This window comes from Oncorhynchus nerka, linkage group LG12 (assembly GCF_034236695.1).
Source record: "Oncorhynchus nerka isolate Pitt River linkage group LG12, Oner_Uvic_2.0, whole genome shotgun sequence".
Classification (NCBI taxonomy): domain Eukaryota; kingdom Metazoa; phylum Chordata; class Actinopteri; order Salmoniformes; family Salmonidae; genus Oncorhynchus; species Oncorhynchus nerka.
The window spans coordinates 34,856,589-34,978,484 of NC_088407.1; the positions used below are offsets into that span (position 1 = coordinate 34,856,589).

Genomic DNA, 121,896 nt, shown 5'->3' on the forward strand with positions numbered 1-121,896 from the left:
CCTTAATTTCATGGACAGATTTTGGGCAGAGTAAAACCTCTCGCTTTGCCTCTTCTGCTCTGCCTCTGCTCAACAGTCCATTTAAAATGGGGTTTAGTAATGAAAGTGTCCCTTTTTTGAAGCCCACACACTTTAACACTCTCACTCAACTCCAATGCCTATGCGGAGTAGATTGCGTAAGAGGAGTGGGGCGTGGAAGTGCAGTGATGCTCTCCTTTGAGGATGAATGAGTATTACCAAACAGTTCAAGTGGGTGACAATAGATAAAACTCCCCTTTGACAGTGTTTCTTATGAAGTGTTTTGGGTCGTGTTATTAGTGATTACAAAATACTACAGATAACTCGTTGATGCAAGTTATTGAGTAGGCTAGTTTATGAAGTGTACGGTAACATTTAATATGAAATGAAAACACCATTGATTTGTTCTTCTTTTAAACATTTTGGACTAATTCGTATTAATGTCCAGTTTGTTTTTTATAGCTGCCAATTCTCCATGTTCGCTTGTCGCTCTGTGTTGAAATTGACAGGGGGGACCACGGGACTGAAAAGGGATCATGTGATTATTGCAGACTATATATGTATGCCCCCTTGCCTCACGATACATGTGGCACTCTGTCATTGGAGGGGGATCCTTGTTCCAGTCCGATTCTAATGTCACCTCTGCTCTGGCACGAGGAGTTGGCGGCGGGTTAGCTCGCTTAGTGACGTGATTGACAGACAGCAGCACAGGGGGGCATTCATTATTTAGGAAGCCTCCCCACACCAGGGGCATTGTCCAGCTTTTTCTCTGTGTTGTGTTAGCTGGGTGTTTAGAAAATCTGGCTGCGTTTTACAGGCAGACGAATTCTGGTCTTAGTTCTACTGATTCGTCTTTTGACCAATCACATCAGATATTTTCCCATCAGATCTTTTCAGAGCTGATCTGATTGGTCAAAAGACCAATTAGTGAGAAAAAAAAGACCCGAATTAGCCTGCCTGTGTAAACGTAGCCTTTGCGGTTCAGTTAAATCTTCCTGTTGATTTAACAGATAGCAGGGTAGACAGAGGCCAGTAGAGTGCAAGTTGCAGCCATGCAAATTGGCCCAAAGGCCCTCCTCTGCGAATGGGACAAGTCCTGTAAATCAATTACGTTTTTCATTCATTCCGCTTTCTATTCGTTATATTATTTCTTGCTCTAATGCTAGTCTACATTCCAGGGATGAGTCATTCAAGTACATTAAAGATATTGGATCTGCGTTAAACTGCTTGATTAATATCCTACCTAATTTACAAGATTGAGGTACGATGCATTAACATGATGATTATTATAATGAGCTCTGCATTACATTACTTACTTACATACATACATCTGCAGTATTAAAGACATCAGGAAGTGTATTCCCCTTGGTCTGTAGGCCTAATGAGGTTGTGTTCAAATGGGAGACACAGCTCATGGGTAAAGGATGTACAGTGGGTCCATAATTATTGGCACCCTTGATAAAGATGAGCAACAAATAAATAATACAAATACTGAGCTATAGTGTATGATAATCATTTTTTACTAATACTATTGCTCAGGGAAAAATACAGTACTGGTCAAAAGTTTGGACACTCATTCAAGGGTTTTCTTTATTTTTACTGTTTTCTACATTGTACAACAATTGTGAAGGCATCACAACTATGAAATAACACATATGGAATCATTTAGTAACCAAAAAAGTCTTCAAAGTAGCCAGCCGTTGCCTTGATGACAGCTTTGCACACTCTTGGCATTCTCTCAACCAGCTTCACCTGGAATGCTTTTCTAACCGTCCTCGAAGGAGTTCCCACATATGCTGAGCACTCGTTGGCTGCTTTTCCTTCGCTCTGTTAAGTGCTGGTTAAGTGTGCCTTGAATTTAAATCAAATTGTATTTGTCACCGAATACTTACCGTGAAATGTTTACTTACAAACCCTTACCCAACAGTGCAGTAGAGTTAAGAAAATATTTACTAAATAAAAAGTAACACAGTAAAATTACATAACAATAACGAGGCTATTTACAGGGGGCACCGGTCCCTGAGTAAATGTGCGGTGGTACAGGTTAGTCAAGATATCTTGTACATGTAGGTAGGGGTAAAGGGACTATGCATAGATGATAAACAGCGAGTAGCACCCGTGTAAAAACAAATGGGGGTGGGTCAATATAAATAGTCCTGGTGGCTACTTTATTAATTGTTCAGCTGTCTTTATAGCTTGGGGGTAGACGCTGTTAAGGAGCCTTTTGGTCCTAGACTTAGCGCTCCAATACTGCTTGCCGTGTGGTAGCAGAGAGAACAGTCAATGACTTGGGTGACTGGAGTCTTTGACAATTGTTTGGGGCCTTCCTCTGACACCACCTGGTATATAGGTCTTGGATGGCAGGAAGCTTTCCCCCAGTGATGTATTGGGCTGTATGCACTACCCCCTGGAGCGCCTTACGGTCAGATACTAAGCAATTGCCATACCAGGCGGTGATGCAACCGGTCAGGATGCTCTCGATGGTGCAGCTGTAGAACCTTTTGAGGATCTGGGGACCCATGCTAAAAATAAATAAATCACAAACCGTGTCTCCAGCGAAGCACCATCACACCTCCTCCATGCTTTACAGTGGGAACCACACATGCATAGATCATCCGTTCACCACCTCTGCATCACACAAAGACATGGTGGTTGGAACCTATTTGGTAAAAGACCATCTTCTGTATACCACCCATACCTTGTCACAACACAACTGATTGGCTTAAACGCATTAAGAAGGAAAGAAATTCCACAAATGAACTTTTAACAAGGCTTAATTGAAATGCATTCTAGGTGACTACCTCGTGAAGCTGGTTGAGAGAATGCAGAGTGTGCAAAGCTGTCAAGGCAAAGGGTTGCTACTTTGAAGAATCTCAAATATAACATATATTTTGATTTGTTTAACACATTTTTTGGTTACTACATGATTCCATATTTGTTATTTCATAGTTGATGTCTTCACTATTATTGTACAATGTAGAAAAGAGTAAAAATAAAGAAAAACGAGTAGGTGTGTCCAAACTTTTTGACTGATACTGTATGTTTAACAGGTAATAAAAATTAATCTAAAAAATATATGGGTCAAAATAATTGGCAACCCTATGTTCAATACGCCAGCACCCTATCTGTCCGAGGATAACGTCATTGAGCCTTTTTCTAAAAATGTTTCATGAAATTGGAGAACATATTAGGAGGGATCTTAGACCATTCCTTCATACAGAACCTTTCCAGATCCTTGATAACCTTTTGTCCGTGCTTATGGACTGCCCTCTTCAATTCAAACCACAGCACCGCCTTGATTTTGAGCAACGTCATTGGCACTTGGATTGAAACCAGTTCTATGATCAGATGACATGAAAATATAGCTATTTGGCCACGCACACCAGTGGTGTTTGAAAAACAGAAGCAAATGCATAAATAGTACCACATAGCGACAGTAAAATATGATGGTGGATCTTTTATGTTACGGGATATTTTATTTCCACAGGTCCCGGAGCCCTTGTTAAGGTCAATGGCATCATTAACTATTTTTAGCCAAAAACCTGGTTGTCTCTGCAAAGGAGGCTGACTCTTGGATGCAAGTGACTCTTCCAGCAAGACGACAACACCAAGCACTAATCAAAATCCACAAAGAAATGGCTAATTAAACACAAAATCAATATTTTGCAAGGGCCATCTCAGTATCCGGACTTGAATACCTGTGGCTTGAAATGAAGTAGGCAGGAGATAAGCGCAGACGAAGATAAAGCATTTTTTATTTAACTAGGCAAGTCAGTTAAGAACAAATTCTTATTTACAATGCCAGGCCAAACCCGGACGAACCTGGGCCTATTGTGTGCCACCCTATGGGACTCCCAATCACGGCTGAATGTGATAAAGCCTGGAATCGAACCAGGGACTGTAGTGACACGTCTTGCACTGAGATGCAGTGCCTTAGACCACTGCTCCGCTCTTAACTCCGGTTATTAAGGATCTGGAAAGATTCTGTGTGGAGGAATGGTCTAAGATCCTAACCAACGTGTCCTCCAATTTCCTAAAACCATCTTAGAAAAAGGCTTGTTACCCTCGCAAGGGGAGGGTGCTAGTAATGAAAACGGGCATTTGCTGCGAACACTGAGGGTGTACCCGCTTTAAGTTACAGTTTTAACAGTGGCCATGTAGGCTACTGTGGCTATTTTGATCATAATGTAGGTCTAACAAAGTTGCTTACAATCAAAAACAATGGAGAAAATCCATCCCATAACATTTTAACATGGAAATAGCTGTTCTGTCATTCAGCCTATCATTCAGCCTACAGTAGCAGCCAATGTGACTTTTGAGAAACACTTGCAGGGCTTGACAGTAACCTGTTTATCCCCTTGTCCTTCAGACAAGGAGGCGACTGAAAAATGTTTTTGTTTGATGAAAGATGCTACTTCACAAAATAAAATACATTATTATTCCCATACCATTATTACAGAGAATCAGATCAATTATGCTACCCTCTGCCTATTGGCTACTTAGCTTATTCAAGCCTGTCACAAAATACAACACTGTCCCTTTAATAATTAAAAAATATATATCTTTACTTGACTCACTTTTCCTAGAAATGTACACGTTTTGTGCTCTTGTAGGTAGCAATCACCCCCCCCTATTGCTGACTACAAATGATCTATAACTGGGATAATAACTGAACAAAATGTGCGCACATGGCTACATGCATCTCTTGCTTTGATCTCAAAACTCAGGACCAAGTAAATGGCACAGGTCCATATATGGCAATGGATAATTTGCATATAGGTGTACTGCAGCTCTGATTGGCTATGCCATGTTCTGTGGCGAGTGTGGCTGAGTAGTGCGCAATAGAATATTACTCCGATGTGTTCTGCCTACAACAAAATCTCTTGCATAGTTAATTTTTGTTTCGGTATGTTGCGTTGATTCGATCCCAATTGCCACAGTAAAGAGAAACGTTTATAGCATTAACTAATAGGGACCACTCTAGAAAGTTGAGTGAAGTTCAATCTCGTACCTCTCTCTATGGGCTGTAAATACCGTTCTTCTGGCTAGAAACTCACTGCAGGGTTTTGAAAAACACAATTTTTCTTACTTTTAATCCTGCCGTGTGATGTCACGGAGAAGCATTATTTTAAGGCCGTTCTTAATCTTTTCACCACAGATCATAGAAATGTGCCATTTTCACACATCTAGACACTGGTATTGTGCCGGAGATCATGAATATGAGGTTGAAAAGTGGCGGAATTGCCCTTACAAAATCTCTTCATTCGAGCAACTGTATAATATAATTTCCCCCAAAAAATTTGTTTGGGGGGGGAGTATACAATATAGCTCAGTATTGGTATTATTTTATACCCTTTTTTTTTTTTTTTTTGCTCAAATTTATCAAGGGTGCCAATAATTATGGAACCCACTGTATGTGTTAATTAAGCCATTATGGAAATAGTGTAATGTCGTTTAACTCTTTTATACCAGGCTGCAGTCACTTAACCCTAGTCTCGCCCATAAATTGCCTTGCGAGTTCAAACAAGGAGTGTTTATCCTATGTGACCTTTGCTTCCGGACTCGTCTTCCAGGCACGTTTTATGTATCTCGTCCCCGTTGTGTCACATTCAGTTCTATGATATCATCCCTGTGGTCTTTTATGTTAGTCTTCTGGAGATGTGAGTTACTGCTCAACGGTTCTCATGAGATCATTGATATAACCCAGAAAGCGGAAGGAATGATGAGGGAAGAAGATTTTGTGTATTACCCAATCGTGTTTCCTCAGATGTGGAAACTTTGGGTGGTGACTTGACAGGGCTGCCAGAGAAACAGAGCGGTTTGTAGTGTCCCATATTTTTTTTTCCAGTAATAAAGTGCCATGTATTTTGTAGAACATGTCAGACAGAGTACCTGATTTAACAAAACCCCAGCCATATTCTATGTAAATATATGAATATGCATTTAGATAAATGAATATACGGCCACAGGGCACACAGTTGTGTAACAGTGTTGTTTATATATGCAATTTTGTTGTGGAGCTGCTTCATTTCGACCATGCAAGTCATTTCGAACGTTGCCTCATTGAAAATGCTCTTCAATGGCAACAACTTGAGATGCTAAGTCAGCATGCCCGACTGACACACCCTCATCCATTGCTGCAGTTATACAGTGCCATGCATGACTGCTTGGGCTGCAACAAAATGGCCTCCGCCGAATATAACTGGAAGTGCATGGGAGTTTGAGTGTGTCTGTGATTTTTATTCCCTCCCTCCTTTCTCCCCCTTCCCCTCCTTACCTCTGTGCATGGCCGATGCAGACAAAGGAGTGGTGCTGGGCTCTGACAAGCCCACCTCCGAAGCCGTGACCACCTCCCTTCGCTTCGCCGGGTCTTCTCAGTCAGGCTCGTTTTCGCCCGCTAACTATGGGAGCGAAGCATCATCAGGTCCGTCTGATGGAAAGCCAGATTCGCCAATCGTGACATCCCCCGTTTCTGAAAGGATAAAGGCACTGGAGGCCCTGGCAGCGAAGAAGGAGCCCGAGCCCAAGACGGATGCAGGCTTTCCTCACTTCAAAGAGCGCCACTATGAAAAGTCTCCTACTGAGGTGCCGGCAGAGACCACCTCACCCTTCCTGAAAAAAGGAGCCTCCACTGATCAGGATTCACCAGAATCTCCCTTTGAGGTCCTGGGAGAAGCACGGCAAGGGAGTGATTTTGAAGATACCGCAGACTGGATGAGAGCTCACTTACCCCCTGTGCCTGACTTTGAGGACAAAGTAGATTCAAACAAAGATGCTCTTGTGTTAGAGAACGATGGCAGATCCCAGGATATAAAAGGGGAAGATAAAGCTATAACTGATGTTCCAGAGGCATTTGCGTGTGTCCCTGACGCTTTCATGGACTCTCCCATCGAAGGGCCTAAACTTAAAAATGTGTTCAAAGACCCAGCGCAGCAGTCTAGCGTTGAGGACGAATCTGAATTTGACCTGAGCTTCCTACCTACAGCATACATGACAGACACCCAAGGGCCCTCTGACCTTGACTCTGAGCACCCTGCCTCTCCTGCGCCTCCCGCTGGTTTTAACTCTCCCCCTCCACCCCCTCCCTCTGACTCAAAAGAGAACGACTCAAAGACCAAGCAGACCCCATGGGGTGATGAGGTAGTCGAGGTCGACAGCTCAGGAGACTCTGATGACACTGTCATTGAGGATGCAGTCTCCATCCTTGCCCCTTCCTTCCCTACCCCCTCTTTGTCAAGTGATACTGCACCTGCCCCCAAACCCTCTGTTCCCTCTCTCCCTACCGAAGAAAAGGAAACTCCTCCAGCAAAGCAGCCGATGCAGGTCCCTACCATCAATGTTATTGAGACAGACGAGCCGAATTACAGCGATGAGGAGATGGAGATGGAAGTGGAGGAAGAGGAAGAGGAGGAAAGTTCTGAAGTTGTGAAAGACACCGTGAAAGAGGCACCAAAAACCCCTGAGCCACAACCAGACGTCACTAAAAAGGAATTCTCCAAAATTCCCCCCTTAGAATATGAGGGTTACTCTCCTCCCTCCTCTCCGGTCGACTCTGATGCTGAATACTCACCTAAACACAAGATCTTGAAATCTGAATGCGATACGGATGATCAAGAGACAGCACTATCTAATGATGGGATGCAAGGTGCTGCAGTGTCAAAGAGCTCTAGTTCTGAGGTATCACAAGCCCAGAAAGTTGAGTCTGATAAATCACAGACTCCCAATGAGTCTAATGAAAAGTCTTCTCCATCCAATGCCAAACCTTCTGAGAAAACCGCAGAGAACCTTTCGGACTTTACAGACTATGATGACGATGACTGGTCAACTGACGCACAAGAGATCTTAGTGAAGTCTAGCTCTGCTAACGTTACTTCTCAGGATCCTCAACTTCACCCCACATCCAAGTTTGAAGAGTCTGATATTAAACAAGATTATATGCAGACAGTTGAGCTTTCAAAATCCAACTACATGCAGGATGACACAATCCGTAAATACGGATCTTTTGAGGACGAAGACGTACTGCCACCCACGGATGACACCATTGACAATAAAGAGCTGAACTTTGACACTGTACCAGAGCCCTCTCCCTCGGATCCAACCTCTCAGATCCACATCGGAACACTACTCCCTCAAAACAATGCAACTCCCATGATCTCAGATTTTGATAATCTCACCTCGATGGATGAAGATTCCTTCCCCAAGCCAGTCGGTGGCCAGCCATCTCCCAGGGAGTTTCCCAAAGATCCATTCTCCTCTTTCCAGAGCGAACTGCCTGGCAACACCGTGGAGCCCAAGACTGAGGAGAAACCTAACGATGACATCATTGCAGATCGCATAGTCAACAACAAGACTCTCCCACCACAGGAAGCTGTGGCGGAGAAGGACACTAAAGCAGGACACCATTCGCCAGACCATACCAGTGATCCAGAAAGCATTGAGCCGGACTGCTCTGTCTCTGGTGCCACGGACAGCTTCGTCGAGTTCATGAGGGAGTGCCTGAAGTCACGACAGGACGAAGATCCAGAAGACATCCGTCAAGGTCCCACAGCCAAGGATGAGTGTCCTCCCTCCCAGTCCACACCAACCATGGTCATGGATCTGGAGCAGGAACACCTCACTATCAATGCCCTTAAAGAGTTGGGCAGCAGCCAGGAAGAGGAGGATGACCTTCAGTCTAGTTTCAAGGCCTTTGAGAAATCCCAGTCTTCCTTCACCTCAACAACCTCCGACCATCGTTCACCCCAAAACAAACCTACGTCCGACAGCGCGTATTCCAAAGAGGTAGAGGCCATCGACGTGTGGGTGGCTGAGGCCTACCACCTTGCAGAGCATGTCTTGACAGCAATACTAACGCACTTGTCAGGTAACATGCCTCCCCTCTGGGCTCTATGCCTGCTAACCTCACGCAAGCATAGCACAATGACCACACTCTTACTCTCTCTCTCTCTCTCACTTGCATCTTTCTTCTAGCATCTGGTCCTCTTATTCAAAGTGTGAGTACACTAACTATATAACACATGGTTGCATGTGTCTGAGAATTTTGATAACACCATTTAGATGTGTATATATTTTTCCTGATACAGCGCCATGGCTGTATTACTTACAGGTCCAATTTAATGTTTGGGGACACCTACTCGTTCAAGGGTTTGTCTTTATTTTTTACTATTTTCTACATTGTACAATAATAGTGTAAACATCAACTATGAAATAACATATGGAATCATGTAGTAACCAAAAAAGTGTTAAACAAATCAACATTTATTTTATATTTGAGATTCTTTTAAGATTCTTCCACACATGCAGATATTATCTGTTCAAAAACACAGCGGTTGGAACCAAAGATCGCAAATTTGGGCTCATCAGACCAGAGGACAGATTTTTACTGGTCTCTTGTCCATTGCTCGTAGTTTCTTGGCCCAAGCAAGTCTCTTCTTATTGGTGTCCTTTAGTAGTGGTTTCTTTGCAGCAATTCGACCATGAAGACCTGATTCACGCGGTCTCCTCTGAACAGTTGTTGTTGAGATGTGTCTGTTACTTGAACTCTGTGAAGCATTTATTTGGGCAGCAATCTCAGGTGCAGTTAATTGACCATTTCTGAGGCTGGTAGCTCTCATGAACTTATCCTCTGCAGCAGATATAACTCTGGGTCTTCCTTTCCTGTGGCGGTCCTCATGAGAGCCAGTTTCATCGTAGCGCTTGGTTTTTGTGACTGCGCTTGAAGACACTTTCAAAGTTCTTGAAATTTTCTGAAGTTACTGACCTTCATGTCTTAAAGTAATGATGGACTGTCTCTTTGCTTATTTGAGCTGTTCTTGCCATAATATGGACTTGGTCTTTTACCAACTAAGGCTATCTTCTGCATACCACCCCTACCTTGTCACAACACAACTGATTGGCTCAAACGCATTAAGAAGGAAAGAAATTCCACAAATTAACTTTTAACAAGGCGCACCTATTAATTGAAATGCATTCCATGTGACTACCTCGTGAAGTTGGTTGAGAGAATGCCAACAGTGTGCAAAGGGTGGCTACTTTGAAAAATCTCAAATATATTTTGATTTATTTAACACTTTTTTGGTTACATGATTCCATATGTTATTTCATAGTTTTGATGTATTCACTATTATTCTGCAGTGTAGAAAATGGTAAAAATAAAGAAATTACCCTTGAATGAGTAGGTGTCTAAACTTTTGACTGGTACTGTATGTGCCAGGCTGAAATCTGGCTCTTACAGTCAATCCTTATGAAGGTCTCCACGTTCACAGACAGAGTGCAGTTGTCACAAAAGTAAAGGGTCAAACTATACTGGGTGGTGTGTGTGTGTGTGTGTGTGTGTGAACATGTCAACTGTATGTATTCTTAAACAATCCCCTCCCTGGTTTGAGGCTTTGACCCCCCATGTCCTTAAAAGCTTAGAGTAATCATGGTCGGACAGTGGGTGGTGGGGAGTTCAAACATGGCGCTCCAGTGTCTGCTTGCAAAGCCCCTGGATGTCAGGCGGAGAAGTCGATTCACCAGTGTTGGGTTTCTGCTTTGGTGCAACTTTCCACACTACGCTGCACTTAGACAGGACAGGAGACGATCATGCCAGAGACGCGTGATCATTCTGAAGGCGCAGACTTTACTTTACCTTTTATGATGGTCATTATTATCGACGAGCTGGATTGGATATTACAAGAGCATGACCAGACACGCTGGAGGAACTGCAAAAAATGATAACAGCTTATCTTTGTCCAACTCCCCTGACTAATGTTGCCATGCCAGTTTGAGTTGGCAAAAACCCATACAGAAGGGACCAGGCTAGGGGGCATTGGTTCTCTTATTTTGGGTGACAATTGTCACTTTGCTCAGAGGAAGGGTGCCAACCTCTGTAATTAGCTGGATGCCATAAGAGCTTTTATTGCCCTCTTGCCCTCCTCTTGAGTCTTGGCACAGCCCTCCCAACCTCCTCTAGAAAATTATACACAGAATGTTCCATTTTTCTTGTGACCTTCCTTGATTTTAATGGCACAAAGGACACAGTAAATACATGGTATATACACTGAACAAAAATATAAACGCAACATGTAAAGTGTTGGTCCCATGTTTCATGAGCTGAAATTAAAGATACCGGAAATGTTCCATACACACACAAAAGCTTATTTAAAATTTTTTTTTTAAATGTTGTGCTCAAGTTTGTTTATATCCCTGTTAGTGAGTATTTCTCAATTGCCAAGATAATCCATTCATCTGAGGTTTTTCATATCAAGAAGCTGATTAAACGGCATGATCATTACACAGGTGCACCTTGTGCTGGGGACAATAAAAGGCCACTCGAAAATGTGCAGTTTTGCCACACGACATAATGCCACAGATGTCTCGTTTTGAGGGAGCGTGCAGTTGGCATGCTGACTGTAGGAATGGCCACTAGAGCTGTTGCCAGAGAATTAAATGTTAATTTCTCTACCATAAGCTGCCTCCAATGTCATTTTGGAGAATTTGAGTTCAACCGCCGTCACAACTGCAGACCACGTGTAACCACGCCAGCCCAGGACCTCCACCTCCGGCTTCTCCACCTGCGGGATCGTCTGAGACTAGCCACCTAAACAGCTGAGGAAACTGTTTACACAACCGAAGAATTTCTGCACAAACTGTCAGAAACCGCCTCAGGGATGCTCATCTGCGTGCTCGTCGTCTTCACCAGGGACTTCACCTGACTGCAGTTTGGCATCATAACCGACTTCAGTGGGCAAATGCTCACCTTCGATGGCCACTTGCAAGCTGGGGAGGTGTGTTCGTCACTTGGATGAAGCCTGGCTTCAACTGAAACAGGCTGATTGCAGATGGCGTGTATGGCGTCGTGTGGGCGAGCGGTTTGCTGATGTCAGCATTGTGTACAGAGTGCCCCATGGTGTCGCTGGGGTTATGGACAACAAACACAATTGTAAATGACAATTTAAATGCACAGAGCTTCAGTGACAAGATCCTGAGGCCCATTGTCATGCCATTCATCTGCCGCCATCACCTCATGTTTCAGCATGATAGTTCAATGTCACAATGATCTGTATACAATTCCTGGAAGCTGAAAATGTCCCTTCTTCCATGGCCTGCACACTCACCAGACGTGCCACCCATTGAGCGTGTAAGGTATGCTCTGGATCGACGTTTACGACCGCATGTCCCAGTTCCCACCAATTTCTAGCAACTTCACACAGCCATTGAAGAGGAGTGGGACAACATTCCACTGGCCACAATCAACAGCCCAATCAACTCTGCGAAGGAGATGTCGTACTGCATGAGGGAAATGGTGGTCACACCAGATACTGGCTGGTTTTCTGATCCACGCCCCTAACATATGCATATCTGTATTCCCAGTCATGTGAAATCCATATATTAGAGCCTAAGGAATTTATTTAAATGGACTGTTTTCCTTATATGAACTGTAACTCTGTGAAATTGTTGCGTTTTTCTATTTTTGTTCAGTGTGAAAAGCTTGAATATGGCTCTTATCTGAGCTTCATCTAGTTTATATATCACATCTGCCAATATAATATGCCTTATCAATGCTGTCATTATTACCTACTGGCTAACAAGATGTTACATATACTCTAAACACACGAGGTCACAGCTAACTGTACATTTTGTGTAATCGTCTGTGATTTGATTTAACCCAAGGCAGGGTGGCCCTCTAATTCACAGTGTGGAGTTGAAGCAGATCAGCTCCCCCCCAATAGGGAACCCCTTCCTATGCTATGCCTGCTCAGTGCAAACATGAAATCCAAACCTGGCACACACAAATTGGTATGTAGACAGGAGTTAAAGGCAGGATGCCTGCAGTATGGACTCAAACATTTTCATGTGCTGCGAGCGCAACCTACACCACGGGCACGCTATGGAACTGTAGGTCATCACTGAGGCAACCAGTAACTAGGGGAAAGTTTACGCCATGCAGGAGTCGTGGAGGGAATTATAATGAAGCATTACAGTTAGCTACTGTTGGAGGTGCTTTAGGACAATACATATCGATGGTATAGCGCATATTTTCTTCTAACATATCAAATAATAATGTGCTCGTAATTATTTTCACGAGTGGTTTCTGTATACTTTAAAGACCAAAATTCAAGTAGCGTAGCTTACATTTTGGGGGTTATTTTCCCTCAATCTGCTACAGTCGGCTCTTTAAGTACCCCGTTTCCCTCTTGAACCTTTCCCCTCACCCGCAAACCATTCTATTTTAGTCATCCTTCTGCATTGTTGCTGCCTCAACTCAGTGGTTTATTAGGCGGGGTATGCCTGGCTAGGTGAGGTGAAGGTTACTTTAGTGGGTGTAACAACCTGTTTTTAGTTGGCTCGGCTCTATTGGTAATGATAAGGCGGTGTGGACATACCAGTTCTCCCTCAAAAGGCCTCAACAAGAAATGGTCACACTGACGGTGATATGAATCAGTCATCCTCCCAAATAGGGTACACATTTGAACAGTGGCCAGAAAAGGCTCCTCTCTCTTGGGCTAGTGAGAAAATCTTGACTTCTGCCAGGCCTTTAAAGATTAGTTCAAATCAGCCAGTCCATTTGTAGTAGGAAGATTTGTGTTAATCGTGTGTGTGTGTGTTTAGACTAGGACTGGGAGGGAAAGGGCGGGGACCAGCCAGTCGTTGTCAGTCGGGAGGGAGTGGATCATGTCAATGCTTGAGTCAGACTTATTCACCCATGCCAATGTGTATATAATCATCTATGGTATTTGACTTGCTTTAGAAGCTGGTTTAGCTTTGCAGGAGTAAAACGTTGAAATCTGTTGCCAGGCTATGTTGTAACGGGGTCACACACATTGACGCAAATAGACGGGTGCGCACACACCCTGGAATGCAGGCAATGTGGTGTGGTGCCTGTACCTTTAAGAGCTGCTCACTGCACAGTGAGGTAGAAAGCAGGCCACTGCGGCTCTGCTGCCACTGGGACTCGCTGCTAGATCTGGGGCCTATAACGCAGGGAGGGAGGGAGGGAGGGAGGGAGTGATGATTAACGAGGGCCGCCAGCCCAGGCTACCTCCCTGTGGGTACCAGCAAAGCATGCTGGGAGGGACTCAGACCCCTGCAGTGCTGGGCTAGGAAACCCCACTCATTCTCTGAGCACCGCTCACCAGCCAGCCAGGCAGCATCAGGAACAATGGAGTGCTGTCTGTGTCCTGCTACAAGAGGGGCGCTGCTTTGCTTCTCTGCTCTGTCAGAATGACTTGTCTGTAAACAAACAAAAAAATGCACTGTGCCATGCAGCTATGTTCCACATTTTGAACTGATACACAATATTGCTCCTAACTCTCTATTGTAGTATATTTTGAACATTTTGATATTTAATAATGGAAATTTAGATTTTAGAAGTTTACATTTATTACATTTATTAAATTGGAGGAAGGGTAAAAGAGAACTATGATAAACCAAGTTTCCTAATCCATTCACTCAATCCTCCCTCCAATAAACCCCACATGGTTGTCTCGAGTTGGAAATCTTTCTATCAGTTAATAATACTGAAGCCTATATGGTAAGTGAGCATTTTAATCATGGAAAACTAACCAGCTGAAGTGTAGCCTAATTTCACAACACAATCCTGTTACTGTAACAGGATATAGTTAAGTGATTCAGGTATTTTTTTTTTGCCTCTACACAATCTCGTGTACATGAGTGCCTCGACTATGTGCAACCCTGGATAAATTCCTATTTCCCTTCTGTAGCGTAGCCCCACGACGAGGCTGCTTACAAGCTCATAACATATGCTGATACTAATCGTAGCTGCCTTGTTTTTTGTTTTTTTTCCATACAAGCCCTGGCCGCGGGACATGCTACATCTCCTCAGTGTCTGTATGTGGGACCAGATGATGCAGAGCCGCAGTGGCTCGCTCTCAGCTGTACATTACATGTTAGTGGAGCATGAGTCACTCTCTCTCTCACACACACACACTCACAGAGTTAGGTAATGGTGGGCGAGCAGTGTGCCAGGCACCTCCCACCCCAGAAACGCGTGCGTGTGTGTGTGTGTGTGTGTGTCTCTGTCTCTGTGTGCCTTCTGTATGTCTGTTTGTGTAGCCTATGCACAGGGGTAGAAACAGTGCTCTGTCTAGCACAGTGTGGGATGAACAAAATTGGGGATGAAAGGAAGAAGTGGTAAAAAACAAGTGGGCGTCTCCTTTCCATACGGTTTCTCCAAAAACCTTTTCTTGGTAGTCAGCCCAGCCTGCCACCACGGTGTCAAAAACGTAGAAAGGCCTTCGAAAGAAGAGTGAAACGGAAAGACGCCAACCGAATTGCATTAATGGATCCTCTGTAGAGTGAGGGGAGTGGGAAGGGTTGTTGTGTATGCCGTGCTCTCTGCTCTGCTTTCTCTCCCCCTTAATTGGCTGCAACGCACAGCAGCCCAGGCCCGGAGCCCGAAGAGGCGTAGTCCCATGTGGAGGCAGCGGTTGATACCAGGTTTCTTTAAATGCCCCCTTTTCATGCAAAGGATGGAGGGAGGATATTTAAGAGCCCAATAAGAGGGTTGCGTAACAACACTGTATTGGGAATATCAGTTCAGTTTGTATACACACACAAACATGTACAGGGTTGTGGGGGCAGGTGTGGTAACAGTATCTAACGCAGTCTGTATACAGTATGTTATTCTTAGACTGGAGTTGCCAGAGGGGGAAAACACAGCATTGGGTTTTTTTTATAGGTTGGTGGTTGGATATCACCATTTGCTGGTCTTGTATTCCGAACGTGTCTTGTGCAATAAGCAACTTGAATTCTTCCCTCTTGTCTCCCCCCTAATCTCATAAACAATAATGCCCTCTCACCCGCTTTCCACACACTGAAACATGCACTCATACAAACACACATTTTCCTTCCATTAAACACACACACACACCTTTCTGCTACACCCTTTCTTTCACCCACTCTAGTCAAGGACTTGGTGCACTGGCGAGACCCCAAGAAGTCTGGCGTGGTGTTCGGCCTGTCCCTGCTGACGCTCCTGTCCCTGGCGGCGTTCAGCGTCATCAGCGTGATCTCCTACCTGCTCCTCGCCCTGCTCTGTGTCACCATCTCCTTCCGCATCTACAAGTCCGTCGTCCAGGCCGTGCAGAAGTCCAACGACGGACACCCCTTCAAGTAAGGCGGCACACTCCTCCTGGAAACTAAGTATTGTATTCATTAGAACGAACGTGGGAAAAGCCAGTGGTAAGAGTGGTTGGTAGGAGTGGTTGTTTTTGACAAAACGTCTAGCTGAGTAGTCTTCACTAGGGCCAGAAGTTTTTTTTTCTTCTCCTCACCACATGACCAGAAAAAACTAAATTCCCTGTTTTTATGTTGTCATCGTTGCCATTGCTGTTTTTAGCTCCAGCAGGATGTTTGTGCTTGTCATCACAATCCCTGCCTGAGTGACTCATTTCCTGCTGGTTTTATTAATAGAAACATCATGTTTGGTCCAGGCAGAGTGGGAGGGGGGGCTTACTTCACTACAGCCCAGTCAAACACAGAATGATGACTTCTTATTGGTTTATTTATTGAACACTTATTTTACCAGGCAAGTAGATTCACCTGGTCAGTCTGTCATGGAAAGAGAAGGCGTTCATAATGGTTTGTACACTCAGCAAATGCATATGGAAACAACTGCTGGAGTAGGGGAAAAAAGTGAAATCAGTGAAATCCTCAAATCCAGTGACTTGATCAAGTTCTAAAATGAAAGCAGCTCGGGTTGGTTGAGCTGATTTGGCGCTTCTTAGCGGGTTCGCATTAAATGATCAAATTAAAGCCGTTGTTAGAGTTGACATATAGCAGGTTAGCCTGACTTTTGAGTTCGCAGCTTCACACTCCTGCTGTGGGTTGGTTCTCTTCAGGGCTCTGATGGAGAAGGATGTCAGCATTCCCCCCGAGACCTTCCACAAGCACGTGGACGTCAGTTTGACCTACATTAACCGATTCCTCAAACAGATGAGCAAACTCTTCCTGGTCGAGGACCTCATCGACTCCCTGAAGGTGGGTTTAAGTGTCTGTCCAGCTGCCTGTCAGGCGGTTCACCCCCTGTATCTGTGCCTCTGACTATGATGGATATGTTGGTAGACCAGTGATCCATTCCATCATACCCTGGCGTGTGTGGGTGGATCGTTTTGCGGTTCACCTTGTTCATAAATCTACGTACACGACCCTAAACAAGGTATCAGGCAAGACTGTCCTAAACAGGTGACAATCCGGACTTGTTCCCATAGGCCTATGTCTATTCTTTCCCCCTTAAACTCTCCTCTCCTGCCGCACAATACTTTTTATTGACTCACGCAATCTGAACACTGAGCGATCCCTGCTGTGTGTGTGTGTCTATAATAAGCCTCTCCACCACCAACCCTGGTCATGTAGTTAGTAACTCAACCCTATTGTATGTTGCAGTGTGAGTGTGACAGTGATCGACTGTAAAACTCTTCATCATGTGACTATGACAGAGAGCGGGAGAGCTCACGGTATGTCAATGGCATGCCCGTGTGCGTCAATCACACAGGGCAGGCGCGACACTAGCCCTGGCTTCGCACCGCGGCCATCCGATAGCAGCTAGCTCGCTGACCCAGAATGCAGCTCACAGCTAGCTCTCTGTGGAGTGAGTGAATAGGAGGGAAGAGAGGAGAGGAGAGCTACTGCCAGTCTTAACACTTCATTATAGCCCAGCCAACCAGACATACCAGCCCATCAGACCAAGTCGATCCCATGGCCACTCATGCAGGGTTAATGCTCCTTGCTGTGGCTCCACTCTCAGCCTATTAAATCAACATTCCATCCCTTCCCTAGCCTGAGGTAGAAGTAGCCCCTAACCACAGATCTAGAATCAGATTATCCTACCTCCCATGCCATAGCATAAACCAACAATGGGATTAGAAAATATTACAATATTTGACCCTAGAACAGTTAAGGGGCATCGTCTTAATCCTCCCACTCCTGAGTATGGATACCATGGGTATGTATAAACCGAGGATGAATTTGGGAGGATGCAACTGTACCTAATGTTCAGATAGAAATGTAATGCTTAGAAATGACACGATTCCCTATCTTACATGACAGAAAACCGTGCCTGTTCTACATTTCACTCTGCAACGTTTGAACCGCTTCACCCCTCTGAATAGGCCCCAAGCACCCAGTGTTCTAATCATTGACTTAATATGGCATCTTTGGCTCTGACCCGGGTGTGTTTTCTTCTTCTCCCAGCTGGCTGTAGTGATGTGGCTGCTGACCTACGTAGGAGCCGTCTTCAACGGCATCACCATCCTCATCCTGGGTAAGAGTCTATCTCAGCACTGCACTGCAGCCAATCAGAGTAGCAGCTAGGGCCCTGAGGGGAAAGGTTTTGAATCAGCAGCTGAATGATTGATTGCAGCTCAGTGATTGATTGACAGGTCTGAAACCCTACCATCTCTGTGACTCACAAAAATATCCTGCTCCTCCCCTGACAATCCCACCCTCAGTGATCAGTTGAGAGGCCAAACTGTTAAGAATGTGGCTAGGATAGCACATGACAATGAGGAAATTAAATCGAAAATGGCAGGAACAATATTGTTTTCCCCAATAACAATTAGAATTTTGTACCTTGTCGGTTAAGAAAAAACATTATATTGACGTTGAATTCTCATTTTCTTTTTTACACGAATAATGTGATCACAATAATGTAGTACAATTACAAATGTGAATTTAGATTTATCTTTTAACAATTTTCTTTCTCAATTATTGCAGTGTTATCTGGTATGGCATTGAACAAGACCTGTAATCTTGAATATTCAATTGGTTTGTCATATATTAACGTAAAAATAATATTGCAATATTTTGGCATCTCATATCTATGTATCTATATATCTATCTATCTATCTCTGAGATAGATCCATAAATTGCAACCCTGAATCTGCAATAAAAATGTAGCTCTGGTAATATGAGTCATATTTGAACAGTTTGGGTTAGAATAGTGGTCTCCAACCTTTTCTTTCATAATAGCTACTTCATACAAGCTAATAGCTACTTCATACATTTTTCAAGCTACTTATATAAAATTAGATTTGTTGTTGTTTTTGTGTAGGCCTAATTTGATGAATTAAAAACAAAGAACAGCATTGCATACATGAAGTAACTGCGTCTTGGTTCTTAAAACCACACATTTTGGGAGACCTCGTCAGTTGTACAACTGGATGCCTTCAACTGGAATGTGTCTTCCGCAGTTACAGGACTAGGCTGCTATAAATGAATTTCAAATAAATGTTTAATTGTCATTCTGTTGAATAGTGGCCTATATAACAACACACCACAGTGAGTAGGCTAAATGTATTTGACAACAAATCCTGAAGAAACAGAATAATCATGAAAAGTAAGAGGAATAACAAAATTGTAGACTTGGCAAACACATTGCTTGACTGTTCCGCTTCTCATCTGACATGGAATTTTTCTGGCGCCGTTGTTTAACCTGTCTAGGAACCCCTCGCCAACAGCCAATGAAATTGCAGGGCGCCAACTTCAATCAACAGAAATCTCATGTCTCAAACATACAAGTATTAGACACCATTTTAAAGATAAAATCATCGTTAATCCAACCACAGTGTCCGATTTCAAAAACGCTTTTCGGCGAAAGCAAAACATATTATGTTAGGTCAGCAACTAGTCACAGAAAGCATACAGCAATTTTTCAACCAAAGAGAGGAGTCACAAAAAGCAGAAATGGAGCTAAAATTAATCACCAACCTTGGATATTCTTCATCAGATGACACTCCCGGGAATCCCAGTTCCACAATAAATGTTTGATTTGTTCCATAAAGTCCATCATTTATGTCCAAATAACTCCTTGGTTCGCGCATTCAGTACACAATCTAAACTCACGACGCTCGTGCAGGTCCAGGCAAAAGTTCAGACGAAAAGTCATATTACAGTTCGTAGAAACATGTCAAACGAAGTATAGAATCAATCTTTAGGATGTTTTTAGCATAAATCTTCAATAATGTTCCATCCGGATAATTCCTTTGTCTGTAGAAAAGCAATGGAATACGAGGTAACTTTCACATGAACGCGCGTCACGAGCTCGTGGTTCTCTGCCAGACCTCTGACTCATTCCCCTCTCATTCGGCCCCACTTCACAGTAGAAGCATCAAACAAGGTTCTAAAGACTGTTGACATCTAGTGGAAGCCTTAGGAAGTGCAAAATGACCCCATAGACTCTGTATATTCGATAGGCCAAGAGTTTAAAAAAATGACAAACTTCAGATTTCCCACTTCCTGGTTGGATTTTTCTCAGGTTTTCGCATGCCATATGAGTTCTGTTATACTCAGACATCATTCAAACAGTTTTAGAAACTTCAGAGTGTTTTCTATCCAAATATACTAATACTATGCATATATTAGCAACTGGGACTGAGTAGCAGGCAGTTTACTCTTGGCACACTTTTCATCCAAATGTGAAAATGCTGCCCCCTAGTCCAAACAGGTTAAAGCGCTGTCAGTGTCACCATGAAAATGTTTAAAACTTGTCTCAGTAGCATACATATTTGATGAAACAAGGGTAGAAATGGCTTATTTGGTCGTTATTACTTACCAAGCAAAGCAGAGCTGTTTTTATCAAGGTACACATATCTTGCTCTTTTTCATTTTGTGCATAGGTGCATACAGACACACAATTATTTCACAGATATAATCATGTAATATTTGAACGCCTATTTTGAAAGTGGGGATGTAGCGCCTCCATTTCTCAGGCGCCTGTGGACATACAGTAACTGTCCACTGTCACATTCCTTCGTCTCTCCGGTTCTTACTCAAATGTTTCATGCATGTTTAAACCAACCTGGGCAATGGGACACACTTGAAAGGGGGTCAAAGTTCATGAAATGTGCTACAAAAGGTTTATCATAAAACATTTTCCTTTACATTAAAAAAAAAATATTATAATAATTAAACATTAGTTCAGAATCTCACTGGATTACTAAAAACCCAGTCCCAGCATTTTTACTGTGCAATTACATCGCTATAATGCTTGGTAAACGGCATCGTTTATAATAGAAACAGGACAATTGCTGTGAGACTAGAACACTGTGTGGGTCTTGTTTAGTCTGTTGTTAGCGTGTCACACTTGATCAGTGTCCACCCGTGACCTTTTCCTATATTGACAAGACTGATGATAGTCTGAGGTTACTGGCGGCACAGAATGTGGCCTTCAGATGATTGGCTCGTTTAGACCACCACTACCCAAAAGCCTGCTGCTCTGAACAACACTGTATGTCAGGAGTATCGATCTGAACTTTCTTAATGGCGTGTCACGCCATCGCAGTTTACAAGGTGTTACAGCCTAATTGGTTGTTTTTGTGGGGGGATTTCTTACTAGTCAAATGTTCTTCACTGTTCTTTGTCTCCTTCCCTGAAAGTGGCTTTATTATTATTATTATTATTATTATTATTATGGACTATAAATGGTAACTTTATATAGTCCTGTGATGCTTTGTGCTTATTTGTAGAGGTCAGTTGTTATTTTTGTTATTTCAAAGTTTTTCTTTCCCTCTCCTCCAGCTGACATCCTCCTATTTGCCGTGCCCCCGTTCTATGAGAAGAACAAGGTGAGAGTCTGACCCTTGACCCTTTTGTTTTCTTCTGACGTCGAAGAAGTCGAGAGCTTTTATTGTTGCGTTACATGCTTTAGAACTATCGACATGAGTCGTGCTGGTGAAATCATACCATTTTACCTAGAACTGGGCCTATATATGGTTCTGTTTCACCCTTGAACAGTGATGATGATGATGACGACATCATCACTTTGCGGGAGTGTACAAGTCATCACCCATCGTTCCGCTCTGTGTGACCTCACCGGATGACTGGGCTCTCCGAGTCGTTGGAGGCTGTTTTTGCATACTTATCGTAATCCTAGGACAAGGCTGATGGGACAAGTCACCCTACTGTCACAGTTACAAGATGGCTTTTAAGTGTCCTGTTGAATAAAGTCATCACCTTTATTTAATGTTTCCATATCTTTTATATGCTTACTGTGAACTGTATAGGTCTGTTGAATTCACGGAGGCCTAGATTAATGGTAGCATTTTACTCTTCTAAACACACACGCGGTAACCATAACAACCCCTAATACCATAACAACCGTAATACGGTAACAGTCGTGGCATCTGTCTACTTGTGTTTTTTATCTCGTTACTCATTTTGTGTGAACAATGAGGCATTGTTTCATGTTATTCGGATCAGGTCTGTTTTTGACCCAGATGATCTGTAATTTAATGTAAAACTCACTTTTGTCTTCCCCTCTTTCTTCCCCAGACCCAGATTGATCGCTACATGGAGATTGCACGCACTCAAGTCAACACCACAATGGCTAAGTAAGTGTTCCCAACCAAAATGGTTTAAATGCCAACCGGATGTCTCCGATCACAATCTCCCTAAACTAACAGTTTCGTATACAATATCAGTGGTGCCAGGTGATCAGAGATGTGTATGTTGACGGTGTACATGTTCTCTTTGCCTTTTCTCTTCCAGGTTGCAAGAGAAACTCCCTGGAGCCGTCAAGCGTACGAAAGCTGAATGAGCGGCCCGCAGACATCTTCATCACCATCCTCCTCACATGTATCCCATCTTAAATCCCCTCCTCCCTGCCCTCCCCTCCTTCTCAGTCCTCCTCCCCCCTATCCACCATCTAACCCCCACTCCCCTCCCTTCCACCAACCATCATACCATCTGCACTGAACCAGCTAGGTAGAAGAGAACAAAGTAATGCTACTCAATGTGAACCGCGCAGCTTAACTAAGAGCATTTAGAAAAAGAACTGCGCCTACTGTGTCGACAGGAAACACGTCTAGCGGGAGGAAGTGATGTAATGCCGTGGCAGGACGCCTGTCTTTGGGCGCACTAAAAAATAAAAAAAAATGATGCAGGGGTCAAGTGAACTAGACGGAATCTATGACCTGGTTTTGTAGTGTACAGTTGGAGTGTGTAGGGTTTATCATTGACGAGTAAGTATGAGTGTTAGTCTCGCAAAAAAAGCAAATGTCTGTACTTTTAACTAATATATATTTAGCTAAAAGTAAACCGAACAAGTAGAAGAGTAAAACGCATAAAAAGAGCAAAATGATTTTAGAAACGTACCCTTTGGGTGTCAATTGTGGCTTGTCTTTTTCCTGCTCTCTCGCTCTGTGGCAGTTTGTATGGATAAACAAAAAAATATATAAAGTTTGTGTTTGGAACGTGGTACTGGGATTTCACTGTTACAGTTTTGGTGTCAATTGTGTTTTGCTCACCTTAAAGGCACTTATGTATGTATAACGTTTCTGCAATGTACCAAACATTTATTTTCTTTTTTATTTTAATCCCACGAGCAGGTTGAAATAAAAGGATTTGGAACACTGAACCAGCTGTGATACTTTTGGTCAAGTTCACCCTGTTTTGATTTGAATGCATTTGGTGTAATGTTTCTGTATATACACGACAACGGGCTCCCCCTTTCTGTGCTGTAATGAAACGAGTTAAGCCTGGCTTGTTTATAAAAGAAGAACTCCCTCTTACAGCGGTCATAACTCGTTTGTTTTGTCGCACCTGTTCAAGTCGACATCCAATGTTTCACGGTCACCTGTAAAATGTATATTATTACTATTATTGATATGGTTCTTATTGCTTATAGGATTGCCGCTTTTGACTCCCTTTCAGCCTCGTAAAGGCTCCATGAAGCTTCGTAGTTGCTTTCTTGAAGCTTCGTAACCGCTTGACTTCTCCAGTGAGACCTCTTGGATATGGGCTCAAAGAGCGGCCAGTTTTTGGCAGTAGCTAGACGTATAACTGACGGAACGATAGATGCAAGAAAATATTTGGTGGGTGTTTGTAATGGGCTTTAGTTTATTACTTTTTTTGAATGCCATGTAGTGCATGTCATTGCATGAGCTGGAAACATTTGCACACTTTATTTTTTTTAAATATATAGGCTGTATCATATTCTTAACTGTTAATGTTTTTGTTTATAAGATTATCATTATTTGTGATTGCTTAAAATTGTGTTTTGGTTACAATAAAAACCATAGTCATCTATTTTTAGGGCTACTTCTCTGTAATGGCCTTGTGTCTTCGAAAGGGATTTTAGAAATAGATTTTTTTTTAAATATTAAAGACCGTTCCTATTCTGATCGCCCATACTCCGTGACAATGTGCTCAAAGTAGGTTTGCACCTCCGTTGTCATTTTTGGGAGGAAATCCCTCTACATTGGATGGTCAACTAAAGATGAAACACTAATGTTGTAACATAAATTATACAATGACCGTTTCGCATTGCCTCAATGCATCTACTACTACTACTACTACTACTCAAATGTATGTTAACTGCTGAATGTTACCCTGCAACATTAATAGAACATTCCTCCCCGTGCATGAAAACCAGTGTTTCACAGTGGCCCTGATGTTGTCAGCGTACACACCACCTCACAGAGATGTGGTGCAACAATGCTTATTGGTTCCCTTTGTGCATACATGTGTCTCTGTATCCAACTCTGTGGCAGTTCATTCAAGCCAATGAACACATAGTCTACTTGCTTCGCTAGGGTAAGGTCTAACTCTGCCCTCAATTCATCGACTCAAGCTATTGGACATGTTTGTTCTGGATGTTTTAGTTTTTTCACACGTGCACACATACACGCTCACCCACAGTCGAACGTATCCAATGTCTGTAAACCACTGTGTCCTTGTGATGCCGGACTAATTATACATTCGGTTGCCATGATGACCTCATGATGACGAGGTGTTCCAGACAGTCAGGCTTTTCATGGGCGCTCCACCTCAACCTTTTCATTGAAGGCAATGCTACCTATGTTTTCAATAGATTATAATACAAACCTCTCACTTTAGTGTCTTTATTCTTCCTTTGTCAATGATGATATAATTCTACATTTTAAACTGGTTTCCTTGAAGCATGTATTTGTTTTCTTCTCATTTTTCCTGCTTCCTGTCTATTTCCTTTTTTGGAGGGGGTTGGCAGGAGTTTATTTCTTCTTTGGCATTCTTTGTTTAGCTTTTGACTATATTGGGAACTAGGTGTGTTAACTAACATCTCCAGCTCTGTCTGTTAGCAATGACTTTTGATCACATTTTGGAGCTTTTGGGGGGTGAAGAAAATTTGCAGAAAATAAATAACTGTGGCCCCTGTAGTGATGTTAAAGTGGAGTTAATAAACATATGTCAAAGGACACCCTGATTTGTTTTGTCCATCTGTGGTCTGCTCAACAACATTTAAACACGAAAACATGACAGCATGTTTGAACCACGGGGAAATACCTTTGTGTCAAGATTGAAAACGAGATTGAGTCCAGCATTCGCGCTCCCGCCTGGACAGAGGATATGGGATGGTGATATGAGTGGTTTTGATAAGTGGATAACACTGTAGCTACTCATTTTAGACCAGGTCTGCATGTTGAGGTAACACAGACATGGTAAACCCAATCAGCGAATGTGTTGCTTTATACGTTATTACCAGCTGTCTGCAAATGACAGCTGAGTCGAGTCAGTTTTAGCCATAGTTTACCAGAGAACCAGTCAGACAATATTATTCGGACACTTTTTTTTTATTACAAGTATCAATTGATGACAGAATGCATGTCTCAACAACCTTTCGCCATGTACAGACGAAATGCAGAGCGGATACTTGAAACAGATGAAATTGAAGAAAGATGAGGGACTCTGTCCCGAAATAAAACTGAAGATCATTGCTCGTGTCCTCGCCCAAGCCAACTAAGTACCACCAAAGGGTCATTTTAACGTGCCCCTTATGCACACCGACACAAACATACACATAAATCATTGCAACAAACAAGGTTTATTCTTATTTATTCAATCACATTTATATTCTATTCATATTTAAATAATAAGTGCTGAGTCACAAAGCTTTTAACCTTTCTGTGGCCAACGTGGCTCAAAGCCCAGATGTAATAAGTATTTCATCACTCCTTGCCCATTCCCTGCATGCTAAAAAGACCACCGCACAAACTAGGGATGTGTCTGAAAACATTACTGGCTGTCAAATCCTTGCTTCCTCTCTCCTTGTTTCCTCAATTCCTATTGAAGTGCATTAGAGGAGAGGATTCAGGGTCCCTCCTCTGGCCCTGCAATGCCTTTGAGAGGAATTCATGTAACAAGGACGGAGAAAGCACAGGTTTGACCGGTAACAATTTGAGATCCATCCCGAGTCACCAATTAAGGCAGCTTAGGTTAGAGAAAGAGAGTGGTATTCAACACTCACGTCCCTCCTCTCCACGTAACTGGAGAAATGCTGCCATCTGGTTCTTTGAGCAAATCAATTAGTCCATGGGTTGTAAAGTATTGTTATGTTTAGTGTAGTAATTTTGATGCGCTATAACAAGCAATCGAAAGAGCGAGCACAGATGGAAAATGGACAATCCCTGAGTTGTGCTTTTCCTGGTGGGAGTGATATTTTAAAGATCACTGAAATAAGGGCAACCGAGGTGCTCATTTCATAGGTGGTCAACTTAGCAATTTATTTCCTGACACTGTTGTAATATTATACTTTTTCTTTTATCACTTTGTTGCATAAACCTTGTAATAGGTGAGTTACTGAAATGGAAATCTTGCATGTGAAATCTTGTATAAATATGCTCTCTTATAAAACACCTAAGCCATTCCAGGCAATCCCTCCACAATCATGCATGACTTCAGAATTGCCATGCAAAATGAAATTTACGTGGCATCGTTAACTTTGATCAATGAAGTAGACAAAATGGCCGCAATTACAAACCTTTTTGTAAAAAAACATGTCTAAAAGTGCTTGTTAAAAATTAAAAAAATGCAAATATTCAACACTTATAAAATAGAATTTTGTTTTTTTGTGTGTGTGAAACTTTTTGCTAAGAAGACTCATGAGAAGCAAAAATAGTTGCTGGCCGGTGCAACAATAGTACTATGACACTGGAAAAGACATGCAAGGTAAGATCTTCTCATTCAAGAATGAGAAATATGTATGGAGGAAGTCCATTTACCTCACTGTAAACAAGGAATTTCTGAAATAACTTGATGTATTTGACGTAAGTGAATAAAGATAATCGCATCTTTAAGTGCCGTTCATTGTCTTAAGCAATAAACCTCAAACACCCTCTCATTCAATCACCTACACACCCAAAGCTAGGTTTAAGTACATTTTTGGGACAAAAAGTGCTATATTGTACGCTCCCTCACACATCAATCACCGACTGTGCCAGACACCACTCGTGGCAGGGCTCTACCAAGCCTCATGTTTCTAACTTCCTGAGAAAGAAAGACTTGGGGTTGAAGCGGTGAGAACGGAGAACAACCGTGGGCCTGTCGCCCCTCGTCTTAACTGACGAAGAGGCTGGCGGCCGTCTCTCCGACTGCCGAGTGTCCGTGGTCCAGGGAGGAGAAACAGTCGTCCGAGTGGACGAAGTGCAGGGCTGTCTGGTTGTAGCTGAGCAGGGCTTGCTGTCTCTCGTCAGAGCTGTACTCCAGAGAATGAGGGTGGACCTGCTGGATGTGTCTCTTGATGGTGCTGACTTTAAGAGTGGCTAACGTCGCCCCGCACACCATACAGATCAGCCCGTGTCGCCGGCAGTCATAGTCCATCAGGAACTCCATCCGCCAGCGCACCTGGTAGTTCCGCCGCTGGTCCTTGCCCGGGTAGTGTCCATGGCGTCCCAGAGTGGCAGGTATGGTGACGACCCCCTCCTCCTTCTTCACTGTCTGAATGGCGGACATCTTGGGGGTCCGGTGGTTGTTGTTGTTGTCCGGTGCTGCCTTTTCACCCATCTCTCCTGACACATGGACGCTGATGATGTCACCGGGGTCCACTTCTGTTGGGGGGGGAGAAAAACCACTTGGTGAATCACTTAGTATTTAATATTTTCTCTGAGAGTAGCTACAGTCTGTCTTTTACATTTTTTTGGAACTTGTAAGTTTTACCTTCTTTCATCTGCACAGCCAGGTGGTCTTCCATGGGGGCCTCTTTGGTCCAGGCCTCGGCCATGGCCTCTCTCTCCTCCCGGGCCAGGCTGGTGGTCTCAGGGTGGCACTCCTGAATGTGGCGCCGGAAGCTGCTCACCTTGGCCACGGGCAGGGCCTGGGAGCACACCATGCAGAAGGTGCCACGACCCTGAGGCCCATAGGCCACCAGGTAGTCCAGGCGCAGGCGCCAGGGGAAGCCCCCGAGGAGACGCCTCTTCCTGGGCTGGCGGAGAGGGAGAGGGGGTATGGGGCTGGTCACCTCTGGAACTCCAACACCACCTCCATCCCTGCTACCAACCATGTCGTGTATCTGGGACAATGCCTCATCGTTGTCCGCGCCAATCTGGATGGTCTCCAGGTCATCATGGAAGAAGTCCACCCCAGCCTCTCTCTCGTCTTTGGTGTTGGGCTCCGACTTGATGAAGTCGTTCAGGGGGTCAGATTCTGAAATCAGGGCATGTGGTGGGGGTGGGGGGAGAGTATAGGCAGAACATCAAGCGCTTTATCAACAAAAGCTTTTCAATTCGGCGCTGAAAAGATTCCACTTAACTCTTTCTAGCATCATACAAGACACAAGACATATTGCATATAAAAAACTAGTGCCGCAGTGACAGAATGCCTCTTTCCCTGTACTGTTATACTCAACTACGCCCTCTACCCTGTCTCACCATGCGTCTGAGCCCAGGTCTGCAGGATGCCGTGCTTCTCCTCTGAACTGTAGACCAGCGACTGAGGGTGGATGTCCAGCACGTGGCTCTTGATGTGGTCCAGGTGGAGCGAGGGCAGCGGGCGGCCGCACACCATGCACACCAGCCTGCCCGCCTCCGCCTGGTACTCCATGAGGAACTCCTGTCGGAACCAGGCGTGGAGCGAGTCGTTCAGGTAGCGCTCCAGGGTCCGGGCCGAGGGCCCGGGGAGCTCCTCCTGCTGCTGGAGGGGGGCCGGTGTATGGGGAGATGGGGTGGTGGACCGGGGCTGGAGTTTGGGGGTCACCATACCATCGGGTTTCCCTGCGGGAAGAGATGGAGAGGGGATATACAATTGAAATGTATGCTAATGTGAATCACGAAATAGGCAACCATGGGAATGCTTTACTACTACAGCAAGCTACTGCACAAAGACATCACCATCTTACATTACTGTAAAAGTGGATGTTGGCAGCATGGGCATGACTGTACAACATACACACTTCTTATCAGACATGCTCATACTGCCACCAAGCGCAAAATCCTGAAACTCAATAATCTTATCATAAAACTAGGCCAATGTCATTTCGTTCCACCCCCCCCCCCCCCCAGTCTCCAGAAACCCCAACCCACCGGTGGAGCGGCGTGCGCAGTCCAGCAGCTGCTCCTCCTGACCCTGCGAGATGGCGACCACACCTCCGGCCGGACAGTACAACCTCTGGCCCCCCTCCAGACTCAGGTGGCTCTCCCAGCCCGAGCGAATCACCTCCTTGTCGGACACACTCCACAGCAGGGAATCTGGGTGCTTCTGTCGAATATGCCTCTTGATGGTGCTGAGTTTGAGAGTGGCCAGCGAGCTCCCACACACCATGCAGATCATGCCGTGGCGACGGGGGTCAAAGTCCATCAGGAACTCGCTGCGCCAGTACTCGTGGTAGTAGCGCCGGTGGTCCCGGCCCGGGATGCGGCTGAAGCCGGGACGGGAGGCGCGTTGGACCCTCTCCTTGATCCCAGAGGGGCCCGGGATGGGGGACAGGAGAAAGGGGGAGTCGGGACCCTCTGTGACACTCCAGTAGCTGGTGCCCGGGGAGCAGAGTGGGGTAACCATCTCCTCATCGCCGTCATTGTCCACGTGGCCATTGGTCAGACAGTCTTCCTCTAGGAGGGAGAGAGTGTTAGGAGATGCACTTACAGTAGGTATAGGTTATATAATGAAACTACACATTTCAAAGCTTTATAGCCTACAATTCAAGGCCTATTTCTCAGATGGCTGGTGGCACATACTCTGCCTGACATTCCAGATATTCATTCCGCTAGAAATATGATGAGACAAAAATAGGGATTCATAATAATATCGTTATCTGTGGATAATATTGCGCACAGCACCACAGCCATCGGAGAGGGGGAAGCGACTCCATTTAGCCGATTTAGTCAGCCGCTGGTTTCCGCTGGGTGGCGACTGTGCATCACAGCAGGCAGCCAGCATGCTATTTTGCCTTTGTTTATAGTGGAGCCACTGACACAAGAGGGCATGCTGCTAGATGGCATTGTCCGTCACACGGATTAACTGTGTCTAATGGTGGCGGGCGGATGAGGGGTCGAGTGTCCATAATCTCGAAACAAAAACATGACAATATTTACCTCTTGAACAGTGTCCCAAGTCACTGGGCTCTCGTGTTGCTTCCTCCTCTCCGCTTATTATTAATGAGAGAGAATCTGTCTGCTCAGCACACGGGTGGACCACGGGCTCGCTCTCCCCCGTCTCTTTCTCTTCCATTACTCTGCAACGTTACACTATTTACGATTGCCTTCAATTCGCCTTGATAAACCAGGGAGGCACGGTATTTTTGGAGAATCATTCGGCACGCGTTTTGTAAGCTATCTATAACACGTTCGGACCCATCGATTTTAGGGTGCCCCCGTACTGTCTTTATAATGTGCCCCTCGTCCCCCCACGCGCTCAGCTCTGGAGCCAAGTTAACTTTTCATATATCAGCTCGACATTTGGTCGGTCATATCCTTCTTCGAGTCTGCGGGTGTGAGTATCTCTTGTGTATGGTAAGCTATAGCGGCCTCCTGTATGTATTTTAAGGCTCTGCTTGTCTTCGGGGTAGGGAGCCGAGCTTGGGGCCCCTGGGGCTCCTTAAGGGGCTCCTGGGTAAATTTAAAGAGACAGTAGCGGCATTCACGCAGCGACACGCAGACCCGGGGGCCAGATCAATGATTTACAGTGTTTATAGAAAGTCCATACCCCCCCTCCCCCCCTTGGATTTCTTCACATTTTATTGTGTTACAAAGTGGGATTCAAATGGATTTAATTGTCATTTTTTGTCTACAATCTACAAAAAATAGCATAATGTCAAAGTAGAAGAAAAATGTAAAAAAAAAAAAAAAAAGTGATTAATGAAGAAAAAATATATACATATTCACACCCTGAGTCCATACATGTTACACTTTTTTTGGCAGGGATTAAAGCTGTGAGTCTTCATAAGAGTTTTGCACACCTGGGTTGCACAATAGTGGCAGATTATTTTCAAAATTCTTCACGCTCTGTCAAGGTGTTGGGGATCATGGCTAGACAGCAATTTTCAAGTCTTGCCATAGTTTTTCAAACAGATTTACATTTGAAGTATTATTAAAACTAGTTTTTCAACCACTCCACAAATTTCTTGTTAACAAACTATAGTTTTGGCAAATCGGTTAGGACACCTACTTTGTGCATGACACAAATAATTTTCCCAACAATTGTTTACAGACAGATTATTTCACTTATAATTCACTGTATCACAATTCCAGTGGGTCAAACGTTTAGATACACTAAATTGACTGTGCCTTTAAACAGCTTGGAAAATTCCAGAAAATGATGTCATGGCTTTAGAAGCTTCTGATAGACTAATTGACATAATTTGAGTCTATTGGAGATGTAACCTGTGGATGTATTTCAAGGCCTACCTTCAAACTCAATGCTTCTTTGCTTGACAACATGAAAAAAATCAAAGAAATCAGCCAAGACCTCAGAAAAAATTTGTACATCTCTACATGTCTGGTTCATCCTTGGGAGCAATTTCCAAACGCCTGAAGGTACCATGTTAATCTGTACAAACAACAGTACGCAAGTATAAACACCATGGGACCACGCAGCCGTCATAACACTCAGAAAGGAGACGCGTTGTGTGTCCTAGAGATGTACATATTTTGGTGCGGAAAATGCAAATCAATCCCAGAACAACAGCAAAGGACCTTGTGAAGGGGCTGGAGGAAACAGGAACAAAATAAATCTATATCCACAGTAAAACAAGTTCCATATCGACATAACCTGAAAGGCCGCTCAGCATGGAAGAAGCCACTGCTCCAAAACCGCCATTAAAAAGCCAGACTACGGTTTGCAATTGCACATGGGGACAAATATCGTACTTTTTGGAGACATGTCCACTGGTCTGATGAAACAAAAATACAACTGTTTGGCCATAATGACCATCGTTATGTTTGGAGGAAAAAGGGGGATGCTTGCACGCCGAAGAACACCATCCCAACCATGAAGCACGGGGGTGGCAGCCTCATGTTGTGGGGGTGCTTTGCTGCAGGAGGGACTGGTGCACTTCACAAAATAGATGGCATCATGAGGATGGAAAATAATGTAGATATATTGAAGCAACATCTCAAGACATCAGTCAGGAAGTTAAAGCTTGGTCGCAAATGGGTCTTCCAAATGGACAATGACCCCAAGCATACTTCCAAAGTTGTGGCAAAATGGCTTAAGGACAACAAAGTCAAGTTATTGGAGTGGCCATAACAAAGCCCTGACCTCAATCCCATAGAAAATGTGTGGGCAGAACTGAAAATGTGTGTGTGAGCAAGGAGGCCTACAAACCTGACTCAGTTACACCAGCTCTGTCAGGAGGAAGTGGCCAAAATTCACCCAACTTATTGTGGGAAGCTTGTGGAAGGCTACCCAGAAACATTTGACCCAAGTTAAACAATTTAAAGGCAATGCTACCAAATACTAATTGAGTGTATGTGAACTTCTGACCCACTGGGAATGTAATGTAAGAATTAAAAGCTGAAATAAATAATTCTCTCTACTATTAGTTTGAAATTTCACATTCTTAAAATAAAGTGGTGATCCTAACTGACCTAAAACTGAGAATTTTTACTGGGATTAAATGTCAGGAATTGTGAAAAACTGAGTTTAAATGTATTTGGCTAAGGTGTATGTAAACTTCCAACTTCAAAAGTAAGTTAAAACTATAACTTTGCCACTCAGGAACATTCACTGTATTCTTAGTAAGCAACTCCGGTGTAGATTTGGCTTTGTGTTGTAGGTTATTGTCCTGCTGAAAGGGGAATTCCTCTCCCAGTGTCTGGTACAAAGCAGACCAAGCCATGTTTTTCTCTAAGATTGTGTCTATGCTTAGCTCCATCCCATTTATTTTCATCCTGAAAAACTCCCCAGTCTTTGCCGATGTCAATCATACCCATACTATGATGCAGCCACCACCATGCTTGAAAATAAGGATGTGTTGTGTTGGATTTGCCCCAAACATAAGGCTTTGCATTTAGGACAAAAAGTGTATCCCTTTGCAGTGTTTTTTGCAGTATTAGTTTAGTGCCTTGTTGCATACATATGCTGTATATTTTTATTCTTCTTTTCGCTCTGTCATTTAGGTCTGGATTGTGTAGTCACTACAATATTGTTGATCCATCCTCAGTTCTTTTCCATCACAGCTATTGAACTCTGTTTTACAATCCCCAATGTCTTCATGGCGACATCCCTAGGCAATTTCCTTCCTGTCGTACAGTTCAGATGGACGACTGCATCTTTGATGTGTCTGGGTGGTTTAATACATCATCCACAGCACAATTATTAACTTGACAGTGCTTAAAGATATATTCAATATCTGATTTGTTATTGTTACCCATCTACGAATCACTGCCCTTCTTTGAGGCTTTTGAAAAGCTCAACGGTCTTTGTAGTTGAATCTGTGATTGAAATTCAATACTTGACCGAGGGACCTTACATATGTTGTATGTAATGGGAGACAGAGGAAGGGGTAGTCATTCACAAATCATGTCAACCCCTATTACTTTACACAGAGTGAGTCCATATACACACAAAAAAAAACATGAACACAACATGCTACAATTTCAAAGATTTTACTGAGTTACAGTTACAGAAATAAATGAATTAGGCCTTAATCTATTGATTTCACATGACTGGGAGTACAGATATGCATCTGTTGGTCACAGATAACTTCAAAAAAAGGTAGGGGCGTGGATTAGAAAACCAGTCAGTATCTGGTGGGACCAGCATTTGCCTCAAGCAGCACGACACATCTCCTTTGCATAGAGTTGATCAGGCTGTTGATTGTGGCCTGTGGAATGTTGTCCCACTCCTCTTCAATGGCTGTGCGAAGTTTCTGGATATTGATGGGAACGGGAACACACTGTCGCTCACATCGATCCAGAGGATCCCAAACATGTCTGGTGAGTATGCAGACCACGGAAGAACTGGGACATTTTCAGCTTCCAGGAATTGTATACAGACCCTTGTGATCCGTGCATTATCATGCTGAAACATGAGGTGATGGCGGCGGATGAATGGCACGACAATGGGCCTCAGGATCTCGTCACGGTATCTCTGTGCATTCAAATTGCAATCAATAAAATGCAATTGTGTTCATTGTCCGTCGCTCCTGCCTGCCTGCCCATACCATAACCCCACTGACACCATGGGGCATTCTGTTCACAATGTTGACATCAGCAAACATGACGCAATACACGCTGTCTGCCATCTGCCCGGTACAGTTGAAACTGAGATTATCCAAGTGAAGAACACACTTCTCCAGGGTGCAAGTGGCCACTGAAGGTGATCATTTTCCCACTGAAGTTGGTTATGATGCCGAACTGCAGTCAGGTCAAGACCCTGGCGAGGATGACAAGCACGCAGATGAGCTTCCCTGAGACGGTTTCTGACAGTTTGTGCAGAAACTCTTCGGTTGTGCAAACACACAGTTTCATCAGCTGTCCGGGTGGCTGGTCTCAGACAATCCCGCAGGTGAAGAAGCCAGATGTGGAGGTGCTGGGCTGGCATGGTTACATGTGGTCTGCGGTTGTGAGGCCGGTTGGATGTACTGCATTCCAAATGCTCTAAAACAACGTTGGAGGCAGTTTATGGTATAGAAATTAACATTCAATTCTCTGGCTACAGCTCTGGTGGACATTCCTGCGGTCAGCATGTCAATTGCGCGCTCCCTCAAAACTTGAGACATCTGTGGCATTGTGTTGTGTGACAAAACTGCACATTTGAGAGTGGCCTTTTATTGTCCCAAACACCTGTGTAATGATCATGCTGTTTAATCAGCTTCTTGATATAGCAGTCCTGTCAGGTGGATGGATTATCTTTGTAAATGAGAAATACTCACTAACAGGGATGTAAACAAATTTGTGCACCATTTGAGAGAAAACCTTTTTGTGCATATGGAGCATTTCTGGGATCTTTTATTTCAGCTCATGAAACACGGGACCAACACTTTACATGTTGCGTTTATATTTTTGTTCATTGTAATTTATTATGTGATTTGTTAAGAACTAATTTAGGCTTGCCTAAATAAAGTGGGTGAATACTTATGCAACTACTATATTGTAGTTATTTAATTGTTATTAATTTGTACAATTTGAAGAATTTTCTTTTCGCTTTGACATTATGGAGAATTTTGTGTAGATCAATGACAAAACAAAATATGAACTCTATTTCAATCCCACTTTTTTAAAGCAACAACATTTGAGGTCAAGGGGATGTAGACTTTCTATAGGCACTCTATAGGCACTTGCCTTTGGAAAGTATTCAGACCCCTTGACTTTTTCCACATTTTGTTACATTACAGCCTTATTCTAAAATTGATTAAATTCTTTTTTTCCCCTCATCAATCTACACACAATACCAAATTATGACAAAGCAAAAATACATTTTTGCAAATGTATTACAAATAAGAAACTGAAAAATCACATTTATATAAGTATTTAGACCCTTCACTCAGTACTTTGTTGAGGTACCTTTGGCAGCGATTACACCATCGAGTCTTCTTGGGTATGACGCTACAAGCTTGGCACACCTGTATTTGGAGAGTTTCTCCCATTCTTCTCTGCAGATCCTCTCAAGCTCTGTCAGTTTGGATGGGGAGCGTTGCTGCACAGCTATTTTCAGGTCTCTCCAGAGATGTTCGATCAGATTCAAGTCCGGGCTCTGGCTGGGCCACTCAAGGACATTCAGTGCGTCCTGCGTTGTCTTGGCTGTGTGCTTAGGGTCATTGTCCTGTTGGAAGGTGAACCTTCGGCCCAGTCTGTGGTCCTGAGCGCTCTGGAGCAGGTTTTAATCAAGGATCTCTCTGTACTTTGCTCTGTTCATCTTTGCCTCGATCCTGACTAGTCTCCTAGTCCCTGTTGCTGAAAAACATCCTCACAGCATGATGCTGTTGCCACCACCATGCTTCACCGTAGAGATGGTGCCAGGTTTCCTCCAGACGTGACGATTAGCATTCAGGGCAAAGAGTTCAATCTTGGTTTCATCAGACCAGAGAACCTGTTTTTTCATGGTCTGTGAGTCTTTAGGTGCCTTTTGGAAAACTCCAAGTGGGCTGTCATGTGCCTTTTACTGAGGAGTGGCTTCTGTCTGGCCACTCTACCATAAAGGCCTGATTGGTGGAGTACTGCAGAGATGGTTGTCCTTCTGGACGTTTTCCCATCTCCACAGAGAAACTCTAGAGCTCTGTCAGAGTTACCATCCGGTTCTTGGTCACCTCCCTGACCAAGGCCCTTCTCCCCCGAAATCTCAGTTTGGCCAGGAGGCCAGCTCTAGTAAGAGCCTTGGTGGTTTCAAACTTCTTCCATTTAAGAATGATGGAGGCCTTTGTGTTTTTGGGGACCTTCAATGATGCAGAAATATTTTGGTACCCTTCCCCAGATCTCGGAGCTCTACGGACAATTCCTTTGACCCCATGGCTTGGGGTGGTCCATTGCGGTCTGAATACTTTCCAAGTATTGTAGTGTGTAGGTTAAATTCTACTGCAAGATCAATTGGACAAATGTGACAGTTTGCCAATGGGGTTGTTATGTTACTTGTTTTGTTACAGAGACGTTTATGACATGAATATGGGGTGGAGGGGCGGGATCTACTGTCTTTGAAATGGCTGTCTAAAGACAACATACATTTTCACTATTTATGAACAATTCCTTCTGTACAGTGACTTTGCATAATCTCAGGGGATATCATAACAATGTGTCTTGCACTGTCATTGCTTCATGTTATTTTTAGTGAGATATTGAGAGAAATATTTGCCAAAATGCTCAAATTCGCAACCATGAATTAATACAACGGGCGTGGCAACATTGTCTATTATTTTGTCCCCACATAAGAAACCCTGTAATTTTGTGAAAATCCATGGTCAATTTTGCATAAGTCAAATGTGCTAGAATATACTGAGTGTACAAAACGTCAGGAACACATGCTCTTTCTATGACAGACTGACCAGGTGAATCCAGGTGAAAGCTATGATCCCTTATTGATGTCACTTGTTAAATTCACTTCAATCAGCGTAGATGAAGGGGGGAGACAGGTTAATTAAGGAAGGATTTTTAAGCCTTGAGTCATGGATCGTGTATGTGTGCCATTCAGAGGGTGAATGGGCAAGACAAATATGCAAGTGCCTTTCAATGGGGTATGGTAGTAGGTGCCAGGCGCACCAGTTTGTGTGTCAAGAACTGCAACCTGATGGGTTTTTCCACGCTCAACAGTTTCCTCTTGTGTATCAAGAATGGTCCACCACCCAAAGGACATCCAGCCAACATGACACAACTCTGGAAGCATTGGAGTCAACATAGGCCAGCATCCCTGTGGAACGCTTGACACCTTGAAGAGTCCATGACTCAACAAATTGAGGCTGTTCTGAGGGCAAAAGGGGGCACAACTCCAATATTAGGGAGGTGTATATTCAATTACAAATAACTTAATTGATTGGATTCTAATGGATTAATTGATTTGATTGGGTGCAGTCCCAGTTGTACATCTCAACAACATTTTCAGCATGGTCAAAAATTATATAACCAATAGCCTATAATAAAATGGTGTTATAGAGTGGAAATGTTTGGCATCGTGGATATGGATAGAAATGTCTCAATACCGTTGTTCATCTATTTCAAATACATGTTGCTGTCCAGATAAACAATAATGTCCCCTGTTGTGGTAAGTATTGCTTTAAGAGGCTTGTATCTGTCCACGCGACGCAGTTTACACACAAGCAGCAAGGTCCCACATCCTGGTACTTTTCACCGTTGTCAAGGCAGCGATAGAGAGAAAGGCTGGCTCGCGGAAAGTATCTGCAGTGTCCTGACAGTATATCTGTCCAAACGTTAACAAACTGTCCCGGAAAGTTAGGTGTAACTACCAGGTAATGCATATGCATGTTTTTTTTCCACACGTTTCCAAACATCCTGCTCTTTCACCGCTGGCTTGGGTTTTATGCTTTTCGATTCATTTCGACAAGGAACACACACGCAGACAGGCGCCAGTCCGTGTGGACAGGGGAGGAGGAAGATATTGTCCATTGTACGCTGGTAGAGACAGCGCTGGTAACGGCATGAATATCACCAAATTTGTCCAATCTTCCGGACGCTTTTCTTTGGAATTGGTGGCGATACTTGGACACTCGTCAGCACACTGCGTTTGGTATGCACACGAGAATAAATAAAGAATGAAAAACGGCACACGACAGACATATTTTGTGATAGACGAGGGACATGACTTAAAGAGACAGTGCCATTTTTCTCTTCCTGGTTGTAGTGCATGCTGCTAGGAACACAGCCTGCATTTTGGAAGCGTTTCAGATTTCATTTGCCAAAGATCATGTTGTCTTCAAAGAAAATGTGTTTTGCAACACTGTCTCCTTTAGGTTGCATGGAGGCTACTCTGAAAATATGTCCTATGGTAGAACAAATCAATAAAAATGTTCACAGATAGCTCAGAGCTGTTAGTATAGTAAATATGTTCTTCAAGTTGGTTGTTGAACATTGCTAGACAGCCATTTTCTAGTCTTGCCATAGATTTTTAAGCCCAAACTGTAAGTAGGTCACTCAGGAACATTCAATGTTGACTTGGTTAGCAACTCCAGTGTATATTTGGCCTTGTGTTTTAGGTTATTGTCCTGCTGAATGGTGAATTTGTCTCCCAGTGTCTGTTGGAAAGCCGACTGAACCATGTTTACTTCTAGGATTTTGCCTGTGCTTAGCTCTATTCCGTTTCTTTTTATCATTAACAAATTCCCTAGTTCTTGCCGATGATAAGCATACCCATAACAGGATGCAGCCACCACCACGCTTGAGAATATGAAGAGTGGTACTCAGTGTTGTTGGGTTTGCCTCAAACATAATGCTTTTCTATTCAGGACATAAAGTCAATTTCTTTGCCACGTTTCTTTGCAGTCTTTAGTGCCTTATTGCAAACAGGATGCATGTTTTGGAATATTTGTATTAGGTACAGGCTTCCTTCTTTTCACTGTCGTTGAGAATAGGATGAGTATTATAGAGTAACTACAATGTTGTTGATCCATCCTCAGTTTTCTCCTATCACAGCCATTAAACTCTGTAAAGGTTTTAAAGTCACCATTGGCCACCATTGGTGAAATCCCAGAGTCGATTTCCTTCCTCTCCAGCAACTGAGTTAGGAAGGACCAGTGGTGGTAAAAGTCACCTAGTAAAAGTAGGACAGTATTTGGGTTTTAAATATACTTAAGTATCAAAAGTAAATGTAATTACTAAAACATACTTAAGGTTCAAAAGTGTAAGTATAAATCATTTCACATTCCGTATATTAAGATAACAAGAAAATGGTGCTGTCTGGTTTCCCCCCCCCATTTACGGATAGCCAGGGCCACGCTCCCACACTCAGACATCTATTTACAAACAAAGCATTTGGGTTTATTGAGTCTACCAGATCAGAGGCTGTAGGAATGACCAGGGATGTTCTCTTGATAAGTGTGTGAATTGGACCATTTTCTTGTCCTGTTAAGCAATTACAATGTACTTTTGGGTATCAGGGAAAATGTATGGAGTAAAAAGTACATTATTTTCTTTAGGAATGTAGTGAAGTAAAAGTTGTCAAAAATATAAATAGTGAAGTACAGATACCCAAAAAAACTAAAGTACTTTACACCACCGGGAAGGACGTCTGTGGTTGAATCTGGGTTTGAAATTCACTGCTCAACTGAGGGACCTTACAGATAATTGTATGTGTGGGGTTCAGAGCTGATGTAGTCATTCAAAAATCATGTTAAACACTATTATTGCACACAGGGTGAGTCCATGCAACTTATTGTGTGACTTGTTACGCACATTTCTACTCCTGAACTTATTTAGACTAGCAATAACAAAGGGGTTAAATACTTACTGATTCTAGACATTTCAGCTTTCCACTTTTAAAGAATTTAAACATAATTCCACTTTGACATTATGGGGTATTGTGTGTAGGCCAGTGACACAAAATCAAGCTGTAACACAACAAAATGTGAAAAAAGTCATTGGGGTGTGAATATTTTCCGAAGGCACTGTAAATGGGGTTTTGCGAACACTGATGATATGTGTCTTGAAGAAGTACCTTTCATTTTTTGTTTTATCAACTACCCAACAAACTATTTCAAGAAGTGATAAGTCAGCTAACAATCCAATCACAAGCCCTGTTATGATTAATATCTGAATGTGTTTATTCACGCGTTGTTTATTTTCATACTTTTAGGACTTTACCATCTGGCGTCTGTTAATGTCCAGATGTGGCGGGTGACCACCCGAGATGGGAGATGGACATAACAAGACCTATAGGATGCTACTCAATAGCTAAAGGCTGACGATATCCATATCTGGAGGACATTGGACGATAAATAGTAGGATGAGTGAGGATTCCGTTGCCAGCACAGTTTGGTGAAGAGTAGGAACGGTGACCAAGCAGCAACACGACCATCATGCCAACCACCCAGGGAACGGGAGGGGCTGGCAGCCCACGGGTTCAGCGCTACCGTCCGGCCTCGGAGTTTGACAACGCCACCCTCGCCCAGAAGAGAGAGTACTGGAGGACTAAGAAACGAGAGCAGAGGGCTAAGTTGTCAGAGGTCAAGAAGGAGAGGTCAAAAGCAACAAACAGAGGAAGTAAATCCTTGGACAGTAATGCAGTCCATAAAACCATAACCTCAATGGGGTTGAATTCTGGTGCCTCTTGTTCAATAGCAGGGTCTGCCCCCCCTTTGTTGAATAGTGATGGTTCCTACCAAACTTATGTCGGCGGTGCACCTGTAGTCTTATTGAAGGGAAAGGGCTCTGCTGTCTCCTATAATCAGAACCATAGTGTTGAGGAAGGGGGCCCAAACTATTCCTCAGCAAACCAAAAGGAGAGTTGGTTCCAGAGGATAAAACTCAACAAAGTCTTGCCTCAGTTCCCAATGTCCAGTGCAGGCCCAGGAAAAGGTGCAATGGTCTGCAAGATGGCAGTGAACAGTTATCCAACAGGGAGCGCCGTGATTGGAACAGTTACCTCAGCCAAACCCAATGGAGTGCTTCTCAACAGTGGCTCCTTTGTGCCTCCGGTAAGAGTGGCGGTGAGAGCCTCAGGCTCTGCACCTCGCCAACCACAGAGCGGAATGACTATTCTCAATGGCAGCTCTCCTGTAGTGTCATCTGAGCAGCATCTGACCACCCAGAGTGTATCAAGGCCCGATGCAATGACAAAGACGCAAGTTACAGTGTCTGTTCAGCCTAGATCGCTAACCACTAACATTACCACAGGGATGGCCATCGTGACCACTCAATCTGCCCCTATGCTCGCTCACAAACCAGGGGTTAGGCCTAGAGGGATGAAAGTAACACCGCTAGGCGGGAAAAAGAGTGCAGTGGTCACGGCCCAAGAAGTTAGAAGCATCAACGACACATCAGCTACACCGGAGACTGAGGAGGAGCGAGCCGCCAAGCGCAGAGAGAATTGGCGCATCAAGAAAAGAGAACAGCGAGCGAAGCAAGCGGCTAGGTTAAGCAAGGCCAGCAAAAGAATCACTAACATGGAGGTATCGTTGCAGAAAGTAGAACTGTTACCAAACGTGGACGTTGAACGTCCCCAGTCCGCTTTGAGTGGACAGGGCCAGAGGCAGTGTGTTAGTAGGGTCAGTGCCCCATTCATCTCAGCCGGACGGCTGCTGAAGAACGCCAGAGCAGTGGCTAGCTTTGCTGTCAAAAGGGAGTCTGACGATTCAATCCTGGCTAAGCTAACCACAGTCGACGCTAATGAACAGACCGTTCAGCTAAGAGCAGAGAATCTGCAGGAGGCTAAAGCAACAATGCAGACTGGTATCACATCTAATATAATTGGTTATAAACCAGCAGGGGAACCAAGCAGAAGGCTACCTGGTCCAGTGCAGTTTGCCAACGTTAACCGAGTTATGGTCCGTTGTAGGACTCCGAGACAGAGGTTCATTGAAACCCAAAGGAATTTCCTGGGTCAGAGAAAGATGAGGAAGTCCCCCTGTCATGCCAAAGCCTTAACAATCTACAACGCACCACGAGATGACTCAAAGGAGACCCCCGAGCAGAGGGCGGCCCAGATGCGGGAATACTGGCGCGTCAAGAAGCGGGAGCAGCGAGCCAAGCTTTCTGGCGAAGTCCGAGCTAAGATGAAGGAGAGGGATGCTCTGATGCAAAGAGTCAAGCGTTACCAGAGCATCCTGGAGGATATGAGGAAGGACAGAGCAGCGGGCTGCAACACGCTGCCACAACCAACAGAAAATAGGCCTACTCACACCAGCGCCTCAGAGATCATTGGAGGTTTCATCATGGAGGATGGCACAGTGACCAATAATATTCCTCAAATTGATCTCACTACAGAAGAAAAAGAGATTGGGGGTGAAATTGGTAGCAGTAGTGGGATGCCTGTTAATAATTTATTTACCAACACACACCGCCAACACCAACTGCTTCCCAAACCTACTGGTGATGCCTTTAGTAATGTGGTGTTAAATCATCAAACACAGGACAACCCACCACCTCCTCTAATCCGTTCTGCTCCGTTTCAAGTCTCTTGTCCTCCCGTCGGCCTGTCGATCATGAATCCTCCCAGGTTGGTTTCAATCAGACCGAGGACTGAATATCGCAGCACACCGAAAAACCTCTTGAATTTACACACAGTCTTCCAGCCCCAGAGTCATATCACCCTCACACACCCTCAAAACATCCAAAACACCTTTCCTGGTGTGCCTACAGCAATGCCAAAGCCGGCTAGCTGTGTCATGCAGATGGCTGTCAAAGCTTCTACAGCATCAGCAGTGCTTAACTTGGACCCAAAGCTAACAGAGGAGGAAAGTATGGCTAAGAAGAGGGAGTACTGGAGGGTAAAGAAACGAGAGCAGAGGGCAGCCCGCGCCATCCGCCTAAGGCAAGGAGTTCAAGCTCGGGGAAATGCTGCCTCACAGAAGAGGCGGAACCAAAGGTTAGCGCGATTAGCCAATCCCAATGTCAACACCTCTGTCAGCCACACACACACTATCAAGCCTCTCTCAAACACCAGTCTGCCCATGCCTCCACCGGGAAACCAAATAAAAAAAGAAAGAGAATCAATCTCAACACATGCTCCATGTCCTCCACTGGAACAACCCCTCTGTGTTGATATCAAACTGTCCCCGTCTCCACCACATCCAGAGCCACCAGACCTAGCCTTGAGTGCTGACAGCCAGGCCACCACTCTCCTGGCAGTGGCCTCTATGAAGAAGCTTCTGGAGGAATCTCTCAGCACTGTGGCTGACTGTAAAACGGAACAGCCTGACTGTATTACAGAACAGCTGCCTTGTAAAAGTGAACCCCAGGCTTGTTCCTCCAAGGAGAATGCCGTCCAGATTGAGGTCAAGCCAAATCTACCTCTGCTCACCCTGGGAGACGAGGAGAAAGCCTCCATATCTGGTGACCTATTGTTGGAGGTCAAAGGGTGGCAGGTGGATGCTGACGCCCCGCCACCATGTCAGGTGACCATTCGTGCACTGAGTCCTCATCCTAAGGACTCTCCCCTATCCAGTCCTTGTGCTAACACCCTCTCTTTCTCAGCTTCCCCTCTCAATCGGTCCGAACCCCCCTCTCACACACCCACACAACCTTGCTCCCACAAGGCAGCTTCCGGAGAACCACCCCTCCCTGTCCCTCGTAGAGCCCAGAGGTTGCGTGCCAAAAAAGCAGGCCACCACCACTGCTGCTCCCCAGAACCTCCAAAGCTACATCACCAGCCACCACAACAACAACCACCTTGCCAACTTCAAAATCAACACCAGCGTCAACAACATCAAAAACACCCCCAACAACAGCAGCAGCGTCAGCAACATCACCACGCCCCGGCGGTGACAGACCAGAATGTGACTCTGCAGAAGAAGAGGGAGTACTGGAGGATGATGAAGAGGCAGCAGAGAGCCAGGAAGGCTCGGCAGGGAGGAGGGGGGCTGAGGCAGGGGGACTACAGCAGACGACTAGCCCTCAAAGCAGCACAGGTGGGTGGATATAATTTGTAATCCATGCTATTAGATTTCATCATAGTGCAGATTTCATGACTCACATGGTAGGCCAATACCTATCATTTCAATTTTATTTGAGGTAAAAGTACATTTTGTGGTTATGTTCATTGGAATGTGGACAATGCAATACTGTACACAAGGCCACTGTCCAGTCTAACTGAAAAGCCACAAATCTCTCTCTGGCATTTGACACAAGCAGCGAAAATAGAGGGAGAGGGGGAGGAGGTATATGGATTCTGAACATAAACAAGTAAATGTTTGTAAAGATAAACAAATTGATCAAATAACCCTGGTTCTAAATTATATATTGAGACATAAAACGAATGTAAAGCTGTCCATTGATTGTGTTGTTGTCTTTTAGGCTCCGAATCTCCATATTGTCAAGACTCCGACACAGAGGCCAGTGCAGAGAGGCGGGAGCTTCAGTCTACAAGCCGCACCATTGCTCAAACCCCAGCCCTCCCCCCTTCTCCAGCCTATATCTCCCCCTGACTCTGGACCTCAGGCAAGCCTCAGCATGGTCACCAACATCCCTACACTTCTGGTTGTGAGCCCCAGCACCTCCAACATGGGACAGCCATCTGATACACTACAGCTCAGACCTCCGGTCAACTGTACCAGTATTTCCAATTCATCCATTGGCCACACAGGGTCCCCCCAGACATCTCACAGCTTCAGTACCGCATTTCTCCCTGTAGGAGGCGGTGTCACTGTCCCTCCATTGGGTGAGGGGAAGAAAGGTGGGCTGCTATTGGTGGAGAGCCAACAGGAAGCGGCCCCGGGGTCCAGCCCTGATTCGCCACGTGTTAGAAAATGGCGATTGCAAGTGCAGGAAATCTCAGACGCAGACGCCTCACCCATCGCTACTCTCACACCTCCGCCCAACCCTCTGACTAGCATCAAGCTCTTACCAATTCATCCTCCCAGGCAAACGTCCACGTTCACACCAACACAGACTCCTTTCAAATGTCAAGGTGCTCAGATTCCTCAAAGTGGGAATTTACTAAATGTAGGATTGCCTACAATGCAGGGGCTCACCAGAAGCCCCATCTACATAAGCTCCATGGGTCCGCCCAAGCCAGTGCCGGGGGAGTCTGAAGAGGAGACTCTGAGGAAGAAGAGGGAGTACTGGAGAGTGAAGAAGAAGGAACAGAGAGCTAGGAAGGCCATGAGGGACAGGGAGCTGACTGAGAAGAGGGCTTCGGTCAACTGGAGGCCCATCCTCCCCAGCAGTCAGCCTCAACACCTGCTGCAGGGGCTGGATACACAGGTAATTTTTTACAATGGGGAATGTTTCAAAGAAAACACCATATCATATTTTAAGTCCGAACTATATGGTGAATCAGGCATTGGTACCAAGGGGGATTCAGCCTTGGGTAACTTTGGTTCCTCTTGGTCAGTTAATTTCCATTAGGGCTGACCGTCATTTTTCTCAACCAAAGGAACAGGGTCCTGAGCAGTGGGTCAACACCTCGGAGGGCTCTGAACTACATCTAAGGTGAGAGAGTCGTTTGCAGGATCCCTCTGACGTTTCTCTTATCTCAATGTGTATGTTGGTAGTAACCAGTACTGTGGTGTCTTTTTCCATAGTACTTCCACAGAGACAGACATGGGCTACTTTCCTGACCAAAGCCATCCGGAACCTACAGAAGGTAATACATTTGAAACGTATAGATGCCTCAAACTCAACTCTGGACCTCGAAGCCAGTTCCACTGCGTTGTTTTGATTGTGACCCTCTAATCAGGAACTGCTTTAGACCTGGGACACCGGGTGGGTGCAATGAATTATCAGGTAGAACAGAAAAGCAGAAGACTCTGGACCTCGTAGTGTCAGAGTGAATACCCCTGTTATAGATCTATTAGGTGTAAATCTAGATACAGCTATAGGCTTTTCTTTGAGTAATAGCCCAAATATTTGTATATACAGTGCCTTGCGAAAGTATTCGGCCCCCTTGAACTTTGCGACCTTTTGCCACATTTCAGGCTTCAAACATAAAGATATAAAACTGTATTTTTTTGTGAAGAATCAACAAGTGGGACACAATCATGAAGTGGAACAACATTTATTGGATATTTCAAACTTTTTTAACAAATCAAAAACTGAAAAATTGGGCGTGCAAAATTATTCAGCCCCCTTAAGTTAATACTTTGTAGCGCCACTTTTTGCTGCGATTACAGCTGTAAGTCGCTTGGGGTATGTCTCTATCAGTTTTGCACATCGAGAGACTGACATTTTTTCCCATTCCTCCTTGCAAAACAGCTCGAGCTCAGTGAGGTTGGATGGAGAGCATTTGTGAACAGCAGTTTTCAGTTCTTTCCACAGATTCTCGATTGGATTCAGGTCTGGACTTTGACTTGGCCATTCTAACACCTGGATATGTTTATTTCTGAACCATTCCATTGTAGATTTTGCTTTATGTTTTGGATCATCGTCTTGTTGGAAGACAAATCTCCGTCCCAGTCTCAGGTCTTTTGCAGACTCCATCAGGTTTTCTTCCAGAATGGTCCTGTATTTGGCTCCATCCATCTTCCCATCAATTTTAACCATCTTCCCTGTCCCTGCTGAAGAAAAGCAGGCCCAAACCATGATGCTGCCACCAACATGTTTGACAGTGGGGATGTTGTGTTCAGGGTGATGAGCTGTGTTGCTTTTACGCCAAACATAACGTTTTGCATTGTTGCCAAAAAGTTCAATTTTGGTTTCATCTGACCAGAGCACCTTCTTCCACATGTTTGGTGTGTCTCCCAGGTGGCTTGTGGCAAACTTTAAACAACACTTTTTATGGATATATTTAAGAAATGGCTTTCTTCTTGCCACTCTTCCATAAAGGCCAGATTTGTGCAATATATGACTGATTGTTGTCCTATGGACAGAGTCTCCCACCTCAGCTGTAGATCTCTGCAGTTCATCCAGAGTGATCATGGGCCTCTTGGCTGCATCTCTGATCAGTCTTCTCCTTGTATGAGCTGAAAGTTTAGAGGGACGGCCAGGTCTTGGTAGATTTGCAGTGGTCTGATACTCCTTCCATTTCAATATTATCGCTTGCACAGTGCTCCTTGGGATGTTTAAAGCTTGGGAAATATTTTTGTATCCAAATCCGGCTTTAAACTTCTTCACAACAGTATCTCGGACCTGCCTGGTGTGTTCCTTGTTCTTCATGATGCTCTCTGCGCTTTTAACGGACCTCTGAGACTATCACAGTGCAGGTGCATTTATACGGAGACTTGATTACACACAGGTGGATTGTATTTATCATCATTAGTCATTTAGGTCAACATTGGATCATTCAGAGATCCTCACTGAACTTCTGGAAAGAGTTTGCTGCACTGAAAGTAAAGGGGCTGAATAATTTTGCACGCCCAATTTTTCAGTTTTTGATTTGTTAAAAAAGTTTGAAATATCCAATAAATGTCGTTCCACTTCATGATTGTGTCCCACTTGTTGTTGATTCTTCACAAAAAAATACAGTTTTATATATTTATGTTTGAAGCCTGAAATGTGGCAAAAGGTCGCAAAGTTCAAGGGGGCCGAATACTTTCGCAAGGCACTGTATATTTTCAGCCCTTGGCTAGTAGAATGTTTTCATGGGCTACTGTGACTGGATAGTGCCCAAAAACTGTGGACGGGCAGTTTGACTATTTTGAACTCGGTGCGGCTTTCAACTTACTCATCAATGCTGTAATAGTAGAATGCACAAGGTGCAATTTCGAAATTGGGTAGTGCATCATCAGTTTCTCTTATTGTCATGTCAATCATTGCATACTGTAGAGAGCTATGTTCCCCAATGCTAGAAGGGGGGCCTGATTGAAAAAGTTTGGGAACCCCTGTCTTACAATACCACTCTCTTGCCCCCCCCAGAGGAATCAGAGCTCATTTTCCCAGACGGTGATCATAACGACAACTACAACGGCCCCATCTCAGATGCTGTATGGAGGAACTGCTACCTCATGGACTACGACCCCCTGAACCAGCTGCTGGTGTGCATGGTGTGCGGGGAGCTCCAGTACTCCCACAGCCTGGAGGGGGTGAGGGCCCACATCGAGGAGGCCCACCCGGACACCCTGAGCCTGGTGCCCCCGGAGCGCCGGCACATCCTGGAGGCCTGGGACGAACAGGTGTCCAGGAGAGAACTTTTCTTTACCAGCCAGCTGCAGCAGCACAGCGGTGGGATGGGAGGTAATAAGGACCTATTATATATTAGAGGGCACAGAGTTCTTCCTGGTAAAGAAAGTCTCCGGTCCATTGCAATGGGGACATATGGGATTGAGGGTTTCTGACATATCTATCCATGCACATTTTGTTTCAGGGGACAGTGCCAACCTCCCAGCAGAAGTAGAAGTAATGGTTGATACAGAGGACTCGTCATACCTGAAGAACAGCAAGAGCTCCAAAACCACCAACAGACTCTGAGAGCTAAGGTGAGCATTTGAGCCTTCTTAAACAGTACATTGAACTGACACCATCCATGTCTAAATATCACCACGTTCACCACAGCTCTGTGTACCAAGGGGGGGGGGGTATTCTTATCTGTAAGAACACATTTTCAGGAAACATATTTCTGACATTGCACATATTTTCTTGACATACACCTACTTCTGTGTCTTGATTTGCAGAAGAAGCACAAATCACTAAATGCCAGACAGCGAAAAACAACATTGTTCAGAAGTAGAGGAGGAAAAGAAAAACGTTACTGCTGGTTTCTTTTAATGTCTGTTTATTTATTTTTAGAGCAGTTCACCTCTACAAAAGTTCAACTAAACTTGAACTGCATACATAGGTGACATTGAACCACAAGAGACGAGCTTTACCTCATTAACTTTGGGATACACACACACACTCGCTGTTTTTGAAAGCGCAGTTTTGTAGCGATTGTCATTCTCTACTACTAAAACCAAGTCTCCTATGCCCGAAGCAAACAGTTAATATTCATGTCGTCACTGGGTTCAATAACGTCATTGCGCTTTATGAAACACACTTAAGCAGACAGGAGGGCTCTCCTCGTCAACTGAATGGGTTAACATCCCTGTTTTAATGCATCCATGACGAACAGGTCAGTTATGTTCTTCAATCTGAATGAATGACATGTCCTTGGTCTAACTCAATGTATCAGATATGATATGATGCAGGTTTAAGGGCAAATCGCAGCCGTGTAAATTTGACTTGAGACCATGCGTCATTTGAAATTGTCTACGGGTGATCAGCTGTTTGATATTCGTCTGTACATACAGTACCAGTCAAAGGTTTGGACACACCTACTCATTCCAGGGTTTTTCTTTGTTTGTACTATTTTCTACATTGTATAATAATAGTGAAGGCATCAAAACTATGAAATAACACATTTGGAATCATGTAGTAAATATAAAAAGGGTTTAACAAATCAAAATAGATGTTCTATTTTTAGATTCTTCAAAGTAGCCAACTTTTGCCTTTGCACACTGTTGGCATTCTCTCAACCAGCTTCATGAGCACTTGTTGGCTGCTTTTCCTTCACTCTGTGGTCCAACTCATCCCAAACCATCTCAGTTGGGTTGAGGTTGGGTGATTGTGGAGGCCAGGTCATCTGATGCAGCACTCTCCTTCTTGGTCAAATAGCCCTTACATAGCCTGGTGGTGTGTTGGGTCATTGTCCTGTTGAAAAATAAATGATAGTCCCACTAAGCGCAAACCAGATGGGATGGCGTATCGTTGCAGAATGCTGTGGTAACCATGCTGGTTAAGTGTGCCTTGAATTCTAAATAAATCACAGACAGTGTCACCAGCAAAGCACCATCACACCTCCATGCTTCACGGTGGGAACCACACACTCGGAGATCATCTGTTACACTACTCTGCGTCTCACAAAAACACAGCAGTTGGAACCAAAAATCTCAAAATTAGACTCAACAGACCAAACGACAGATTATCACCGGTGTAATGTCCATTGCTCGTGTTTCTTGGCCCAAGCAAGTCTCTTTTTATTGGTGTCCTTTAGTAGTGGTTTCTTTGCAGCAATTCGACCACGAAGGCCTGATTCATGCAGTCTCCTCTGAACAGTTGATGTTGAGATGTGTCTGTTACTTGAACTCTGTGAAGCATTTATTTGGGCTGCCATTTCTGGGGCTAGTAACTCTAATGAACTTATCCTCTGCAGCAGTGGTAACTCTGGGTCTTCCTTTCCTGTGGCGGTCCTCATGAGAGGCAGTTTCATCATAGCGCTTGATGGTTTTTGCGACTGCACTTGAAGAAACTTTCAAACTTCTTGAAATGTTCCAAATTGACTGACCTTCATGTCTTAAAGTAATGATGGCTGTTCTTGCCATAATTTGGACATGGTCTTTTACCAAATAGGTCTATCTTCTGTATACCACCCCTACCTTGTCACAACACAACTGATTGGCTCAAATGCATTAAGGAAAGAAATTCCACAAATTAACTTTTAACAAGGCACACCTGTTAATTGAAATCCATTCCAGGTGACTACCTCATGAAACTGGTGGAGAGAATGCCAACAGTGTGCAAAGCTGTCATCAATATAAAATCTATTTTGATTTGTTTAACACCTTTTGGTTACTACATGATTCCATATATGTTTTTTCATAGTTTTGACGTATTCACTATTGTTCTACAATGTAGAAAATAGTAAAAAATAAAGAAAAACCCTGGAATGAGTAGGCGTATCCAAACTTTTGACATTTTATAATTTCATTTTATATTTTTTCACAATTCCTATCAGTTTTGTTATTCAGATCCAAGGGATGTCCTTGCATGGGGTTATTTTAAATATGCCGTAAAAAGTAGATTTTTTTCCCGGTCCCACTTTAAAACGGAGAGCAACTTATAAAGCAGGGTCCTCCAACTGGCGTCACGCCAGTTTGGTTTTATTTGCCCCCCCCCAAGTTCTCTGAGCCAAAAAATAAGACTGTAAACACCAGCAAATCAGCTCTGAGATTTTAATTTTGGAGATCTGTTCCAAAGTTATCCCAAGCAGAAGAGAGATGCGATCGTATACAAATGAGAACAAGGTTCAAGTCATCTGTAAACGTAAGTGATACTCTATGAATGGTGTACAAACAGTGCATGTCGTCACATTTGGCAATTTTACCCTACAGTGGGAATTGTCACCTTTTGGAGAGTATGACATACGCGTATTGATGATTTGTGAAGCATTGATTTAGTGCTTGTGAAGCCTTTGTGTATGCTATACAGGTTGCACTTCGTTCAAAGTGGGACCGATTTTTCTAGATATTAATGCAACATACTTTACAACACTGAATCTTCAAAATACTTGTGACTTTTTAAAAAAAAAACTGTTTTCGTATAACGTTTTTCTGAAATGTAAAAGAATTCTTCCTTTAAAGAACATTTACGTTTTTGTAATGGTGATTTGACACATGTATGCCCGCACTGTAAATACAACGTTTATGTTTAAAGGGGTGGTTAAATGTCAATACCCTTAATGTATTATTTGATTTCCTATGAAAATAAACCTAACCCTTTATGGTTAGTGGTACTCATACTGCTTCTGATTTAGTTAATATTTCCTTGTCTCTATACATACTGTGTACATTTAACTCTTTCAATGTATTTATTTGGTCTGAACAATCAGTCAGTGACACATGACTATTTCATTTGTATTTAATATCTTTGATTAAACGATCAACAAATCAGCATTTTTCTCCCAGTCAAAATTACGATCCAATGGCCTGCTGCTTGGATGTGGAGTGTTGGACATGTATATACGTATAGGAAGTATCAGAGATCATGTGGAAGAGATTTTCATTTGCGGTGTTTTTGGTTCACCAATATGCTGAAAATAAATGTCCAAGAGCACAGTCTGAAATTGCATTGAAAACAGAAAGTACTGTGAACTTTTTCTTGTACAGCTGTGACGAACTTTAAAATGTACAGGGGACACTGACCTTGCTGTACTATTTACCTGTTGAGAATGTACCACTTTCAATTGGTTCCTACCTTGTTTGTTTAAAAGGGAATGTTCAAATGCCATTTTTTTTAATAGGTACTAATAAACCCTTTTGGTAACCTTTTTAAAGTGGTTCTATGATTTAATGGGGGGGGGTAGGTGTTATCAAGTAAGGTGGGCTGGGAGAGGCCTGTGAAACAACTTGTTCGATATGTTACCGTGTTACATTCCATACAAAAGAAACATCTATAGAAATAAATTCATTTATTGTTTTGTGTTGATTTGAGCATGTCTTGACACAGTGTGAATTCAAAGTTCCTTCAAGAGTCTTATCAAAGGTATTCTAACAGAAACATCAAATGAGTTGAGGGCATCGGGTTACAGCCGTACATATTATCTACAGTATTTTCTCAATAGCTAACTTAAGCTTGGTTTCTTGAAAGATCCTAAATGAGTTGACTATAGGTGGGTACATTATAATTAGGTATTAAACCCACTTTAACTTGAAGACAGCCTATGATTACCAGATGTTATGATGAGGGCCAGAAGTGACCTGACAAGAAGAACTCCCGTGTTCTAACAAATGCGCTGTGACAGAAAGCTAGCTGTCCAGGTAATCTCTGGTAGTGAAGTGAGCTGTATCATAGTCCTGTCACTGCTTCACTCCCTGGCTACGCTGACGCTCTTCCTCCACGACAATATCCGTCTCTGCCTCCTCTTCGCCCTCCTCCCTGTACCCGGGTCCGGGGTCTGCCACTCCCTGGAGCTCCCTGGGGCCGGCCTCCAGGCGGAACAGGGTAGGGACGCGGCCCAGGGTGGGGTTGGTCTCCTGCAGGCCTGAGATCCATTGGTTCAGGGTGGCCTGATCCCCCTGGCTTGTCATACACATGGCGAACACCGGCCCTTCGTCCACTGCAGAAAACAAGACGTATATCCTTAATCACTTTACTGCACGCCCCTGCAACCTCAAAGTCCCGTAACGGATTCCTACAGCTGTGCCCAGCATCACTTTAGTTGGCGAGATATCTAAAGCTTTGCCGAATTGAACGGATTAGGTCCTAGGTGTTATCATCTTACCGTCTTCCACGTCGAAGCTGTCGTCGTCCCCCATGTCCCGGTCCAAGTCCAGGTCCAGCTGGAGAGGGTAGTCGAAACACCTCTCAGGGTCGTAAGACTCCTCCACCTGACGGGGTGAAAACAAATCAACTGTTACTGCTCAAGCAAAAACATACAATAACACTATTGTAATAGTACGGGACAGATACTACTGAGGCAATATTCATCATCAAAATGATGACATTGCAAATGCTACCGTTAAAATATACACCATTATTTACAAATACACAATGTTATCATTCTTTTGGCTTTAACAGAGTTGCACAGGGTCTCCCACCTTCTCCTCGGGGGGCAGTGGGTCAGCCCTGAGTATGTAGTAGTAGACACAGATCTTCCTCAGCCACAGGGGGAAGGGGCCCTCCACAAACACAGGCCTGTTGGGGTTATGTTTAGCCAGCAGCTCCATCTGGTCTGGGCTCTGGATCCCTAACACAGGGGGAAAGGGCAGAGAGGTAGGAATTAACATTGAGAAGACAGAAACAACGTTTATCATATGTTTGCAACCCCCAATACAGGGGTGTCAAACTTATTCCACGGAGGGTCTAGTGTCTGCTGGTTTTTCCTTTCAATTAAGCTCTAGACAACCAGGTGAGGAAAGTTCCTGACTAATCAGTGACCTTAATTCATAACTGCTCCCTAGGCGCTGAAGACGTGGATGTCAATTAAGGCAGCCCCCCCGCACCTCTGACTCAGAGGGGTTGGGTTAAATGCATTCAGTTGTACACCTTTCCCTCCGTGGAATGAGTTTGACACATGCCCTAATACCATTGATCTATTCAATTGATCATTGCTAACCTAAATATTTTCTGACCACAAAATACGAGCTATATCAACTGAAAACCCTTCAACTATAGAGTGAGAAAACCTTGGATTCGGATCAGAGTTTGTATGTAAAAGGAGAGGGAACTTTGATTATCTACCTACGACGTGTGGGAAGGTGATCTCCTCTCCGGACTCAGAGATGTCGGTGCAGGGCATCTGGTAGACGGTGACCTTAGCGTCCAGGTCGTTGGCGATGCGGTTGAGACTGAGCCGGGCCAGATCTACAGGATCCTCGGGGAGCTGCAGGGGGACGGGGAAGGGGTTGGCGTGCTTGAACTTGGGGAACCAGTACATGATGCGCTGGTACTTCCTCATCGGGTGGCTCTTGTCCCCGAAGATCTGGACGATCAGGACCTTACTTTCGACATTTGGCATGATACCTGATGACACAACAAAATTAATGTATGACAAAAAGGGGTCTGTCAATAAAAAGACACTAGCTCCTTATTTTAATGGTTTAAAAAGACACTGTTCTGAAAAACAATTGTTGGCCCAATCTCTCACTCACACATCCCCTCCCCACCCACCATAGTTCTCCATCTGTTCCAGCAGTTGCACCCCACACTCCTGCTGTCGGGGGTAGTGGTTGAACATGCGCTGGATAAAATTCCTGGGGACAAACACCTCCTTGGGAAAGACATCCAACAGCTTGTTGTAGACTGTAAGGTCCCGTTCCACACCAAACTCTGGCATCTTCTTCAAGGCAGCGTATATGAACTCTACATGACCCCGACGCCGTATGTCCCTCTTACTGAAGACATCCACCACTCTGTTGAAGGTAGCCTTAGTCTTGGCCTCCCTGGCCACCCTCTCAAACAGGTCATCGTGAGTGATCAGTGACTTGTCCTTCTTTATTCTATCCTCATGCTCTTCACCAGGGTCCGTGGGTACAGGCTGGCTCTTATAACATCCTGGGCTGCCATGGAAACGCCTGAGTGCCTGTTGATAACGAAGAAATACATTGACGAGGAGATACAAGCAGTCGACATAGTTCCAACAAAATGCATAAAAGGTTAACTTGATATTGTCGTCATCCTAACCCTACAATTGAGCATAATGATCATTATCAACTCAAAAACAGACTACCATGATGTGATTGACTGGGAAACTTCATAAAGGTTTCACCCTTGGTCCCCTTGAGATTTTTGTGTGTGCATTGTGAACACCACAAAGGGACTCAGAACCTTCAAAAATAGCCCCCGAAGCGAACCAAACTGAGAGCATCTCGAACGTTCGGTTTGCTTGAATTTCGCGGTCCGGTTCCCTTTTTTAGGCCAATGTGAACACAAAGCCCCCCAGGTTCGCTTGTGATTATTCCCGCACCACACACTAGACTACTTCAACACCGTTTCCCCTGCCTTAAAACCCTCACATTGGTGCCACAAAAAGAGAAAATGATGTTGTGCAGGCTTGCGGAAAAAACGTGTGCTGTTTTTCGACATTGGAAAAAAAAAAGACAAAAAAATGTGTGGTGTTTTTAGTGCAAGATTATTTGTTTGCAATATGTGATCTTTTGTATAGACGATGAGAGCTTCATAAGCTGTTCATTAATTGTGGGGTTTGAATAATGTGAGAGAAGACAACATACGCGGTGAGAATCATAACCGTACAACATCAATTCTAGCTCTTAAAGGCGCAGTAGCCTACATTGGGTGTACCATTTTCAATTAGAGCATTATTTCACCTGCAGTTATTCTTCTGCCATTCATTCTGTTACCAGTAATATTGACATGTTAATATTATCTTCTGATTGCATTTAGTTAAAAGATTAGACATAATTGTAATCTATTAGCTTCCAAAAAAATGCTGCCCGATAACACGTTCCGATGGAATGGCTTGTCCTGCACTTTGTAAAAATCTTCCTAAACATAGCAATGTGAATTCAAAAGAGGACTCGAACCACAACATAGGTGAAGTGAACTGGCAAGAGTTGAGTTCCTCGTTTAAAGGCAAGGGCAGTGTGAATACAAAGAGACCTGAGATCCTTAGCTTCTTATTTTTCTTACCCCGGAGTTTACTTTAAAGAGGACTATATTTGACCCCCTCCTCCCCCTCGGGAGTGCCTTACCTGACCACATGTGTTGTGTGCTGTTATTTGGGACAGTGCTGTGGCTGGCTGAAGCAGGGCAGCATGCTGGACAGCTGCTCTGACAGAGGGGGCCAGGAACCCTACACTCTGGAGCCGTAGTAGACAGCGGGCACAGTTCATGGTACATGCATCATGTGGATCCTAAGAGAAAACAGTGACATGATGACTAAGATAAGCAGGTGGGACAAATAGCACATGTACACTATTATACATCTGCATCCGCATGATTATTGTTACAAATTGCAAGCACATAATAAGTGCAGTCTGCTGATCAACCTCTGTGGTTTTGAGGGTTGCATGACAGTCATTGGCAGTAAGAGACAACCGACATACTGTAACGCACTGTGGAACGCTAGTTAACTAAGTACTTATCTTCACGCTAGCTATAAGTGTTCAAGTTATCAACTTGTGTGTGAAAGAAGCCCGATACTTACACGGGGACGTGAAAGGGTGAGGTTAATCTCCTTTGTATCAAGTCTCCTTCAGATATGTCTCTCCATGGGCACCTCCATGTTGAAACCGCTGTGGTATAAGGACCAGAGATATTACAAAATGCATGAGATAGGAATCCCATTTGGTAATGAATGGAGGAACGTATTAACACCCCACCCAGCAGACTGCCGACTAATCGCGTGATGTTTTAAATTATTTTTATTTCATCTTTATTTAACCAGGTAGGCTAGTTGAGAACAAGTTCTCATTTACAACTGGCCAAGATAAAGCAAAGTAGGTGCGACACAAACAACAACACAGAGGTTACACATGGAATAAACACACGTACAGTCAATAATACAATAGAAAAATACTATACCCAGTGTGTGCAAATTAGGTATGGTAAGGCAATAATAGACAATAGTGGCAAAATAATTACAATATAGCAATTTAACACTGGAGTTATAGATGTGCAGAATAGTCAGGGTATGCGTCGAGAAACCTGCCTATTTTTATCTAAAGTATATGATGTCATGATTCAAAAGCTATACGATATTACAGAGAACAAGTTAATTATCTCACATCTCGGAAAATATTTGTAATGTTGTACTTTTTGAGCAAACGCCCAATTGACTCCCATTTTCACTTCTTGAAGGAGAGCTCCCATAATCGCCCAGAATACAAGGTGGCACATTGACGACGCATGGGCAACGTACACAATACTCGTTATTACGAGTTTTCTATCTCCTCAAAAGTGTTTCTGTAATGCCGGGTGCATTTCCTGTTTCAACCACGTTTTCATTCCCCATAATAACAGAAACAAGGACGCCGACTTCCTTTCCGCCATCATATGTACATGCAGTACACAAACACGCCACCAGGCGGCAGGAAATCTATGAAAATCTAATAAATTGAACTGAACTTTTGGACGACTGGGGGGTGTAACCAATGATTTATATATACACTAGATGACTTATTTTGGGGGCACTGTGTTGAAGCCTCCTCACCTCCATACTGGCACTCCCTTACCGTGTATTTTTTTGGGGAAACTATAGAAATGCACTTATTAATGTCTACATTCGTTTCTGCCATGTTTATTCTATTACAGACACTTTAACATTATATTATGTGAGCTAAACACAAATAAAAAATGAAAGACAAATATTTACAAACAGTATCATTTTTTTAGATGACTGTTACTGTCCCCACTACAACAACAAAATACTTAAATACATGTAATTTTGTCTATGAAACATTTAATTGAAATAATGTAGAATTGCATTAATTTCTATGGAGGACTGCTCCTACTGGGGAGTGCCAATATGGCCGACCAGTTTCTTCAGAGCCTTTCAATGGCCAATACATAGCGTTAGCAATCCAGTGTTTATATACATCATTATGTGTATGTAACCCAAAAAGTTGTGTTACAAGTTTCAGTAAGGAGCATATTATTGCATGCACGTGTAGTCATATAAAAACGAGGCGATAGTTAACCTATCATTGTCTTGGCAATTCTAGTGCGGTGTGCATGTGAATCTATTGGGCGATTGTGCATTTGCCCACCAGATGCTCAGCTCATTTCCTGGATTTATGTACAGTAAGTATTTGAGTGAATTTTTTTAGGCCAATCCTCTCCGGCAACTGCGTACGTTCGTTGCCATGCGTGCCTCTCTTTTCTCAAGAACGACTTCTGACACCCTCAGGTAAAGCAGCGGCATACAGTATGGGAAATACACCAAAAAACAAACTTCACTACTAGAAAACAGTAAATAACTCCTGGACGATCAACCATGGATGGTTCTACGAATAGTCTAGGTAAGTCCAGCATTTAAAATGTATTTTTAGGTAACCTTATATTTATTTAATTTTAAGTAGACTACACAGTAAATTGGCCTGTGTTACCTAGTTTAGATTTTTCATTGCAACATTTCTAGTGTTGATGGTGTAAATTAAAATAACCTCAGTGTAATCCCAATGCAGCTGTTTTTTTTTTATCTCTATCAAATCATTTCTGGGTAACAATTTAAGTACCTTGATGTGATAGTTTTCAATTAAAATTGTCATAAATAAACAAAAATAGATTCTTAGCAAAATGCTATTTCTCAAGCAAAAATGTTGCCAGGACTTCCTGGGCATGGTCTGAGAGAGGGGCCTAATTGGCGGAACTGAACGGGAGGGATGTGTAACCTGAACTCGCTATTATGATTGGCAGAGAGGAGGGCAAACTCTCTGAATTTATACAGGCAGTCCAAAAAACGCACCCTGCAAAACAAGCTAAAATTTCATGCAGTCTTTTCAAACACATCCAACAGGAAAAGTGTATTATCATAATTTTCATAATGAAACAGTATTACCTCATGTGGAAATGTATGTAAAACACAGAAAAAAATCGTTTTTGACTCCTCTGCCCCTTTAATAATCAGAGTTGAACCAAAACCACAGCCATATTTTATCAAATTTCCCAGCAAGCTCAATTGCAGGTAGATTTTTTTTGTTTTGGGGGGGGGGTTGTTTCAATATTTTTGCATGCACATTGATTCATTAATCTTATGCTAATCAATTATGAATAACACATTTTTCTAAACTAATCCTATCTGTTACTAGGCCTTATTGCACCGATTACTGAGATGATTTAGATGATTTAGGTAGTCTAATACACCACGTGAATACTTGATTGTCAAACTGCTCATTGCAGTCTGCATTCCAATTCATCCCAAAGGTGTTCAATGGGGTTGAGGTCAGGGCACTGTGCAGGCCAGTCAAGTTCTTCCACACCGATCTCGACAAACAATTTTTGTATGGACCTCGCATTGTGCATTGGGGCATTGTCATGCGGAAACAGGAAAGGACCTTCCACACACTGTGGCCTCAAAGTTGTAAGCACAGAATCGTCTAAAATGTCATTGTATGGTGTAGCATTAAGATTTCACTTTGCTGGAACTAAGGGACCCAGCCCGAACCATGAAAAACAGCCCCAGACAATTATTCCTCCGTTCCATATTTTACAGCTGGCATTATGCAGTGGGGTAGGTAGTGTTCTCCTGGCATCCGCCAAACCCAGATTCATCAGTCGGACTGCCAGATGGTGAAGCGTGATTCATCACTCCAGAGAACAGGTTTCCACTGCTCCAGAGTCCAATGGCGGCGAGCTTTACACCACTCCAGCCGACGCTTGGCATTGTGCATGGTGATCTTAGGCTTGTGTGCGGCTGCTCGACCATGAAAAACAGCCCCAGACCATTATTCTCCTCTACCATATTTTACAGTTGGCACTATGCAGTGGGGTAGGTAGAGTTCTCCTGGCATGAATCTCCTGACCAACCGTTATTGTGCTGACGTTGGTTCCAGAGGCAGTTTGGAACTCTGTAGTGAGTGTTGCAACCGAGGACACATGATTCTTACTTGCTTTAGCACTCAGCGGTCCCGTTCTGTGATCTTGTGTGGCCTACCATGATGTGTCTGAGCTCTTCAGTATGGGCCATTCTACTACCAATGTTTGTCTATGGAGATTGCATGACTATGTGCTCAATTTTATACACCTGTCAGCAACTAGTGTGGCTGAAACAGCCGAATCCACTAATTTGAAGGGGTGTCCTCGTACTTTGGGTCGTGTAGTGTATCTTGGTTTTCCAAACCCCGGGCAGTCTTTCTGAATGCAGGTTGCGGCTGAATAAAAAATGTAAAACGTTGGATATCCCCACTCTGACTGGATTCCAATAGGAATTAAGTCACTTTTTAAGCCAGCATAATGTGAGTTACAGACCTGATGTGGCCTGTAAACCATGAGTTTCAGGCCACTGAATTATGGTTAAACTAGGCCCTTAAAATACAGCCTTATGAAATACATATTTTCTTGTCTTAAATACATTTATTTGAATGATTACATATTCACTTAGGATTTCACTAGGTGAAGGCCACAGGTCTGAAAATGAATGAATGCAACAACCATTTCTCTGTCACTGACAAACACAGTCATGGATGGTAACTCACTCGCAATTCACTCGAAACGCAAGGCACACTGAGAAATATGCAAAAAAGGCTTTACACGAAGCAAAGTGTTAATTTAACACTGAAAAGTGTGGACCCATATAGACACTGGAACAGTGTGACATTAAACAGTCTGCGTTGATTTAACACTTGAGAATTTGCTGTGTGCTTTTTCACCTGTCAAGCCCACTCCATAGAACAGTTACGTCTGTGGGTTTATCAGTTTGCAAATTACAAAACAGCATGTAAACTTCATGTGCATAACATGCAATTGCAAAACAGAAAACATATGTTTGCAATTGTTATAAATGAGCAACATCCATTTGATGATAACCTAGGGCCAGGGATTTTTATTGCAAAAACACTCTTGATAGTACAACATGTTCTTGCTCACTGTTTTCAATCACGAAATTGCACTTTGTTGTATCCTATAGACAGGTGGGAAACCAAGTAACCTCGATCCCCCATAGTCTCTCCGGAGATCCGGTGTGTGAGGTTCAAGTGAATGGAATGGCAGGCGTGGGAACTGAATGTTATCTTGAATGTTACTTTGTTTCTCACACAAATGGATAGGAGGCCACAAAGTATCAAGTTCCATTTTCGATGCCAACGAATTACCCGGATGCCAAATTTTCCCCTTGGTTCTGTGTCTGTCTCTCTACAGTTACTGTCGTTGTTGGACCTCCAGCTGCACCAGAGCAACTTCAGATGTTCCTAGGTTGAGCAAGAGAGGAGCTCATTAAAAAGTCATTTGCAGGCCCTCCCGGGTGGCGCAGTGGTTAAGGGCGCTGTACTGCAGCGCCAGCTGTGCCACCAGAGACTCTGGGTTCCCGCCCAGGCTCTGTTGTAACCGGCCGCGACCGGGAGGTACGTGGCCTTGCGTCGTCCGGGTTAGGGAGGGTTTGGCCGGTAGGGATATCCTTGTCTCATCACGCACCAGCGTCTCCTGTGGCGGGCTGCGCGCTAACCAAGGTTGCCAGGTGCACGGTGTTTCCTCCGACACATTGGTGCGGCTGGCTTCCGGGTTGGATGCACTGTGTTAAGAAGCAGTGCGGCTTGGTTGGGTTGTGTTTCGGAGGACGCATGGCTCTCGACCTTCGTCTCTCCCCCAGCTCGTATGGGAGTTGTAGCGATGAGACAAGATAGTAGCTACTAAAAACAATTGGATACCACGAAATTGGGGAGAAAAAGGGCTAAAAATTAAATTATCTTCACGGTGGTTTTAAATGGGACAACAAGTCTGTGGCTATTATGCTAATTGTTTATGCCTCCTTTTTTTTGCACCTTTGACAATGGAACTTTTACTGCTTCTATAATGACGGAAGTACAATGGGAGCCATTGTGCCACATCTGTTGCTGTCCCAACTCATGTGCTGATGTTTCGTTTACAGTCCTGTAAAATAGTGGGCGGTTAGGCACACAGGGGAACACACAGCACAGATCTAGGATCAGCTCACCCGACAGCAATCCTACACTCAACCATTTGAAGGCTTAAGAAACAAAACTGCCCTCAGATCAGCGCTATGTGTTATTCAGTAAGAAGGATTGGGGTGTCTGTGTGAGTCCGCAAGTTTACATTCAGGGGTCATTGTCTGCCTCTGTGGGTGTTAGGCTGAACTGTCCATCAAATCACCTTAGTCTCTATGTCTCTCTCCACGGCAAGCTGACACTACCATGCTTCTCAGTCACCAATCACAAATCAATGCTGACGAGGGTCTAAGAACTTGTCAATGTCCGATAACTTTATTCAATACTGCATTTTCATTGCAGTTTATAATTGTGTTTCTTACAAATTGCAAATCGGTTCATTGTTCTGACAAGATCTGTGTCCCAGTCCCTCGAGTACCCTGAGCTGTTACATTAATCACCCATATAAAGCCGAAATCTACCGTAAACATATATATTTTTTAAACTTAACTTCAGATATGTTTTAAATTGAGAGAGAAAAAGGTAGGGGCTTTTAACAGTTGACTATATCCAGAAGCTCTTTGCACTACCATCCTCTCTGTGTGTGAGAGATCATACCTCCTATTTCTGTAAGATTTATGCTGCCTGTACAAGCAGTTCAACAGAATACTTCATAGCTTTGTTATCTGCAAGCAAAGCAAGTCTGGTCTTGCATAATTTCCCTCTGATTTAGACTTGGCATCACAATCAAGCTCAGTGACAGTACTGACCCCAAACAGCTCAAGAGAAATTTCCTTGTGCTTTTTAAAAAATGTTTATATTTTAGATTGCTTAGATCCTCTTCATCTCGTGTTTAGCCTCAATATTTGCGGCCAATGTTTAATCTTCAGCTGGCATCGAGTACATATTATTATATGGTAGGCTTTGGTGAGGGTGTGTTATGGATTGATGAAGATGAAAGTCCACAGTTACCGCCATTCAATCAGACAATTATACTCTGAATTCTCTCATACGATAATAAAAAAATAGTTTTCTATTGAACTTTGGACAGGGAGGTATACCAGCAGGCAGTAATCATTTCCCTGCGTATATTCTCTAACGCGGGGTGAGACCGTGAGTGTTCGACTGTGATATGTCTGTCTGTTTCGGGTTCAGAGTGATGAGTTCGACTGAAGACAGCATCGCCCACCGCCCGTGCAGGGGAGTACAGTACGGCGCAGGGATGTGTTGGGGTGGCGACGTGCTCGGGATCACACGGCTCCCGGGGACGAGTGACGGGGACGCACGGTCTCTGTCGGTGGTGACGCTGCCAGGGTGGTGGTGTTCACAGGAAGGAGCTGACAGGGTGGGCGAACTGTGGGGAAGACGCTGTGTGTCTGTGTATGTGAGAGAGAGACTCAACCAGCTGTCACTGCAGACTCTTCCCGAGAGTCTGGGTTGGAAGAATAGCCACTTCTCAATTTAGACTCTTTGAAACGACAATGAAATAACAATGATCAATCAATCCCATTTATTTGACACATCCCTTTCTACCATCAGCAGTTGTCACAATGTGCTTATAAAGACGCCTGGTCTAAAACACCAACGAGCAAACAATGCAGATGTTGAAGAAAAGTGGCTAGGAAAAACTCCCTAGAAAGGACCTAGAGAGGAACCAGGCTCCGGGGGGAGGTCCTCTTCTGGCCGTGCCGGGTGGAGATTACGATAAATCACTCAAATAGGCCCAAAATATGAAGGTGACCTTCTAGATATATAGGAAATTGACTTTTGATACAGCAACATAAGAATAAAGTGGAATTGGAGAAGAGTGAACATCTAAAAAAAAACAAAGATCGAGACGATTAGCGTCCCCATAACCATTAAACCACTACCTTGATTTAAAAAGTACTTTTTCCTTGAATGAAACTACCGTTCTTCAAAAAGTCAGCCTGGGCAAGAGTGCCTTTTTGAGAGGGAGCTGAGCAAATTGATTGAAACTTTCTCCAAATTGGATGAGAAAGGTAGCGGCTTGGGCAAATGCAGTCTGAACAAAGAGTCCGTTTTCTCTGTCCAAACCCTCTTGGCTCCTCATCAATAAGACCTTAGATGACCCAGGCCACTTAGCATATACAGTAAGTGATAGTGAAATTGACTACTAGAGCAACATCCTGCAAGGTTATAAACTAGCTAGAAACCTATCCAAACCTGGCCTCACCCAAGATACAGTCGCAATTGTGTCGTTTTCTTTTCCTGCCAGTATTGTTGCTTTTATCAGCCAATAATCAGTGGCGGTTCTGATCCGTCTTTGTGATAAGGCGTCAATCTCTGGAAAAACATTGGCTTAAACTGAGCCCTTGAATGACAATTTTGTCGTTTGAGGTGTTGAGGCGTTGTTAGTTTCTCACTCAATCACGGTCTTTCAGTCACTGCCATCAAGTCCGTATAAAGCCAGCAGGGAATGTTGTTTTAATTTCCTACCAGTATTGCCGTTTGTCAGCATATCGTCTTTGTGATGCTTCTGATCTGCCTTTGTGATATGTCGTTCAACCCTGGATAAACATTGGCTTTGACTGAGTGCTTGAGTAACAATTTGAAGTATGAGCTTCTCACTGTCATCGAGGGAGCGCGGGGGAGGGAGAGGGTGTCACTCACTCACTCACTCTCACTCACTCACTCACTCACTCACTCACTCACTCACTCACTCACTCACTCACTCCAATCAGACCAGAGACCACACTCCAATTCAGCTCTTTAGCTGTGGCCAACTCTCGATTGCTTCCAGCCCCGTCCAGTCAGCCATTGTGAATCTCTCCTCTCCAGCTTCTTCTAAACGACTGTGACTCACCCTCAGGCCAGTTGTCACGACAAAAAAAAACAAGAAGCAGGGAAATGTGTAATAGCTGTGTGTGGTGTGCAGCTTGTTAGGCTACATTTACACGGGAAGCCCAATTATTGGCAAAAGAGCTGAAAGATTAGAGTTGGGCTGCCTGTACACTTGTGCATGTGACCGTGTGTGTGTGTGTGTAAGCAAACAACCCTCGCTGGTTATCTTTAACAAAGTACAGCATTATTGCACTGGAAGAAAGGAAACATGTCCCCCTCTTCCCTTTCACCTCCTGGACATCCTATTCCCATCTGTTGCTCCCGTTCACAACTATAAATACCATACCTCCCCTAAAAACGGACCAAGAACACAAACCTCTAATTACTTCCCGATGTGTTCAGGAGTGCTATTGGCTACGTTCTTGAACATCCCTCTGAAAGTCAAAGCCTCATCATTACATTACAAGGTACACTATATATACGAAAGTATGTGGACACCCCTTCAAATGAGTGGATTTGGCTATTTCAGCCACACCTATTGCTGACAGGTGTATAAAATTGAGCACAGAGCCATGCAATCTCCATAGGAAATAACATTGGGAGTAGAATGGCCTTACTGAAGAGCTCAGTGACTTTCTACGTGGCATAGGATGCCACCGTTCCAACAAGTCAGTTTGTCACATCTCTGCCCTGCTAGAGCTGCCCCGGTCAACTGTAAGTGCTATTATTGTGAAGTGGAAATGTCTTGGCACAACAATGGCTTAGCCACGAAGCGGAAGGCCACACAAGCTCACAGAACGGGAACGCTGAGTGCCTGTCCTCAGTTCCAACACTACTACCGAGTTCCAAACTGCCTCTGGAACCAACGTCAGCGCAATAACTGTTGGAGCTTCATGAAATGGGTTTCCATGGCCGAGCAGCTGCACACAAGCCTAAGATCACCATGCGCAATGCCAAGCGTCGGCTGGAGTGGTGTAAAGCTCGCCGCCATTGGACTCTGGAGCAGTGGAAACTTGTTCTCTGGAGTGATGAATCACGCTTCACCATCTGGCAGTCTGAGAGACGAATCTGGGTTTGGCAGATGCCAGGAGAATGCTACTTGCCCCAATGCATAGTGCCAACTGTAAAGTTTGGTCTAGGAGGAACAATGGTCTGGGGCTGTTTTCATGGTTTGGGCTGCACAGAGCCCTGACCTCAACCCCATCGAACACATTTGGGATGAACTGTAACTCCAACTGCAAGCCAGGCCTAATCGCCCAATATCAGTACCCAATGTCACTATTGCCTTCACAGAAGAGTGGAGGTTGTTATAGCAGCAAAGGGGGACCAACTCCATGTTAATGCCCATGATTTTGGAATGAGATGTTTGACGTGCAGGTCTCCACATACTTTTGGTCATGTAGTATATCTTACAGTAACTCTCCTTTTGCGAGTGCAGACCTACCTAGAGCAATGCAATCTGGGACTGCAAGTGCCCAACGGTACCTTTTGTACATGCCAACTGTACCTGCAAGTGCCCAACCTGGCCCAACTGTATCCTTTAAAAAATGGCTAAGGTCTCTCACCCAATTGTTATGGTGAAGACGTTATAGGTACCACACCCACTGGTTGCTGTAGGAGTGTTATGGCAGAGACTGTTTTCCATGAAAAATGTACACCGAACACTAGCTTCTATAGGTACATGCATTGAAATGGAGCTCTTTATTATCAGTTTCATTAGTGGTGGCAGTTTTAATGGTTAGCATTAGCAACAGCAGCAGTAGGGCTACCAGGAGAGGGCTAATATTGCAAGGCTAACCTTACATACAGTATATTGGCATTCATGCAATTGCTCAAAGATTCTGCCCACGTTCTTGGCTACATCTCTCATACCCCCCTATGACTCAGAAGCCGTGTTTGCTTAGATCAGACCTGTGATTATTGGCATGAAATACTAGTATGGCTCCTTTCACAACAGATAGTGCACTATCATTATCTTTAATATCTGTGTTCATTGAAATAGATTAACGATAATGTTCAAAGCCCTTTGATTCAGAGGTGCAGGCCCACACAATCTGAGGTTAATCAAGACACACACTCTACCTTATACACACACTGTCATACAATGTTTGTCCTGTGCAAAGTTTACGTCATTCATTTGTGTATGAAGTTAAGCCCCTTTCCTGCAGAAACGCTGGGGTTGTGGGAGTGTTGTTGCCTCATGAGATTGTTTCTGTACATGTGTTTTGGCCTGAAGTGAGGATGTGGTAGTCATTCTCTGTGTGTGTGTTAATGGTGCGTGGGTCAGCTGTTTTTTTTGTTTTGTTTTTTTCTCTTCATCCGCCCCGCAATAGCTGATAACCCATCCGCAACCGCCCGACTATACCGTGGATTCAGAAGGGGTTCAGACCCCTTGACTTTCTCCACATTTTGTTACGTTACAGCCTTATTCTAAAATGGATTAGATAGTCCCCCCCCTCCCATCAAGCTACACACAATACCCCATAATGACAAAGCAAAAACAGGTTTTTAGACATTTTTGCAAACGTTTTAAAAAAATAAACTGAAATATCACATTTACATTAGTATTCAGACCCTTTACTCAGTACTTTGTTGAAGCACCTTCGGCAGCAATTACAGCCTCGAGTCGTCTTGGGTATGACCCTACAAGCTTTGCACACCTGTATTTGGGGAGTTTTTCCCATTCTACTCAGCAGATCCTCTCAAGCTCTGTAAGGTTGGATGGGGAGATTCGCTGCACAGGTATTTTTAGGTCTCTCCAGAGATGTTCGATCAGGTTCAAGTCCGGGCTCTGGCTGGGCCACTCAACAAAGCCACTCCTGCGTTGTCTGGGCTGTGTGCTTCGGGTTGTTGTCCTTTTGGAAGGTGAACCGTCGCCCCAGTCTGAGGTCCTGAGCGCTCTGGACCAGGTTTTCATCAAGGATCTCTCTGTACGTTGCTCCGTTCATCTTTCCCTCAATCCTGACTAGTTTTCCAGTCCCTGCCACTGAAAAACATCCCCACAGCATGATGCTTCACCGTAGGGATGGTGCAAGGTTTCGTCCAGACGTGACACTTGAGTTCTTTAAGTGCCTTTTGGCAAACTCCAAGTGGGCTGTCATGTGCTTTTTACCGAGGAGTGGCTTCCGTCTCGTCACTCTACCATAAAGATGTGATTGGTGGAGTGCTGCAGAGATGGTTGTCCTTCTGGAAGGTTCTCCCATCTCCACAGAGGAACTCTGTCAGAGTGACCATCGGGTTCTTGGTCACCTCCCTGACCAAGGCCCTTCTACCCCCAATTGCTCAGTTTGGCCGGGCGCCCAGCTCTAGGAAGCTCTAGTGTGTGGTTCCAAACTTCTTTCATTTAAGAATGATGGAGGCCATCAAGTTGTAGAAAACATCTCAAGGATGATCAATGGAAACAGGATGCACCTTGAGCTCAATGTCGAGTCTCATAGTAAAGGGTCTGAATACGTGTAAATAAGGTATATCTGTTTCTTTTCTTTTATACATTTGAAAAAATGTATAAAAATGTGTTTTTGCGTTTTTAGAGGGGTATTGTGTGTAGATGGATTAAAGAATTGGTTTTATTCAGTCCATTTTAGAATAAGGCTGTAACGTAACAAAATGTGGGAAAGAGAGGCTTGTGTATACTTTCTGAATGCACTGTTTGTGATAGGCTAAAGTGAAAATCTGTGACCCGCACCCGACCCTAACCCACTAATATAGAAAATGTGCTGCAGGCCGGGTTTTTGACAGGGGGTGCCGGATTTCTTTTGCCTGATTTGGATGTTTCTGCTTATAATTTCAGACATTTTGGTAGGCAATTTTTTTGTTGTTGTCAGCTTGTGTATAATTTAGATACATGTAGCTTCTCTTCTGTCATTATATGTTACCCTAGAAGACTAAATAAACTCTTGCTCACCAAAGTAATGTCATAAATTGATGGAATGAATGCTTCAATTTAGTTGACATCGGTGAAGTTTTCTGTCGTCTCTGCAGAGTGAAGAGATTTAGGGACCGGGATGAAAATGCAATAGGTTAACTCTAAAATTAAAAAAAAAATAATAATAATAATTAAAAACCGTAAAGATTTTCTGTGCAAAATGTCCATATGACATCAATTTGATCGGTTGTAAATAGAAACATTTGAAAACGACCCAGACCCAACATGTTTCTGATAACATTTCAGTTTGGCTTGGATGTATATTTTATGTGGTTGAAATACTATCAGCTTTCATGATACTAATAAAGATAGCACCTCTATATGAACAGAGGGTTGGTGCCACTTTACTTGGGGAGGACAGGCTCGTGGTTATGGCTGGAGCAGAATCAGTGGAATGGTTTCAAACACATGCTTTGATGCCATTCCATGTGCTTTGTTCCAGCCATGATTATGAGCTGTCCTACCCTCCAGTCTCTACTGATACAGACGGTATTTAACGGCACATTCGTATCCTCTCAAGATGCTGAAGTAAATAATATATCTCCACTCCTGTTCCCGAGTCCAAGTTTAGCGTACATTTTGTGTATCATTTTACTGCAAGAAATTCTTAATTTTGCAGGAGTTAATATATAGGCTCAGTTTCCATTGAACCCAGTAGGCTACAGTTCCCTTGACATGCCATGGGCCTATTTGAAGTCCCCGTCTTGTGACTGTCAAATTTGTATGGCGCCTCACAATCTTCACACTTAACAAAGCCTGCACTGCTATCATCATCTTTTACCACTTAGCCAAATCGTTCCCAAACATTAATTTTCCGGTCTTTCTTTTTATTTTCAACTCTCCTTTCGCAGCTTTTCTCTTATTTAATTCAACTCTGACATTGACCTTTGTGCCTCCGTGGTTCGACCTGACATTTTTCTGCTCGATCCCAAAAGTGATTGACGTGTAGAGGCTATCTGGCGCCTGACAGTTATGCACCAAAGCGTAGGTTTACGCACTAATACCAGATAGCCTAAAGTAATGAAATAAAAAGCCTACAGATATAAGTTGCACAAGAATGAGACATTTCTGGATGTCTTAAGGTAGGCTATTTTTTTTTTATTCAATCCGCCACCCACTCGCCCTTCATCCACACAAAATCGAATGACCCTAAACCCTCCTGCCCTGCGTCTATAACAGCGCGTGTGAGCGAGAACGCTCACTGTACACAGTCCATTGCATTGTCTCTCCCGTACGTTTTTAATTACTTGGTTACATTTTTGGCCACAAGTTTTTGTTTTGCTTAATGCTTCACGCACAGTTGATCAAGTCAGCTGAGATTTGCCAAAAGAGAGAGTTGGAAGGCTGGCTTTTGATTCTGGTTTAAAGCCAGCGGATTGGAGCAGATCCTAATTATTGTGTTACGATACAACTGAGTCCCATAAACCGTGTTTAGACACGTAAGCCCAATTCTGATATTTTTTTCCACTAATTGGTCTTTTGACCAATCACATCTAATGTGAAACGAGCTGATCTTTTTCAGAACTGATCTGATTGGGCAAAAAAAATCAGAATTAGGCTGCCTGTCTAAACTCTGCCATAGAGCCTCACAACCACATTGTTTAATCAAGACTCTGAGATTAGACTTCCTCGTTGCTTTAGGACCCTATTATCTGTAGGCTGCGGAGCATCTACTCTTCACAATGCTGGTGAATATCAACATTCCTTAGTGGACATTGTGCCCTACCTCAACCACTTGAGTCAGGTGTTTCCTATCCTTAATTAGAGTACAGTAGTCTTGCTCTCCCCGCTAAATTCTAAGACCTCTTCAAACAAGTGTGTGTGAAGTCATGTTTTTGCCTGTGTATGTCATCATGACCAAGTTCATGGAGTTGAGAGAAGGGAAAAAAACCAGTTTGCCTCTGATTTTACATTGAAAGTGTGGAATTTCAACTGGTGAGAATATGTGTGTACTGTATGTAATGTATCAAAACCATGGCATAGTGTCTAACACGCCATTTTTAACCAGAGCCTTAGATATACAGTATATAGCTATGGTTCTAAAGTATAGACCTAAATGAATCCAAAAAGCTTCTACTACTGTCATGTTAATATAACTGGAAGATATCTCTTTAGCGTCATTCTCTCATTTCCTTAATATTAAACTGGGTGAAATGTCACTGTATTCTTCCATTGCTGTTGTTGTTCTGTCTCTGTGGTGTGTGTGTGTGTGTCCAGTGAGAGGCCTGGCTCTGCACACGGTTGGCCAAGTCCGTCTGAACACAGACAGCAGACAGAGACTCCCTCCCAGCAAGCCTCAAAGACCCCATTGTGTGTGTGGAGTGAAGCCATGGTTCTGGTCCAGAGATTGAGTGTGTGGGTGTATCGAATGAAGGCATCACTGGAATCCGTCTGTCTCTGAAAAGCCAAACAGTCTTGTCAGGCCTTAAGGCGAGGGATATATTCGTACTTTCAAGCCGATAAGCCAGACTGGTTCTCCTCTTGGGAGGACTTGCATGTTTGCTTGGCCACTGCATTCTTACCCAACCGTCTAAAGTGTTGTTTTTGCCTCACGAGCTAAGCAAGGCGAAACAGTCAAGTGGCTTTAGACGTTCTTAAGAAAACGCCTCGCCGAGTGCTCAGTAGTAAGTGGGTGAGAGGCACTCAGTCAGAACCTCTCCTCAATCCTCAAAAGGGAATAAGCCCACATGCATTATAAATACTTATTATCAACAACAATGACTGTTAGACGATCGCTTGACTGCTACAGTGCTTGTGTCAGCATGAGGATTTGAGTAGTAGCATAGGCTATATCACCTGCAGTGACGGTAGGTAAAGGGTTTTAAGAAGGAAGGGAAAGTAACAATCTGTGAGTCACTTTAACACAATAAAGGAAACGATAAGCTCCCCAACTTGGATATGATGCATGGGAAGGCCTGGGGGACGGGGAATAGGAGGTGGAGAAAGAGAGGAAGACTGTGGCAGTATTCCTAGTTGACATTAACCGACAGTCGTGTGCGTCCTCTTGGAACGGACTTTGGAGAACGGAAGCCGCACCCACTGGATGCCAGTTTGGCCTGGTATCAGTCATTGCATCACATGAACCCGGTGTGCCAGATTCTCAAGGTATATAAGCCTCTTCAACCCAGTAGATCGCAGAGCTGTTAAGGCATGTTTGGAACATGATTCATGGTGATACACCCCCGTGGTCGGTTTTCATTTCATCCCACAGAAACACTGTTTTTTTAAGTGCATCATCAAGGTTCTTACAGATCCATATGCATGATATAGAATACGTAGGCTATGTAATTCAAACCACCATGCACATTGACATGTCAGGTGACCTATAGATGACTCTGTACTTGTTAAATCAATTCAAACGTTATTTTCATAGAACGTTTTACAAAAGTAGACCTGGAGAATCAGTCTATTTATCCATGATCAGGTTCTTAATCAATCAGACGACTTAATCTTTCCCCCGACCCAGGGAGACATGACAGTTTTATTGGACTGCGTGGTCATTGGTCGGTATGGTTACCATAGCAACATGTGTCCAATTTAGGGAGGAGGAAGTATTTCATAAAGTGATAGAAGAAGCAGGGGATTTTCCAACCGGGAACTGTAGACACACACACACACACACACGCAAGCGTTTGTTTTACAATTGATGCCCATTCAAAGTCCTATTTTCCCTAACTCCCTAACCCTAATTATAACCCTAAACCTAATCCCTAAACCTAAAATAGCATTTTTGTTCTTTGTGGGAACCAGTGAAATTGTGGGGACTGGCAAAATGTCCCCACAAATTGTCCTTGTTTTACTATTCTTGTGAGGACTTCTGGTCCTCGCAAGGATAGTAAAAACAAAACACACACACACACACACATACTGACACACAATATAACAAATGTTGCCAACCAAAGCAGGAAGTTGTGTAGGCTGCAAAGAAGAACAAAAGAAGAAAAGCTGCAGTTGGCTCAGGGTCTGATCATTAGTCACATGACATGTGGATTGCGACACCCTGGAATGCCTTCTGTCTCCCTTTCACCTCTGAGGAAATCAGTTGGAAATGTAAACATACAGGATGATAGAAGAGATCTAATCCCAACATGTTGTACACACAGAGAAAGTGTACATCTGTGGTGATTGATTAATAGCCCAACAGATTCAAATCCATTCATTCAACACAACCTGATGATAAACAAGTCTTTCCGACTGCCATGTCTCAGGAAATTCGCAGGAAACGTGGACATAGACAGAATTTATAATGGAAAAGGCCCGAGACGCTCTTACTTTAGAGAAAGTAAGTCTGCGAACACTTTACAACCATTTGAGCTAAACCTTGTTCCCTAAACACAACCTGATGATAAACAATTAGGACATTCCACTCCTTTTTGCGAGGCTGCCCCTGGAAATGGCAAACGGTTGAGAGAACCAGAAACACATGCGCTTAGCTCCTTTTCTCCTAATAACGGCGATGGTCTCCTGCCTTCTTTATTTTTGATTTAAAAAAATGGGACTTGATTCAGTCAGTAAGCAGCATCAAAGCCTCGTGATATTGAAGTGAAATAAACCATTTCTCTCCAAACTCATCGACACTTTCATCTTCTCCTTCTTAAGTTATAAACAGTGCTGGATGGGCACGTTAATGTTGGCTTCACAGGCCCACCTTCATGGACAATGTGTCTCCTGTCTCTTTTGAGGAAGATGTGTGGGCTGTTAGCAGTATTTACACCACTCATTGCGGTCATGTCTAAGTGTGCCCATCTTTTTGAAGTTCTCCCTTCTCTACAGTTCTTTCACGGTATTCCGCGTACGCATTGCTACTGCTTGGTTTATACCACTTCTGTGGGAGTTACAATGGCATGTCATCATGGAGTTGGATATAGGCTCCTCATTGGTTGTCCTAGTCCATACTTAGCATTTACCAATGGTTCATCTAGTTCCAGACTGTCTAGTTCCATCTAGTTCCATACCATCTCCTGATTGGTTGTCTTGGTCCACCTGCACAGATGATGTGTCGGCAGGCAGCAGCGCTGAGTACCCAGACCGGGTGTCCGTGATGGAAGGGCGCCTTCAGTTGCAGGAGAACGAGATCACTCTGCTCAAGTCGTCACTGGCCGACGCGCTGCGCAGGCTCCGCCTCCACGACCAGCTGATCCCCTTGCTCAAACAGCAGCTCATCGCAGGTGGGTGGCCAACCATCACACCTTAGATCAGATCGCGGTCTTAAACGATTGGTTTGACTAATGTCAAACAGTCTACAAGTACCCGAAGCCAATAGAATAGAATCTAATAAAATAGAATGTTATCCCATCCCTATGCCCATTGTCTTGTGCTTCAATGCCATGTCCATCCTCAATGTGTGTGATTGTGTCTTATTGTATGTGACCTCAGTGAACCCTGCAGCGGCCCGTGTCCTGAACCAAGTCTTCTGCTCTGATGGTTTCTCCAGCTCCCGTAAACTGTCGTCCAGCTCAGCCCTGGATGGCACCCGCCACCCTGCCACCAGGTACTGTACCAGGACAGAGGGACTGTGTGGGTAGGAGAGACCTATATAAAGATATGGCTCTTAGATTATCAACGTGTGTAAATAGGGCATAGTTTGTTCAGTCAAGACATTGGACTTAGTGACCAGAATGTGGATTTCTAGCTCTCAACTTGACTGGTAAAGTCTTATTGGATTCATTTTGATATTGTATGATGTTTTCTACTTGTTGATCTCAACTCTACACTGTGTGTGTCTCTAGCCAAGTGGGAAACAACATTGAAGGTGAGAATGGTCACTATGGGGACAATGGAACCCTAGCCCCTATGTGTAAGGCCCCTACATATGATCGGGCTACCCAAACAGAGCTCACCCCGCTGGGGCAGGACCAGGGGCTAGACAGGGTCCCCCTGGCTCTCACCAGTGACATCCAGAGCCTCTCCCTGGAAGATGCCCTCCCCAAGGGTATCTCTCTGACTGAGGGGTCCCAGGCCAAGCTCCACCGCATCCAGGGGCTTGAAGAGGAGGATGAGGAAGTGGAGAAGGAAAAGGACCTGAGCAGGACATCTTCTGTAGAGGAGCCCATCCACCCCACCACCATCAGGAGCCTCCAGAGAGAGGACCTCCAGGACCCCAATGGCTCCACGGAGAGCCTGAGTTCAGCCCGCCAGACCCCAATCTCGGGGTCCCCAGTCCCACCTAAGGACCTGCCCCCCAGCCCCCGGAGCGGACCTCTCTCCACTATCCTGGAGGGCCAGAATAAACCCTTGTGCGTTATCGTCTCCTTCTCCTCTTCTCTATTCCTGCCTGATTGCATGGCTTTTGGGGATAAATCTCCTATTCTCTATGCTTGCGTTTCTACAGACCCCCAGTGTCAAAAGTCTAATCTATGAATCAGTTTGCAGTAGACTGTTGACTGGGGAGTATACATTACGTTCTCTCTCCCGCTGGATCCGGCTGCTGTGTTATTTTTCCATGTGTTTGAGCCGGGGGATAAATAAGGGTGATTGGGAACATAAGGCTCTGTGTCCTCAAAATGACAGCGCTCATCGTATGCTGAGTGACACGTCCTTGAGAGGCACACACACACACACACACACACACACACACACACACACAGAATCAAGCGCAGTGGAAAAGGTGTTAAGGGTCATGTGGCTCAGCCCTGTGTATACAATAGCAGTGAATGCTGGGATAAGCTGGGGGGGCCATGTCAACACCTCTTTGATGTGGGGATCTAGAATACACCGTTTCAAAATGGCCGCGTTGTCCAAGCAGCAGCCGTTTCAGCGTATATCTATAAAAATGAATAAAACACAGTCTAGTTATGTCTCGAACAAAACTTGATCTTAGCCCAAAGAAGTGGTAGCCTAGTTATGCGTGTCAGATGAGTAGTGGCCAGAGTTTTTTTTTTTTTTTTTTTTTTTTTCCAGAACAACTGGCGTTTGCCGTTAAACACACGTTGAGTAGTTCACACGGTGTAACAATAACACTGGGGTTGTGTTCATGAATCCACACTAACCTGATGATCAAACCTGAGCGTCACCCTTTAACCCTTTAACAAAGTTCTCCTCCTTCAAGCATGGATTGATTCCGCATGATTTCCTGCATGTGGACATTTCAATGGGGGCTTTTCATTGGTCAATGTTTTGTTGTTGCTGCATGCCGCTCCATAATCACAAAATAATTGCTACATTATTCCTCTGATTTGTGTTCTGTGTGTGTGTGTGTGTGTGTGTGTTGATGTTTTGTTTGCTAGTTATGACTTGGAAGAGGCCTATTGCTGATTGATAGCATATGTTTTTAGGTAGCTCTATCATGCCACACCATGAGAGCCACCAGTGCTATGGATTGGAAGTCTTAAGTTATGAAGAACTTTTATCCAGATCCAAACCATGAATATGAACTAGGCTATTCAGTTCCATTACATACTTAGACACAAATGCTGTCTACATAATGTACCTAGTGTGTGTATAATCAGTAGGAGCCACAGGCTTCAGGGGAAGGGAGTCAGCTGGGTTTCACTTCCTAGTTCTACTTCCTGTTACATACCTCGAACATCCCTGTCACATGACGAGGGCAATTTCCTCTGATTATTGAGCACATCGTCAGGAAAATGGTTGTGGCTTACAGGAAAATTCTGTCCCGTCATAGAATACACATAGAATACACGTTGAAACACACACATTCATAGTTCATCTGAGCGTGTGTGTGCATGTCTCTGCGCAAGTGTGTGTTTGTGTTCCCAAGTGTGGTTGTCTGTCTCAAACCCTGCACATAAATCCTCTTACACAGACTCCCTATCCTCATTGTCCAGAGTTCGCAGGAACAGTGAGAAACTGGCAAAGGACCCCCAGGAGAAGACCAAGAAGCGGTTGGACAAAAAGGCAGCTTCTTCGGCCAACCTCCTCACCCGATCCCCCAGTCTGGAGAGGTGAGAGAAGGCCCATCTGATCCATCAGCAAGATCCGCTTTCAAACTCATCGCCACATCTCATTTTCCTACGGCCGCAGAAACATATTTCACTAAATAGTCACTCATTGGAAAACAAGTGCCCTTTTATTCTAGTATAATAGAATTCCTTTCCTTTTGAGAAGTCTCAGGATTTCCCAATTTGCGTAAAGACTGTATAATATAACGGTTGGTCCAAGTGTCTGAAAGAGTCTCTTGGATGTAATGTCTTAACAGTTACGGTTGTTTTTCTTTTCTCACAGCCGGACCAAAGATCTCATCGCCAGTGCAGGTAATGTATATCCAACAACACTACTCTCTCCAGACTCTCTACAAAGTTTTATCCAACCATAGTCTCTATATTGGGTTAAATGACTCGCAGACAGACTGCAGGCCAGATCTGGATAGGATGAATAGCCCATACGTACATACCAGCTCCAGCTAACCTGTGTTTTAGTCTACCTATTATTAAATGTGTCCATAGCCTCCATTTAGGGGGCTTGTAAATGCTTAAACATAGTTATAGGCTGAAAGGCTATCTCATTTTTGATGTGTTAACTTCCCATTCTTTAGTTGGAGACACGAAACTGCATACTAGATGTCAAAGATAGTAGCTTTTATGAGCGTTGGCTTGAAGTCTGGGTCAGCTTTATAATGGGGACTCATTCCTAAACCAGAGTGAGTTAAGAGGACATTCCCTCTTTGATTGTTTCTGTGTTTTTACCAGTTGGACCTAATGGGGATTCAATTGGCGGAAAATCAGTTTGATGCGCCCATCTGATTAGCATAATAGTCTGTAAATTTGATCAGTGAGCCACAAGACAAGGGGTTTCTACTAGACAAAGGGTGCATGGAGTGAGCCTCAAAAGAGCTTATGTCTGTATATACTAGGAGCGTACTGCAACTACAACAACAACAATATTACTACTACTAATACTCTACACATTATAATAATGACCGTCGTAAAAAGTGACTGGCCACTGGACGTTGCATCCATCCTCTAGTCGTCTCTAGGCTCAAAGGTCACTCAAGAGTCCACCACAGTCCCATCCCTCTGCCACAAACTAAAATAAGCCTGGTCAGAAATATCCCTCCTCATACTGTGATCACAGAGAACCTTTTTTACACTTGCGTGTTTATGAGGCAGCACGGCAGCCATTCCTGATGTTAAACACAGAGTGTCTGTTTTAGTGCCCCGCCACTCCGTTCTGGGTTGGGACGCTCCCATTGGACTCTCCCTGGAAAGCCATCCGTTGTGGTTAACCATGCTGCCGCAGCACTCCGAGACTCCTGACGGGATGATGGATGACTGTTTCACCCGAGAAGGACAGTTTTCAAAAAAATATATCGATTTTTTTCTCTTTCTGTGAGAAAGGGCTAGATGTATTCCCGTTTTTTCGCTGTCTCTCCGAGCTGGCATCCCCTATGACAGACAGGTCTGCCTGAATTCAACACGAGTTAGGTCATTTCTGCAACTGTCTCTTCTGCATCGTGAGAGGGTTGTAAAAGTGTAACCAGGTCTTTAAAAAAAAATTGAACTCACTATAATCCTAACTGAATGTCCATACTTGGAAATGTGAATGGCAATAGTGTGGAAATACCTCTACATTTTAAACCAATCAAAATCTGTCATTGATTTGATTTGACGGGGTCCAGGACCAGTATGAAGCAGGCCTATGGGAAAATTCCATGTAGTGTCACCATGACTAATAAAAGAGCTAGATTAATAACTTAGTCCTTCAACTGTACCGACTTTCCCTCCCATGCTCCTTCAACCTGTGGCGTGGGCCCTGCCTAACAACCGTTTCATAGTGAGACATGCAGATGGGTCAAGCCCCTTTTCTCACCAGAAACATCCCAAACCAGAACCTTCCACAACACGGGTATAAAAAACAACAACAACAACAACCTCTCCACTCCCCAACCTTTTTAAATTGGAGTGTGAGATGTTATTGGTCCCAGATTGCAGTCCTTTTCAAGAGGAGATTCACCTGGTTATTGAGCTATAATGTATATACAGGATGCTTTAAGCTAGGACACGACTCAGACAATCCCCCTTCTTCCACCTCCCTAAAACCGTATGTTATGTTCTCCGTCAAACATTTTGATGTTTATTTTTTGGGATTTGACCAACAATTGGGCGTCCCACAGTTTGGGAACCACTGGTTTAGGTGACCAGGCCTGATGTTGGAAAACCACCCCACTGGTTTGCTCATAGATCACATTCGAGCGGCTCTGAAACTGGTCCCAGTGGATCCGTAATGTCAGAGCAGGATCTGCTCTGCTGCAATCGGCTGTGATTTTAGTTCGGCTCGGATCCCTGTGTTTATTTGTCTCTTCCTCTCCTCTCATAGGTTCTCCCGGATCGAGACGAGGAACCCAAGGTACGAGACATCATAGGGGATGTTACGTGTTAACTGTTATGTCATTCAACTACATGCAGGTCTGAGACTTGGGCTTGGGATTCATACAGGTTAATGGCACTGCACTGTTGACTTAACATTATTGAATGAATTAGGATCTAAATGTGATTTGTGGTGTAGATATTGTAGCATCACCAGGGCTTTGGTTGAGGATAGGTTTGCGAAAGTTCATATTGAATCATGGTAGCAATTGGAGATGTACAAATATCAAATCAAATTTATTTGTCACATACACATGGTTAGCAGATGTTAATGCGAGTGTAGCGAAATGCTATGTATCCATTGTCCAGTCTTGTCATACATGTTTCTTCATCTGTCATTGGCTGACAGGTCAATCAATCAAGATGTTCATCCGCGGCCGACCAATCACCATGTATGTCCCCTCCAACATCCAGAACTACGATGACCTGAGGATGGAGCCACCTGTAGAGAAACTGGAACTCGATTGGGTGTATCCTTCCTAAGTCCCTCCCACAAGTCACGACCAATGGGGCTTTGATCTAGCAACATACTGTGTGTTTTTAAATCCCAGTCATGGTTGTTTAGAATATTTGATATCCTATAGTGCAAAGTTTATTGGATGAAAGCCATTAAGTCAATTTTACCCATGAGTCAGATAGAGAAATGTATGTAAATTCCCTAATGTCCTTGAGCCAAGCCATCCGCTCCTCAGGTCAGTGGAAGTTGTGTCATCCATAAATCAACAATTATTATGGGTGTAGCTGTGGGTGAAATTGCTTTAGGCTGAATTAATGATTTTCGACTGATCAGCCAATGAGACGTTTCAGTGATGTCACCTTGACTGGAGCCGCATAGTTACGGTTACCGGGGGCGCGACTGCCGAGCCAACCTGTACCTGCTGGCGTCGGGGGAGGCAGTATACTTCATCGCGTGTGTGGTGGTGCTGTACCACATCAACAACCGCACTCAACGCCACTACAGCAAACACACAGACTGTGTCCGCTGGTGAGTGGCTCACGTTGAACCATGACCTCTCATATCATAATTCAAGTTTGTTTGTCATGTGTACAAAATACAACAAACTGTACAAAATCAACACACGTTGTTGAGCAAGCAAAATGTGAGAATTGATTGTCAAGTGAAAAGAAAGTGATGCTGTATATAAAAATCACAATTTGTCTGTCCTTCAGTCTAACCATCCATCCAGACAAGGTGCGGGTGGCGTCGGGACAGACGGCTGGGGTGGATAAGGATGGCAAGGTGAGGCAATTTATGAATGAAAAATGTTTACTAAATCTATGTACTGTAAATGGTCACACTTATCATCAAGTCCTATACGTCTAATTGTGTCTCTCAGCCCCTGCAGCCTTATGTCCACATATGGGATTCCTCCACACTGATCACCCTACAACAGATAGGACTGGGCACGTTTGAGCGAGGTGTAGGATCTGTAGCCTTCTCCTTTGCAGTAAGTGATCATCCTTACTACAAAACACCCCTCCTCCCACACACTAGACGTGACTGAGTTTAACGGGTCTATATGTTTAAGTACCTTGTCCTTTGTCAACTCACGAAGGCTTTTGAAGAACTCCTGACACTAAATCTCCATGCAACACTCACAAACAACCAATGCAGGCGTACATTGAGAGAGATGGATAAACTCAGCAACAACAAAAAAGAAACGTCCCTTTTTCAGGACCCTGTCTTTCAAAGATAATATCAAAATAACTTCCCAGTTCTTCATTGTAAAGGGTTTAAACATTGTTTCCCATGCTTCATGGTTCAATGAACCATAAACAATTAATGAACATGCACCTCTGGAACGGTCCTTAAAACACTAAACGCTTACAGATGCTAGGCAATTAAGGTCACAGTTATAAAAACTTAGGACACTAAAGAGGCCTTTCTACTGACTCTGGAAAAACACCAAAAGAAAGATGTCCAGGGTCCCTGCTCATTTGCGTGAACGTGCCTTAGGCATGCTGCAAGGAAGCATGAGGACTGCAGATGTGGCCAGGGAAATAAATTGCAATGTCCGTACTGTGAGACGCCTAAGACGGTGCTACAGGGAGACAGGATGGACAGCTGATCGTCCTCGCAGTGGCAGACCACGTCTAACAACACCTGCACAGGATCGGTACATCCGAACATCACACCTTTGGGACAGGTACAACAATAACTGGAAATGGCACAACCAGGAACGCACAACCTGGCACACCAGGAATGCACAATCCCTTCATCAGTGCTCAGACTGTCCACGATAGGCTGAGAGAGGCTGGACTGAGGGCTTGTAGGCCTGTTGTAAAGGCAGGTCCTCACCAGACATCACCGGCAACAACCCACCTTCGCTGGACCAGACAGGACTGGCAAAAAGTGATCTTCACTGACGAGTCGCGGAATTGTCTCACCAGGGGTGATGGTCGGATTCGCATTTATCGTCGAAGGAATGAGCTTTACACCAAGGCCTTGCGCATGTCTGGGACCTGTTGGATTGGAGGGTGAGAGCTAGGGCCATTCCCCCCAGAAATGTTCGGGAACTTGCAGGTGTCTTGGTGGAAGAGTAGGGTAACAAATCACAGCAAGAACTGGCAAAGCTGGTGCAGTCCATGAGGAGGAGATGCACTGCAGTACTTAATGCAGCTGGTGGTCACACCAGATACTGACTTACTTTTGATTTTTACCCCCCCCTTTGTTCAGGGACACATTATTTAATTTCTGTTAGTCACATGTCTGTGGAACTTGTTCAGTTTATATCTCAGTTGTTGAGTCTTGTTATGTTCATACAAATATTTACACATGTCAAGTTTGCCGAAAATAAACGCAGTTGACAGTGAGAGGACGTTTTCTTTTTTTTGCTGAGTTATATATATACACTGCTCGGAAAAATAAAGGGAACACTTAAACAACACAATGTAACTCCAAGCAAGTCAATCACACTTCTGTGAAATCAAACTGTCCACTTAGGAAGCAACACTGATTGACAATAAATTTCACATGCTGTTGTGCAAATGGAATAGACAACAGGTGGAAATTATAGGCAAAGAAGGTTTGCTGTGTCTGTCAGCGTAGTGTCCATAGCATGGAGGCGCTACCAGGAGACAGGCCAGTACATCCGGAGACGTGGAGGAGGCCGTAGGAGGGCAACAACCCAGCAGCAGGACCGCTACCTCCGCCTTTGTGCAAGGAGGCGCAGGAGCAGCACTGCAAAATGACCTCCGGCAGGCCACAAATGTGCATGTGTCTGCTCAAACGGTCAGAAACAGACTCCATGAGGGTGGTATGTAGGCCCGACGTCAACAGGTGGGGGTTGTGCTTACAGCCCAACACCGTGCAGGACGTTTGGCATTTGCCAGAGAACACCAAGATTGGCAAATTTGCCACTGGCGCCCTGTGCTCTTCACAGATGAAAGCAGGTTCACACTGAGCACGTGACAGACGTGACAGTCTGGAGACGCCGTGGAGAACGTTCTGCTGCCTGCAACATCCTCCAGCATGACCGGTTTGGCGGTGGGTCAGTCATGGTGTGGGGTGGCATTTCTTTGGGGGGCCGCACAGCCCTCCATGTGCTCGCCAGAAGTAGCCTGACTGTCATTAGGTACCAAGATGAGATCCTTAGACCCCTTGCGAGACCATATGCTGGTGCGGTTGGCCCTGGGTTCCTCCTAATGCTAGACCTCATGTGGCTGGAGTGTGTCAGCAGTTCCTGCAAGAGGAAGGCATTGATGCTATGGACTGGCCCGCCCGTTCCCCAGACATGGGACACATCTGGGACATCATGTCTCGCTCCATCCATCCATCCACAGACTGTAGCGGATGCTTTAGTCCAGGTCTGGGAGGAGATCCCTCAGGAGACCATCCGCCACCTCATCAGGAGCATGCCCAGGCATGGTAGGGAGGTCATACAGGCACGTGGAGGCCACACACACTACTGAGCCTCATTTTGACTTGTTTTAAGGACATTACATCAAAGTTGGATCAGCCTATAGTGTGGTTGTCCACTTGAATTTTGAGTGTGACTCCAAATCCAGACCTCCGTAAATTTGATTTCCATTGATAATTTTTGTGTGATTTTGTTGTCAGCACATTCAACTATGTAAAGAAAAAAGTATTTAATAAGAATATTTCATTCATTCAGATCTAGGATGTGTTATTTTAGTGTTCCCTTTATTTTTTTGAGCAGTGTGTGTATATATATATATATATATATATGCCGTTTTAGCAGATGCTTTTATCCAAAGCGACTTACCGTCATGTGTACATATATTTTGGTATGGGTAGCCTCAGTGGAATGAACCCGCGACCCTTCAGACGGTTTCACATTAGCTATTGATCTCCGTTTCCCTGTCCTTGTGACTCTGCATCACCTCTCCATCTGCCATATGGCCTCACTGGTTCCTTCTCTCGCTCGTACTTACGTCTCCGCCGCTTGCAGGACTCTGGAGCCTTCCTCTGTGTGATTGATGACTCCAATGAACACATGCTGTCTGTGTGGGACTGCGCCAAAGGAACCAAGCATGCAGAGGTTAAGGTAAAGCAATGCACCAAGACACACACTCATGCACACTTGGCATTCATGCAAGCACACAGGCACGGACACACCTACATGCATGAACACACACACACTCACACTCACACTCATAGAGAGTCCTATTCATATTGCACCGTAGGTTTATTGCAGTAAAATAGTAATAATCAATATCATTTACAGTATACATCTGCTTCCTTGTGCTATAACAAACCTGCCCATGTACATGAAATAAGCCTCTAGTGTATCTTTGCTGGGAGCCAAGCCTGTCATTTGCATGCGTAGGCTTTGTTAAAGCCAGCATTCCTTAGAGTGAGAATCTGTAGATGCCTGAAACAAGAGGACTGTTTGCGTAGATTAAGAAAAAAATATGGCGTCCACGTCATCTCGTTCTGTCGCAGACTTCTGTCCCAAATTTCTCAACTTCCCTGAGAGTAAGTTCAGCAACGTTGCCACGGCAACTGTGTAAATATTTTAGACAGTGAATTTGTGTGTGTGCGCGCGCGTGTGTGACTGTGCGTGTGTGTTGGTGGGTGGTTTGGATATTAGGTGGGTGTTTATATGAGCTCATTTCCTGTCTTTGGTCCTCAGTTTCTCGTAGCACACATGTATGATTCGCCAAATTGATTTTGCATAAGCATAATTTGTCATGAGAGTGCCATAGATTCAAGAGTACAGTTTTGGATCTCCAGCAAAAATTGGGAGTGGTCACATGGTCGGGCGGGCGGGCGGGGGGGGGGGGTTTAGCAGCCCACATAAATATAGCAGTTGGTTCAATGTACAGTATGTAACATATGCCCATCCCCCACTGGACTGTAATGTAATAGTTCAATGCTTTTTTTTCATATAGTGCAGCTGCTGCCCATTGAGACTTTGGTGCAGGAGTGTTAGACATTATACCCTCTTATACAACATTGTCCTCAAGTTAATTCCAAGGGTGGCAAAATCATAGAAATGCAGTTCTGAGATATTGGGATTCACCGTTTCAATTGATATTTAGCATTTGAATCAATTTTTTCACGACTTGAACTCTTCTCCTGGTGTGTGTTAATCCAGAGCACCAACGAGGCAGTGTTTACAGTAGAGTTCAACCCCAACGACAGCACCAACATCATCACCTGTGGGAAGTCTCACGTCTACTTCTGGACGCTAAGTGCTGGCTCACTCACCAAGAAACAGGGCATCTTTGGGGTGAGTGTAATCCATTATAAGCCCCTACAGGTACATTGACAGCCTTTTTCACATTGTCAAAAGGTTAACAGCACCCTGTAAATATGACCGACTGGGTAAATCAAACCCGGCTTATTTGAATGCCTCAACAAAGACTATTATAGCCCACTGAGCTAAAGCCTAGACTTGTCTGCAGGTCTCAGGCAAGGCTATTTATCACTGAACCACCTCCACTACATATAGTCATTTAAACTCTTTTGTTGCGTAAATGTTTGTCTTTATCTACTGTCAGAAATACAAAGATCCCAATAAATATAGTCATTCAAACTTGTTTGTGATGTTTCCTCGCTCTTCTCTTTTAGAAATACAAGAAGCCCAAGTTCATTCAGTGCTTTGTGTTCAGCCTGACGGGAGACGTGCTGACTGGGGACTCAGAGGGGAACATCCTGACATGGGGCAAATCACCCGGCGACGTCAAGACACTGGGGAAAGGGGCCAAAGGTAACTGTCTGTTCCAAATTACGGCTAGGTTCTCCATGTGAAATAAATGTAATACATATTTTTTTTTTTTTTTAAATGGACAAAATATTGTTTCATTTGATTTAGTACCTCCTCAACCAACTATGCTACCAGACTCTATAGCTGTGACTCTTTTTTCCCCTTGCTCTCCAAATGTGTGAGACCTGTGACAATAGTAAGTAAGTAGCCTTGGCTTGTGTGAGCCAGAACGGCTCATAGGAGCAGGAGCCCCCATCTCCTGTTTCTGCAGAGTGAGGCAGCATGATGTACAAGTTACACCCCCTGGGCAGGACGCTCGTCTATCGCAGGGCCTGTGACAATAGACAAAGTCATCTTCTCACTTCCTCCTTTTGCAGAGACATTCCAGATCATGCGGCAGACGCGGGCCCACGACGGCAGTGTGTTTACTCTGTGTATGCTGCAGGGGGGTGCTCTCCTCAGCGGCGGGGGCAAAGACCGTAAGATCATCCGCTGGAGCGCTGACCTTGCACCCGAGAGAGAGTGTGAGGTGAAAGACGCGTGTGTGTGTGTGTGTGTGCATTGTCTCTCTTAATAACCAAACTGAGCGTGTTACAACCCCTTTTTGTGGCTATTTATGTATTATTTCAGAATAATACCTACGTTTTTATGTATTTGTTATAGATTCCAGAAAAGTTTGGGGCGGTCCGTTGCATTGCGGATGTAGACGGGGAAGAGTTGTTGGTTGGTACCACCCGAAATGCCATCCTGAGGGGCACTTTCTCTGACGGCTTTGTGGCCATAGTACAGGTATGTAAACAGTAGCATGATGGAGTATATGTCGAGTGATATGTGGAACGGTTTGCGATTACACACCTGGTCTGCACATGTTCTGCGTTCCGATTCCCTACACGTCTCCCCCGACGTGCACAGCGCACTTTCTCGCTCCCCGTTGTGGATTTAAAAGCATTTGATTGTTGTATCCATGGGTCAAACTACTGGAGGTGTCACCCATGTCTTACTCCAGTCCAATCAGTGTCGAGGAGTGAACATTGAGGCTTAGAGGATAGAAACCTTAAGCCAGCGTGTGTGTGTGATAGTGTGTATTGCTCTCCTCCGTGCAGGGCCATGTGGATGAGATGTGGGGCTTGGCCACACACCCCTCCCAGGATGTCTTCCTCACCTGTGGACATGACAGACTGGTGTGCGTGTGGAACACAGAGGAGCACAAACTGGACTGGTGCACCACGCTAGAGGTGAGCGGGCATAAATGCACACACCTACACACACACACACACGGTGAAACATATTCTTAAATACTTATCCTCATATTTTTTAGGAGTATGGACTGTGTGCTGATTTCTGTCCCAATGGGGCTGTGGTGTCTGTTGGGCTCAGCACAGGCAGGTGAGACACTCCACTCTGAAATGCAACCGCATCAAACGCGAAGACGAGAGCAGGCAATAGAAGTATTTCATTCGTTATCAGCTAATCTACTGCGTTAATCAGTGTCAATGCGTTCCTGTTTGTCACGATGTCGACGCTAGATATTTAGCCCAAACTCCGGGACGATAAAGCAGACTCGTTTGCCTGGAGGATCGGACCTTCACGATGGTTGTGTTCCTCTCTCTCCCTGTAACAGGTGGCTGGTCCTTGACCTGCAGACCAAAGACATAATCTCAGACTACACCGACGGGAATGAACAGCTGTCCGTAATGAGATACTCAACAGGTCAGAGGTCAAGCTCCTTCAGTGTGTCACAATGGAGCGAACGTCAACCAATGCTTCAGCAATACGTGCTGACTCACCACTAGGTTTGTATTTATCTCTATTTGGAACGTGTTTTTGTGTGTTTTTTTTACCCTTTCAGATGGTAGCTTCCTGGCCGTGGGTTCCCATGACAACTTCATCTACATCTATAACGTCACAGAGAGTGGACGGCGCTACTCCCGCTACGGAAAGTGTAACGTAAGTTGCAGTGCCGTCCTGGGATGTTGCGGATGGTTGTGGATTATTTATGTCATGAATGAATGATCCATTGTGGGTTACAGTTTGGAGCACAGTGGCCCTGTTGTTCAGTCAGACGAGGGACATATTCGTCACGGTGTTTGGGCGTTGTGTCACTTTGTCATGTCTGTCACTTTTAGGGTCACTCCAGCTTCATCACTCACCTTGATTGGTCCAAAGACGGGAAGTACATTATGTCCAACTCAGGCGATTACGAAATCCTTTACTGTGAGTGACTGTGCAAACATCAAAAAAAAAATATTTGTGCATTTGTGTCTCATTTGAACACGTGTACATTTTTTTAGATGACAACATGTCTAATTTCCCCTAAGTCAATTATCCTAAGGACTATTTTACTCAAACAGGGGACATCGCTGGAGGCTGCAAACTGTTGAGGAACCGCTATGAGAGCAAAGACAGAGAATGGGCGTCCTACACCTGCGTACTGGGCTTCCACGTCATGGGTGAGAAGATCCAGCATTTCAAACTATCACGAGCCTCTCAATATCACTCAACCCTTTACCTGTGGCTGAGGGGCTGACGTGTTGTGTGTTATTGTGTGTCGTCCCACAGGCGTGTGGTTGGAGGGTTCAGACGGTACAGACATCAACGCCCTCTGTCGCTCCCACAATGAGAGAATGGTGGCGGTGGCCGACGACTTCTGTAAAGTCCACCTCTTCCAGTACCCTTGTCCAAAACCCAAAGTCAGTAATAATTCAGTGCCACATTTTTCAATTGATTTCAATCATTTTTACTCCTTCCACCAGAAAGCTCACCACATATCAAATGTCTTATTTGACCCATCAGGCTCCAAACCACAGCTATGAGGGCCATGGCAGTCACGTGACCAACGTGCGCTTCACCCACTGTGACAGTCACGTGCTCTCCATGGGCGGCAAGGACACCTGTATCCTCCAGTGGAGGGTCAAGAGAGGAGGGACGGGGGACAGCGGTGGAGACCGCCTACACTCCTCCTCTTCCACCTCAACCAGCTCCCCAGAACCTTAAGGGATAGAAGGAGACATGGAGAGAAAGACAGAGACTGAGAGAATCAGAGAGAGGCTGATAGAGAGACAAAGGGGAGAGAGCGTTTACAGAGGGAGAGAGAGAGGGAGGGAGCAACGTAGAAGGAGAGTGGCTTCTGGACCTGTGGCGTAGTGTTTGTGTCTGGCTTTTAAATCAAAGCAGGTTTAGGAATCACATCCATGATGTCCACAGGATTCTCTGTTCAACCATAATGGAGTTTTGTAATGCAGATATGAGCCACACATGACGTAATGAAAACATTTAATACATCTGGGCACAATTTACTTCTCAGAATGAGTGAAATGCTGTTGCATCTTTGTAAATTTCCTAGATTGATGCAATTGAAAAAGGTCAAACTGTTAACAACTGACTGTTGGGACTGCCATCATTAATTGACGACAAAGGGATCAATTGTTGAAAACATTCCAAAATATCCTATTTTGTTTACTAAATTGTTTACCATGCCAACTTACCCTAGTGGTGTTTTATGGTTATTGTCTTCTTATAAATGTCATATAAAATCATACATATCTTGTGCTGTTGCGATCTATGAATATTGAACTTTTTATGTGCTTCTGACAAATTTAGCATTTTGCTACATGTTGACAATCACTCAAGTGCCTTAGAATTGAATAACAAAAATATTTGCTTTACTCATTGTACTTTAAACTAATCTCCTGAGTATTAGACAAATTCTGAAATGTTTACCTTCATTGTACACTTTGCTTTTGTATTGGATTTCTTCTATGTTTATTTAAAAGTACTTTTGAATGGGTCGTGGTTTTCTTTGTCTCCAGATATTTCGATCAATAAACTATGACAAACTAGTGCTTATGAATTCATAGCATCCTTCATTATAAAAGCATGCCTGCATTTCCAGTTACACTGTAGCGCTAAAAACTGTATGCTATCGAAATGAACGCTAGAGGGGAGTGTTGTTCAAATTATGACCTTTGAGTTGTCATTTTGCTTACTGCATCAATGTAGATTTTAGAGGAAGTCTAATGGAAGGCTGTTTCTCATCAAAGTGCTCATCTGCATACTCTTCATGAGAAATATGCGAATCAGATTATCTGCCTTCAGTATTACTTTACAATAATGTTGGTGTTGGTTGGAGCAACTCTGTCTTGCTGAGAATTGTGAGTGTGTGTAATAAGTAGCCGGAGTTTTCCGATTCGAAGTGACATTTTCCGGAGATGACGTTTACAAACGATGTATGTATGTATGTATGTGTGTGTGTGCAAACTGAGCGGAGGTGAAGAAGAGGAGGATGAAGCTGGGAGCTGAGGATGGGAGGAAGAGTGGAGTAAGAGACAGGCTAGCTATCAAGGGCTGTGTATGCATGCCTGCCTGCAAGTGTGAATGCGTGAGTGAGTGTGGAAGAGGGAGGTCGTTATCGGACTGAAACAAAAGACGCATTTTGGAACCCCGAAACATTGCAACGGAAACTTTAAACTTTTACCCGCCAGAGCTTGGCTACTGTGCCGGGTCCCGGCTTTGTTTCGCGGCGGGTGAGGTCTCTAATAAATGCAGGGATAAAATAGCTCCAGATCGACATTTTTAACGCAGGCGGGGAATCCCTTTGGACAGTGTTTTGTTGGGGGTAACGAGAGAATGGCGGCCAACATGTACCGAGTGGGAGGTAAGTATTTTTATTTTTTATTTTGAGGAGCCCTCACGGTGAATGTTAGCTAGCTATGCTAGGGTAATTAGCTGGCTGATTTGCATTCGCTAGCTATCTAGCGAACGGTTGTTATTTCCGCGAATGCTGGCCACCAAGTTAGCAGGCTAGTGCTAGTTAACTTAATAGCGAGAACGCTATTAATTAATTAGAACGCTTTCGTTGGCTAACGACCTAACGTCAGTTGTATTTTACGACTAGTTAGTCCACTTGTAGTGTAGTATAGTCAACCAAGTTTTTATATATAGCCTGCCGCTAATTGCTTTGTTGAAACAAATGATTTATGTCATTGGCTGAACCCAGCAAGTTAACTTGAGTCAAACATGGTTTGACCAGGAACCTTTTTACAGTCAGGCTACCTATGTTATCTAGGTAGCTAGCTGTATATTTTTAACTCGCAAGTCAGCTTGCTAGCTACGTAGTTAGCGTAAATTAACGTTAGCATGCACGGCAAGGAAATGTATTATCGTTGAGGAAGACGTGTTGTTACACTTCAAACTACTCTGCAATTTGTAACATATTTTGTAGTTACTATCATTTACCATTTAGCTGCATTGTTTAGCTGCCAAGGTCAATATAGTGCATTTAGCAAAATAACAACACTGAGGTCTGCATGTTTAAAAAGCCGGTAAACGTGCGTTGCGTTAGGTAGCAAAATGGCCAGAGTTAAGCCGGCTCCTCAATCCCTAGGGTAGACCGCTTAATTTGATCTTCAACATTGCAATGATATGCGATACTATTATTGGTGGTGAGAAAGATGATCAGCATCAGTGATCTTGACTTGGTTGGTGCAACGTTGTTGTAATTCACGTTCCCTTTCATGTCTTGGCTCGAGTCAGTGTTTTGGTGGATGCACAGCTACTGTGTCTGTGAAATATAGCCATACGTTCTGGCTATTTTATCGATGTGTAAGGTTTCAACAAGAGCGTCTGTACTTAGGTCACGTTGATTAAACCGTGCTGTCTGCTTTCTGTGCATAATATAACTTGAACAATATAGTCTACAGCAGGCATTGAATTCTACATCATTGATAAAGACATACAGACGTCTTGCAATATATGTTGATGTTGCGTTGGGCTGTTTTACAGGCAACAGCATAGATGGATTTAACTACTGACTGTCTGAAAGACATGACACTGCTGAGACTATTATTTCTTCCATGTCATTGTTTTAGTTGCAGGATTATGCAGTCATTGATTTCACCTCTACTAACATGACAATTTCAGTTTGGCATTTCAGCCTTTTAACCCCCCACCCCACCCACAGTGCTCTATGCTGACTTTTTTTTTACAAGTTGAAAAATATTCGAGGTAATAGAATCTGTCATTTTTCAAGGTGCACTGGTGCTCCTAAATAAAAAGTCGAAGTTGCACCGCAAAATATTTCGGTGCTTATCCGAGTAAAATGGTCTCACTGTAGAGCCCCTCCCCCCTCGGTCATCTTGGCCTTGAGACTGTGCCCGAGATGGCACTGCCCCACAGATGGTAGTGTCTTCCGGCCTGTCTGTCTGCAAGGCCTGCTTGCCTAATCCCTCACAGCACTGCATCCTAGCACCTCAAAGCGCGACAAAATGCTTATTAACCCATGCACCGTCGCCCTCCTGGGGGGAACCTTCCCAGAAAGCGCTCACACAAGGCAGCCATTACATCTATTGTTGTTCCACCGCTGAGGAAAGTGATGTTCTTGCCAATTTTCCTCGCTCCAGTCAAGGTGGTCACATGAACCACTGCCTAGCAGAATAAATATCCAGTTGGGTAGCTCTGGGCCAGCGTTTCCGAGTAGGTGTACTGATCTAGAATCAGCCCCCCTGTCCATTCAATCTTATTCATTGTGAACTAAAGGGTTGAACTTATCCTTTATCAGCACTCCTACTCTGAGACGTGCTATACATATGGCCACTAGTCTAGTATGCAGTGGTGTGTCAAGGAAACTTGTTCTTGTTGAATTTCATTGTATAATCAAAATGGTGTGTTTAGCATATTCTGTTATCTTCCCAAACAGTAGAGACAGACCATACACGACTGCTCTCTTCTTTTGGCTGCTAAGAGTCCTTGAAAATATGTTTTCATGCGACTTCCCTCAAAAGTTGAATGACTCACAGCTACTGACTGTGTTGCTCCATGTCTGTGGTAGAGTTTCTGCTCTGTAATGAAATGACATGACGTGTCACTCTTGACAAATTGTGTGTTGGCTATGAAATTGTGCTCTAATTATTCATTTGAATATGAGGGCGCTGTGTTATATTTGCTCAGTTGCGGTTATTTCTGAGGGTCCCACATGTCATAGCTTTGCCATTTTTGTCTGGACCTCGTCTGATCTTGGATAGTCTGCTGGATTTAGGCTTGCTACTGTATTTAAACATGCCTTTACCTCATGTAAGATCACACGTCCCTTCTGGTGAATTGTGTTTTAAGCTGTTACTTGTCTCCATTAGTTGAATTGAATGCCTTGGTCTCGGGCTAGGTCCTGCTTTATAGCCAGAGGAGCCCATTGAAATCAACATTTTATTTGTCACATGCGGCCGAAAAACAGATGTAGACCTTACCGTGAAATGTTTACTTACGAGCCCTTAACCAACAATGCAGTTTAAAAAATATTTACTAAATAACTAGAGTATAAAATAAGAAGCAACACAATACAATGACCATAATGGCTGTATGTGGGGGTACAGGTTAGTCGAGGTAATTTGTACGTGTTGGTAGGGGTGAAGTGACTATCCATAGATAATAGACAGTGGCAGGCTGGATACGGTTCCTGTTGATATAGTGGCGCAGCGGTCTAAGGCACTGCATCTCGGTGCAAAAAGCGCCACTACAGTCCCTGGTTCAAATCCAGGCTGTATCACATCCGGCTGTGATTGGGAGTCCTATAGTGCGGCGCCCAATTGGCCCAGCGTGGTCTGGGGTATATAGCTCATGGAAGGAATCAGTGCTACTGGGAATGCATCAACGGTGTAAGGGGCTAATGCAGGATCAGTTAGATTGAGACCCGGGACCCCAGGCTGACCCTATGGACTGTTTTGTGACATTTGCTTGGTTACATGGGAGTTCATCCTATAGAAGTGAATGGAATTGGTGAAAATCCACTCACCCGTGTTTCAGTCCAATGTCTCAACAGCAACATGCTATTAATGGCTTGTAGGTTGTTAGTGCTTGCCACGGGTGTTTTGTAAGTAGCAATAGATGACCTGGTAAGACTGTGATCCTAAAACGATAGAGCATCCATTGCTTCATGAAAGGGCAGATCCTAACGGCACCGCAAGTCATTATAAATGTATAGACCTAATTAGGCAGTAGATTTTTTTTAAGGGCTCCCTCCACTCACTACTCTGAGTCCACCCACAAGCACCTAACACACTGCGCCACAACTGCCACCGTACAGTAACTGCAATAGACGAGAAGCATATTACGCTTCCTGCGATTATTTGTCCTTCAAACAACAATTGGTCATATTGAAATGTTTAACCTACAAATTGAACATCGTAGGCATCTGGTTAATGCTGACTGACTCTGAGTGTCTGAGCTGAGGTTGTCTTTTCAGAAGGGCAGATTGTGATCCCCGTTCAAAAAGCCCCTGGTCCTTTGATCCGTGAGGCACCACTTTAGTCTGCTGTCTCCCTGTCTCTCACCGTTTTCATCCAGGCAGGCACGGAGCCCCCATAGCGTGGAGAGAGGGCTTCATGTTTTCATTTGTCCCGCTGGGGCAAGACCGAGAACATCGATGAATATGGAGAAAGAGGGGTGAATGGATGACGGGAAAGAAGAGGATGACAGTGCTGTGTGCGGTCTTTTCTTTTCTCTTGAGCCAGTGTCGGTGGTTACATAATGGCAGCGGGGGAATTTCTCCCGTCATCCACGACGTGTTCTTTTAACCTAGGAGCGGAAAATATTTTTGGTATCTCTTGATTGTTCTGGCAATTCTCACATAGAAACTTAATTGGTAGGGATGATGATTGTTGTCTAAAAATGGGAAAAATCAAAGGGTTGCTTGCTTTGATGATCATATTTTTAATGTTGAATAAATTTTAATGTGAACATTTGTATCTGGATCGTGTACGGTTCACAGATCACAGGGTCTCAAATTGTCCTAAAATGTCAAATTTCATCAGGATTTTCAATAAAGTGGTTTATAAGACACATGTAAAAAGCATCCTTCCACCCAATGAAGTTTTTTATGTGAGAGTTGCCAGAACATTCTGAGATACCGAAAATATTATTTTGCTCCCGCTTGCGTGGAATTGCCCCTGGGCTACATCCTATAACTCTCCTTCTATAGAATATATATGATTGCTGATGCATTCCAATGTTGGTGTCCGTCTTACGGTTAGTGTCCCTGATCATATCCAAGGCGACAGCATTGCTCGTAGACACCCATTTTCAATATGTTTTCTGTATTAGCCAGGTTTGACTGGCTATGTCTTGGTGTAGACAATGTCCAGTCTCCACGATAGTTATAGATATTGTCACATAATTTGCTTGTATTTCCTAGATTAATGTTAAACAGAGCTGTTGATTCATCAGCACAGTTATTTTGCTGAGAGTTACGTTACAGGGCCTTTGGCTTTTGCCAAATGACCTGCAAATGACCCCTAAAACACACTGGTGTGGTTCCCCTTCCAAAACACTGCTAGAACCAAAATACTGGCCACGCGAGCCAACATATCACCTGTCATGCCATAATCACCGGCGAGAAATAATTTAGAGGTGTTTTTTTGATATTGTAACTGAAACCTTATGAGTAGCCAAGGCCTATAATACTGGGCATACCAAAACAATGTTGGTGTGTCTTCAAAGACTGACTTCTCTTCTGGGTGATTAATTGATTAGCCTATTATTTAGACTTCTCTACTTCAGTCATAGGCTACTATCAATGGGCTCTGGGGAAGAGATTGAGGTCCACCAACTCTGTAGACAAAGACAGAGTAGGCGAAGGTGCTGGGCTTTGTTCTCTTAACTGAAGTCCCATTTTCTTTGTTGAGTGGGGTCTCTTTTCAGTAACACCAGCATCTCTAATAATGTCATGAGATATGAGGGAAATTCCCGAGATGTCACATGCAAACAGAAGTCATCTTCTAGTGGTACTGTAGTCTGGCGTAGCCTAGGATGGCTGAGTGAATATTGGCTCACTTGTCCTTGAAATGGCAGACACAGACTGGGTGTGTTGTGCAAGGCTATTAGCTCTCCCCACCAAGCACCTGTAGGCTTTTTGATGGATTGATTTTGCCTGGTGAAAGCCTGTCTGAGTGGTGGTTGACGTCATCTGCCATTAGTGGTGGTGGGTTCCCCTTAGTCATATCAATAAGTGACTGTACCAAGACTCCGACAGAGTCCAGTCTCCACACAGACTCATTACAATGATTCTCCTCTGAACGTGTTAAGAGTAACCGGAGAGGTCAAGTTCAAAGTCATGCTCTGAATTGAAATGCTACAGATCTTTATGATTCATATGACTCCGACTTTTCTTTCCCTTTCAGATTATGTGTACTTTGAGAATTCCTCCAGCAACCCCTACCTAATCCGCAGAATAGAAGAGCTCAACAAGGTTGGTACAATAATCTGTCCTTCACACCTACCCTCTGATTCGGAGCGTTTACATAAAAACACGCTGACATTGACAGCCCCATTTTTGTAAATGTAAAGCTTTTCATATCTGACCTGAGAGCCTGTGTGTTTGTAACTCATTTCAACACTGGGGCGGTGATGGTGGTAAAACACACACACACACCCAGAGAGAGAGATTCACACACACCTCCCAGGTTCTAACCACAATCTTCTTTCCCCCCCCTGCCACCCTCTTCCCGACGTATTGTGCTTTCGTTAGCCAGCCAGGACTACTACAGTAGTGACAAGATGCTGGTGCAAGAGCCATTACGTAATGCTGCTGGCTATAGCAGTAGCATAGTGGCGTATGACACAGCCTTGTTTCCCAGTCAAAGGATTAAACTCATTTATATAACACTCTTAAATGGAAGGGGTTGTGGCGAGCACCACTAGCAGAAATCTGTCCTTCTGAGCACTAATGGAAGCGGAGGAGGAGGAGGAGGGGCAATAATAGATATTATTATGACTGAGGCTGCGTCTGAAAATTCCCTTCCCTACGTAGTGCGCCGCTTTTGGAAAGAGCCCTGGCCAAAAGCAGTGCCCTACATGGGGAATAGGGCGCCGTTTTGGACATTACCTTGAGTGTGAATTAGATGAGGAGCCCAACATTGAGGCCTCAGTTTTGTGGTTTCTCTCTCCCTCTCTTCAGATCATGGTTAATCCAATGGTAATGATGGAGAGTCTCGCGTCACCCCCTCGTCACTTACAGCCCCAGTTTAAGTTCTAGCATATATTCAATACATTTGATTCAATTCAAAATGGCCGATTTTTCCATTCATAGATGGGGAAATCGTATCTATGAATGTGGCATGCCGTTCAGAGAATAATATTGTGATATGGCAATCATTCGAAGTATTGGCCGGAAGTGACTGACCACTCTTGTCGCACATGTCTCTCAGACGGCCAATGGGAACGTGGAAGCCAAGGTGGTGTGTCTGTTCCGGAGGCGGGACATCTCGGGCAACCTCAACACTCTGGCCGACAGCAACGCGAGTGAGTACAACAGCCTTTATGTCCGTGTAGTCTCATCGCAGTCCATCGGTGCTCTGCTCCTTCACCGTGTTCAGAAAAAGATCAAGAGGCCTATTACACAAACCACTTGAGAGAGCCAACTCTTTGCTCTATGCCAAACTCTAATGATGTGCGGTGTGTTAAAGTTATTGGAGAGCATTATTAGAGCAGACGTCTCTTTCGTATAAACCAGTTTATTATCTCCATCCAGAATGAGTACTGTGTTGCGTTCCAATCAGATTGGGATCTCCCTCTGCGCTACCAGCAGGCAATTGGCTCTCGCTCTAAGCAGAGGGATGCTCTGCCTGCGTCCCAAATGGAGCCCAATGTAGTTTGCTGCTTTTGACCAGGACCCATAGGGAGTGCACCACATAGGGACTAGGGTGCCATTTGGGGCGGACAGTCTGTCTCCAGCTGAAGCAGAACAGCGTCTGTAAGTGTGTGCTTACTGCGTAGTGCTGTTCCACTACAGTTGCCAGTAGGAGTTTGATACTAATGTAGGATTCATTCACAATGGACGAGGGGAATTTTTTTTTGTTGTGTGTTTTTCTATCATGAATAGTGCTGTACTTGTGGGTTGTTGTAGGAGTAATAGTGGCTGGCTATTGGTTTGAGTGTCGGTGTTTATCACACACGTTTCCAGTTAAAGGGGGTCGCCCACTAGAGTGCCCTGAGTGGTGCATTTGTGCAGATGCCCAGGGATCAGAGGAAGAGATGCAGAGCGGGGGAAATGGAGAGCGAAGCGGCCGCAGAGGTAGTGTTGTGATGCTAATGATACTCAGATTACCTAGAGCCCTGATCGACTTCATTTATACACACACACACAATCAGTCCTCTAACATAGTGGGCTGCATGCAGTGGCAGGGCTCCAGACAAGACATTCAGATCCACACCCCAAAATGGATGCATTTACCAGCAATCTGTAATGCATTTTATAATGTTAACTACTACACCTATCTAGCTGACAAAGTACATTTTTTTGACTCTGGATGTCAATTTTATTCCATGTTTTACCTGTAGGCCTGTGCAGTGCCTCCGGTTTGGTTTCATGAAAGAGCCTACTTATTGCAAGTTACTCTGGATAAGAGCTTCTATTTGCTGAATGACTAAAATGTCATTAAAAAAGTCATTTGGCGACAATAGGAGATAGGATCTCCAGTAGGAGGCAGGGATGGCTGGGGGTTGCTGGGTAGGTAGGTGATCTCCTGTCCTGCCCCCTCAGCCCTGGAGCCCCTGCTAGCTGATTGGTAATGTCACCGTGGTGTGTTGGCGTTAACTGCCCCTGTGTGCTGCGGAGGTATTCTATCTAACTTCTCCTGGGGGGGGGGGGGGGGGGGGTCAGTGGAGAAACACAAAGATGTCCCTGAAACTGGCTGCAACCAGTCGAGAGGGAGAGGAAGGCTGAGGATGGGTTGCAAACAAACGGCCACAACTGGGCCGGTGTAGAGACCCTAGTGCCCAGTCTAGCTCCAGCCCAGCCCTCCTCGCAACCTGGTTCACTCTGATCTGACTCCCTGCTACACACACACACACACACACTGTCAGCTGTTGCGTTATGCTGCGCTACTGTACGTCCCTCTCCTGCGTTTTGGCTCGGGCGCCCGAAAAACGCCTCGCTCCCGCCTCTCACTCGGCAGCACGAGCCACCGCTTTGGCACTGTCCTGTTACACAAGACCTGGGCTTCTCTCCCAGTCTCTCTCTCTCTCCCTCCAACAGTAACCCCCCCTCTTCTTTATTCAAATCCTTTATTCTCTTCCTCTACCACCACACCCCCCCAATTGCCCACCCTCCTCTTAGCTTGTCCCCAGCCCAGGCAAGCTGCTCAGAACAAAAGGCCCTTGGTGTGTCCCACAGGGCTACGGCACGCAACGGGTTAACTCTGACTTGCCTTGTGTCTTTGTCAAGGAAGAAAGTGTGTGTGTGTGTGGAGGGAGAGAGCGTGTTCACTGCTCTGCTGGAGCTCCACTGCACGTGGGTGTGCCTTGAGTGCCTGCCTTTTTTTCTTTTCTTTTTTTATGTATTTTTTTTCTTTTGGGTGGGGGGTGTATACATGATGGGGGGGATGGGCACCTCAGGTTTGACGCACAGGGTTTCCCACTTGGTCTGGCAGGGACTTGCCGGACAAGGGGAGGGAAGGAGGGTGAAGGGGGGCGGGGGTTGAGGGGTGGCAGGAGGGGTTAACAGAGAGAGGTGTGCCCCCCCCCCTCCCTCTACTGACAGGGTTTCCTGTGGCTGAGTGCAGGGGCGGAGTCCGTGGAGATGGAGCGATAGTCCTGCCCAGTTCGTTCTCTCCCCCCTCAGTGCTCAATCCACCACCACCTCACACATTTCTGACTTGCCCGCCTCAAATTAGGAATGTGCCATTTTAGTCGTGTAAAACTAGATATAATACAAAAACAATTTCCATACGGGGAAAAGGAATGTTTCTTTATCTACACGGACTAATTTTTGCCTGCCAGGTCATATAGGCTATATGCAGTCCTTTGTTTACATTGACTGTAAAGCTTCATTGGGGCTATAGTAGGTCACTAGAATAGACCAGAAGAGTTTGTCCTTCCGAGTAGGGAATTATTTTCATTGTCTGGTATTGGTTACACATAAGTACAGTTACAAGTTAAAGTTCCAGGTCACAGGTTATGATAGACTTGCACTTGTCACAGTAGATAAAAGGACAATGTATATAGTCAGTTTCACTTTGCTGTTCAGCGTGTTTGATTTCAATAAAGATACTGCCGGGGGCTGGTCTATTGGCAGTGCTTCCACCCCTGGACCACACATTCCCATGGCGGCAGCGGTTGGATCCCCTGTTCCGTCACTCACTTTCTGAGCTTTATCCCCCTCGTTCTGTTTCCCCATCTTCATTTCTAACCGATATCTGTCATTTAAGACTTGAAAATGTCAAAACCAATACACTGCAGGATCGTTCTCCCCGTAGCCACAATTCTCAGTTGGTTATATTGATATGAATTGTGTGATTGAACAGATCACGACTATTAGAACCCATCTAACTGGGGAAATGTGCTTTGTCGCTAATGTGTCTTTTTGTGTTCTGCGTTTCATAGGAGACTTTGAGGAGGAGTCCAAGCAGCCCACTGTGTCTGAACAGCAGAAACACCAGCTGAAGCACCGAGAGCTTTTCCTCTCTCGGCAGTTTGAGTCTCTACCTGCAACTCACATACGGTAAGAGAGAGCGCGCGTGTGTGTGTGTGTGTGTGTGTGTCCTCCTGATGTGGTCTCACCGCATAGCGGTAGCTGCAGACAATGGTGCTGCCGTTCAACCCTTTCAACTCTGACGGGATATGGTGTCATGTGACAGGACTGATATGCACAGTTAACTTGACCTGGAACGTTATCCTCTCTGGCCCATTCACAATCATTAAGCCACTGTGTTCAAACTGTCCCTTTCTATAACATGAACAATCGCCACTGTTCAGGCTCCTGATTTTAAAATACAGTAAGTGATGGTATTATGACTGTCAATCATTTAACTGTGTTGAAATGATCTTGCCTGTTCTGAAGTTCTTTCCCAGGATCTCCACAGACATTCTATTGTTTTCCAGTGCCTTATTGGGGATATGGGCTTGGTACAGCAGCAGGGTTAGGTGCAGCTCAGTTCCGATTAATGCAGGGTGCTGTTTTGACCTCTTGAATAACCCTCACTCTGTCTCTTCTCCTGGCGCCTCTCTCCCCTCCCCAGAGGGAAATGTAACGTCACCCTCCTCAACGAAACTGACGTCCTCGCCGGGTACCTGGAGAAAGAGGTGAGCTTCAGTCTCTCTCCAAAGCGTCACTGTTCATCACCAGCAAGTCTGTCCCACGTATTACATTGACTACTGCACTGTCGAGGAATTTATGGCAAAGGAGTTGTGCATGTTCTGCTAAAAGTGTTCCTTTTTTTTTTTTAGGACTACCTTATTTGAGTGAGGACCATTGTATCAAAAATATATTTTTTGATACAATAAAGCACTGAAATATAGCGTCTATTGGCTGAGAATGTATCCACTCAATCCATTCCTAACATCTGTTGTTCATCTTTCTGTCCAGGAGTGTTTCTTTTACTCGCTAGTGTTTGACCCGGTTCAGAAGACCCTCCTGGCGGACCAGGGAGAGATCCGCGTAGGCTCCAAGTACCAGGCCGAGATCCCTGACAAGCTCGCCGAAGGTGTGTGGGGGGGCCTGGCTTAACTCTGACCTTTTGGAATGGGCTGTCACGTTGTATCCTGTTGTGGTTGTCATAGTGCTCTGACTACACACTCTTGGGGTTAAGTTGCATCCCACTTCTTAAGGTACTGGGTTGAAAGAAGGTACTGGGGCTGTCTAAATGATGGTGTATGAGTGAGTAGTGAGACATGGGTCATGTTCAGTAGGGCACACAGGAAAATGTTTTGGAATGGGGGAGGAAAGGACATTTGTATTCCCTTTCAGTCTATCACTTGGTATAACATACTATGGGGAGTCAATGACCAATCCTATTCACCTGAAGCAAACTGAAATCACGCCCAAAGGGCCAATGGATGCCGAGCCCGCCCTAGGAAGCCCCTTTTTCCTGGCTATAATACCGGGGCTCGCATCCATTTCCCAAATTCTTTGCTTTTCAGCTCGCTTGAAGGAAGGACGCGTCACGCAATTTACAAACTTTTCAAGAATATGAAGGCTATGAGATTCTGCCCCGTCATAGGTGTCTGTTAGTGGGAGAGATTATTTGTCCCCTTAGATGTTGCACGTTTTGGATCTCGGTATCGGGTTTTGTTTGATTAAAAACCCACAAGTTTCTGCTCTGCTTGTGGCGCCAGTGCTTCCTTGTTTGATTGCCAGTGGCAAAAGTACAAAAAGGCTAGCCAGCTGAGTTTGAACCTCTAACCGTGCCCTAGGGCATGTTGTTTCACAATGAAAAATAAATATACTCACGAATGCTGTCCTGTTGCTTGGGGTGGAAACACGCTCAGGAGGCCTCCGCTTGGACCGGTTTGTTTGACCATTGTCTCCGGCTGGGTTCCACTTCCTATTGGAAGTCGGGCTGACTTTGTGCGGAAGGTTGGGTGGTGGGAGTTGATAGGGGTGTCATCCCGAGTGAGGCTCATGCCGGTTTCTCTGGCAGTCTTCAAAGTCCGGATTCCGGGGATGATATTCAATCACTGATTGGCTCTGGAGTGTGAATCGGATGACATCAGTACATTGGCGGTGAATACGACTTTGGTGTTTTCTCCCCCGTGGCGAAGTTCGTCCAGCAGCGTTGCTTACCCCTGTTTCAAAGATTTCCCCGAAGGGTGGCGAGTTACGCACGGTTGTCAGGAATGGTGGATATGAAAACAAGTTATCCCGGAGCTCTGCCCCTTCAGGAGATAATATATGGGATACTTTGAGCGTGCTCCAACCAGTGGCGGGCATGCACAGTTTCACCATGGGTGATGAGGACAGTGACGAGGGGGTACGGTCTGTGCGCTGTGCATCCTCCTTTTCGTGGTGTCATTATGTCAGTGTTCCCAGGGGTCATAGCAACTGTCTTAAGAGGAGATTTCGTCTCTACTTCAAAAGAGGGCTATTCGGGTGGTCCCAGTGTCAGAAGTACAGAGTGGTTGTTACAGCCAGTACTTCATAGTTCCCAAGAGCCCTGAGAGTCCCATTCTGGACTTGCGTGTTAAAGCAGTTATTTATTACTCTGTCATTAAAAAAAATAAAAAATAATGTTTTATCATGTCCCCCTCCATCCTTGACAAAACAGAACTGGAGTCATAACCAGTTTTAGGAGGGCTCGTAATAATGGTTTTCCCACTGTGCGCCTCCCGTCTCCCAACAATAAGGCCTGCTCCGCTCATTCTTCCGACAGTTAAGTGCAGTGCCCAGCTGATAATCACATAACTGCTTTGAAACTGATCCTTAACTATGCAAAACTAATTTCACACACTCACAACAACAGATTAATAAAATGAAGTAAAGTATGATTGGGGGGGGGGGTGAGTTGATGAGCGAGGGGAAGCAAATGTTGCATAGTTATTAATCACCAAATGTGAATGAAGAACAGGGCGGGCCACTCTATTGTATTGCTCCATTCTAATCTTAAAATGGTATGTATCTTATATCAGTCCACCGAATCAAAGAAGTCTTATCAGACTTGGCTACACAGTGAGAGCGTGCGTAGTTAGTTGTACATGCCGAATGGCTTTCAATATCTGGGAAAATATCCACCGGGCAGCAGGTGAGCGAGTGTTGGAGAATGTGGTGATGAGTGTTGTGGAGCCTTACATTGGCAAGGGGAGAAATGTCACCATGGACAATTTCTTAACTTCACTGTCATTAGCAAACAGTTTACTTGCAAAGAAAAACAAGTCTGGTTGGCACCATGAACAAAGTGAGATGGGAGCTCCCTCCCGCTGAACAAAATAAGGCACCTGAGCAGCCATTGTGCGACACAATGGTGCTAAATAATGACAACGGGAACACAATCAAGAAACAAACGGAGACTATTATGCACCACAAACAAAGGTGTGTCATGCAAGTAAAAGTTAGGCAACTGTTAGGGCATGGGAAAACAGCCAAATGAAATCCAACTGATGCCGTTGCGTGAAGACGCACACTATGTAAGCATGAGCTGAAGACAATGGAGTGTTTTGAATGCTGTATTATCGACACTTATATGAATTAAAATGACATTATTGCTTTTGTGTTGAGTTTCACAATCTATCAAAGCCGCTTGGCGCTTATAATGGTATTTAGGCTACTGATGTTTTCATAATTTGACTGCACATTTTGGTGGTTATATATTTAGTTGTGTTCCAGCACATGTCCTTTCTGTTTCATAGTTGTAACAAAGGCACTGAATATAATTGATTGAACTCTTGAATTGGAGTGTTTTGGTTGTTTGTTTTTGGTTGTAGTGTGTTTTTGTTTTTACATCTAGCCTACAGCCCTCAAACTCAACTCTGGACCTCGTAGTCAGTGCCACTTCATTTTGTCATTGTCCCCTCTAATCAGGGACTGTTTTAAGACCTGGGACACCAGGTGTGTGCAATTATCAGGTAGAATAGAAAACCAGCAGGCTCTGGACCTTGTAGGGTAAATGCAATTTTAACGCTGATCCACCCCTTGAATTTCTTTTTTTTTTTTCAAAAATAAGTTGTTGACTACCCCTGGCCTAGAGTAACATAATCTAATGAAAATGCTGTTATTATTTAAAATAAAGATCTGAAGGACGCATATTTTCAGATGCTATACATTCTCCCTATCGCCCCTCACCTTTTCTATGGTGGTGGAGGAGGCTTTGGCACTGGTGTGGTGCCAGAGGATCAGAGTATTGGCCTATCTGAATGATTGGCTGGTCATAGCGGAGCTCCAAAGTAGTTTGTCTACGGCTCAACACATTTAGTTTCTGGGTCTCGTTCTAGACTCACTTCTGAATCATGCTCTTTGTTCGCGTTCCGGCTCTGTCTGGCACGCTTTCAGCTGGGGCACTCGTGCTTTTCGCGTGTGCCTATGGTTATTGGGTCGGATTGGCCTCTATGATAGCTGTATTGCCGCTGGTATGTCTGAGTAATCTGTTTCAGGGGTGGTTGCTACGTGTCTGTCCGCTTCTCGCCACTGTCATGGATAACTCAAGGTATCCCTGTCGTGCCTAAGGATGTTGAATCCTTGGGGAGACCGGCGAATGCTGTTGCAGGGGGTTCTCATGGGCCGGGTAGTGTCCCCGCAGGGTAATCCTTACTGGGATGGGGGAGCGCTGTGTGTGGACTACTCTGAAAGAGGGATTTGGTCAAGAGCGCAAAGGGCTCTGCATATCAACTATCTAGAGCTACTGACTGTTTTGCTAGCGCTGAGACGGTTCCTTCCGATGTTGTAAGGCCAGCATGTGTTGGTAAGGTCTGACAACAGGACGATGGTGGCATACATCAACAGGCAGAGGGACGCGGCCTCTCTGACAGCGTGTAGTCGGGATCTATTGTCCCAGGCGCACGGGAGGATTTGGCACCCGCGACCGCAGATACCGGCTCTGTGTGTTTGGCCCCTGAAGGCTGAATTTGACGGCTACAGGGTTTACCGAGAGAGTTGTGTACATAAGTGGTGCGCATTTGAGGGTTGGTGTCAGGTTGAAGGATTTTCTCATTGTCTGTGCTCTTTGGTAGACATGATAGACACTTTTTGAGCAGGACTTTTCTTTTTCCACATTTCCGGTTTACACTATATGGCCAAAAGTATGTGGACACCTGCTTGTCAAACATCCTCATTCCAAAATGATGGTCATTAATATGGAGTTTGTCCCCCTTGCTGCTATAACAGACTCCACTCTTCTGGCAAGGATTTCCACTAGATGTTGGAACATTGCTGCAGGGTCTTGCTTCCATTCAGCCACGAGCACTAGTGAGGTCGGGCGCTGATGTTGGGCGATTTAGACCTGGCTCGCAGTTGGTGTTCCAATACATCCCAAAAGTGTTTGATGGGGTTGAGGTCAGGGCTCTGTGCAGGCCAGTCAAGTTCTTGCACACCGATCTCAACAAACATTTTTTTGTATGGACCTCGCATTGGGGCGTTGTCATGCTGAAACAGGAAAGGGCCTTCCGCAAACTGTTGCCACAAAGTTGGAAGCACTCCAAGGTGACGTTACGTCCTAATGCAGTTTGCGCCCAACATTATGCCTATGTCTTACAGGTCTTTTCCTTTCTCACCACCACCGTTTGCTTCCAGTGAAGAACAGAGGTTGCATGGCCTGTGTCCAGTGCACGCTTTACGCACGTACAGTGCATTCTGAAAGTATTCAAACCCTTTGCTATGAGACTTGAAATTGAGCTCAGGTGCATCCAGTTTTCTTTGATTGTCCTTGGAGTCCACCTGTGGTATATTCAATTGATTGGACATGTTTTGGAAAGGCACACACCTGTCTATATAAGGTCCCACAGTTGACAGTGCATGTCAGAGCAAAAACTTAGCCATGAGGTCGAAGGAATTATCCGTAGAGCTTCGAGACAGGATTGTGTCGAGGCACAGATCTGGGGAAGGGTACTAAACAATTTCTGCAGCATTGAAGGTCCCCAAGAACGCAGTGGCCTCCATCATTCTTAAATGGAAGAAGTTTGGAACCACCAAGACTCTTCCTAGAGCTAGCTGCCTGGCCAAACTGAGCAATCGGGGGAGAAGGGCCTTGGTCAGGGAGGTGACCAAGAACCCGATGGTCGCTCTGACAGAGCTCCAGAGTTCCTCTGTTGACAGAGAACCTTCAAGATGGAAAACCATCTCTGCAGCACTCCACCAATCAGGCCAGACTGAAACCACTCCTCAGTAAAAGGCACATGACAGTCTACTTGGAGTTTGCCAAAAGATAGTTAAAGAACTCAGACTGTAAGTAAAAGATTCTCTGGTCTGATGCTGTGGGGGTGTGTTTCAGTGGCATGGACTGGGATACTTGGTTTGTGGGAAAGATGAATGGAGCAAGGTACAGAGATCCTTGATGAAAACCTACTCCAGAGCACTCAGGATCTCAGGTGAGGGTTCACTTTCCAACAGGACAACGACCCTAAGCACACAGCCAAGACAACGCAGGAGTGGCTTTGTTGAGTGGCCCAGCCAGAGCCCGGACTTAAACCGATTGAACATCTCTGGAAAGACCTGAAAATAGCTGTGACGTGATGTTCCCCATCCAACATGACCGAGCGTGAGAGGATATTCAGAGAAGAATGTGTGCGGAATGGGTGTGGCAAGCTTGTAGCGTCATACCCAAGGCTGTAATCGCTGCCAAATGTGCTTCAACAAAGTACTGAGTGAAGGGTCTGAATACTTAAGTAATTGTGATATTTCAGTGCATTTTCTTTAATACATTCTGAAAGAAATCCTGTTTTTGCTTTGTCATTATGAGGTATTGTGTGTAGATTGATGGGGAGGGGAATGTTTTAAATCAATTTTGGAATAAGGCTGTAATGTAACAAATTGTAGAAAAGTCAAGGGGTCGTAATACTTTCCAAATGCACTGTCTATGGATAGGCACAAGCATGTCTGTTTGTGACCAGCTTTTTTGTCCGTTTCGCAAATCCAGCTTGGGGTAGGGTGCTTTATAAACTGTGTCATTCTAATTGGATTATGGAGGTTATCTCCCTGGCGTATAGCAAAGGGCAAGGGTTGCCTAGCGGTGTGCCTGCTCACTCTCTACTAGGGGTGTGGTGGCTTCTTGGGCATTGTTCAGGGACTTGCCGATTGTTGATATCTGTGCTGCAGCGAGTTAGGGTTCCCCCACATACTGTACCCATGTGTTTTTTTAATTGCTTGGCTGTAACTGCTTCCAGTGTGGCTCATAGTGTTCTTATGGCTGGGTCCGGGAGTGGCTGTTGAGCAGCGTGCAGGTTGCATATTTATCCGGGTTACCACAGTTGCCCTGTGGGATTTAGCCTTGGGCTGCCTTGGTTTCCTGCAGTGTGGATGATTTCAAGTTTTTCAGATTCAGTGAAATCCTTAGGTGTCTCTATGAGGCCTTTGTAACCGGTTAGGTCTATGGACTTGGTCGATGTTAGACAGCATTTTGTCTGGGTTATCACAGCTTCCCTGTGGTGTTGAGCCTTGATGTGTGGCACAGAGTGTGCATTTATCAGGGCTACCACAGTTCCCTGTGGGTTTGTACCTTGGGCTGCTGTGGCAGTGTGCGGGTACTCTGTTTCCAGGTTACTGCAAGTTTTCTGTGGGTTTGATCCTCTGCTGCTGTGTTTCATCGACTCTGGTCGATGCTATGTAGCGAGCGTGTGCGCTTTACCAAGTCATGACAAGTGTTGTATTGGACTTGTGGTTCCTTTTTGTATTTTCAGGCATTCAAGTTAAGTATTGTTCTGGGACCCGTGGGGTCTGGACTTAAGGTGCGGTGGCAGCGTGTCAGTACGCATAGCCAAGTTGTAGCAGGTTCTGGTTCCCTATGTTGGTCTATGACAGTTCAGGTTTCTCGGCTAAGTATTAAGGGGAAAATGTGTTTTCTGTAACACTTTTTTGGAGCCGTTGAAGCCTCCTAGTTTGGTACCCTTTGAGCCAGCTTTAAGCATGATTGTATGTCCCCCATAGTATGTTATACCTCGTTCCCTCCTTCAGGGAACAGTAGTTAGATTCATAACTGTAAATGTTCTTATTGGAGATTTTGCTCCCCACTGAATACACCCATGGATAGGGCCCTTCAGGCAGCTGGTATGGTAAGCTGCTGCCCTCTTATTTTATGTTCCCTAGTGTAGCCAGTGTTAAGTTGAAGGTTGACTTTTTGTGGAAGGCGTTCGAGCCCCTGTGTGTCTGACACTGGTTCTGTCTGGTCAGACGGACATAGCTGTTCGTCCTCTGGAGACTACGTAGAAGTAGTCTGGACTGGCTGCACACGCTGTAATTTCTGTCCCCCTCTCGCATCCTCTGCTCATTCATATTTTTTTTTCTCTTCTGCTTATCCCCCTCTCAAGTCTTGTTATAGCCATAGACCAGTGTCTACCCAAATAGTGGGCCACACAACCAGTATCTTTCACTATCTGCTGCGTCATTAGTTAACGTGTCTGATCGTTGTTCTATTGGTATTGTCCCTCACAGGTGAAACACACACCCGTATCCAGGAAAAGCTGGAGACCAAGGTCTGGGACCCTGACAACCAGCTCAAAGACCCCCAGATTGACCAGTTCCTGGTGGTGGCTCGGTGAGTGTCCCCTGTCCCCCTTCATCTGTCACAGGTTGCCCTGGTTACGTTACAACCCGGCCCTGTTGCTATGGAGGTTCTTGTTGTCAGGGTGCCTCGTGAGCTTGGTGCAAATTCTGATTTGAGTTTCTAAGTCCACCTTTTGGTTTAATTGTAGCACAGTAATTTCCTGTAGACATCTTTGAATGATCTTGCCTAAGCAGTGTAGTAGCAGGAGGAACCCAGTCAAACACACAGCATGTTTGTCCCTGTTTTTGGAGGGAATCGACATTGTAGTGAAAGACTCCTTGATTACATCAAGCTGGAGTGCCATCTTGTGGCCATATGATGTAAATTGACACATTTACTAAACCCCATCTGATTGGGTATCAAAATGCCAACAAACAAAAATAAGTTCGTAATGTGTGTGTTTCAGTACTGGGTTTGTCATAGATTCTAATTATGATATTTGATGGTTGTGTGTGTGTGTGTGTTCCAGTGCTGTGGGGACGTTTGCCAGAGCCCTGGACTGCAGTAGCTCCATCCGTCAACCCAGCCTGCATATGAGTGCTGCAGCAGCCTCCAGAGACATCACACTGGTGAGACACACACACTTTGTCCATGTCCCATGGTGACGAGACAGTCAGCAAGTGCTCCACTACCCCCTAAACTAACGGACATCTACCTTGCCGTAATTAGTAGCATAAATGTACATTGTATCGTAATATTTATCTAATACTATATGCAATATCACATATTTACAAAAACCTGAATAATGCGACCCGTGCCAAAATCACCACGACCTAACCCCCCCCCCCCACACACACACCTTCTAGTTCCATGCCATGGACACCCTGCAGAAGAACGGTTACGACCTAGCCAAGGCCATGTCCACGCTGGTCCCGCAGGGCGGGCCGGTCCTCTGCCGTGACGAGATGGAGGAGTGGAGTGCCTCGGAGGCCATGCTGTTTGAGGAGGCCCTGGAGAAGTACGGCAAGGACTTTAACGACATCCGCCAGGACTTTGTAAGTAGTGAACACTCATCTCAATGACACCCCTACGGTCCTTCATTCGTGACTCCAAGGTCATGTTCATTAGGGAACACAATGGAAAATGCTATAAAACATTTAGCCAAGAAAAGCAAAAATGATTCCTTTTGCCCCTACCTTTTTTTTTGGGGGGGGGATATCTTAACACCTTCCTTGTTGTCATGATATGCACCTATGGTGTATGTTCTACTGGTCACAGATGGCATTGGTGATTCTGATTTGTGTGGTGTTTATACCTCTTCTTTTTTTTAGTTACCATGGAAGTCACTAGCCAGTGTGGTCCAGTTCTACTACATGTGGAAGACTACTGACCGCTACATCCAACAGGTAATTCACCTCTCAATGACAATATGACATGGTTTGTATTTGTCAGTTGTTTCACTGATGTATAAATAGTAGTTTCATTCACGCCTGTCAAATGTTATTAGTCACATGCGCTGAATACAACCGGTGTAGACCTTACAGTGAAATGCATATTTACGAGCCCCTAACCAACAATGCAGTTAAAAAAATAATATGGACAAGAATAGGAAATAAAAGTAACAAGTAATTAATGAGTAGCAGTAAAATAACAATAGCCATTTGATTAGGTGTTCAGGAGTCTTATGGCTTGGGTGTAGAAGTTGTTTAGAAGCCTCTTGGACCTAGACTTGGTGCTCCGGTACCACTTGCCATGCGGTAACAGAGAGAATAGTCTGACTAGAGTGACTGGAGTCTTTGACAATTTTTAGGGCCTTCCTCCGTCACCTGAGGTATAGAGGTATACACCTGCCTGGTATAGAGGTCCTGGATGGCAGGAAGCTTGGTCCCAGTGATGTACTTGGCCGTACGCACTACCCTCTGTAGTTCCTTGCAGCCGGAGGCTGAGCAGTTGCCATACCAGGCAGTGATGCAACCAGTCAGGATGCTCTCGATGGTGCAGCTGTAGAAGCATTTGAGGACCCATACAAAATGTTTTCAGTCTCCTGAGCGGGAATAGGTTTTGTTGTGCCCTCTTCACGACTGTCTTGGTGTGCTTGGACGTTGTTGGTGATGTGGACAACAAGGAACTTTAAGCACTCAACCCTCTCCAATAACCTATTTGCTATTCCTGTGCTAATTGTATCAAATGTTTATACCCTTTCAGAAACGACTAAAGGCAGCAGAAGCAGACAGCAAGCTGAAGCAGGTGTACATCCCCACCTAGTGAGTATCGGTCTGAACTGCATTCTCCTCAATATTACTATCCTTGCGTCAAACACCATTATGACACATTTTCCCTTCGCTCCAGCACCAAACCCAACCCCAACCAGATCATGGCTCCTGGTAACAAGCCTGGCATGAACGGGGCCGCTGGCTTCCAGAAAGGACTGAGCTGCGAGAGCTGCCATAGTGAGTACATGTGTGTCTTGAAAGTCTCTCTCTCTCTCTCTGTCTCACTGTATTAATAAATGCGTGTTTGTACCTTTAACGTCATGCAATCTTTTACATTTTTTTTGTGAACAAATCTTTATTCATTTTCTTGTTGGGCGGGTAATATAGTTTGCTTGCATCACAGAGCCAAAAAGTATGTGTAAAGAGAGAAAGAATACATAGGTGAGCCTCCTCCCATCCCACCACTTGGAAACCATGTTTCCCACCCCTCTCCAGCAACCATCCCATACCACCCCTTCTCTGTGGGTCTGAAAGCAAAGAATGTAAAACAGATAAAAATGTGTACATTTACACTATCCTCAGAAAGAATTCACACCCCTTGACTTTTTCCGTATTTTGTTTTTACACTCTGAATTTAAAATGGATTGAATTTCAATTTTGTCACTGCCCATCACACAATACACCCATAATTTCAAACGGATATTATTAATTACACACACTGGTTTATCAATACACCCAGTCACTGCAAAGATACAGCTCTCCTTCCTAACTCAGTTGCTGGAGAGGAAAGAAACAACTCAGGAATTTCACCATGAGGCCAATGGTGACTTTAAAATCTACAGTTAAATTGCTGTCAAAGAATAAAACTGAGGATGGATCAACAACATTGTAGTTATTCAACAATACTAACCTAATTGACAGAGTGAAAAGAAGGAATCCTGTACAGAATAAAATGTTTCCAAAACATGCATCCTGTTTGCAATAAGACGCTCAAGTAAAACCTTTTGTTAAGGTATCTGTGACCAACAGATGCATATCTGTATTCCCAGTCATGTGAAATCCATAGATTAGGACCTAATTCATTCATTGAAATTGACGGAATTCCTTAAATGAATTGTATCTCAGTAAAAAAAAAAAATGTTGCATATTACATTTAAATTAGTTTACTTTGTGTGTGTCATATATATTTTCATGTTTGGCCTTCAATAGTATATTTGTCCAGGCCTCAATTGTTTTTTGCCTCTCACCATTAATTCGCACTGTTTGATCATTCGTATGTTATAACTACAAATACTAACTGTATCCACTTGGCAATTGGGAGTTGGTGAGGTGAGTGCCATCTAAGAGCCAACATCATTTTAGCTTTTTGCAGCAGTGCTGCCTGCCAGCAGTAATAGTCTCTGATGTATTGATTTTCAAGGAGCTATCATCGTTAAGTAGCATTAGTAGATGCAAAGTATTGAATATTTACATTCATGCACTTTGGGAATGAATGGTGTAATTTTGTCCCAGAAGCATTTAACTGCAGGGCACTCTCACATCGTGTGAGTTAGGGGACACGGTGAACAGTTGGGAGTTGGGGCCAATTTCATTGCAAAATGTTTCTTGCTGTTAAATAGTCTGTGAACAAACATTAAAGGGTTGTTCATATTCGCTTAAATCTGTGGACCATAATTTTTTTTTAATAGCTTGCTCAGAATATGAGCTTTCCAAAAGTAGTTTATATATTATAGAGATCGGTCCTTTTGGGAGCCCAGATAATCATTGGATGGTTCGGTAGTTGGGATTTCCGTGGGACTCCATAGGCCAGCATACTAGACCTAAGTTGTAAAAAAGGAGTTGCCTGATAATGTTTTTCAAATCTAGGAATGTTTTCAAACCATTACAGTCCATGATATTGGCATAGGTACGGATTCCCAGTTACGTTGTTATAACATTTTGCGCCAAATAGAAAATTGTGTGAGCAATAATCGGACCAAAGCGTAGTTTACATTAAGGGATAGAGTGAGCTCAAAGTATTGGGACAGTGACACATTTTTGTTGTTGGCATCCTCCACCGGGATTTGTCTTATGATCTTCAAAGTGTTTTGGGAGGGATTGAGATCTATCGTTGGCGTGGTCCGTCGATTGGAGATATTGGTGTAAATTCTTTCGATTGTCTAATTGCCAGAGCCAGGGGCTCCATAGACAATACAAATAGTGTTACTTTTCTTGTGAGCTAATACACACACCTTGCCTCTTCCAGCTGCCCAGTCAGCACAGTGGTACGCATGGGGTCCTCCCAACATGCAGTGCAGACTGTGTGCCTCCTGCTGGATCTACTGGAAGAAGTATGGAGGCCTGAAGACCCCCACACAGTTAGAGGGCGCCGCAAGATCTGTCTCGGTACGTCTGCTTTCACTACATTTACATTACATTACATTTAAGTCATTTAGCAGACGCTCTTATCCAGAGCGACTTACAAATTGGTGCGTTCACCTTAAGACATCCAGTGGAACAGCCACTTTACAATAGTGCATCTAAATCTTTTAAGGGGGGTGAGAAGGATTACTTTATCCTATCCTAGGTATTCCTGAAAGAGGTGGGGTTTCAGGTGTCTCCGGAAGGTGGTGATTGACTCCGCTGTCCTGGCGTCGTGAGGGAGTTTGTTCCACCATTGGGGGGCCAGAGCAGCGAACAGTTTTGACTGGGCTGCGCGGGAACTGTACTTCCTCAGTGGTAGGGAGGCGAGCAGGCCAGAGGTGGATGAACGCAGTGCCCTTGTTTGGGTGTAGGGCCTGATCAGAGCCTGGAGGTACTGAGGTGCCGTTCCCCTCACAGCTCCGTAGGCAAGCACCATGGTCTTGTAGCGGATGCGAGCTTCAACTGGAAGCCAGTGGAGAGAGCGGAGGAGCGGGTGACGTGAGAGAACTTGGGAAGGTTGAACACCAGACGGGCTGCGGCGTTCTGGATGAGTTGTAGGGGTTTAATGGCACAGGCAGGGTGCCCAGCCAACAGCGAGTTGCAGTAATCCAGACGGGAGATGACAAGTGCCTGGATTAGGACCTGCGCTGCTTCCTGTGTGAGGCAGGGTCGTACTCTGCGGATGTTGTAGAGCATGAACCTACAAGAACGGGCCACCGCCTTGATGTTAGTTGAGAACGACAGGGTGTTGTCCAGGATCACGCCAAGGTTCTTAGCGCTCTGGGAGGAGGACACAATGGAGTTGTCAACCGTGATGGCGAGATCATGGAACGGGCAGTCCTTCCCCGGGAGGAAGAGCAGCTCCGTCTTGCCGAGGTTCAGCTTGAGGTGGTGATCCGTCATCCACACTGATATGTCTGCCAGACATGCAGAGATGCGATTCGCCACCTGGTCATCAGAAGGGGGAAAGGAGAAGATTAATTGTGTGTCGTCTGCATAGCAATGATAGGAGAGACCATGTGAGGTTATGACAGAGCCAAGTGACTTGGTGTATAGCGAGAATAGGAGAGGGCCTAGAACAGAGCCCTGGGGGACGCCAGTGGTGAGAGCGCGTGGTGAGGAGACAGATTCTCGCCACGCCACCTGGTAGGAGCGACCTGTCAGGTAGGACGCAATCCAAGCGTGGGCCGCGCCGGGAGATGCCCAACTCGGAGAGGGTGGAGAGGAGGATCTGATGGTTCACAGTATCGAAGGCAGCCGATAGGTCTAGAAGGATGAGAGCAGAGGAGAGAGAGTTAGCTTTAGCAGTGCGGAGGGCCTCCGTGATACAGAGAAGAGCAGTCTCAGTTGAATGACTAGTCTTGAAACCTGACTGATTTGGATCAAGAAGGTCATTCTGAGAGAGATAGCGGGAGAGCTGGCCAAGGACGGCACGTTCAAGAGTTTTGGAGAGAAAAGAAAGAAGGGATACTGGTCTGTAGTTGTTGACATCGGAGGGATCGAGTGTAGGTTTTTTCAGAAGGGGTGCAACTCTCGCTCTCTTGAAGACAGAAGGGACGAGCCAGCGGTCAGGGATGAGTTGATGAGCGAGGTGAGGTAAGGGAGAAGGTCTCCGGAAATGGTCTGGAGAAGAGAGGAGGGAATAGGGTCAAGCGGGCAGGTTGTTGGGCGGCCGGCCGTCACAAGACGTGAGATTTCATCTGGAGAGAGCGGGGAGAAAGAGGTCAGAGCACAGGGTAGGGCAGTGTGAGCAGAACCAGCGGTGTCGTTTGACTTAGCAAACGAGGATCGGATGTCGTCGACCTTCTTTTCAAAATGGTTGACGAAGTCATCTGCAGAGAGGGAGGAGGGGGGGGAGGGGGAGGAGGATTCAGGAGGGAGGAGAAGGTGGCAAAGAGCTTCCTAGGGTTAGAGGCAGATGCTTGGAATTTAGAGTGGTAGAAAGTGACTTTAGCAGCACTAACCAGCTTCCCTAAACCTCGGTTCATCTCCGTGGCCTTAAGTGATTTCCTTTCCTTTATCTACATTGGACAGGGAAGAGTGCGTTCATATTTTCATTTCATAATTCCTAGTGGGCATCCACCTTGTTGCTTTCACCTACCCTGTGTTATCAGACCATTACAGCGGCAGGAGACAAGGAGAGGAAGCCACTGTAGACTAGTGAGATGGCTGTGCTAGCCGGAATCTTTCGGACATCCCTATGCTAACCCTTAATCTTACCATAAACCCTTAGTTAACCATTTTAAATTTCAGCTTCAATGGGGGGTAGGACCGTCCCAAGGATCCCGGCTAGCATGGACCCTAAACAGTCAGTCTGACCAGTCATGATATTGCAATATGTTAACTTGACTCTTTTGGCCCCTCAGGAGTCCACTCCGCGCGGTCACATGACCCGCCAGGAGGTGCAAGGCCTGTCCCCGTTCACGACGAGCGGGGGGCGCGCCAAGCTGCTGGCCAAGAACCGGCAGACATTCATCCTGCAGACCACCAAGCTGACTCGTATTGCCCGCCGCGTCTGCACTGACATCCTGCAGCCCCGCCGCGCGGCACGCCGCCCCTACGCCTCCATCAATGCAAACGCCGTCAAGGCCGAGTGTGAGTAGAGGAGATACTTTATACACACACACACACACACAGTGTGTATATGTAGACACCCACACACACTCAGACATGTGATTTTCACACATGCACTGCTTATCGTCATCTTTTCTTCCTCAGGTATGATAAGGTTGCCTAAAGCAACCAAGGCCCCTATAAAGAACCGCTCTATCCCTCGACCACCGCTGGCCACTATAGTGAAGGAACTGGGTGAGAATCTACCAACCACCAGAGAGCTCCTAAGAGATCTTTTTATTTATTACTTCTCAAAATAGTATTGTGAACTATTGGGACTCAAAACACTTGCCTGTAGCTTTCCCCTACAATCCTCTTTTAATACTCTTTATAGCTTCAATGCAATAGTTAGGCTCCTTCCTGTTGTAAGTGTCTTGATTTTGGTTTGTGATTTATGCCTCCCCTGTCCTCTCCCTAGCCATCCAGGCTCCACTCAAGCTGAAGGCCCCCAGAGGCGCTCCCACACCCATCAACCGCAACCAGGCCAACCAGCCCCGCGGGGGATCAGGCCTGCTCGGGAAGAGGCCCTTTGACAGTAGCGTGAGTACTCCTCAGTCCTCGCACACAAACACACCACAACCACCATTTTGACTTCCCTGATCTGTCAGTCAACCATGTGACACTGACTGGTTCTTGTTTGGTATAGACGGCCTGTTATCTTTCCTCTGTTAATGTAACCTTGGATAGCGTCTCTTGTCCCAGGCTACTCAGACTGTGGAGAGGGAGAGACTAGCAAACTGGTTCTGGTTCCTCTGTTAAAATGGGAGATTCACTGACTAGAGCCCGACCGATAAATCTGTTGACCAATAATTGTCAGCCGATATTAGCCTTTCACAGAAATATATATATATATACTTTTTATTCCACAGATAAAGCGCCAATATTATATACATAGAATAAACAAATACATCTGCACATTTGCGGTCATTTTTATTTTCAATGGTTGCCTGACGAGGGCTCTCTACCAGCTGCTCATTGAACATCGTTCAGCCCTAGGTCAGAATGTGCACGAGTTGGCATGGTGGTTTGACAGTGAGTAGCTTGTTACAGCCAGTGTATTTGAATAGGTAAATCATCAAAAGTACACTTCAAGCAAGCAGCCCTGTCCTCATCACATTCTCACTTAGTTAACATGGTTAGCTTAGCTATCAAGCCAGCAAGGTAGTTAGCTTAGCTAGCTAGCAATCTGTTCTACTTATGTGCTGACACTCGTCCTAGATACAAAAATAACTCTTACTGTCTGGGCCTATTTGAGCTATGGGATTTATTTATTTAGTTTTCCCAAATATGCAATCTGAAAAAAGCAAGACATTTGCTGCAGTTCTATCATTCATCTGTTTGCGTTCTTTATGAGATGAGTAGCTAATGTTAGCTAGCTAGCTAAATTAGAACGTGCGACTAAAACCAGTGTGGAAAGCATTTGCCTGCATGTCCCTTGTGACACAGTTGGTAGAGCATGGCGCTTGCAACGCCAGGGTTGTGGGTTCTCGTCCCACGGGACCAGTGCGAAAAATCTATGCGCTCACTACTATTAGTCGCTCTAGATAAGAACATCTGCTACATTACAAAAAAATTAAATAAATGTTTTCAGTCGCCATTTGCAGTTGAAATGTATAGCCAATACATTTTGTATACCACCCTGTATCCCACTGCTGGCTTGTCTCGGAAGCTAAGCAGGGTTGATCATGACCGGTCCCTGGATGGGAGACCAGATGCTGCTAGGAGGGCCAGCAGGAGGCACTCTTTCCTCTGGTCTTAAAAAAATAATAGCCCAATGCCCCAGGGCAGGGATTGGGGACATTGCCCTGTGTAAGGTGCCGTCTTTCGAATGGGACGTTAAACGGGTGTCCTGACTCACTAAATATCCCATGGCACTTATCGTAAGGGTGTTAATCCCGGTGTCATGGCTAAATTCCCAATCTGCCCCTTGTACCATCACGGTCCCTTAATCTTTCCCAGCTTCCAATTGGCTCATTCATTCCCTCTCCACTAACTATTCACCAGGTCATTGCTGTACATGAGAATGTGTTCTCAGTCAACTTAGCTGGTAAGTGGTTAAATAAATAAAACATTGTATTGTATAACAGTGTAATGAAGCAAACATTGTCGTAATGAATAGCTAGCTTTTGCTTGTTATAACATACTCGCATTGCTAGGTTGCCATTAAGTGTTTGCATGACCTTTTGATTCTTGTAAACCCTGTAGTATATCTACTCAATACAAATGCTGACACCTAGTGGTGACATTACAAACGGCATGTTACTGCATTTCAAAGCTTATTTGTGAACAGTGCAGTTTCAGATTTACTTTGAGGCAGTTTAATTCAGCCAGCCACCCTTTGTGGTGGTTTAGCACAAACACTTCTACATACTTCTTATCCACTGCTGTAGATAGGCATATCTTTAAGTGGTAGCTAAAAAGGTAAACTAAAATAGATTTGTATTTACTGTCGTATTTATAGAGGATAAAGTTGGTTTTGATGGATATTCTGTAAACCAGAAAATTTTCTTAAATGTACATTTGAAATATTTTGTTAAGAAATCATAATTTAGAGTGTCTGCTTATCCTTTGGAGCACAATTTGTGCAAAAAACATTTGGGGTAAAAAATGTTTTTATTCCACCTCTAAAAATAAAAACTATATCGGCAGGGGTATTGGTAATCGGTCACTTTTGCTTCCATAAAATTGGTATCGGACCCAAAAATTCCATATCAGTCGGGTTCTACCACTGACCATCTGTCCATCTCCCTCCTCTACCTTTGCGCAAAGCAGCATCACCACAACTTGGGCCAAGTGGCTACACACATACACTCACTTGCGTGGCACACCGCGTCAGCGCACACACTTCTTCCCTCACAGTTCTTCTCTCATTTAGTCACAGGCGGCAGGGCTGCCGTTCCCCACCAATGGGAGGCCGTTCACATCGGGCATGAGGACCACCTCACAGTCGGTGATCAAGCGTCAGAAAGTGAACCAGGGAGACGCACCCAACCCCGTGGTGTTTGTGGCCACGAAAGACACCAGGTACTGTCCTTTTGTACAGAGTACTTTTTGTATCTAGTAGCAAGCAGCAATTGAGGATACTAATTTAGATTCTGTCCTTTTTTTTGTGTTGAAAAATATACAGTGTCGTACCCTGAGTGTACAAAACATTAGTAACGCTGCTCTTTCCATGACACAGACTGACCAGGTGAATCCGGGTGAAAGCTATGATCCCTTATGGATGTCACTTGTTAAATCGACTTCAATCAGTGTAGATGGGGGGGGAGGATTTTGAGACATGGATTGTGTATGAATGGGTAAGACAAAAAATGTCAGTTCCTTTTGAACGGGGTAGTAGGTGAAAGGCGCACTGGTTTGAATGTGTCAAACTGCCACATTGCTGAGTTTTTCAGCCGTTTCCCATTTGTATCAAAAATGGTCCACCACTCAAAAGACATCCAGCCAACATGACACAACTGTGGGAAGCATTGGATTCAACATGGGCCAGCATCCCTGTGGAATGCTTTTGACACCTTGTGGAGTCCATGCACCGATGAATTGACGCTGTTCTGAAGGCAAAAGGGCTGCATCTCAATATTAGGAAGGTGTTCCTAATGTTTTATACATTTGTTGTACATGGAATACCTGACATAAAGGGTATCAATCAGGTCTCTATGGCAGTAAATTCAATGGGAGAATTTTTTTTTTATCCAAAAGGTTGCATTTGTTGATTAATGCGTAATATTGCATTCAACTAGTTTGAAGACGAGAAGGATTCACTTCTTTGCACCTGTGCACTTTGACATTAGACTCCTAGGTGTGTAGATGTGGATCTTGTCAGTCCTATAGCTAATTCACTGTGTTGTGTGTTTCTCTCCTCTCAAGGGCTCTGAGAAAACACCTGACTCAGTCTGAGATGCGGCGTGCAGCCAGAAAACCTCACCTCCCGGTCAGGGTCAAGCTGCCCCTAGGTCCCCGGACCCTGGTTCTGCCCACCCTGCCATCCAGCACCAGCGAGCCCATCGTCCTGGAGGACTAAGGGGGGCGCTGAGACCCACTGCGACACGGGGGGCGCACCACCCTGCACGCCCACCTGCTAGTGCAGCAGCGCACGCCATACCAGTCCAGTAGTCGTTTTCTGTTGTCATATTTTTTTTGTTCTGTTACCTCCCAAAAGCTGACGTGCTGCTCACCACACACACACATACACTTTAGTGACACCCACATGCATACTTTGCATTGAGCTCACACATACACATGCCAACATTACTTCTCTACACATACTTACACCCACATACACGCGCTAGGCTTTGGGCTTTGTAGTATTTTATTCCGGCTCTTTTTGCTTAATTATTTTGCTCCCCTTTTTTAATGGCAAATATTTTTAACTCTGTAATTTAAACTCTGAAATATTTCTCATCCTGAAATAATGGTGTTAAAACACTTTATTTTTTCCTCCAGGTCTTATTTGTGTAAATATTTGCAGCTTTTTGAGGGGGTGACACCAATTTGGTTGGGGATGTGGGAAGGCCATAGAAAGAAATGGAAATACTAGAAGGGACAAAGTCTCAGACCACGGCAATTTGACTGAATGTCCATTCTAGTTATTCTATTTCTATTGGGAAGGCTAAATGGGACAGGAGTTTATAGCATGTTTATTTTTATTATTTTTCCGGGAAAGTCTATTTAGATGTTAATGAAACCATGTTCCTTCATAGGTCTGGGAGGTTGAGGTGAAGTACTTTGTATGACTCATCATTCAAGCATACTTGTCAAATAATCATATTCTACTTTTGGACACTCATTCTGTTTAGACTTTAATTTGCACTATCACCCTGCCCCCTTTCCACACACCCAAATAAGAACTGATCCCCCCTCTATCTCTCCACAAGCCAACAGAAGTTACGTTTGATGGTTTGATAGTGAGGGGGGGAAATGCTGTTGTCCCCTAGTAGTTTGAGCTCTGTTTTTCTTGTTTGTCATCACTATCCATTTGAGTCCTGCCTTGTCTCCTATCACTTGATTGTCATGCTTGTTACAGCCACGTTTTACCCATCCGGTTTCTGTAAAGCCTTTGGGGTGCGTTTTGGTTTTGACCTGCGAGAACGACCTCTCGAGTACAACGGTCTTGCATCATCAATACAATGGTAGGAGAGAGTAATGGTTTAGGAAAAGGTGTAATGTAGGTTAACAGGGTAGAAGACATTCATTTCATGTAGGTTTGGAAGATATTCAAAAGTGTGTTCTGGATGTGGATCTGATGGGTTACTGTGGTTTGAGACATACGGAATAGATGCTGTTGTCTTTAAGGCCCTTATTGTGAGAAAGCTGGGTTATTTTTAGTGAAGGAGACCGAATTAAGCCATAAACATTCAAGGTGTGTAAAAGTCCATTCTAAGATGGCCCCTGTGCATGTTGCCACCTGTACGTATAACACATGCATTCAGACCACCCATAGGTTAAGTCACAGCAGTTATGACAATGGACTGTTTCGCTCTTGCTTTTGAACAGACATGGCAAATTATGTTACGAGCTGGTCGTCAGAATGTCATTACTAAAGCAGCAATATGTATTGACTTGGGTACAGAAGTCATGTTTTTAATGATATGATGGGAGAGGAATCTCCGGTGATGTCTTTACTTGTGGATTGATTTGGTTTGAATCTGTTTTTGACCTTTTTGTGTTTTATGATGAAAGGGTGCGTTAGATTAAATCGATGCTTAATTGGATATTATAATTCCTCATGCTCCCTCAGGCATTGGGAACTGACAACCAGTACTGGGGTAGAAATGAAGGATTTATATGCAAGTTTGGTCCCAATGTGGGCTTTTGTAATGTTTCTAAAACAAATTTTAAGTGTTAAAATGCTTAGTGAAAATACTAATCTGAAGAAAAAAAACTTGGCCTATTGATAATGTCAGTTTTTTTTTTATATAAAACCTTTTAAAAAAAGCTTGTAATTACTTCATATTTTGGAGAAGGTTAAAATACTGTACATGTGAACATTGCTCTCTGTCATTGAGTGGGTTTGGGATGGGAGACTGGGATGGTTGGCCATCAAACAGTTGGGAGGGATGGAGAGGGGGTTAGAATTTTGTATGTTGGAGAGATAATTATGCTACAATTACATTTTTTTCTCAAGTGTTTTTTATTCCAATGTGTCTGTATCCTTTTAATGTATCTTGATAAGAAAATAAATAAAGATTTTTTTTCTTTGTGGTCATATACACATTTCTCTTCCATGTGAGTACTTTTTCTGGGCGTGTATGAAATGCATTGTCCCCTAGTTGTCAGTGACAAAAGTAATTACATTTGAATCATTTGTGTTTACATCTCACATTAAATGTGTTCCTATAAATACTGTAACCCAAGCTAGATGAGTCCCCCAAACATGAAATGTGTATTTTATTCATTTCAAACGAGGGCATTATCAATCACGATCACACAAAGGTTTATATTTTCCTACATCAGACAGCATTTAAAAAACAAATGACACGGGTGCGAGGTTGACCAACTGTGGTGTAAATTGCCAGAATAGGTGTTTGTTCTCAATGGGCTTGCCGTTAGTAGTCAGAAGTAATTGGCAA

General features: G+C 44.4%; 6 protein-coding genes across 15 annotated transcripts in view; 4 read left to right on the top strand and 2 right to left on the bottom strand.

Moving 5' to 3' along the window:
* LOC115138177 (reticulon-3-like) overlaps positions 1-23,374 on the top strand; it is a 33,285-nt gene extending 9,911 nt beyond the window's left edge. For 2 of the 4 annotated variants that reach the window (XM_029674727.2, XM_029674728.2), the window contains 6 exons: positions 15,927-16,134; positions 16,863-17,001; positions 18,214-18,283; positions 21,538-21,584; positions 22,291-22,349; positions 22,507-23,374. In XM_029674727.2, the coding sequence (XP_029530587.1) occupies positions 15,927-16,134; positions 16,863-17,001; positions 18,214-18,283; positions 21,538-21,584; positions 22,291-22,349; positions 22,507-22,555 (572 nt within the window). In that variant the 3' untranslated portion in view covers positions 22,556-23,374. Of the gene's footprint in view, positions 1-6,288; positions 8,882-15,926; positions 16,135-16,862; positions 17,002-18,213; positions 18,284-21,537; positions 21,585-22,290; positions 22,350-22,506 lie in introns of those variants that run through there. The other 2 variants (XM_029674726.2, XM_065025528.1) reach the window with 2 other exon arrangements.
* Positions 23,375-25,800: 2,426 nt separating this feature from the next.
* Positions 25,801-30,791, bottom strand: LOC115138178 (zinc finger translocation-associated protein-like). The gene is made up of 5 exons (XM_029674729.2): positions 30,300-30,791; positions 29,292-29,816; positions 28,641-28,982; positions 27,931-28,416; positions 25,801-27,821 (listed from the first exon to the last, which is right to left on the bottom strand). The coding sequence occupies exons 1-5, from the start codon at positions 30,433-30,435 to the stop codon at positions 27,331-27,333; spliced, it is 1,980 nt and encodes a 659-aa protein (XP_029530589.2). The 5' UTR covers positions 30,436-30,791; the 3' UTR covers positions 25,801-27,330.
* A 7,159-nt stretch (positions 30,792-37,950) lies between these two features.
* On the top strand, positions 37,951-52,266 carry LOC115138179 (uncharacterized). 2 transcript variants are annotated; one of them, XM_029674730.2, is made up of 8 exons: positions 37,951-38,101; positions 40,441-44,212; positions 44,598-45,506; positions 45,637-45,734; positions 45,827-45,888; positions 48,096-48,413; positions 48,544-48,655; positions 48,851-52,266. In XM_029674730.2, the coding sequence occupies exons 2-7, from the start codon at positions 40,664-40,666 to the stop codon at positions 48,645-48,647; spliced, it is 5,040 nt and encodes a 1,679-aa protein (XP_029530590.2). In that variant the 5' UTR covers positions 37,951-38,101; positions 40,441-40,663; the 3' UTR covers positions 48,648-48,655; positions 48,851-52,266. The 2 variants fall into 2 exon arrangements, with proteins under 2 accessions (XP_029530590.2, XP_029530591.2); XM_029674731.2 differs by having other exon boundaries at positions 45,679-45,734.
* A 120-nt stretch (positions 52,267-52,386) lies between these two features.
* ecsit (ECSIT signaling integrator) lies at positions 52,387-56,706 on the bottom strand. 2 transcript variants are annotated; one of them, XM_029674733.2, is made up of 7 exons: positions 56,599-56,706; positions 56,144-56,305; positions 54,603-55,014; positions 54,174-54,455; positions 53,531-53,679; positions 53,215-53,320; positions 52,387-53,049 (listed from the first exon to the last, which is right to left on the bottom strand). In XM_029674733.2, the coding sequence occupies exons 2-7, from the start codon at positions 56,282-56,284 to the stop codon at positions 52,790-52,792; spliced, it is 1,350 nt and encodes a 449-aa protein (XP_029530593.1). In that variant the 5' UTR covers positions 56,285-56,305; positions 56,599-56,706; the 3' UTR covers positions 52,387-52,789. The 2 variants fall into 2 exon arrangements, with proteins under 2 accessions (XP_029530593.1, XP_029530594.1); XM_029674734.1 differs by lacking the exons at positions 56,144-56,305; positions 56,599-56,706 and adding an exon at positions 55,162-55,444.
* Positions 56,707-58,006: 1,300 nt separating this feature from the next.
* Positions 58,007-89,054, top strand: LOC115138181 (echinoderm microtubule-associated protein-like 3). Of its 4 annotated transcripts, XM_029674735.2 has the most exons (25): positions 58,014-58,193; positions 58,300-58,411; positions 73,709-73,885; positions 74,094-74,208; positions 74,447-74,953; positions 76,502-76,618; positions 76,899-76,927; positions 78,990-79,019; positions 79,389-79,509; positions 79,875-80,024; positions 80,210-80,279; positions 80,377-80,487; positions 83,452-83,547; positions 84,601-84,735; positions 85,077-85,215; positions 85,590-85,741; positions 85,876-86,001; positions 86,316-86,447; positions 86,531-86,598; positions 86,834-86,922; positions 87,062-87,159; positions 87,339-87,426; positions 87,564-87,662; positions 87,772-87,902; positions 88,006-89,054. In XM_029674735.2, exons 2-25 carry the CDS (start codon positions 58,387-58,389, stop codon positions 88,204-88,206), a joined length of 3,006 nt encoding a protein of 1,001 aa, XP_029530595.2. In that variant the 5' UTR covers positions 58,014-58,193; positions 58,300-58,386; the 3' UTR covers positions 88,207-89,054. The 4 variants fall into 4 exon arrangements, with proteins under 4 accessions (XP_064881603.1, XP_029530595.2, XP_029530596.2 ...); XM_029674736.2 differs by lacking the exon at positions 74,447-74,953 and having other exon boundaries at positions 58,017-58,193; XM_065025530.1 differs by lacking the exon at positions 58,014-58,193 and having other exon boundaries at positions 58,236-58,411.
* A 317-nt stretch (positions 89,055-89,371) lies between these two features.
* LOC115138182 (metastasis-associated protein MTA2-like) lies at positions 89,372-121,538 on the top strand. Of its 2 annotated transcripts, XM_029674737.2 has the most exons (19): positions 89,372-89,866; positions 95,379-95,446; positions 96,155-96,172; positions 96,405-96,498; positions 99,580-99,697; positions 100,215-100,278; positions 100,562-100,679; positions 108,047-108,149; positions 108,628-108,727; positions 108,965-109,153; positions 109,430-109,504; positions 110,304-110,362; positions 110,448-110,548; positions 112,557-112,696; positions 115,081-115,309; positions 115,433-115,522; positions 115,746-115,867; positions 118,203-118,351; positions 119,195-121,538. In XM_029674737.2, exons 1-19 carry the CDS (start codon positions 89,839-89,841, stop codon positions 119,346-119,348), a joined length of 2,019 nt encoding a protein of 672 aa, XP_029530597.1. In that variant the 5' UTR covers positions 89,372-89,838; the 3' UTR covers positions 119,349-121,538. The 2 variants fall into 2 exon arrangements, with proteins under 2 accessions (XP_029530597.1, XP_029530598.1); XM_029674738.2 differs by lacking the exon at positions 96,155-96,172 and having other exon boundaries at positions 89,377-89,866.
* Positions 121,539-121,896: the final 358 nt, after the last annotated feature.

Coding starts and splice junctions, on each gene's coding strand:
- LOC115138182 (XM_029674737.2), top strand. CDS start 89,839: ATGGCGGCCAACATGTACCGAGTGGGAG. Junction 89,867..95,378: donor CAACATGTACCGAGTGGGAG/GTAAGTATTTTT, acceptor TTTCCCTTTCAG/ATTATGTGTACTTTGAGAAT. Junction 118,352..119,194: donor GTGGCCACGAAAGACACCAG/GTACTGTCCTTT, acceptor TCTCCTCTCAAG/GGCTCTGAGAAAACACCTGA.
- ecsit (XM_029674733.2), bottom strand. CDS start 56,284: ATGAACTGTGCCCGCTGTCTACTACGGCTCCAGAGTGTAGGGTTCCTG. Junction 55,015..56,143: donor CACACAACACATGTGGTCAG/GTAAGGCACTCC, acceptor CGTTATCAACAG/GCACTCAGGCGTTTCCATGG. Junction 53,680..54,173: donor CACCTTCCCACACGTCGTAG/GTAGATAATCAA, acceptor CCCCTGTGTTAG/GGATCCAGAGCCCAGACCAG.
- LOC115138181 (XM_029674735.2), top strand. CDS start 58,387: ATGGATGGTTCTACGAATAGTCTAG. Junction 79,020..79,388: donor ATCGAGACGAGGAACCCAAG/GTACGAGACATC, acceptor ATTGGCTGACAG/GTCAATCAATCAAGATGTTC. Junction 80,488..83,451: donor CTGTAGCCTTCTCCTTTGCA/GTAAGTGATCAT, acceptor CGCCGCTTGCAG/GACTCTGGAGCCTTCCTCTG.
- LOC115138179 (XM_029674730.2), top strand. CDS start 40,664: ATGCCAACCACCCAGGGAACGGGAGGGGCTGGCAGCCCACGGGTTCAG. Junction 45,735..45,826: donor GGCTCTGAACTACATCTAAG/GTGAGAGAGTCG, acceptor CTTTTTCCATAG/TACTTCCACAGAGACAGACA. Junction 48,414..48,543: donor GCACAGCGGTGGGATGGGAG/GTAATAAGGACC, acceptor ATTTTGTTTCAG/GGGACAGTGCCAACCTCCCA.
- LOC115138178 (XM_029674729.2), bottom strand. CDS start 30,435: ATGGAAGAGAAAGAGACGGGGGAGAGCGAGCCCGTGGTCCACCCGTGT. Junction 29,817..30,299: donor CTTGGGACACTGTTCAAGAG/GTAAATATTGTC, acceptor TCTCCCTCCTAG/AGGAAGACTGTCTGACCAAT. Junction 27,822..27,930: donor GGCTGTGCAGATGAAAGAAG/GTAAAACTTACA, acceptor CCCCCCCAACAG/AAGTGGACCCCGGTGACATC.